Source organism: Hyla sarda, chromosome 9 (genome assembly GCF_029499605.1).
Source record: "Hyla sarda isolate aHylSar1 chromosome 9, aHylSar1.hap1, whole genome shotgun sequence".
Lineage (NCBI taxonomy): Eukaryota > Metazoa > Chordata > Amphibia > Anura > Hylidae > Hyla > Hyla sarda.
In genome coordinates this window covers 174,930,329-175,068,314 of record NC_079197.1, presented here as the reverse complement: position 1 = coordinate 175,068,314, position 137,986 = coordinate 174,930,329, and the positions used below count along the sequence as shown (strand labels likewise).

General features: G+C 46.5%; 3 protein-coding genes across 7 annotated transcripts; 1 reads left to right on the top strand and 2 right to left on the bottom strand.

The window, feature by feature from the left end:
• Positions 1 to 2: 2 nt before the first annotated feature.
• LOC130292029 (integral membrane protein 2A-like) lies at positions 3 to 7,882 on the top strand (the record flags this gene model as incomplete). The annotated part of the gene is given in 6 exon segments (XM_056541462.1): positions 3 to 44; positions 1,511 to 1,591; positions 1,594 to 1,695; positions 1,991 to 2,101; positions 2,184 to 2,334; positions 7,368 to 7,882. Coding segments are annotated over 6 exon segments (576 nt in total), but the record flags the coding sequence as incomplete, so codon positions are not given.
• A 14,113-nt stretch (positions 7,883 to 21,995) lies between these two features.
• GPR174 (G protein-coupled receptor 174) lies at positions 21,996 to 49,280 on the bottom strand. 5 transcript variants are annotated; one of them, XM_056539382.1, is made up of 3 exons: positions 41,499 to 41,523; positions 41,079 to 41,201; positions 21,996 to 23,367 (listed from the first exon to the last, which is right to left on the bottom strand). In XM_056539382.1, the coding sequence occupies exon 3, from the start codon at positions 23,096 to 23,098 to the stop codon at positions 22,100 to 22,102; it is 999 nt and encodes a 332-aa protein (XP_056395357.1). In that variant the 5' UTR covers positions 23,099 to 23,367; positions 41,079 to 41,201; positions 41,499 to 41,523; the 3' UTR covers positions 21,996 to 22,099. The 5 variants fall into 5 exon arrangements, with proteins under 5 accessions (XP_056395357.1, XP_056395358.1, XP_056395355.1 ...); XM_056539383.1 differs by lacking the exons at positions 41,079 to 41,201; positions 41,499 to 41,523 and adding an exon at positions 49,233 to 49,280; XM_056539380.1 differs by lacking the exons at positions 41,079 to 41,201; positions 41,499 to 41,523 and adding an exon at positions 44,980 to 45,088.
• A 1,621-nt stretch (positions 49,281 to 50,901) lies between these two features.
• ARHGAP35 (Rho GTPase activating protein 35) lies at positions 50,902 to 100,978 on the bottom strand. Its single transcript, XM_056539075.1, has 7 exons — positions 100,709 to 100,978; positions 87,538 to 91,418; positions 70,411 to 70,555; positions 67,685 to 67,762; positions 63,668 to 63,799; positions 55,450 to 55,555; positions 50,902 to 52,633 (listed from the first exon to the last, which is right to left on the bottom strand). Exons 2-7 carry the CDS (start codon positions 91,171 to 91,173, stop codon positions 52,324 to 52,326), a joined length of 4,407 nt encoding a protein of 1,468 aa, XP_056395050.1. The 5' UTR covers positions 91,174 to 91,418; positions 100,709 to 100,978; the 3' UTR covers positions 50,902 to 52,323.
• Positions 100,979 to 137,986: the final 37,008 nt, after the last annotated feature.

The window sequence follows — 137,986 nt, the reverse complement described above, 5'->3', positions numbered from 1 at the left end:
TCATCGTTGGCGGCGCCTGCATCTACAAGTTCTTCATGCCCCGGGTAAGATTAATGGTCCCTGCCGGCATCGGGGGTGGTCCGGTTAATGGTCCCTGCCAGTATCTTCGGGGGTGTCCGGTTAATGGTCCCTGACCGTATCATCGGGGGGTGGTCCGGTTAATGGTTCCCTGACGGTATCTTCGGGGGTGTGGTCCGGTTAATGGTCCCTGACGGCATCGGGGGTGGTCCGGTTAATGGTCCCTGACCGTATCTTCGGGGGTGGTCTGGTTAATGGTCCCTTACCGTATCTTCGGGGGTGGTCTGGTTAATGGTCCCTGACCGTATCTTCGGGGGTGGTCCGGTTAATGGTCCCTGACGGCATCGGGGGTGGTCCGGTTAATGGTCCCTGACCGTATCTTCGGGGGTGGTCTGGTTAATGGTCCCTTACCGTATCTTCGGGGGTGGTCTGGTTAATGGTCCCTGACCGTATCTTCGGGGGTGGTCCGGTTAATGGTCCCTGACCGTATCATCGGGGGTGGTCCGGTTAATGGTCCCTGACTGTATCATCGGGGGGTGGTCCGGTTAATGGTCCCTGCCCGTATCATCGGGGGTGGTCCGGGTCTTGTGGGGCCCTGCCGGTATCTTCGGGGGGGGGGTGGTCCGGTTAATGGTCCCTGCCGGTATCATCGCGGGGGGGGTGGTCCGGTTAATGGTCCCTGACGGTATCATCGGGAGTGGTCCGGTTAATGGTCCCCTGACCGTATCTTCGGGGGTGGTCCGGTTAATGGTCCCTGCCCGTATCATCGGGGGGTGGGTCCGGTTAATGGTCCCTGACCGTATCATCGGGGGGGGGGTGGTCCGGTTAATGGTCCCTGACGGTATCATCGGGAGTGGTCCGGTTAATGGTCCCTGACCGTATCTTCGGGGGTGGTCCGGTTAATGGTCCCTGCCCGTATCATCGGGGGGTGGTCCGGTTAATGGTCCCTGACCGTATCATCGGGGGGGTGGTCCGGTTAATGGTCCCTGACGGTATCTTCGGGGGTGGTCCGGTTAATGGTCCCTGACGGCATCGGGGGTGGTCCGGTTAATGGTCCCTGACCGTATCATCGGGGGTGGTCCGGTTAATGGTCCCCTGACCGTATCTTCGGGGGTGGTCCGGTTAATGGTCCCTGACGGCATCGTGGGGGTGGTCCGGTTAATGGTCCCTGACCCGTATCATCGGGGGTGGTCCGGTTAATGGTCCCTGACCGTATCATCGGGGGTGGTCCGGTTTAATGGTCCCTGACCGTATCATCGGGGGTGGTCTGGTTAATGGTCCCTGACGGTATCATCGGGGGTGGTCCGGTTAATGGTCCCTGACCGTATCTTCGGGGGTGGTCCGGTTAATGGTCCCTGACGGTATCATCGGGGTGGTCCGGTTAATGGTCCCTGACCGTATCTTCGGGGGTGGTCCGGTTAATGGTCCCTGCCCGTATCATCGGGGGTGGTCCGGTCTTGTGGGGCGTCTAATGGTGTTCCCCTCTTTCCAGCACAAGACTTTTGAGGGTCAGCTGTCCTACATCGATCACACAGACGTGGACGAGGAGCCGTATTACCTGCCGGTGTCAGAGGGAGGGCCGACATCCGCGAGGAGGACAACGTGGCCCTGATCAGTGTCCCTGTGCCCAGCTTCTCCGAGGGCGACTCTGCCGCCATTGTCCACGACTTTGACAGGGTAAGTCAGGATGTTGGGTGGGATTATATAAGGGTTAGGGCAGGTTTTGGGGTGATTTGTGGGGTGCAGTACCGATGTCTCCAGCAGGGGGCCTGTAGGCAGCATTTAGTGTCTCCCAATCAGGGTGCCCCCAGCTGTTGCAAAACTACAACTCCCAGCATGCCCAGACAGGCCGAAGGCTGTCCGGGCATGCTGGGAGTTGTAGTTTTGCAACAGCTGGAGGCACCCTGATTGGAGACACTGGGGTGTGTGGTGGTTGTAGTGCGGTCCTAACGTCTGCCCCTCCTCCGCTCAGCTCCTCACCGCTTACCTGGACCTGCAGCTGCAGAAATGTTACATCATCAACCTGAACACGTCCATCGTCCTGCCGCCCCGCAACCTGATGGACCTCTTCATGAAGCTGGCGGTGCGTACGGCGCCCCCCCTGTATTTATGGAATGTTTAACCCTTGGTAAGCCGCCCCCTGTAACCCTCTGCTTTCTCCTCAGACTGGATCCTACCTGCCGCAGACTTACCTGGTGCGCGAGGAGCTGGTGGTGACGGAGAGGATCGATGATGTGTCCGAGCTGGGGGTCTTCATCTACCAGCACTGCATGGGGCGGGAGACCTACAGACTGCAGAGGAGGGACCAGATCATAGGTGAGACCCCCGACACGTTCTATGGAGGGAGCCGTACTGAGAGCAAATGTACAGAATGTGCCAGAAAGAAACAAAGATGGGCAAATTCTAGGAAAAAAAAAAATTAGGAATTTCTCTCCCCCCCCCCCCCCCCCCCCCCTCCCTCCTCCTCCTCCTCCTCCTCCTCCTCCTCCTCCTCCTCCAAAATCAACTGCTGCCAGAAAGCCAAACAAATTTGTAAATTACTTCTATTAAAAAATCTTAATCCTTCCAGTACTTGCCCGGATCCGCCCGGCCGTTCTGCTGATCTTTGTTTTTCCCTATATGCTAATGAAGTGCTAACTGGCACAGGCGGGGTAACTGGCACTGACACCGCAGCACTGCCCAGCTCACCAATATTCCTCCCTCTCCCTCTTCTCCCCGCTCTGTAATGGAGGGAGGGGAGGAATATTGGTGAGCTGGGCGGCGCTGCGGTGATGATGTCAGTGCCAGTTACTCCGCCTGTGCCAGTTAGCACTTCATTAGCATTATAGGGGAAAACGAAGATATCAGCAGAACGGCCCGGGCGGATCCGGGCACAGTACGCAAACTGATCAGTGTCCCCCGCAAGTACTGCTGGTTAGGGTGGGGGGGAGCAAACACAGGTTTCCTTTTAACAGCTGCTGTATATCGTATATAAATGAGGGGGCGGGGCTATGATGTCACGAGCTCCCGGTGCTGGCTCCAGTGTTCGGAAACAGTTTGTTCCAAACACTGAGCAGCGGAATACCCCTTTAAAGTTATCCTCTTGTGACCCCCATAACTCCCTATTGACTGACACTGCTCATCTGGCTGCACCGTTTCTGGCTTTAAAAAAAAAAAAAAAATTATAATAAATAAAAAAAAAAAAACACATGCAGCAAGTTTTCAGTCTTGTAGTGTTTTTTTATTTTTATTTTTTTTTTTTGTACTTTAACTCCTTAACCCCTTAAGGACCCAGCCATTTTATACCTTAAGGACCGGAGCGTTTTTTGCAATTCTGACCACTGTCACTTTAAACATTAATAACTCTGGAATGCTTTTAGTTATCATTCTGATTCCGAGATTGTTTTTCGTGACATATTCTACTTTAACTTAGTGGTAACTTGCATCCTTTCTTGGTGAAAAATCCCAAAATTTGATGAAAAAAATGAAAATTTTGCATTTTTCTAACTTTGAAGCTCTCTGCTTGTAAGGAAAATGGATTATTTAAAATAATTTAATTTTTGGGTTCACATATACAATATGTCTACTTTATGTTTGCATCATAAAATTTATGAGTTTTTACTTTTGGAATACACCAGAGGGCTTCATAGTTCAGCAGCAATTTTGACATTTTTCACACAATTTCAAACTCACTATTTTTCAGGGACCAGTTCAGTTTTGAAGTGGATTTGAAGGGTCTTCATATTAGAAATACCCCATAAAAGACCCCATTATAAAAACTACACCCCCTAAAGTATTCAAAAAAAACATTCAGTAAGTGTATTAACCCTTTAGGTGTTTCACAGGAATAGTAGCAAAGTGAAGGAGAAAATTCAAAATCTTCATTTTTTACACTCGCATGTTCTTGTAGACCCAATTTTTGAATTTTTGCAAGGGATAAAAAAGGAGAAAATTTTTACTTGTATTTGTAGCACAATGTGTCTCGAGTAAGGACATACCTCATATGTCTATGTTAATTGTTCGGCGGGCGCAGTAGAGGGCTCAGAAGGGAAGGAGCGACAAATGGTTTTTGGGGGGCATGTCGCCTTTAGGAAGCCCCTATGGTGCCAGGACAGCAAAAAAAAACACATGGCATACCATTTTGGAAACTAGACCCCTCAGGGAACGTAACAAGGGGTAATGTGAACCTTAATACCCTACAGGTGATTCACGACTTTTGCATATGTAAAAAAAATATATATTTTTTTTACCTAAAATGCTTGGTTTTCCAAAAATTTTACATTTTTAAAAGGGTAATAGCAGAAAATACCCCCCAAAATTTGAAGCCCAATTTCTCCCGATTCAGAAAACACCTCGCATGGGGGTGAAAAGTGCTCTGCTGGCGCACTACAGGTCTCAGAAGAGAAGGAGTCACATTTGGCTTTTTGAAAGCGAATTTTGCTCTGGGGGCATGCCGCATTTAGGAAGCCCCTATGGTGCCAGGACAGCAAAAAAAAACACATGGCATACCATTTTGGAAACTAGATCCCTCGGGAACGTAACAAGGGGTAATTTGAACCTTAATACCCTACAGGTGTTTCACGACTTTTGCATATGTAAAAAAAAATATATTTTTTTTTACCTAAAATGCTTGTTTTCCCAAAAATGTTACATTTTTTAAAAGGGTAATAGCAGAAAATACCCCCCAAAATTTGAAGCCCAATTTCTCCCGAGTACGGCGATACCCCATATGTGGCCCCTAAACTGTTGCCTTGAAATACAACAGGGCTCCAAAGTGAGAGCGCCATGCGCATTTGAGGCCTAAATTAGGGACTTGCATAGGGGTGGACATAGGGGTATTCTACACCAGTGATTCCCAAACAGGGTGCCTCCAGCTGTTGTAAAACTCCCAGCATGCCTGGACAGTCAACGGCTATCTGGCAATACTGGGAGTAGTTGTTTTGCAACAGCTGGAGGCTCCGTTTTGGAAAACAGTGGCGTACCAGACGTTTTTCATTTTTATTGGGGAGGGGGGTTGTATAGGGGTATGTGTATATGTAGTGGTTTTTTAAATTTTATTTTGTGGTAGTGTAGTGTTTTTAGGGTACAGTCGCATGGGCGGGGGTTCACAGTAGTTTCTCGCTGGCAGTTTGAGCTACGGCAGAAAATTTGACGCAGGCTCAAACTTGCAGCCGGATACTTACTGTAATCCTCCGCCCATGTGAGTGTACCCTGTACATTCACATTGGGGGGGGGGGGGGACATCCAGCTGTTGCAAAACTACAACTCCCAGCATGTACGGTCTATCAGTGCATGCTGGGAGTTGTAGTTTTGCAACAGCTGGAGGCACACTGGTTGTGAAACACCGAGTTTGGTAACAAACTCAGTGTTTTGCAACCAGTGTGCATTCAGCTGTTGCAAAAGCTACAACCCCCAGCATGTACGGACAGCGGAAGGGCATGCTGGGTGTTGTAGTTATGCAACAGCTGGAGGCATACTACTTTGCTGGGGATGCTGGGGATTGTAGTTATGCAACAGCTGGAGACACACTGGTTTGCTACTTAACTCAGTGTGCCTTCAGCTGTTGCAAAACTACAACTCTCAGCAGTCACCGACAGCCAACGGGCATGCTGGGAGTTGTAGTTATGCAACCACCAGATGCACCACTACAACTCCCAGCATGCCCTTAAGCTGTTTGTGCAAGCTGGGAGTTGTAGTTACACAACAGCTGAAGGTACACTTTTCCATAGAAAGAATGTGCCTCCAGCTGTTGCAAAACTACAAGTCCCAGCATGCCCATAAGGGCATGCTGGGAGTTGTGGTGGTCTGCCTCCTGCTGTTGCATAACTACAGCTCCCAGCATGCCCTTTTTGCATGCTGGGAGCTGTTGCTAAGCAACAGCAGGAGGCTGTCACTCACCTCCAACGATCCAGCAGCACAGGTCAGTCCCTCGTCGTCTCCGCCGCTGCTCCTGGGGCCCCGATCCCAACAGGGGCACCGGGGATCGGGGTCCCCAGCACCCGGGGTGCACGTCCCGCACCCGCTCACGTCCTCCGGAAGAGGGGCGGAGTGGGTTGCGGGAGTGACACCCGCAGCAGGCGCCCTGATTGGTCGGCCGGTAATCCGGCCGACGAATCAGGGCGATCGTGAGGTGGCACCAGTGCCACCTCACCCCTGCTGGCTCTGGCTGTTCAGGGCCGTCTCTGACTGCCCCGATCAGCCAATAATTCCGGGTCACCGGGTCACTGGAGACCCGATTGACCCGGAATCCGCCGCAGATCGCTGGACTGAATTGTCCAGCGATCTGCGGCCATCGCCGACATGGGGGGTCATAATGACCCCCCTGGGCGATATGCCCCGATGCCTGCTGAACGATTTCAGCAGGCATCGGGCACCGGCTCCGCTCCAGATGGTTGCGGGGGGCCGGTAAAACACATGACGTTCTCATACGTCATGTGTCCTTAAGGACTCGGAAATGGAGACGTATGAGAACGTCATGTGTCCTTAAGGGGTTAAGGGCAATGGACGTATATTTACATCCACTGCCCACTCCTGTTGTATGAAGCACGCTCAGTATAGTTGAGCGCGCTTCATACCAGGTGGGTCCCAGTTGCTATCAGTAACCAGGACCCGCGGCTAATGCCAGACATCGCAGATGCGGCTGATGTTCGGTATTAACCCTTTAGACGCCACAAAAACTCATCCCGGCGAAATGGCAGCGTCCTGAACAGCCGAGAGGATGGCCGGAGGGCCCTTAACCTGCCTCCCTGCCATCCGATCGGTGCTCTGATGCTCCAGACAGCCATGGCAGGCCTATAACACTGATCAAGGCTATGGTATGGCATAGCATTGTTCAGTGTATGCAATCTAAGGATTGCATGTAATAGTCCTCTATGGAGACCTAAATAATGCGTATGTAATTGTCCAAACTATAATAATCCGCACAGTCAATGGCGTACACGTGGAGGGAAAAAATAAATAATAATATAAAAATAATAAAATTAAATAATAAAATTATTATTTAAAAATTATTTTTATTTAAAGTACAGAAGTGCATATTTTTGGTCCCTTTTGTATAATAAATAAAAAAAAACTATCAAAGTCCTATCAAAACACAAATTACAGACCACGGCACAAAAAAAGACCCTCCTACATCCCCATATAAAGGGGCGGAGTACCCCTTTAAGCCTCCAGCTGCCCGGGCATGCTGGGAGTTGTAGTTTTGCAACAGCTGGAGGCGCCTTGCTTAGGGAAATGCTGTTGTGGAATAAAGTTTTGCAAGTTTCCAATAGATTTTGTTCCCTTCATTTCTGTTTTTCACTACCTCTGCTTATTGTCAGTGAATGGACGCTCTGTCACCCAGTGCTAATAACTTCTTTATTTTATTTCAGGTTTCCAGAAGCGCTCGGCAGAGAACTGCATGCAGATCGTCCACTTTGAGAACACGTTTGTGATGATGACCCGGATCTGCCATGAGTGAGGCCTCGGGGGGGCGGTGAAGACGGCGACTTATGTATTTTTTTTTTTTTTTCCTTTTTCCGATTTTTAACCTGTGCAGTGATAATCAATCATTCTCCACTCGTGCTCCTGCTTTGTAGCTTCTGTACGGACTTTGACGTGACCCCCGCGCCTGGCGGGCGACGCCAAACCTCAGGAATTGACCTAGAATTAGTGGCCGTAACCTCACTGTCCTCACCCTGATGCCGGCGGCTCCGCGACAGAAGCTTTAACATCGTTCACTTTCCGATAGGACGAGTCGTCCCGGCGCATGTTCTCCCTGCGGCTACTGTGACTTCTGTATATTTGCTGCTTTCCTGACACTCGAGATTATTATTATAATTTTTTTTTTTCTTAGAATGGACTTTGTACTTCAAATGTCAAAAAAAAAAGCTCTCGCCCCCCCCCCTCCCCCCAAAAATATTTGAATCTTAATGTGGTGGAGTATATAGCGCCCCCTGCCAGCAGCGACCGCAGCGTTCACCTTCAGTATTGTGTGACGGTATTATATTAGGGTTGGGGAAGGTTTTTGCACTGGACCGGGAAGTTATTTGTGGGGTGCAGTACCAGTGTCTCCTGTAGGGGGCGTGTGGACAGCATTCAGTGTTTTCCAACCAGCGTGCCTCCAGCTGTTGCAAAACTACAACTCCCAGCATGCCCGGACAGCCTTCGGCTGTCCGGGCATGCTGGGAGTTGTAGTTTTGCAACAGCTGGAGGCACGCTGGTTGGAAAATGCTGCTTTCATTGGGGGCTCAGATATGAACGCCCTCTTTGCAGCATGTTCTACCGGCAATAATGTTATGGAGGAAATGCTATGTGCCAAATTCTTCCTGGTCTGATGTGGGGGAAGGGGTTCAGTAATCACCTGTGGTGTTATAATGTGACTGGGGGGCTCGTACCATATACACTCCTGCTTGCTTTTGCGTTTATGGTGTGGACGGGATTGAAGGGGTTAACGCTGTTCTGCTGCTGTTATATCAATGACCACCTTGAAATAAAAAAAAATTTCTCTACCCCCTGTATGTGTTTTATGTGACCTAAGTGACTTCACCCGTGTGTGTGATAGATATATATATATATATATATATATATTTTTTTTTTTTTTTTTTTTTTATTAATGTGGTCTGGTGCAGGCCTAAATTTTTTTATAATTAATATAAACATAGTTTTTTTTTTTTTTTTATAATTATACATTTATATTATATACATTTTTATAATTTTTTAATAAATGGGTGGACTCACTAATGTGAGATACTAGTTAATATATATATAATAATTATCTCACATTAGTGAGTCCACCCCTTATATTTATTTAAAAAAAAAAATAGAAAAAAATATATATACATTTATATTAGAATAAAAAATGTGTAGTTTTATTGTTTTTTATAATTATATGGGGTGGACTCACTAATGTGAGATACTAATTAAAATAAATAATTATTTTAATTAGTATCTCACATTAGTGAGTCCACCCCATATATTTATAATTAAAAAAACTATAAATAAAAAAATATTTATATGTACAATTATCTGTTTACAGAGTGTCTTAAAGGGGTATTCCAGGCAAATCTTTTTTTTTTTTTTTTTTTTTTTTTTTTTTAAATAGATATATGGATAGAATATATCTCTATCCTGGCTCCGGAAAGTTAAACAGATTTGTAAATGACTTCTATTAAAAAAAATCTTAATCCTTCCAATAGTTATTAGCTTCTGAAGTTTTCTGTCTAACTGCTCTCTGACTCACGTCCCGGGAGCGGTCCAGCTCCTATGGGGATATTCTCCCATCATGCACAGCTCCCGGGATGTGACATCATCATTGAGCAGTTAGACAGAAAACTTCAGAAGCTAATAACTATTGGAAGGATTAAGATTTTTTTAATAGAAGTAATTTACAAATCTGTTTAACTTTCCGGAGCCAGATGATATAATGCACACTCTGTAAACATAGAGATAATTGTACATGAAAATCCCAGTAGATCAGCAGATCTGTGCAATACTCAGACCAGTCGGTATGGCGCCAACAACCATAACACGTTCAGTTACTTTAAGGGGTGCTCCAGTAAAAAAAACATAAATCTTCATATCAACTGGCTCCAGAAAGTTAAAGATTTGTAAATTTACTTCTATTAAAAAAAAAAAACAAAAAAAAACTTAATCCTTCCAGTATTTATACGCTGCTGAAGTTGAGTTCTCTTGTCTGACCACACTGCTCTCTGCTGACACCTGTCTTTCTCAGGAACTGTCTAGAGTAGGAGCAAATCCTCATCACAAACCTCTCTTGCTCTGGACAGTTCCTGAGAGACAGAGGTGTTGGCAGAGAGCATTGTGGTCAGAAAGAAACTCAACTTCAGCAGCTGATAAGTACTGGAAGGATTAAGATTTTTTAATAGAAGTAATTTACAAATCTGTTTTAACTTTTATGGAGCCAGTTGATATGGAAGAAAAAAGTTTTTAACATTAAATCCCCATTCTGATGGTTTGCTTCAACTTCAGCCAGTTGTCTTGACCATGCTTAGATGCCTAAATGCATTGAGTTTCTGCCATGTGATTGGCTGATTAGCGATTTGTGTTAACTAGAAATTAAACAAGTGTAACTTATAAAGTGGCCAGTGTGTGTATATGTATATATGTATATATATATATATGTATATATATATATGTGTGTATATATATATATATATATATATATATCTATCTCTATATCCGTATTTATCGGGGTATACCATGCACCAGCCTATAACACGCACCCTCATTTTACCAAGGATATTTGGGTAAAAGTTTTTTACCCAAATATCCTTGGTAAAATGTGTGTGCGCGCGTATACCCCGATACACCCCCAGGAAAGGCAGCGGGAGAGAGGCAGTCACTGCCCGCTTCTCTCCCCCTGCCTGTCCTGGGATCTAGAGCCCTGCTGCCGACCCTTCTCTCCCGCTGGCTATCTGCGCAGCTGCCCGTTCTCTCCCCCCTGACTATCAGTGCCGGCTCCCCATTGCCGGCGCCTATAGCCAGGGGGAGAGAAGGGGCAGCGGCACCCATTGCCGACGACATTGCCCCCCCCCCCCCCCCCCGGCGTGCATCCAAGGCGTCGTTGCTATGCGCTGTGAGAAGCAATGACATCACTCGTCATTGCGCCGTGCAGTGCATAGCAACGATGCAGGGGACGCACACCGGAGGCCTGAAGCAGCGCGGACCCGACCCCGGCAACAGGTAATTATACAACCGGGGATGGGTAGCGCTGCCCCCTTCTCTCCCCCTGGCTGTTGGCGCCGCTTCTCTCCCCCTGGCTATAGGCGCTGGCAATGGGGCAGCGGCACCGATAGCCAGGGGGGGGAGAGAGCTGGCAGCAGCACCGATAGCCAATGGGAGAGAAGGGCCGGCAGCAGGGCTCTAGACCCCAGGACAGGCAGGGGGAGAGAAGCCGGCAGCGACGGCAGGTCTCTGCACCTGCAAAGCCGCTGCAGTTCATTGATTTAAAGCGCCCACTTTAAATCATTGAACTGCAGCGGCTTATCGGCGTATAACACGCAGATAGACTTTTATGCGTGTTATACACCGATAAATACGGTATGTGCCTGTGTATATTCACACAATACACTGCTCAAAAAAAATAAAGGGAACAATAACACATCCTAGATCTGAATGAATTCATCGTATGAAATCCTTTCGTCTTTACATAGTTGAATTCGCTGACAACAAAATCCCACAAAAATTATCAATGGAAATCAAATGTATGAACCCATGGAGGTCTGGATATGGAGTCACCCTCAAAATCACAGTGGGAAACCCCACTACAGGCTGATCCAACTTTATGTAATGTCCTTAATACAAGTCCCAATGAGGCTCAGTAGTGTGTGTGGCCTCCACGTGCCCGTATGACCTCCCTACAATGCCTGGGCATGCTCCTGATGAGGTGGAGAATGGTCAAGCACATGAAGGGCTGTGCGGCCCCCCAAAGAAATGCCCCCCCCCCCACCATTACTGACCCACCGCCAAACCGGTCATGCTGGAGGATGTTGCAGGCAGCAGAACGTTCTCTACGGCGTCTCCAGACTCTGTCACGTGCTCAGTGTGAACCTGCTTTCATCTGTGAAGAGCACAGGGCGCCAGTGGCCAATTTGCCAATCTTGGTGTTCTCTGACAAATGGCAAACATCCTGCACGGTGTTGGGCTGTAAGCACAACCCCCACCTGTGGACATCGGGCCCTCATAAAACCCTCATGGAGTCTGTTTCTAACCGTTTGAGTGGACACATGCACATTTGTGATCTGCTGGAGGTCATTTTGCAGGGCTCTGGCAGTGCTCCTCCTGCTCCTCCTTGCACAAAGGCGGAGGTTGCGGTCCTGCTGCTGGGTTGTTGCCCTCCTACAGCCTCCTCCACGTCTCCTGATGTACTGGCCTGTCTCCTGGTAGCGCCTCCATGCTCTGGACACTACGCTGACAGACACAGCAAACCTTCTTGTCACAGCTCGCATTGATGTGCCATCCTGGATGAGCTGCACTACCTGAGCCACTTGTGTGGGTTGTAGACTCCGTCTCATGCTACCACTAGAGTAAAAGCACCGCCAGCATTCAAAAGTGACCAAAACATCAGCCAGGAAACATAGGAACTGAGAAGTCGTCTGTGGGCCCCACCTGCAGAACCACTCCTTTATTGGGGGGTATCTTGCTAATTGCCTATAATTTCCACCTGTTGTCTGTTCCATGTGAAGTTGATTGTCAATCAGTGTTCTTCCTGAGTGGACAGTGGGATCTCACACAAGTGTCAGTGACTTGGAGTTATATACAGTAAATATATATTTCTGAAATTCTTGTGGTTATGCTCTTTACAGCCTCCAGGTGGCGTGGCCTTAGTCATACTGGTGGATCCCTTGTCTGGGATGGATGTTTGCATCTATTTACTGTGGCTGCAGTACACAGGGTTCACCAGCAGATGGTGTCACCTCCCTAGAAAAGTTCACTGTACGTGAGAGTGTTTCCCAACATGGGTGCCTCCAGCTGTGGCAAAACTACAACTCCCAGCATGCCCAGACAGCCGAAGGCTGTCTGGGCATGCTGGGAGTTGTAGTTTTGCCACAGCTGGAGGCACCCTGATATTACAACTTGGCTCCATCCACTTCATTTAAACTGAGCTACGATACCACACCCAACCTGAGAACAAGAGTGGCGCTGTTTATGGAAGAAAACAGCCATATTTACTAATCCTAGATAACCACTTTAATGTTCCCTCCCGACCTAAAGATTCTCACAGCTGAGGATTTGTTACAGTGTCTCAGCCAAAGGCTGTCCGGGCATGCTGGGAGTTGTAGTTTTAATGTTTTTTGATATTTGGTGACTCCAGGCCGGCGCAGGTCTTGTGAGCACTTACCGCATTTCTTCAGTTCGTGTTCTAAAACTAGAAAGGAAAGGAACTTACTGAAGGCGAAGATGACGATGAGTCACTGCTGGGCGCGCGAAACTAAGACAGAAGAATTCCTGCAGAGGAGGACGCGGCGTGGGGGAAAGTACCGCGCCATAGCTGACCGCAGGGGGAGGAGCTTACAGATCAGTATTACAGCACCCACCATACAGCCACAAACCTCTCCTGTCACTTTTCTCATTATTACATCATTTGTCACAAGATAATTCTATTAATATACCAGAAAATAACAGATTCAAACCACATATATGATGACATGTGATCACAGCCCCGCCCCCTGTATGACATCACTGATATAATATAATAGTGATATAATGACATGTGATCACAGCCCCGCCCCCTGTATGACATCACTGATATAATATAATAGTAATATAATGACATGTGATCACAGCCCCGCCCCCTGTATGACATCACTGATATAATATAATAGTAATATAATGATATGTGATCACAGCCCCGCCCCCTGTATGACATCACTGATATAATATAATAGTGATATAATGACATGTGATCACAGCCCCGCCCCCTGTATGACATCACTGATATAATATAATAGTAATATAATGACATGTGATAACAGCCCCGCCCCCTGTATGACATCACTGATATAATATAATAGTAATATAATGACATGTGATCACAGCCCTGCCCCCTGTATGACATCACTGATATAATATAATAGTAATATAAGGACAAGTGATCACAGCCCCGCCCCCTGTATGACATCACTGATATAATATAATAGTAATATAATGACATGTGATCACAGCCCCACCCCCTGTATGACATCACTGATATAATAGAATAGTAATATAATGACATGTGATCACAGCCCCGCCCCCTGTATGACATCACTGATATAATAGAATAGTAATATAATGACATGTGATCACAGCCCCGCCCCCTGTATGATGTCAGTATTCTGTATATTGCTGTCACTAGGGTCTCACATTCCATTATGTGTAAAATGTCCTACCAAGTCTGGATTCAATGGTATCAAAGAGCCAATCAGGAGGCAGGACGTGTATCATGTGATTGGCTGACAGGGCTCCTCCTGGGCGTCTCAGAGTAGAGTCCACATATGTGAAATATCTCATAGGAAGTTTTGGCTCCCTTTAGTTGTTTAGTTTCTCTTTTTGCTTTAGCACAGTGTTTCCCAAGCAGGGTGCCTCCAGCTGTTGCAAAACTACAACTCCCAGCATGCCCGGACAGCCAAAGACTGAGTGCAGGAAGTGGGGGCAGGACATACCTATGTGTAGGAGAGAGCATAGACTGTGTACCTGCTATCTATGACCCTGTCTGCCTCCTCTAGAGGGTCCACACTGTGTCTAAAAGGTAAAGTAAGGCTTTCCTCTTCTCTCTGACCACCCATAACGTTATGGGCAGCTGAACCTTGGGTAGCTTATCATCAGCAGCAATGGCTCACTGCTTAGACCAGGGCTGCCTTTGTTATGTAATGGCTTCCTTGCTGCAGTCTCTTCTCCCCCTCCCTTTAGCTTTTCACCATCACAAGCAGCAGAAGTTCTCCGCTTAGATCAAAGTAGCTTATATGATTTAACCCTTACCGTGCTGTGAGGCTGTTTTCCTTTCTGCCCCACCTTATATAGCCAAATGCATCAAAAACCCACAACCAACACATGCCATCTATAATAGTGTATTGTAAATCATCCCCCCCAGCACAGTGCAGACCCGCTCAGTCCATGGCACAGCGGAGAGGAGTAGGCAATGGTCCTATGATTAGCCAAAGATGTAAGGGAAAGGCAGTGCGGGTGTGAGCACTGCTGACCAGCTCTGGTCCAACACCCTGAAAAGTAGAGAATAATAAATATCTGGGCACCATGGAGGGAGTTCTTAGGGGCTCAAAACAGCAGTAAGAGCCACAAATCACATTGCCACCACTCTAAAGGGTTAATGTGATTCACATTTTTAAATTCTTCTAAAAGTACAAGTACATTACAGCACTTATTTCAAAATGAAAAATTTTCTTTCAGTTTCTTTAGAAACCGAGTATAACGGTGAGAAATGAGAAAACGTTACATAGAGACAAAGCCGCAGGAACCACATGAAAGACAAAGAGCAGAAAACTGCGAAGAAATGACTGCACCAGAGCGACAACCTACAGGTGCAGCGCGCAATACACATGCAGCATTACAGACGTCTGTACATACACTGCAGGATATAGGATCAACACCAGTCACATCCAGAGCTGCACTCACTATTCTGCTGGTGAGGTCACTGTGTATATACATTACTTATCCTGTACTGATCCTGAGTTATATCCTGTATTATACTCCAGAGCTGTACTCACTATTCTGCTGGTGAGATCACTGTGTACATACATTACATTACTTATCCTGTACTGATCCTGAGTTATATCCTGTATTATACTCCAGAGCTGTACTCACTATTCTGCTGGTGAGATCACTGTGTACATACATTACATTACTTATCCTGTACTGATCCTGAGTTATATCCTGTATTATACCCCAGAGCTGTACTCACTATTCTGCTGTTGAGGTCATTGTGTACATACATTACATTACTTATCCTGTACTGATCCTGAGTTATATCCTGTATTATACTCCAGAGCTGTACTCACTATTCTGCTGGTGAGGTCACTGTGTACATACATTACATTACTTATCCTGTACTGATCCTGAGTTATATCCTGTATTATACTCCAGAGCTGTACTCACTATTCTGCTGGTGAGGTCACTGTGTACATACATTACATTACTTATCCTGTACTGATCCTGAGTTATATCCTGTATTATACTCCAGAGCTGTACTCACTATTCTGCTGGTGAGGTCACTGTGTACATACATTACATTACTTATCCTGTACTGATCCTGAGTTATATCCTGTATTATACTCCAGAGCTGTACTCACTATTCTGCTGGTGAGGTCACTGTGTACATACATTACATTACTTATCCTGTATTATACTCCAGAGCTACACTCACTATTCTGCTGGTGAGGTCAATGTGTACATACATTACATTACTTATCCTGTACTGATCCTGAGTTATATCCTGTATTATACTCCAGAGCTGTACTCACTATTCTGCTGGTGGCGTCACTGTGTACATACATTACATTACTTATCCTGTACTGATCATAAGTTATATCCTGTATTATACTCCAGAGCTGCACTCACTATTCTGCTGGTGAGGTCACTGTGTACATACATTACATTACTTATCCTGTACTGATCATAAGTTATATCCTGTATTATACTCCCGAGCTGTACTCACTATTCTGCTGGTGAGGTCACTGTGTACATACATTACATTACTTATCCTGTACTGATCCTGAGTTATATCCTGTATTATACTCCAGAGCTACACTCACTATTCTGCTGGTGAGGTCAATGTGTACATACATTACATTACTTATCCTGTACTGATCATAAGTTATATCCTGTATTATACTCCCGAGCTGCACTCACTATTCTGCTGGTGAGGTCACTGTGCACATACATTACTTATCCTGTACTGATCATAAGTTATATCCTGTATTATACTCCAGAGCTGTACTCACTATTCTGCTGGTGAGGTCACTGTATACATGCATTACATTACTGATCCTGTACTGATCCTGAGTTATATCCTGTATTATACTCCAGAGCTGTACTCACTATTCTGCTGGTGAGGTCACTGTGTACATACATTACATTACTGATCCTGTACTGATCCTGAGTTATATCCTGTATTATACTCCAGAGCTGCGCTCACTATTCTGCTGGTGAGGTCACTGTATACATACATTACATTACTTATCCTGTACTGATCCTGAGTTATATCCTGTATTATACTCCAGAGCTGTACTCACTATTCTGCTGGTGAGGTCACTGTGTACATACATTACATTACTTATCCTGTACTGATCCTGAGTTATATCCTGTATTATACTGCAGAGCTGTACTCACTATTCTGCTGGTGAGGTCACTGTATACATACATTACATTACTTATCCTGTACTGATCCTGAGTTATATCCTGTATTATACTGCAGAGCTGCACTCACTATTCTGCTGGTGAAATTATAAGGATGTAATCCGTACAGAATGTAAATGTCCGGTTTATTTAAAAAATAGAAAAATAAATACAGAACCGACTTTCACCTCGGGAAAATACAAAATATGACTCCTTCACAGCGATGAAACAAGAACGAAGCGGCAACTCTACGTCCAGGGATGCATTATACGCCTCATGCAATACATCCCTCATACCTACCCCTTATACCCAGGTGACACTTCTGGACTTAGTATATATTCATTACCCCCATCGTTCTGCCATTTTCAGGTGTTGCGGTTGCAGGGGAGGGGGTATATCATCCAATCTCCCCCCACCCCCATACCACAGCGCTTCCTTCTATAAACCAAACACAAATATACCCTTCCATCTACCCAGGTCCTGGTTATTTCCAGGTCTATCTCTGGGAAAGCTGAGTAGATGCCTCGCACCTGTGGCATCCTGTAATGTATAGTCATAGAGGTATTCTGGTGGCTCCACGGGGGAGGAGCCATTCAAAGCAGGGGAGGAGCCATTCATAGTAACAAGCATCCTACAATGGGATCAGAGGTGTCACCTGCAATATTGTGATATCCTCACACAATGGCGGACCCCATCCATCACGGTACCTGGGCCCGCTCAGGGGATAGTTTTTGGCCCTGTCTTATAGTGAGATTCTCTCTGTCACCCATAGCAACCAATCACAGCTCAGCTCTCATTTTACCACATCAAAATGAAAAGTGAAAGCTGAGCTGTGACTGGTTGCTAGGGGCAACAAAGAGAATAGACAACAACAAAGTCAGCTTTGTGTCCATAAGCCAGTGTTTCCCAACCAGTGTGCCTCCAGCTGTTGCATAACTACAACTCCCAGCATGCCCGGACAGCCTTTGGCTGTCCGGGCATACTGGGAGTTGTAGTTATGCAACAGCTGGAGGCACACTGGTTGGGAAACACTGCCATAGGCTGAAAACGTATCCCGGCCAAGTCCTGCTCACAGCTGAAGGACACGTTACAATGTATCAGTGAAGGCTGGTGGTCCCTAACACCTTACTGCTTCCCGACTGTTGTAAAACCGCAACTTCCAGGGCAGGAGGGAGGTTTTTTTTCCGAAATCCCTACGCCAGCAACATTAACCCATTAAGGACGCAGCGATTACATTTTTTTTCCGTTTTCGCTTTTTACCTCTTTTAATAGCCATAAAGGCTTTTGATCCCTCCCCCCCCCACACACACACACCCATATGAGGCTTTTATTTTATTTTATTTTGCGCTACCAATTGTACTAGCATCTCTCATTTTCCCACATAATCTATTTTGAAACCCCCCCCAAAAAAAGTAAAATTTGAATTTGAGTTAAAAAAAAATGCAATTTTCAATTTCTGGGAGGTTTCGTTTCTATGCAGTACACTTAAAATTACACTATATTATCTTTATTGTGTACATCCATACGATTACGATATCCAATTATATAAGTTTTCTTTTATTTTACTACTTTTAAAAAATAATACATTTTGGTATGAAAAATTGTATGCTTAAAATTGTCCTCTTCTGACCTCCAAACTTTTATTTTTATATATATATATAGGGGGAAGTATGAGGGTAATTTTTTAGTTTTTATCAGTACCATGTTTGCTTTGCTGGGACTTTTTGATTGCTATTTTTTTTCCTGCTATACAAAGTGACCAAAAAACAGAAATTCTAGAATTATAAGTATTTTTTAATATTTACATCACTACCAATGTGTTTTTTTTTTTACATTATATTTTAATAGTTCAGACTTTTACCACATGTATTTAGGTTTACTTTTGTTTACATTATTTTATTAAAAAAAGAAAAAAAGAAAAAGAAAAAAGTAAAGGGGGGGGGGAGGATTCAAACTTATACATGGGATAAATGGTTAATTCACATTTGTTATTACTATTAGTATTATTATTATCATCATAATTTTTTTATTATTAATATTATTTTTTTAATCATTTTATTCACTATTTTTATTGGGAAACACTGCATTATATAGATAGCGTTGCAGTAGTAAGGTAGGGGAAAGAGAGAGAGAGGTACAAACCTCTGTGCGGTATTTGGCAAAAAATGCCTTAAAGGGGTACTCCGCCCCTAGACATCTTATCCCCTATGCAAACAATAGGGGATAAGATGTTTGATTCTGAGGGTCCCACTGCTGGGGACCCCAGCGATCTCTGCTGCGGCACCCCAGACATCCGGTGCATGGATCGAACTTAGCTCCGTGTCGGGCCGGATGACTGGCGATGGGGGCTGGAGGCTCCTGACATCACGTTCACATCCACTCGTGACGTCACAAGCATGCCCCCTCAATGCAAGTCTATGGGAGGGGGCATGACAGCCATCACGCCCCCTCCCATAGACTTGCATTGAGGGGGGGTGGCCATGACATCACGAGCAGGCGCGGCTGTGATGTCACGAGCCTCCAGCGCTGCATGTGACGCTCTAAACGAACGCCGGGTGTAGCACAGAGATCGCAGGAGTCCCCAGCAGCGGGACCCCAGTGATCAGACATCTTATCCGCTATGCTTTGGATAGGAGATAAGATGTCTAGGGGCGGAGTACCCCTTTAAATCCCTGAAAACTGATCGCTTTAACCCCTTAAGGACCAAGGACGTACCGGTACGCCCTTGGTCCTGCTCTTCCGATATAACGCGGGGTTACACAGTAACCCCGCGTCATATCATGGCGGGCCCAGCGTCATAGTGAAGCCGGGACCCGCCTCTAATAGCGCGCAGCGCCGATCGCGGCGCCGCGCGATATTAACCCTTTAGCCGCGCGCTCAAAGCTGAGCCGCGCGGCTAAAAGTGAAAGTGAAAGTTCCCGGCTAGCTCAGTCGGGCTGTTCGGGATAGCCGCGGCTAATCGCGGCATCCCGAACAGCTGACAGGACAGCGGGAGGGCCCCTTCCTGCCTCCTCGCTGTCCGATCGCCGAATGACTGCTCAGTGCCTGAGATCCAGGCATGAGCAGTCATGCGGCAGAATCGTTGATCACTGGTTTCTTATGAGAAACCAGTGATCAACATAGAAGATCAGTGTGTGCAGTGTTATAGGTCCCTATGGGATAACAATGATCAGTGTGTACAGTGTTATAGGTCCCTATGGGATAACAATGATCAGTGTGTGCAGTGTTATAGGTCCCTATGGGACCTATAACACTGCAAAAAAAAAGTGGAAAAAAAAAGTGAATAAAGATCATTTAACTCCTCCCCTATTAAAAGTTTGAATCACCCCCCTTTTCCAATAAAAAAAAAACACAGTGTAAATAAAAATAAAAATAAACATATGTGGTATCACCGCGTGCGGAAATGTCCGAATTATAAAAATTTATCATTAATTAAACCGCTCGGTCAATGGCGTGCGCGCAAAAAAATTCCAAAGTCCAAAATAGTGCATTTTTGGTCACTTTTTATATCATTTAAAAATGAATAAAAAGTGATCAATAAGTCCTATCAATGCAAAAATGGTACCGTTAAAAACTTCAGATCACGGCGCAAAAAATGAGCCCTCATACCGCCCCATACACGGAAAAATAAAAAAGTTATAGGGGTCAGAAGATGACAATTTTAAACGTATTAATTTTCCTGCATGTAGTTATGATTTTTTCCAGAAGTCCGACAAAATCAAACCTATATAAGTAGGGTATCATTTTAATCGTATGGACCTACAGAATACATATCAGGTGTCATTTTTACCGAAAAATGTACTACGTAGAAACGGAAGCCCCCAAAAGTTACAAAACAGCGTTTTTTTTTTCAATTTTGTCGCACAATGATTTTTTTTCCCGCTTCACCATAGATTTTTGGGCAAAATGACTGACGTCATTACAAAGTAGAATTGGTGGCGCAAAAAATAAGCCATCATATGGATTTTTAGGTGTAAATTTGAAAGAGTTATGATTTTTTAAAGGCAAGGAGCAAAAAACGAAAATGCAAAAACGGAAAAACCTCCGGTCCTTAAGGGGTTAATGCAGCTGCACCGATTAGGGCCAATCGGCAGCAAAGTAAATATCTCAGGGCATGTAAAAAAAAAATAATAAAAAAGAGGGCATGCCACCTGGTAGGGTTTCTGATCTGCTTTGCCGGTTTCAGTGGAAAATCTGTTGGGAAAAACCAAAACACCCAATAAAAGCAAAGCAAAAAAAAATAATAATAATATATTTTTTTTTTTTTAAATACCAAAAGTGCTGGCTTTCTGGTTTTACACTGATACATTGTAACATACCCTTAGCGGGGAACATTATTAGTTCGGAAGAGGTTTTCAGGCTCTGGGTGTAAATATGAATGTTCACATTCAGTGACAGCAAGCAAAGATCACGAAAACAGTAAATCGGAGCTCAAAGTCCTTACATGTGGTTGATACATGTTCCTGGAGTCGTAGGGGGAGATTTATCAAAGTGCAGTTGCCCATAACAACCAATCAGATCACTACTTTCATTTTTATCAAGGCCAATTAAAAACGAAAGAAGTGATCTGATTGGTTGCTATGGACAACTAAAAATGAAAGACAACTGATTGGTTGCTATGGACAACTAAAAATGAAAGTGAACTGATTGGTTGCTATGGACAACTAAAAATGAAAGTGATCTGATTGGTTGCTATGGACAACTAAAAATGAAAGTGCTTTGATTGGTTGCTATGGGCAACTGCACTGCTCTTCCTCTTCACAGATTTTGATCTCCCCCATAGTGTCCAGGCCGAGGTGGGGTTACGCTTTATTCCCTAATTTCGATCCTTTTTTGGTGCAGATCTGACAGTAACTTGAAATATTCCAATATTAACCCCTGATTCTCCATGAGTTCCTTTCCGCAGCAATAACTCCACTCAAAAAGCGTAAAACCTGAGTCACTGAAGATAATTGCTGGAGAATGATCTAGAACAGTGGTCTTCAACCTGCAGACCTCCAGATGCTGCAAAACTACAACTCCCAGCATGCCCGGACAGCCGTTGGCTGTCCGGGCATACTGGGAGTTGTAGTTTTGCAACATCTGGAGGTCCGCAGGTTGGAGACCACTGATGTAGAACATTGGCTGCAGATGGAGGCCGCACGCTGCCCTTGCGTCTGTCGGGTGTAGCGGCGGCCTCATGCTGATGTGTCCATAAAATAATATGTACAGGGTGGGACACATATCCTGGCGCCACTTCTGGCGACTTTGTACATCATGTGACCTTGCGATGTCAGCTTGACCTGCAGATGCTTTGATCCATAAAGTTTTTATTGTACAAAATCTGCAGCTCGGTGCCGTCCACCAAGTCCTGCCGGGACAGTCTCCTCTTGAACTCATCGGTGGTGAAGTAGTAGATGACGGGATCCAGGCAACAGTTCATACTGGCCAGGCACAGCGCGACAGGGTGCAGGGTGAGGATGGCCCTCCGCTGCGAGCACGAAGAGATCCTATTGGCCTTGGCCAGGAAATCTAACGGGAAGCTCAAGTGATACGGAGCAAAGCAGATAAGGAAGACGGCGGCGCAGGTCAGGATCATCTTCAGCGCCTTCTTCTTCTCCCCGAGGTCGTGAGAGGCGGCGTGCGGCTCCCGCAGCGAGGTCACCGTCCTCCAGGTGCAGAACAGCACAATGACCAGCGGACTGACAAAGCCGAAGAGCTCGGCCACCGTCACCGCCATGATGGAACCTGTGACGCCAATGTCCTTCAAGGGGAGATCCACAAAGCATATCCCATCGTTGCCGCTGTTGGTCCCGTTCTCCAGCCTTAGAAGAGGAAACGGGAGGCAGCCGACGCAGACCACAATCCAGACGGCCACGCTGACGTAGATGTCAAACATCCGCTTCCTGTCGGTGAACCTGAACGGGTAGATGAGGTACATAAAGCGGCGGACGCTGATGCAGACCAGGAAGAAGATGCTGGCGTACATGTTTACGTATTTCAGGTAGAAGCAGAACATACAGAGGAAGCGGCCGAACGGCCACGACTTGTGCAGGTAATAAAATATCCGCAGGGGCAGCGACAGCACCTGCAGCAAGTCTGCGATGGCGAGGTTAATCATGAAGATCACGGCGCGCTTGGTCTCTTTCATGTACACGTAGAACACCCACAGCGCCAGGACGTTCCCGATCAATCCCGGAATGAGGATGACGGCGTAGGTGGTGGCGTACAGGTAATCCAGGAAGCGCCCGTCCACTTCACAGCCGTCTGTAACATTGGAGTCATTCTGCATCTTCCCCTGCACCGGTGAGCAGGGGGTTAACTCCAGCTCATGGACCTCGGGGGCGTCTCAGCTGGAACTCTCCAATTCTCCAGTGTTCATGGTGGAGGATTTACGATGAGGGTCGCAGGTTCGCTACGTTCCAGCCACTTTGCGTCACCAATTCATAGCGTTTCCAGTTATGTGGGATCCGCCCTTGTGGCCATTTGTTTTTTTAGTTCCATTTATTGCCAGGTAAAAGCGCAATTTATAACCTTCTCATCGTGACTGCAAACATGGATCTGTAAAAGACAAAGAGACGTAGAGGTCAGTGAAGGTCGCAGCATCGGAGACAGGAATAATAACCGACAAAGGAATAAAATGCGACATTTATCACGAATACTGACAGCAGTGAACGCAGCCGAGATCATACACCAAACGCCCCAAAAAATGGGAAACACCCACGATATGTATCATAAAAGTGTTCTCCGATTTAAAGGGCCGGTTTTGCGGCAGATTTTCTGCAGCGGATTTTTCTAATGGTACAGGCTACATTCACACTACAGAATTTCCACTGGAAAAATTCTGGGCAGGCATTTTGTGCACAGCAGGCAGCAAAATCCCATTGAAGAAAATGGGGGGCTGCTGCACTGAATTTCTTCTTTCGTAAATTCTGTATTGTGCATTTATTGGGATTCTACTGCGCTGTGCACACGGCTGAATTTCCGTGCCAGATGTTTCTGATTTCCGTGTCCGCCGAAAAAACTGTTCATTCTTTTCGCGGACTCCGCACAGAATGCATAGCTGTCTATGAGACGGAGCATCCCCGTGCGGTCTTAGCGTTGGCATGTTATGTTAGATTTTCTGTGCGAAAATTCTGAAGTGTGAACATGGCCTAACTCCTAATCACTACAAAGAGAAGTTCTACAGCATTTTAAGGCCATTGTCCCATGACCGAAATCATCATATCGCCCCACTCTGCCGCGTCGCAGCATCATTTGTTTATAGCAGAAACCACAACACAGATGTGCAGAGTTTGTCAGAACTTCTGTGTCATTTCCTCATCATTTTTTAAGATCTCTTTGCGTTCTCTGTCAGTGAATGGAAACATTCTTGTTTATAACAAGAAGCTGGGAGCACATGGTACAGCTCAGGCGCAGTTCACACCTTATTTTTTTCATTCTCATTATACACGCTAGGACATAGGTGTCCAACTTGTGGACCTCAGTTTGTTGCAAAACTACAACTGTAGTTTTGCAACATGTGGAGGTCCACAGTTTGGAGACCACCATGACTTTTAGTGAGTGCATTGAGTAAACATCCACAGTGCAGAGAGAAAAAGTACATAAACTCTCTAATTCACCAATATAGACAAACACAAGGCATGGACATGTTCAAAAACCTGTGTAATTTATGTCAGAGTAATGTTAATATGTTACAGTAATATTTTGTTTTCTTCCTCACCACATTATCAGAGCTCATTTGTGCAGAATTGAAAGTATGTAAAGTTTCGGTTTCACACCCCTTTTTTTCCCATGTTGTGCGATTTTGGCCAATCTTTTCACCCATTTAAAATACCCCAAAATTAAGGTTTTGCAGTGCATATCACACATATTTGTCATGACCGACTGAGGGGAACAGGGAGAGTGAGCCCTAAGCTTTCCCTAACAACCACTCTCCCTGCCTACTTGCCCATCCGCCCTAAATGGTGGATCAACAACCACGGTGGCGGTCCCTACCTGAGCTAAAGTGCAATAATATACATAGTTGGTCAAAGGCGAGAAACATAACGGTAAAACTACCAACCAACCAGATATACCAGACAGAATATAAACTCACAAAGAGAACAGGATGCAGTGTACTAACAAACTGTTCAAAAACTGGAATCCAGATAAACGGCAAATATGAATAAATGCACAAGACTAGGCATGGTACGAGTATACAGCAGAAACCAGGAAACGCAGGGAATAAACAGAACAACTGAATGCTAAACACCAAACTGATCATGAACATAGAAGACTGTTCACACTGGGACACAGAACAGAAACAAACTGGACACCCCACTCCACAAAAGGAGTAGACAGCAATGAGTCGCAAACCCCCTTCAAAAAGTCTGACCTGGAGTAGAAAACTCCTGTAGGTGAGTAAATTTAAGAAGTCGCCGACAACACCCATCTCTCCTCCGCCACTCATCTACCCCCCCCCCCCCCCCCTGCCACTGGGGCAGGCTCCAAGAAATATGACACTACACTGTAATTTTATATTTCCCAGTCTGGGCTGTGATTGGCTGGTCGGTCTCGGCCAATCAAAGCTCAGGCCGGGAAATATGAAATTACAGTGTAGTTTCCTTTGTCTGGGGGTTGACATGAGCGGAGGGGGACATGACCGGAAGGGGGGAGGGAAAGAGATGAGGGGCCGGGGCAGCGGAGCCGGATGGCTCCCAGAAATACTAAAATACACTGTAATTTCATATTTCCCAGGCGGTGCCATGATTGGCCGACCAACTGGCCAATCACAGCACCGCCTGGGAAATATAAAATTACAGTGTAGTTTCGTATTCCTGGGAGACGGCCTGCTCCGCAACCTGGCCACCCGCCCACAACTACCACTGGCCCGCTAGCCATTGCGACTACAATTCCCTGCATGTCCTCACTGCTGGGAGTTGTAGTCTTGCAACAGTTAACAGGCGGCTTGGAGGTGCAGGCAGGTGGCCAGTGAGCAGATGGTTTATGGGCATTTTCCCTAATGGAGGGCACCATGAATGTACCAACCAATTGTGTTTTTTTCTTCTCATTTCAGATCCGTGTATGCAGAGGACTTCTTTGGAATCGGTGTACTACGTCGATGACCAGCATATTTTTTGTTTAAAATTTATAAAATGGTTAACGAGGGCTTGTGGGGGAGTGTTATTTATGCAAAATGTGTGTGGTTCCCTGTATTTTCATTCTCAGCACAATACCAACCAAGCAGCAACAGCCTGACGTTACCAGGGTAGGCGAGCACCATTGTTACTGGCCCTCCCCAGCCTAAATAATGCCAGCCTGTTACCGCCTAGGCCCAGGAGTGCCATTTTTGACGCTTCGGGCCTGTTGGTACCGGCTCTTCCCTGGACAACTGTGGCGGTGGGTACCGGGGTAGTAATTGGGGGTTAGCGCTAGCTGTTTTGGGGGCTAACGCTAAGCCCGGCTTAGTAATGGATCCGTCTATAAGACAACTTCCACTACTAAGCCTGTAAAGTAAATAAAAAAATTAAAAAAAACACATTTTTATTCCAAAAACACTCGCCCACAAGCCCTCGTTAACCATTTTATTGCTATAAAATTAAAAAAAATTAAAAACATGTGGTCATCGACGTAGTCTACCGACTCTGAAGAAGTCTTCTGCATACACAGATCTGAAATTATAAGAAAAAAAATTAGTTAGTACATTTATGGTGCCCTCCCTTAGGGAAAAGGCACATAAACCAGCGTTTCCAAACAGGGAGCCTCCAGCTGTTGATGAACTACAACCCCCATCATTGTATAAGTTGTAATTTAGCAACAGCTGGAGTCTCGCTGTTTCTAAACTACAATTCCCATGATGAAAAAATGAGGCCTCACACATCCCCGTATACAGAAAAAAAAAAGTTTGAGGGGTCAGAAGAGGACAATTTTAAATGTGTTAATTTTTATATAAATAGTTATATATATTTTTTTTTTTTTTTTTATTAAAACATAATCAAACCTATATAAGACCCCTTTCACACTGTCGCAAACGTCCGTCAGCCACTTTTTATTTTTTGTGCCTTAACATTTTTTTGACGGGGCACAATGGGAAACAATGGGCCAAACCAATGCCATTCACTATTAGGGGGTCTGTAGGGCGCCGTTGCATGATGTATTTTTCCTCCTGCTATTCTCCCTGGGTTCCCCCACGCATGAAACACTGCTGTGTCACAACGGCAGTGTGAAAGAAGCCTACGATTTATATAAGGTCAACTGTATGGACCTACTGAATACATAGAATGTGTCATTTTTACCGAAAAGTGCACTGGGTAGAGATGGCAGGTCCTAAAAGTCACAAAATGGCGCTTCCATTTTTGCCCCACAAATTTTTTTTTGTTTCGCCATAGATCTTGTGCTGAAATTATTGATGTCATAGAGTAAAGTTGGTGGTGCAAAAGACAAGGCTTTATATGTAAGGTGGAAAATTGAAAGCGTTAGGATTTTAAGAAGGTGAGGAGAAAAAAAAAAAAAGAAATTTCAAAAATAAAAAACCCTGTGTCCTAAAGGGGTTAAAAAAAAAAAAATTATATATATATATATCTATATCTCACACATGTTTTACAGAGGAGAGGAGGTGGGGTTACAAAGTGGTGTTCTGGAACTCGCTCACCAAAGCAACTATGATAAATGTCCCCGAATAACTCCAGATAGACTTCTAGCCAGCGGGCACCCATGTGATCAGGATACTGACCTAGAAGGAAACAAACACAGTGACCCCCCATCTCCCCCACCCCCCGACCTACCATGGCCCGCATCGCATAAACGGCTATCCGGGAGCGCAGACTACTTCAGCTGCCGCTGGATAGCCATGCAATGTGCCATGTGTGGTCCGGTGAGTGTTACTCACCTGTCCCCGACGTTCCGGACAGTCCTCTTCGGGCTCGGCTGCATGGTTTTCGCTCTCCTTTGTAGTCATCTTGTCGTCACGTCATCCAATAGGAGCGGTGTGCGCAGCGACGTGATGACGGCGATGGAAAGCGACAATCCAGGGCAGCGGTGACGGTCCGGAGCGGCGGGGACACGTGAGTATAACGGTCTATATTATTATTGCACGGATCCCTCAACATATGATGGATTCAAGTAACGATGGTTCATTTGGAACAAATTACCATCGTATGTTGAGGGATCACTGTATAATATGCAGAACACCAGACTGAGAACCAAACTCCAACAACATGGAGGAACCAGGATACCACAACCGGAATTATACAAACGAGACTCAAAGTGTGAACACAGACTAAGATACAAGGCTAAAGCGGAACGGACATACATAATGCTCAAAAGTGACAAATGTACCACAGACTAAAATCTATAATAAACAGGACTATAAACCATGGTAAAAACTCAGAAATATCACAATATAAATACAAGGTGCATGTTAAAACAGACACGGTCAGAATTTGCACAAATCACCAGCAACTAGAGTGCAGCAAGGCTAGGGTTTAAATAGCCACACCCGAGTAGCAATTGGTTCAGAGCATTAACTCTTCCAAGCCAGGGAAGAAATCACACAGAAACTGCTCAGACATAAAAACCAATGTCTGAACAGACCCCAAGACATAAAAACACAAAAACAAATAAACAGACATTATACTATTATTGAATTGTTCTCACACAGGTTCATAGTTCACACACGGCTCAAGGAGGTGATATTAGAAACAGTGAATTCACTCATATGACAGAAAGGCTTAAAAATGTATGCAAAACCAATTTTTAGCTGAAACCTATTAAGAAATCACAACCAGTGACCATCTACATCAGGGGTCTCAAACTCAATCTGGGGACCACTGGAGGTAGAGGCTGGGCCACATGCTCCCCTCACATATAATGCCCCCATCATGCGCAGGGCCGGACTGGCCTAGCGGGATACCAGGAATATTCCCAGTAGGCTGACCGCACAGTGGGCCGTCAGGAGTCGGTTTTCTGCACTACACCGACCCGTGTGCACACACAGTGGCTGCTCACTCACACAAGGTGTTGACACTAAGTCAGGACCTTGTGTGAAGCGGCCACAGAGAGGCGGAGCTATGAGCTGTAGGCTCCCGCCACTCACCCCAGTACCTGCGCATCCAGAGCGCAGTGATTCCCAATCGTGATCTATTTTTATTTTTTTTAATTTGCCTCCCCGGAGCCGCAGGGGGAGGGAAGTTTGTGTGCGCCGTAACAGGACCTGCGATGATGTCACCGTCGTGTGATCAGTCACATGGAGGAGTCGGAGTCACATGATCAGGGGCTGCTGTACTAGGCCTCAGCGTACCCCTACGTCCCCCAGCCTCCCTTAGCTTCCCCCTCCCCCCTGCGGCCCAGAGAGGGGAAGTATGGGGAAGCTGCGCCGGGCCGGTGTAGTGACCCATGCCCCAGCGTCCCCCTCCCTCCTGCGGCCCAGTGAGTTCCCTGCCAGAGAGGGGAAGTGTGCGGAAGCTGCGCCAGGCCGGCGCAGTGAATGATTGCCTTGCCGGTGCCCTGCCGGAGAGGGGAAGAAAAATGGTTGCTTAAGGTACTGTACCATATCCATCCCCCTCCCTCACCCATGTCCACCCCCCCCCCCCCCTCCCTCACCCATGTCCACCCCCCCCCCCTCCCTCACCCATGTCCACCCCCCCCCCCCTCCCTCACCCATGTCCATCCCCCCCCCCTCCCTCACCCATGTCCATCCTCCCCCCCTCCCTCACCCATGTCCATCCTCCCACCCCTCCCTCACCCATGTCCATCCCCCCCTCCCTCACCCATGTCCATCACCCCCCTCCCTCACCCATGTCCATCACCCCCCTCCCTCACCCATGTCCATCACCCCCCTCCCTCACCCATGTCCATCACCCCCCTCCCTCACCCATATCTATCCTCCTGTCATTCATGTCCACCTTGTCCACCCCCTGTCCATCCCTGTCGGGTGACAGGGATGGACAGGGGGTGGACAAGGTGGACATGAATGATGTTCACCCCCCCCAGTCTACCCCCTGTCACCCATGTCAACCCCCCTATTCACCCCTGTCCCCCCTCTTTCCCCTTGTTCACCCTTCTGTCATCCCTGTTTACCCCCATATCTCCCGTGTCCACCCTCCTGTCATCCATGTCCACCTTGGCCATCCCCCTGTCACCACTGTCCATCCCCCTGTCACCCATGTTCACCCCCCCTGTCCATCCCTCTGACCATCCCCCAGTCTACACCTGTCACCTATGTCCACCCCCCCCATTCACCCCTCTGTCACCCCAGTCCACCCTTCTTTGTCACCCTTGTCCACCCCTCTGTCATCCCTGTCCATCCTCGTGTCACCCATTTTCACCCCCCATTGTCCACCCCTCTGACCACATACTTGTCACCCATGTATACCCCTCTGTCCCTTTGTCACCCCTGTTACCACCTTGTCACTCCTGTCCACCCGTCACCCCCGACGCCCCCCTCTCACCCATGTACGGTCTTCTACGCCCCTCTGTCACCCATGTACACCCCTCTACACCCCTCTGTCACCCATGTACACTCCTCTATCACCCCTGTACACCCCTGTGTAACACGTTATCACCTTGTCACTCCTGTCCAACCGTCACCCATGTACACTGCTCTACACCCTCTGTCACCCATGTACACTCCTCTACACCCCTCTGTCACCCATGTACACTCCTCTACACCCCTCTGTCACCCATGTACACTGCTCTACACCCTCTGTCACCCATGTACACTCCTCTATACCCCTCTGTCACCCATGTACACTCCTCTATACCCCTCTGTCACCCATGTACACTCCTCTATACCCCTCTGTCACCCATGTACACCCCTCTGCCACCCATGTACACTCCTCTACACCCCTCTGTCACCCATGTACACTCTTCTATCACCCCTCTGTCACCCATGTACACCCCTCTACACCCCTCTGTCACCCATGTATACTCTTCTATCACCCCTGTCACCCATGTACACCCCTCTGCCACCCATGTACACTCCTGTGTAATCCGTTATCACCTTGTCACTCCTGTCCACCCGTCACCCCTGACGCCCCGTCACCCATGTACACTCCTCTATCACCCCTCTGCCACCCATGTACACCCCTGTGTAATCCGTTATCACCTTGTCACTCCTGTCCACCCGTCACCCCTGTCACCCATGTACACTCTTCTACACCCCTCTGCCACCCATGCACACTCCTCTACACCCCTCTGTCACCCATGTACACCCCTTTACACCCCTCTGCCACCCATGTAATCTCCTCTAAACCCTTCTGTCACCCATGTAAACTCCTCTACACCCCTCTGTCACCCATGTACACCCCTTTACACCCCTCTGTCACCCATGTACACCCTTTTACACCCCTCTGTCACCCATGTACACCCCTCTGTCACCCATGTACACTCCTCTACACCCCTCTGCCACCCATGTACACCCCTTTACACCCCTCTGCCACCCATGTAATCTCCTCTAAACCCCTCTGTCACCCATGTACACTCCTCTACACCCCTCTGTCACCCATGTACACTCCTCTACACCCCTCTGCCACCCATGTACACTCCTCTACACCCCTCTGTCACCCATGTACACTCCTCTACACCCCTCTGCCACCCATGTACACCCCTTTACACCTCTCTGTCACCCATGTAATCTCCTCTAAACCCCTCTGTCACCCATGTACACTCCTCTACACCCCTCTGTCACCGATGTACACCCCTTTATACCCCTCTGCCACCCATGTAATCTCCTCTAAACCCCTCTACCACTCTTCTACACCCCTCTGCCACCACTGTAAACCCCTCTATCACCCCCTACACCCCTCTGTCACTCCCATATACTCCTCTACACACCTGTCTCCCATGTACACCCCCTCTGTTACCCCTTTACACCTATACGCCCCTGTATTCCTCTTCACTTGTAAAATTCTGGTAAAGTGCAGATCCTAATAGATTTGTTTTGCAGGTTTAATGGTGAAGAGTTGTGGCTGGAAGAAATTATCAGGACGGTCCAGACCAGATGAACGACGCTGATCAGAGAAGATGTCACATGTGAGTTGCAGTATAAAGCAGCACTTTAAACTACATACCCACTGATAAATAGATATTGGAATTTGTGTGCATTGCTGCTTTTTTTTAAAATTATTATTATTTTTATTTTTTTTTGCTCGTCAACTTCGGTCAGGGTGCCCCGTGAAATTTTTTTTTCCCGGAGGGGTGCCCCGACCCGAAAAAGGTTGGGAAACACTGGTATACAGGATTTGGTCAGTAACAGTATGATGGTAATATAAATGGTGATAATATTCCTCCCTGTATACTGGTATTATTGGTAATATTTGTCAGTATACAGGATTTGGTCAGTAACAGTATGATGGTAATATGTATGGTGATAATATTTCTCCTTTTCATACTGGTATTATTGGTAATATTGGTCAGTATACAGGATTTGGTCAGTAACAGTATGATGGTACTATGTATGGTGATAATATTCCTCCTTTTATAGCGCCATTATTGGTAATATCAGTCTATGTATAGAGGATTTGGTCAGTTACAGTGTGATGGTAATATGTATGGTGATAATATTTCTCCTTTTCATACTGGTATTATTGGTAATATTGGTCAGTATACAGGATTTGGTCAGTAACCATATGATGGTACTATGTATGGTAATAATACTCCTCCTTTTATAGCGCCATTATTGGTAATATCAGTCTATGTATAGAGGATTTGGTCAGTTACAGTGTGATGGTAATATTTCCTTTCCTCCCATACTATTGTTACTTGGTAAATGTATGACTTATACAGACATATACAGTATTATAATGCATGGAAAACTGACACATATATAAATTGCTTCAGCATAGTGAAATACAGTAGCAATTTATTTCTTCGAAATATATATTGAGGAAATAAAAAAACATATATTAGTGTACTGTAAAGGGATAAATCTAGGCGTGGCTACCGATGGCTGACGCGATGCTGTGGGGCTGGTCTACAATTATTTCCAGGGCTGGTTTTCAACCCCATCATGTGCCCCTCGCATATAAAATGCCCCCATCATGCGCCCCTCGCATATATAATGCCCCCATCATGTGCTCCTCGCATATAATGCCCCCCATCATGCGCCCCTCGCATATATAATGCCCCCATCATGCGCCCCTCGCATATATAATGCCCCCATCATGCGCCCCTCACATATAATGCCCCCATCATGTGCTCCTCACATATAATGACCCCATCATGCGCTCCTCGCATATAATGCCCCCATCATGCTCCCCTCACATATAATGCCCCCATCATGTGCCCCTCACATATAATGCCCCCATCATGCGCCCCTCGCATATATAATGCCCCCATCATGCTCCCCTCACATATAATGCCCCCATCATGCGCCCCTCGCATATATAATGCCCCCATCATGCTCCCCTCACATATAATGCCCCCATCATGTGCCCCTCACATATAATGCCCCCATCATGCGCCCCTCGCATATAATGCCCCCATCATGCGCTCCTCACATATAATGCCCCCATCATGCGCCCCTCGCATATAATGCCCCCATCATGCGCCCCTCGCATGTAATGCCCCATCATGCGCCCCTCACATGTAATACCCCCATCATGCGCTCCTCACATATAATGCCCCCATCATGCGCCCCTCGCATATAATGCCCCCATCATGCGCCCCTCGCATGTAATGCCCCATCATGCGCCCCTCACATGTAATGCCCCCATCATGCGCCCCTCACATATAATGCCCCCATCATGCGCCCCTCACCTATAATACCCCCATCATGCGCCCCTCACCTATAATTCCCCCATCATGCGCCCCTCACATGTAATGCCCCCATCATGCGCCCCTCACATGTAATACCCCCATCATGCGCTCCTCACATGTAATGCCCCCATCATGCGCCCCCTCACATATAATACCCCCATCATGCGCCCCTCACATATAATGCCCCCATCATGCGCCCCTCACATGTAATGCCCCCATCATGCGCCCCTCACATGTAATACCCCCATCATGCGCCCCTCACATGTAATACCCCCATCATGCGCCCCTCACATATAATGCCCCCATCATGCGCCCTCACATATAATGCCCCCATCATGCGCTCCTCACATATAATGCCCCCATCATGCGCCCCTCACATATAATGCCCCCATCATGCGCCCCTCACATATAATGCCCCCATCATGCGCCCCTCACATATAATACCCCCATCATGCTCCCCTCACATATAATGTCCCCATCATGCTCCCCTCACATATAATGTCCCCATCATGCTCCCCTCACATATAATGCCCCCATCATGCCCCTCACATATAATGTCCTCATCATGCACCCCTCACATATAATGCCCCCATCATGCGCCCCTCACATATAATGTCCCCATCATGCGCCCCTCACATATAATGCCCCCTTCATGCGCCCCTCACATATAATGCCCCCATCATGCGCCCTCACATATAATGTCCCCATCATGCGCCCCTCACATATAATGTCCCCATCATGCGCCCCTCACATATAATGCCCCCATCATGCGCCCCTCACATATAATGCCCCCATCATGCTCCCCTCACATATAATGCCCCCATCATGTGCCCCTCACATATAATGCCCCCATCATGCGCCCCTCACATATAATGCCCCCATCATGCTCCCCTCACATATAATGCCCCCATCATGCCTCCTCACATATAATGCCCCATCATGCACCCTCACATATAATGCCTCCATCATGCGCCCCTCACATATAATGCCCCATCATGCGCCCCTCACATATAATGCCCCCATCATGCTCCCCTCACATATAATACCCCCATCATGCGCCCCTCACATATAATACCCCCATCATGCTCCCCTCACATATAATACCCCCATCATGCGCCCCTCACGTATAATGCCCCATCATGCACCCTCACATATAATGCCTCCATCATGCGCCCCTCACATATAATGCCCCATCATGCGCCCCTCACATATAATGCCCCCATCATGCGCCCCTCACATATAATACCCCCATCATGCGCCCCTCACATATAATACCCCCATCATGCTCCCCTCACATATAATACCCCCATCATGCGCCCCTCACATATAATGCCCCCATCATGCTCCCCTCACATATAATGCCCCATCATGCGCCCCTCACATATAATGCTTCCATCATGCGCCCCTCACATATAATGCCCCATCATGCGCCCCTCACATATAATGTCCCCATCATGCGCCCCTCACATATAATGCCCCATCATGCCCCCCTCACATATAATGCCCCATCATGCGCCCTCACATATAATGCCCCATCATGCGCCCCTCACATATAATGACCCCATCATGCGCCCCTCACATATAATGCCCCCATCATCCTCCCCTCACATATAATGCCCCCATCATCCTCCCCTCACATATAATGCCCCATCATGCGCCCCTCACATATAATGCCCCCATCATGCGCCCCTCACATATAATGCCCCATCATGCGCCCCTCACATATAATGACCCCATCATGCGCCCCTCACATATAATGCCCCCATCATGCGCCCCTCACATATAATGCCCCATCATGCGCCCCTCACATATAATGACCCCATCATGCGCCCCTCACATATAATGCCCCCATCATGCGCCCCTCACATATAATACCCCCATCATGCGCCCCTCACATATAATGCCCCCATCATGCGCCCCTCACATATAATGCCCCCATCATGCGCCCCTCACATATAATGCCCCCATCATGTGCCCCTCACATATAATGCCCCCATCATGCGCCCCTCACATATAATACCCCCATCATGCGCCCCTCACATATAATGCCCCCATCATGCGCCCCTCACATGTAATGCCCCCATCATGCGCCCCTCACATGTAATGCCCCCATCATGCGCCCCTCACATGTAATACCCCCATCATGCGCCCCTCACATATAATGCCCCCATCATGCGCCCCTCACATATAATGCCCCCATCATGCGCCCCTCACATGTAATGCCCCCATCATGCGCCCCTCACATGTAATACCCCCATCATGCGCCCCTCACATGTAATACCCCCATCATGCGCCCCTCACATGTAATGCCCCCATCATGCGCCCTCACATATAATGCCCCCATCATGCGCTCCTCACATATAATGCCCCCATCATGCGCCCCTCACATATAATGCCCCCATCATGCGCCCCTCACATATAATGCCCCCATCATGCGCCCCTCACATATAATACCCCCATCATGCTCCCCTCACATATAATGTCCCCATCATGCTCCCCTCACATATAATGTCCCCATCATGCTCCCCTCACATATAATGCCCCCATCATGCCCCCTCACATATAATGTCCTCATCATGCGCCCCTCACATATAATGCCCCCATCATGCACCCCTCACATATAATGCCCCCCATCATGCGCCCTCACATATAATGCCCCCATCATGCACCCCTCACATATAATGCCCCCCATCATGCGCCCCTCACATATAATGTCCCCATCATGCGCCCCTCACATATAATGCCCCCTTCATGCGCCCCTCACATATAATGCCCCCATCATGCGCCCTCACATATAATGTCCCCATCATGCGCCCCTCACATATAATGTCCCCATCATGCGCCCCTCACATATAATGCCCCCATCATGCGCCCCTCACATATAATACCCCCATCATGCTCCCCTCACATATAATGCCCCCATCATGTGCCCCTCACATATAATGCCCCCATCATGCTCCCCTCACATATAATGCCCCCATCATGCGCCCCTCACATATAATGCCCCCATCATGCGCCCCTCACATATAATGCCCCCATCATGCGCCCCTCACATATAATACCCCCATCATGCTCCCCTCACATATAATACCCCCATCATGCCCCCCTCACATATAATGCCCCCATCATGCACCCCTCACATATAATGCCCCCATCATGCCTCCTCACATATAATGCCCCATCATGCACCCTCACATATAATGCCTCCATCATGCGCCCCTCACATATAATGCCCCATCATGCGCCCCTCACATATAATGCCCCCATCATGCTCCCCTCACATATAATACCCCCATCATGCGCCCCTCACATATAATACCCCCATCATTCTCCCCTCACATATAATACCCCCATCATGCGCCCCTCACGTATAATGCCCCCATCATGCGCCCCTCACGTATAATGCCCCCATCATGCTCCCCTCACGTATAATGCCCCATCATGCGCCCCTCACATATAATGCCTCCATCATGCGCCCCTCACATATAATGCCCCATCATGCGCCCCTCACATATAATGTCCCCATCATGCGCCCCTCACATATAATGCCCCATCATGCCCCCCTCACATATAATGCCCCATCATGCGCCCTCACATATAATGCCCCATCATGCGCCCCTCACATATAATGACCCCATCATGCGCCCCTCACATATAATGCCCCCATCATCCTCCCCTCACATATAATGCCCCATCATGCGCCCCTCACATATAATGCCCCCATCATGCGCCCCTCACATATAATGCCCCATCATGCGCCCCTCACATATAATGCCCCCATCATGCGCCCCTCACATATAATGCCTCCATCATGCGCCCCTCACATATAATGCCCCCATCATGCGCCCCTCACATATAATACCCCCATCATGCGCCCCTCACATATAATGCCCCCATCATGCGCCCCTCACATATAATGCCCCCATCATGCGCCCCTCACATATAATGCCCCCATCATGTGCCCCTCACATATAATGCCCCCATCATGCGCCCCTCACATATAATACCCCCATCATGCGCCCCTCACATATAATGCCCCCATCATGCGCCCCTCACATATAATGCCCCATCATACGCCCCTCACATATAATACCCCCATCATGCTCCCCTCACATATAATGCCCCCATCATACGCCCCTCACATATAATGCCCCCATCATGCGCCCCTCACATATAATGCCCCATCATGCCCCCTCACATATAATGACCCCATCATGCGCCCCTCACATATAATGCCCCCATCATGCGCCCCCTGACATATAATGCCCCCATCATGCGCCCCCTGACATATAATGCCCCCATCATGCGCCCCTCACATATAATGCCCCCATCATGCGCCCCTCACATATAATGCCCCCATCATGGGCCCCTCACATATAATGCCCCCATCATGCGCCCCTCACATATAATGCCCCATCATGCCCCCTCACATATAATGCCCCCATCATGCGCCCCTCACATATAATGTCCCCATCATGCGCCCCTCACATATAATGCCCCCATCATGCGCCCCTCACATATAATGCCCCATCATGGGCCCCTCACATATAATGCCCCCATCATGCCCCCTCACATATAATGCCCCCATCATGCGCCCCCTGACATATAATGTCCCCATCATGCTCCCCTCACATATAATGCGCCATCATGTGCCCCTCACATATAATGCCCCCATCATGCGCCCCATACGTCCATGCGGCTCACACGCTGTGTACTCATGCTGTGTGAGGAAGGTCAGTGAATGGAGGCGCGGGAGCTTACAGCTTCTGCTCCACAATGCTAGAGTATACCCCCCCCGCTACACCACTGCGCAGCGGGCCGCAAAATTTCGTTCTGCGGGCCGCGAGTTTGATACCCCTGATCTACATTCAGTGCACCATCTACAACTATTGTATCATCTACTACGAGTGCACCATCTATACCAGTAAAAACATGCGCAATACCGCAAAGCAGCAAAGCCAAACATGTCGTCAGTACAAAGCCTGGATGGTACGTTTGGACCCCATTTAAAAATATATAAATATAGTCTGAAAATACTTATACGGGTATTTTGCAATGTCAAGTTTAAAATGCAATATATATAATAGAAATAATCAAAAGGAAAAAAAATCACAATTTCTAAAATTTTCTCACCATTACAAAGGCCAGGAATCCGACACACATGCACTTTTCCAAAACTGCAGTGAATCGCGCAAACTTTTGTTCTTTTTGGTGTAAACTCCTTTGAAATTTTGGCACGTAACACGGTTAAAAGTGGTGAGAAAAGTTTTTAATATGTCCCTCAGTGTAACTAAACATAACACACAAACGATTGTACTATTTTCAACTTAGTGAGTAAACATCCATAGTGCAGGGGGAAAAGGTAAGTAAACCCTTGGGAATTCCCTGAATCTCTAAATAAAATTTAAAATGTGGTCTGATTAAGTTTCTATATCAGTGTTTTCCACAGTGTGTCTCCAGCTGTTGCAAAACTACAACTCCCACCATGTCTTCAGCATGGTGGGAGTCGTAGTTTTGCAACAGCTGGAGGCATACTGTTTAGAAAACACTGTTCTCTATATTGGTGAATTAGAGAACAATACAACTAAACTAAAAACACATACGGGTTCATGAATTTTTATTAACCCCCTATAGGACCCGTGACGTAAATGCATGTTATGGTGCCCCAGGACTTAGCGCACCATGACATGCGTCATGAACTGTGTCACTTCATGAATGGCAGGTCCTGACATCATGCTGATCATTAGAGATGAGCGAACTTACAGTAAATTCGATTTGTCACGAACTTCTCGGCTCGGCAGTTGATGACTTATCCTGCATAAATGACTTCAGCTTTCAGGTGCTCCGGTGGGCTGGAAAAGGTGGATACAGCCCTAGGAAAGAGTCTCCTAGGACTGCATCCACCTTTTCCAGCCCACCGGAGCACCGGAAAGCTGAACTAATTTATGCAGGATAAGATATCAACTGCCGAGCCGACTATTAATGTTTGCTATTAATAGTCCCTTATAAAAGGAATTAAAAAATATAAAAGAAAAAAGAAAAAGATATTTATAAATAAATATATATATATATATATATATATATATATATATACACACACACACATTTTTTTGCTGTTTTTATTTAATACTTTTGAAGTCTTTATAAGGAACTACTAATAGCAATCTATATATATAGATATATATATATATATAGATAGATATATACACACACACATATATATAATAAAATTCAACTTATGAATATAATAAAAATAAATAAATAAAAATAGAACAACATATTTGGTATTGCCATGTGTGAAAATGTCCGAACTACTAAAATATATGATTTATTATCCCGCACGGCGAACAGCGTAAATGTAAAGAAAAAAAAATTCCAAAAATGCAGATTTTTGGTCAAATCATAAGTCAGAAAAATAATTATTAAAAGCAATTAAAAAGTCCCATCAAAAACAAAAATGGTAGAGATAAGAACAGATACGAAAAAATAAAAGTGTTATAGGGGTTAGAAGAGGACAATTTTTAGCATACTAATTTTGTAAAAAAAAATAATAATAATTGGCTGTTTTTCAAAACCGTACAATAATAGACAAGTGTGTAATCATGGGAACCATTTTAATTGAATGGACCCAGAGAATAAAAATAATGTGTCCTTTTTTAATGTCCAAAATGTGCATTGCAAAAAAAAAAACGAAATCCCCAAAAATTTCAATATTGCGTTTTTTTCTGAGGAAATTTTTTTTTGTTGCTTCCCCATATACTTTATAGTAAAATAAAATATGTCATTGCAAAGTACAATTGGTCCTGGAAAAAACAAGCCCTCCTATGGTTCTATGGGTGGAAAAATAAAAGAGTTATGGATTTTCAAATGTGAGGAGGAAAAAACGAAAAAAATGAAAACGGGAAGTGTGCTGAAAGGGTTAAGTACATTGTGTAAACATCCACAGTGCAGGAAGGTAAAAAAAAAAACAAAAAAAAAAAACTACGTGACTTCGCTAATGTTTAATAATAAAAGATTTTTCCATTACAAAAGATGGGATGTGAGGTCACAGAGGCTTTACCTATTATATAAACATCCACAGTGCAGGGAGAAAAAGTAAGTGATCCCTCTGTTAATGATGTCCACCAATACATAATAGGTAAAAGATTTTTCCATTACAAAGATGAGATGTGAGGTCACAGAGGCTTTACCTATTATATAAACATCCACAGTGCAGGGAGAAAAAGTAAGTGAACCTTGGGAATTTAGCGTAAACATCCACAGTGCAGGGGGAAAAAAAAGTGAAAAGTGTCAGATGCAATGCTGTGTATTAGGTCGGTTTCATACTCAAGCTTATTACATGTGCATTTTTCTATCTGTATTACGTTTAATGGCAAGTTTCCTGCCGCGAGTCTGGGCCGCGGCGGAAGTTCCGCCGCGGCCCAAACTCGCAGCGGGAAACTCGCCATTAAAATCTGCACTTTTAGAAATAGACACAGCCAGTGTAAATAGGGAACCACATGACATCTGACCCACACCGATACATTGCAACATACCCTCAGATACGAGGTTTTCCAATTTTGCCGGTAGAAAGGGTTAATCGGCGCCAGCGCTGACAGCTGGGCCCTGTCTCCTCTCCGGCCACAGGCAGCACTTCCTCTTCTACTTCTAAGCAATTTCTATATTTAAATTGAGGATTTAGGAAATTCTTAGATTTTTACGCACATGACGACTCCAATGGGGAATCCCAAACCGCCTCCCCTTCTATCGCCTTAAAGTGACCCCGCACATCTCACGGGTGCCCACAGAGGTGACGCACGTTACGCTCCGGTCCCTGCCGATGCCATCATCATCATCTTGTGGCTGCAGGTTATCTAACATCAAGAGGTCTGAAATCACTGCATTACAACAAAGTGCGCTGCCGGTCACATGACCGCTCCTTATCTTTATCTAATGTTATTTAACGAACTAGATACCTGCAGCGTAAAGCATGGCGGTGGGGAAAATAGCCATAGGGGGAGATTTATCAAAACCTGTCCAGAAGAAAAGTTGCCCAGTTGCCCATAGCAACCAATCAGATCGCTGCTTTCATTTTCCAGAGGCATTTTCAAAAGTGAAAGAAGCGATCTGATTGGTTGCTATGGGCAACTCGGCAACTTTTCCTCTGGACAGGTTTTGATAAATCTCCCCACGTTTTTGCAGTACAGTTCCCGTATACGTTTTCTATGTGAAAACCGTACGGAACCGTATTGTAAACCGTCTGCACTGACTCTCCATTGAAAACCGTACGCCAAAAGATACATCAGGTTGTGTCTGTTTTGCGTCCTGTACGGGTTTTGTCGTTTTTTTTCCCGTACCCAAAACTGTAGTCTACCACGGTTTTTGGTCCGGGTAAAAAACCGTATATGTATTTTTTTTTTTTTTTTTTTTTAACATGGGAGTCAATGGGAACCGTACAGAACTGTATGTGCGTACGGTTCTATTCGGCTTTCACCATTCGGTTTTTGACTTTGCACAGTTTCTTTTCTTGGAATTTCAATCAAACAAGTGAAACTTTATTCATAATGGAGTGAAAAGTTAAAAACTTATGTTTTTCTTTCTTAAAAAACAGATGCATCCGGACATCATTTTTTTTTTAAAACCGTATCTTGGGTTAAAATTTGTACACACGTTTTGATACAGTTTAGTCCGGTTTTGAGGAATCTGTTTTTCATCCAAAAACTGATGCGGGAACTGTATTGCAAAAACGTGGTGTGAATGCGCCCTAAAGCATGGCGGTGCAGAAAATAGCCTTGGGGGAGATTTATCAAAACCTGTGCAAAGGAAAAGATGCTGAGTTGCCCATAGCAACCAATCAGATCGCTGCTTTCATTTTTCAGAGGCCTTTACAATAATGAAAGAAGCGATCTGATTGGTTGCTATGGGCAACTCAGCAACTTTCCCCCCTGGACAAGTTTTGATAAATCTCCCCCATAGTGCCTTATGTATAAACAGATACCATTTCACCAGAGAAGAATGGTACCTGCAGTGTAAAGCATGGTGGTGGGGAAAATAGCCTTAGGGTGCGGATTACCTGCAGAATTTCCGCAGCGTTATTGCTGCTGAAAATCCGCAGCAGATAATCTGCTACCATTGAATTCAATGGGTCCGAAGGAAAATCTGCAAAACTGCCTTCATTGCAGATTTTCTGATGACCCATTCAAGTCGATGGTAGCAAAATCCGCTGTGGATTTTCCGCAGCAAATATGCTGCGGAAATTCCACAGGTAATCCGCCCGTGTGAATGTACCCTTATGTGTCCACAGGTGCCATTTCACCAGAGAAGGCTGATGCCTGCAGTATAAAGCATGGTGGCAGAGAAAATAGACTTACGTGTCTATTACCAGAGGAGGCTGATGCCTGCAGTGTAAAGCATGGAAGAGACATTGGGGCCACAGATGCCTCTTCACCAGAGCGGCCTAAGACCTGCAGCGTAAACCATGGGGGTGAAGAAAATAGCCTTATGTGCCCACAGATGCCATTTTACCATAGCAGCATAAAACCTGCAGTTTAAAGGGGTACTCCGGTGGAAAACTTTATTATTATTATTATTATTATTTTTTTAAATCAACTGGTGCCAGAAAGTTAAACAGATTTGTAAATCACTTCTATTAAAAATTCTTAATCCTTCCAGTACATATTAGCTGCTGAATACTACAGAGGAAATTATTTTCTTTTTGGAACACAGAGCTCTCTGCTGAATTCTAAGCACAGTGCTCTCTGCTTACATCTCAGTCCATTTTAGGAACCGTCTAGAGCAGCATATGTTTGCTATGGGGATTTTCTCCTACTCTGGACAGTTCCTAAAATGGACAGAGGTGTCAGCAGAGAGCACTGTGCTCATGATGTCAGCAGAGAGCTCTGTGTTCCAAAAAGAAAAGAATTTCCTCTGTATTATTCAGCAGCTAATAAGTACTGGAAGGATTAAGATTTTTTAATAGAAGTAATTTACAAATCTGTTTAACTTTCTGGCACCAGATGATTTAAAAAAAAAAAAAAAAATAAAGTTTTCCACCAGAGTACCCCTTTAAAGCATGGTAGTGGGGGAAAAAAAAGCCTTATGTGACCAAAGATCCAAAAGACATGAGGGCCACAGATGCCATTTTACCTGAGCCTGAAACCTGCAGTGTAAAGCATGATGGGGAAGGAATTAAAGGGGTATTCCAGGGAAAAACGTCATCTCTCTCTCTCTCTATATATATATCTATATCTCTCTCTATATACAATATCTATCTATCTATATATATATGTATATCAACTGGCTCCAGAAAGTTAAACAGATTTGTAAATTACTTCTAATAAAAAAATCTTAATCCTTCCAATAATTATCAGCTGCTGAAGTTGAGTTGTTGTTTTCTGTCTGGCAACTGTGCTCTCTGCTGACATCTCTGCTTGTCTCGGGAACTGCACAGAGTAGAAGAGGTTTGCTATGGGGATTTGCTTCTACTCTGGACAGTTCCGAGACAGGTGTCATCAGAGAGCACTTAGACAGAAAAGAACAACTCAACTTCAGCAGCTCATAAGTACTGAAAGGATTAAGATTTTTTTTTTTTTATAAGAGTAATTTACAAATCTGTTTAACTTTCTGAAGCCAGTTGATATATATATATATATATATATATAACATTTTTTTTTTCTGGATAACCCCTTTAAGAGTTATATGTCCACACAACCAGAAGAACCCACGGTAACCACAGACAGCACTTCAGTAGGAGAACCTGTTACCTGCAGTGTAAAGCACGGTGGTGGTGGAGGTGGTGGTGGAGGTCAGGGGCATGCTTTGCTGGATCTCAAATTCTGGTGTAACTTTTGAAGCTGAAATCTTCAACCTTCCCTAATGTATTCTTGTTAGCACAGCTAAGACTTCGTTACAATGTATCAGCGCATGTAAAAGCCAACACTGCTGAAATTGTCTGCTTGGATACATTGTAACAAACCTTCAGTTGTGAAAAAGCAATATTAGAAGAATGTGAGAATTTTTTTTCCTTCTACATCAGTGTTTCCCAACCAAGGGCGCCTCCAGCTGTTGCAAAACTACAACTCCCAGCATGCCCGGACAGCCTTCGGCTGTCCGGGCATGCTGGGAGTTGTAGTTTTGCAACAGCTGCAGGCGCCCTGGTTGGGAAACCTTGCACTAAATCGACACAATGTAACACTATTACTAGTACCGCCACCTTCTATAGGAGTGGCGGGTAAGGAGACGCCTGAGGCAAGGGAACTAGATGAATGGTGGTACCCAGGGGGCGCCACCATGACCCCGCCGGATTATAATACATAAAGAAATACATAACGCTCCATTAACCCTTCATATGGAAAAGCAGGATACAAGAAGCCCCCCCCCCCCCCCCATAGAAGGACCACATGGTCGCCGACTAAACAACCAGACCCCCCAATGGTCAGAATCAGAAGATGATCCTACATTGTATCGTCCAGGGATGCCGGGGTGGGGGGACATGGTCCCAGAGGGTCGGATGATGGGGAGATGTTCTGCGCTGTCAGCTCGGCAGGGTGAAGTGTGCGCTCTGCTGCGCTCCCACATCTGGACTTCCCCTCTTGTCAGTTTTGTTTCCACTACTTTACATGAAGTTCACCAGGGTGGGGGTGGGGAGAGGATGCTGTGCGGCCGGGAGGGGGAGGCAGCACCCTGACACCCGCCGAAATCCCCGCACTGCACCTGCTGCACACAGAGATTCACCCTACACATCAACTGCACTACTACAACTCCCAACAGTATTATAGTAGTTATATTCTTGTATATAGGAGCAGTATTATAGTAGTTATATTCTTGTATATAGGAGCAGTATTATAGTAGTTATATTCTTGTATATAGGAGCAGTATTATAGTAGTTATATTCTTGTATATAGGAGCAGTATTATAGTAGTTATATTCTTGTATATAGGGGCAGCATTATAGTAGTTATATTCTTGTATATAGTAGGTAGTATTATAGTAGTTATATTCTTGTATATAGGGTCAGTATTATAGTAGTTATATTCTTGTATATAGGAGGCAGTATTATAGTAGTTATATTCTTGTATATAGGAGCAGTATTATAGTAGTTATATTCTTGTATATAGGAGGCAGTATTATAGTAGTTATATTCTTGTATATAGGAGCAGTATTATAGTAGTTATATTCTTGTATATAGGAGCAGTATTATAGTAATTATATTCTTGTATATAGGGGCAGTATTATAGTAGTTATATTCTTGTATATAGGAGGCAGTATTATAGCAGTTATATTCTTGTATATAGGAGGCAGTATTATAGTAGTTATATTCTTGTATATAGGAGCAGTATTATAGTAGTTATATTCTTGTATATAGGGAACAGTATTATAGTAGTTATATTCTTATATATAGGAGCAGTATTATACTAGTTATATTCTTGTATATAGGAGCAGTATTATAACAGTTATATTCTTGTATATAGGAGCAGTATTATAGCAGTTATATTCTTGTATATAGGAGCAGTATTATACTAGTTATATTCTTGTATATAGGAGCAGTATTATAGCAGTTATATTCTTGTATATAGGAGCAGTATTATAGCAGTTATATTCTTGTATATAGGAGCAGTATTATAGCAGTCATATTCTTATATATAGGAGCAGTATTATACTAGTTATATTCTTGTATATAGGAGCAGTATTATAGCAGTTATATTCTTATATATAGGAGCAGTATTATACTAGTTATATTCTTGTATATAGGAGCAGTATTATAGCAGTTATATTCTTGTATATAGGAGCAGTATTATAGTAGTTATATTCTTGTATATAGGAGCAGTATTATAGTAGTTATATTCTTGTATATAGGAGCAGTATTATAGTAGTTATATCCTTGTATATAGGAGGAGTATTATAGTAGTTATATTCTTGTATATAGGATCAGTATTATAGTAGTTATATTCTTGTACATAGGAGCAGTATTATAGTAAAATTCTTGTATATAGGAGCAGTATTATAGTAGTTATATTCTTATATATAGGAGCAGTATTATAGTAGTTATATTCTTGTATATAGGAGCAGTATTATAGTAGTTATATTCTTGCATATAGGAGCAGTATTATAGTAGTTATATTCTTGCATATAGGAGCAGTATTATAGTAGTTATATTCTTGTATATAGGAGCAGTATTATAGTAGTTATATTCTTGTATATAGGAGCAGTGTTATAGTAGTTATATTCTTGTATATAGGAGCAGTATTATAGTAGTTATATTCTTGTATATAGGAGCAGTATTATAGTAGTTATATTCTTGTATATAGGAGCAGTATTATAGTAGTTATATTCTTGTATATAGGAGCAGTATTATAGTAGTTATATTCTTTTATATAGGAGCAGTATTATAGTAGTTATATTCTTGTATATAGGAGGCAGTATTATAGTAGTTATATTCTTGTATATAGAAGCAGTATTATAGTAGTTATATTCTTGTATATAGGAGCAGTATTATAGTAGTTATATTCTTGTATATAGGAGCAGTATTATAGTAGTTATATTCTTGTATATAGGAGCAGTGTTATAGTAGTTATATTCTTGTATATAGGAGGCAGTATTATAGTAGTTATATTCTTGTATATAGGAGCAGTATTATAGTAGTTATATTCTTGTATATAGGAGCAGTATTATAGTAGTTATATTCTTGTATATAGGAGCAGTATTATAGTAGTTATATTCTTGTATATAGGAGGCAGTATTATAGTAGTTATATTCTTGTATATAGGAGGCAGTATTATAGTAGTTATATTCTTGTATATAGGAGCAGTATTATAGTAGTTATATTCTTGTATATAGGAGCAGTATTATAGTAGTTATATTCTTGTATATAGGGGCAGTATTATAGTAGTTATATTCTTGTATATAGAAGCAGTATTATAGTAGTTATATTCTTGTATATAGGAGCAGTATTATAGTAGTTATATTCTTGTATATAGGAGCAGTATTATAGTAGTTATATTCTTGTATATAGAAGCAGTATTATAGTAGTTATATTCTTGTATATAGGAGGCAGTATTATAGTAGTTATATTCTTGTATATAGGAGGCAGTATTATAGTAGTTATATTCTTGTATATAGGAGGCAGTATTATAGTAGTTATATTCTTGTATATAGGAGGCAGTATTATAGTAGTTATATTCTTGTATATAGGCGGCAGTATTATAGTAGTTCTATTCTTGTATATAGGAGGCAGTATTATAGTAGTTATATTCTTGTATATAGGGACAGTATTATAGTAGTTATATTCTTGTATATAGGAACAGTATTATAGTAGATATATTCTTGTATATAGGAGCAGTATTATAGTAGTTATATTCTTGTATATAGGAGTAGTATTATAGTAGTTATATTCTTGTATATAGGAGCAGTATTATAGTAGTTATATTCTTGTATATAGGAGCAGTATTATAGTAGTTATATTCTTGTATATAGGAGCAGTATTATAGTAGTTTTATTCTTGTATATAGGAGCAGTATTATAGTAGTTTTATTCTTGTATATAGGAGCAGTATTATAGTAGTTATATTCTTGTATATAGGAGACAGTATTATAGTAGTTATATTCTTGTATATAGGAGGCAGCATTATAGTAGTTATATTCTTGTATATAGGAGCAGTATTATAGTAGTTATATTCTTGTATATAGGAGCAGTATTATAGTAGTTATATTCTTGTACATAGGAGCAGTATTATAGTAGTTATATTCTTGTATATAGGAGCAGTATTATAGTAGATATATTCTTGTATATAGGAGCAGTATTATAGTAGTTATATTCTTGTATATAGGAGCAGTATTATACTAGTTATATTCTTGTATATAGGAGCAGTATTATAGTAGTTATATTCTTGTATATAGGACCAGTATTATAGTAGTTATATTCTTGTATATAGGAGCAGTATTATAGTAGTTATATTCTTGTATATAGGAGCAGTATTATAGTAGTAATATTCTTGTATATAGGAGCAGTATTATAGTAGTTGTATTCTTGTATATAGGAGCAGTATTATAGTAGTTATATTCTTGTACATAGGAGCAGTATTATAGTAGTTATATTCTTGTATATAGGAGCAGTATTATAGTAGATATATTCTTGTATATAGGAGCAGTATTATAGTAGTTATATTCTTGTATATAGGAGCAGTATTATACTAGTTATATTCTTGTATATAGGAGCAGTATTATAGTAGTTATATTCTTGTATATAGGACCAGTATTATAGTAGTTATATTCTTGTATATAGGAGCAGTATTATAGTAGTTATATTCTTGTATATAGGAGCAGTGTTATAGTAGTTATATTCTTGTATATAGGAGCAGTATTATAGTAGTTATATTCTTGTATATAGGAGGCAGTATTATAGTAGTAATATTCTTGTATATAGGAGCAGTATTATAGTAGTTGTATTCTTGTATATAGGAGCAGTATTATAGTAGTTATATTCTTGTATATAGGAGCAGTATTATAGCAGTCATATTCTTATATATAGGAGCAGTATTATAGTAGTTGTATTCTTGTATATAGGAGCAGTATTATAGTAGTTATATTCTTGCACTAATCTTTATGTACATTTTTTACATAGTGACAAGTTTATAGTTGTTGTTCATAGGGGGCAGTAGTATTATTATAGAGTATTATAGCAGGTATATTCTTCATCTCTATATGATCTCCTCACCTTCCAGCAGCCTGTAACCTCACAGTTGTCGTCGTTCAGGGATCTCTTCTTATAAACCCAAGTAGTACAACATTATCATGACTCATGAGACGACAGGAAGCGTAGGGGGCAGCTGCAATTTCTCTCTCGCCTGTAGGGGGGGGGGGGGGAGACCAAGAAGTGAGCAGACTTGTGATTGGCTCAGAGTTGTGCACTGCATTATGGGATATGAGAGCAGCAAGAAACCATACAAACCTCTCTCTTTAGATTCCTCTTTGCGATCATTGGTAGTAAACATTCTTGCTTACATGCAGAGGCTGACAACCTGTTATGACTGCGCAGACAGCGGAGGGTTCGTTACACTGTGTCAGCATCTGTGTTGCACATATGGGGGTTATGCAACAGGGGTGTCAGATGACTGGTGTCTGTAGACTTTACAATACACAGGCTTAGAGGACTAAGCTAAATCATTGCCTAATGTGTTCAACACCTCGCCATGTAATATATCTGCTTGCAGTCAGTGAATGGTATAATTGTAACCATACAGAAACTACAAAAAAAATAAAAAGTCCCGATACAGGTGCACGGCTTGTTGATACATTGTAACAAGCCCTGAACCTATATCTTTGCTGCAATGTTTCCCAACCGGTGTACCTCCAGCTGTTGCAAAACTACAACTCCCAGCATGCCCAGACAGCTGTTGCAAAACTACAACTCCCAGCATGCCCGGACAGCTGTGGTAAAACTACAACTCCCAGCATGCCCGGACAGCTGCTGGAAAACTACAACTCCCAGCATGCCCGGACAGCCGAAGGCTGTCCGGGCATGCTGGGAGTTGTAGTTTTCCAGCAGCTGGTGGGAAAACACAAATGTAGAAAAAAAAATTCTCGCATACTTTATTTCTTTTCACAACTGAGAGTTTGGTACAATGTATCAAAGCAGTAATCATGCTCTTCTGAAGAAATGGCATCTGTGGACACTTAAAGGGGTACTCCACTGGAAAATATTTATATATATATATTTTTTTTTAATCAACTGGTGGCAGAAAGATTTGTAAATTAATTCAAAAAAAAAAAAAAAATCTTAATCCTTCCAGTACTTATCCAGCTGCTGTATGCTCCACAGGAAGTTCTTTTCTTTTTGAATTTCCTTTCTGTCTGACCACAGTGCTCTCTGCTGACACCTCTGTCCATTTTGGGAATTGTCCAGAGTAAGAGCAAATCCCCATAGCAAACCTCTCCTGCTCCGGACAGTTCCTGACATGGACAGAGGTGTCAGCAGAGAGCACTGTGGTCAGACTGGAAAGAACTTCACAACTTCCTGTGGAGCATACAGCAGCTGATAAGTACTGGAAGGGTTAAGATTTTTTTTAAATGGAAATTATTTACAAATCTGTTGAACTTTCTGTCATCAGAAATGTTTTCCAGTGGAGTGCCCCTTTAATGCTACTTTCTCCACCACCTTTCTTTACACTGCAGGTATCAGGCTCCTCTGATAAAATGTCATCTGTGACCCTCATGTCTTTTGGATCTTTGGTCCCGGGCATGCTGGGAGATGTAGTTTTGCAACAATGGCTGGAAAAACACTGCTCTGTTGCATTAGGTGCAGGACCCTGCTTGCTTCTCCATTGCAGGGAACCTCTACCTCAAATTGACCCCCCCCCCCAAAAACATATGAACAGGGAGAGCGCTGGGAGTTTATAACAAGATTTATTAGCTATAATACAAGTCACATTAAGGCCCTCAGTTTGTTCCAAATTACAATGAGCATATTCGCAGCAAATACATGATTCCGGGGGGAGGGGGGGGCGTCGGCGGACAGGTCACACTCTCATGCACGAAATGACCCGACCATCGGACAGCGACGAACAGAACAGGAAAGAGATGTGGGGGCCCCCAGTCGCGGCGAGGCCTCCCTGCACGAGATATGGACAAGCTTGAGGGATGCGGAGTTTCCTTTCACGTCCACACAGCGAGACCGTTTCCCCCACGGAGCACCCACGGCTCGGGGTCGGGTCACACTCACTGGGTGAGGGGGGGAGGAGTAAGGAAAGTCACATCGGGGTAAGTGGGGGGATTTAAGTTAGCAGGAGGAGGTCTATTATGAGTGGTCGCCGGTCATACGGGTATCGGTAGGTTGGGGGTCGGAGGGCGTATTAACACTTAAGGACAGTTAGTGTATTGACACAGAGGTAGTGAGGGCAGCGCTCATTGTGAAGTCAGTATTAGCGGGGGGCCAACCGTCTGTTACGGGGGTCAGTAGGACACGTCAGTTAAAATGGGGAAAGGGGGGGGGGGGGTTCGGTGCGATTTTACCCTTCACGGATCAACATAAAATAGTTAATCGACACTTGAGAATGAGCCGGGGAGGGGGCACCTCAGGAGATCGGTTACCAGAGACTCCGATCCCGAGGCGCCTCCAAGTAAAAAGACGAAGAAAATGAAAAGCCGGAGCAGCAGTGGTTAAACCGTCAGACACATGAACATGCGTGTGATCTCCGGCCACTGTCACACATGTGTTCTCCGTGTAGTCATGAACAAAGCATACAAAATCATGCAGCCCCCATTATAACCCTAATGTGCCGCATGTAAGTGCTAAGATATGTAGTGTGGGAGATCTGTGTCTGTTTTGGGGGTTAGTGTCCTAAAATTAGGGAGAGAGGGGGCAACTAATAACACAGAGGAACGCGGAGAGAGAGTCCCGGCCCGAGTCTCCACCCAAGCTCCACAATTCACAGTGTCGCTCCTCAATGCACTAAGTGCCGCTTCCTCCTGTGATGTGATCCAGACCGAGGGCGTAATCCACAGAACCAGGGTCCCTTCGTGATGTGGGGGGGTGCCGGGTCCCTCTTTGTCACAGAGTCTGTGTACCAGGTATCCACTCATGATCCTTGCACAGTGTACCAGGGATACCCCCGCTCCATAATGTACCACGATTACCCCCCTTGTCCTCTCCGCTGGAGGGTCCATCCCTGGCTCAGGCTCCCAGTCTCTTATATCTGTAGTGGTCCCATACATAAAGCCACCAGTCCTCCAGGAGAGGTCAGTGAGTGGCCGGGTAGTGGTGGACGTTGCCTCCAGAAGATACTCTAAGCTGTGGGGAAGGGAACGGGTCACAGGATGTTTGGATCTGAAGGTAGCAGGTTCAACGATGGGGACACAGGGGTTAACGGGGGAGACTGAGGAGGGGAAGGAGGATTTAGGGGAGGTGTGGAAGGGGAGCTCGGCGTGGGGAGGTCTACCGGATTGCGATGGTAAAAGAAGTAGGGACACTGATGAATGAAGAGCTCGATGATTGTCTGGTAGGTGCGAGTTGCCGTCAGAGCGTCCATAGTGGTAAAATCTGGGCGCATCAACGTCGGCCAGAAACAGATGGACAGGTTCTCGCTGGTCATAAGGTTACTTGAATGATGTTGGCTCACCCTGCGGAGGAGAAACCATCAGCATAAGCAGGCAAGGTGCTACAGAGGGCGCGCGGCCCAGACAGAGAAACACAAGGAGCGTGTGGCCCAGACAGAGACACACACAAGGAGCGTGCGACCCAGACAGAGACACACACAAGGAGCGCGACCCAGACAGACACACACAAGGAGCGCAAGGCCCAGACAGAGACACAAACACAAGGAGCGTGTGGCCCAGACAGAGACATAAACAAGGAGCGTGTGGCCCAGACAGAGACACAAACACAAGGAGCGTGTGGCCCAGACAGACACAAACAAGGAGCGTGTGGCCCAGACAGAGACACACACAAGGAGTGCGCGGCCCAGACAGAAACACACACAAGAAGCGTGCGGCCCAGACAGAGACACAAACACAAGGAGCGTGCGGCCCAGGCAGAGACACAAACAAGGAGCGCAACCCAGACAGACACACACACACAAGGTTTGCGACCCAGACAGAAACACACACAAGAAGCGTGCGACCCAGACAGAGACACAAGGAGTGCACGGCCCAGACAGAGACACACACAAGGAGCGCGACCCAGACAGAGACACAAGGAGTGCGCGGCCCAGACAGAGACACAAGGAGCATGTGGTCCAGACAGAAACACACACAAGAAGCGCGCGGCCCAGACAGACACACACACTGGTGGCCCAGACTGAGGCACAAACAAGGAGCGCGCGGCCCAGACAGAGAAACCCAAGGAGCGCGCGGCCCAGACAGAGAAACCCAAGGAGCGCGCGGCCCAGAGACAAACAGAAGGAGCGCGCGGCCCAGACAGAGACAAACAGAAGGAGTGCGCGGCCCAGACAGAGACACAAGGAGTGCGCGGCCCAGACAGAGACACAAGGAGTGCGCGGCCCAGACAGAGACACAAGGAGTGCGTGGTCCAGACAGAGACACACACAAGGAGCGCGACCCAGACAGAAACACACACAAGAAGCGTGCGACCCAGACAGAGACACAAGGAGTGCACGGCCCAGACAGAAACACACACAAGAAGCGTGCGACCCAGACAGAGACACAAGGAGTGCGCGGCCCAGACAGAGACACAAACAAGGAGCGCAACCCAGACAGACACACACACAAGGTTCGCGACCCAGACAGAAACACACACAAGAAGCGTGCGACCCAGACAGAGACACAAGGAGTGCGCGGCCCAGACAGAAACACACACAAGAAGCGTGCGACCCAGACAGAGACACAAGGAGTGCGCGGCCCAGACAGAGACACAAACAAGGAGCGCAACCCAGACAGACACACACACAAGGTTCGCGACCCAGACAGAAACACACACAAGAAGCGTGCGACCCAGACAGAGACACAAGGAGTGCACGGCCCAGACACAGACACACACAAGGAGCGCGACCCACACAGAGACAAAAACAAGGTTCGCGACCCAGACAGAAACACACACAAGAAGCGCGCGGCCCAGACAGAGACACAAGGAGCGCGCGGCCCAGACAGAGAAACCCAAGGAGCGTGCGGCCCAGAGACAAACAGAAGGAGCGCGCGGCCCAGACAGAGACAAACAGAAGGAGCGCACGGCCCAGACAGAGACAAACAGAAGGAGTGCGCGGCCCAGACAGAGACACAAGGAGTGCGCGGCCCAGACAGAGACACAAGGAGTGCGCGGCCCAGACAGAGACACAAGGAGTGCGCGGCCCAGACAGAGACACAAGGAGTGCGCGGCCCAGACAGAGACACAAGGAGTGCGCGGCCCAGACAGACACAGACAAGGAGCGTGTGGTCCAGACAGAGACACACACAAGGAGCGCGACCCAGACAGAAACACACACAAGAAGCGTGCGACCCAGACAGAGACACACACAAGGAGCGCGACCCAGACAGAAACACACACAAGAAGCGTGCGACCCAGACAGAGACACAAGGAGTGCACGGCCCAGACAGAAACACACACACAAGAAGCGTGCGACCCAGACAGAGACACAAGGAGTGCGCGGCCCAGACAGAGACACAAACAAGGAGCGCAACCCAGACAGAGACACACACAAGGAGCGCGACCCAGACAGAAACACACACAAGAAGCGTGCGACCCAGACAGAGACACACACAAGGAGCGCGACCCAGACAGAAACACACACAAGAAGCGTGCGACCCAGACAGAGACACAAGGAGTGCACGGCCCAGACAGAAACACACACAAGAAGCGTGCGACCCAGACAGAGACACAAGGAGTGCGCGGCCCAGACAGAGACACAAACAAGGAGCGCAACCCAGACAGACACACACACAAGGTTCGCGACCCAGACAGAAACACACACAAGAAGCGTGCGACCCAGACAGAGACACAAGGAGTGCGCGGCCCAGACAGACACACACACAAGGAGCGCACGGCCCAGACAGACACACACACAAGGAGCGCGCGGCCCAGACAGACACACACACTGGTGGCCCAGACTGAGGCACAAACAAGGAGCGCGCGGCCCAGACAGAGAAACCCAAGGAGCGCGCGGCCCAGACAGAGAAACCCAAGGAGCGCGCGGCCCAGACAGAGAAACCCAAGGAGCGCGCGGCCCAGACAGAGAAACCCAAGGAGCGCGCGGCCCAGACAGAGAAACCCAAGGAGCGCGCGGCCCAGACAGAGAAACCCAAGGAGCGCGCGGCCCAGACAGAGACAAACAGAAGGAGCGCACGGCCCAGACAGAGACAAACAGAAGGAGCGCGCGGCCCAGACAGAGACAAACAGAAGGAGCGCACGGCACAGACCGAGACAAACAGAAGGAGCGCACGGCTCAGACAGAGACACAGCATGCACAGACACACACAGCACTGACCTGTTCAGGTGAGAGATGACGTATTTTAAGATCTCGTGGTTTTCCTTGGGCAGCTTCTTTAAGAGTTCCTTCATTGCCTGAAGCTTCTGCTCTAGGTCATTGATTTCTACAAAAACCAAAATATAAGACGTGACCTGAGAGAAGATACTGGGGGACACATTCAATTCAAAAACTTTATATTTAAACAGCTTGGACATTTGCGCACGTGGTGATGCCACATATGTTTATTTTTATTTACAGTGGGATAGGGGGGTGGTTTCAATTTTTATTGGGGAGGGTTAATCATATTACATTTTTGAAAATGATTCTTTCATGGTTTTTTCTCCACACAGGGGAATATTACATTCAATCATTGGACATACCTGTATACTCAGAGCGCTGATCAGTGTTATCGGTGGTCCAAGTATACAGACTACCTGTATACTCAGAGCACTGATCAGTGTTATCGGTGGTCCAAGTATACAGACTACCTGTATACTCAGAGCGCTGATCAGTGTTATCGGTGGTCCAAGTATACAGACTACCTGTATACTCAGAGCGCTGATCAGTGTTATCGGTGGTCCAAGTATACAGACTACCTGTATACTCAGAGCGCTGATCAGTGTTATCGGTGGTCCAAGTATACAGACTACCTGTATACTCAGAGCGCTGATCAGTGTTATCGGTGGTCCAAGTATACAGACTACCTGTATACTCAGAGCACTGATCAGTGTTATCGGTGGTCCAAGTATACAGACTACCTGTATACTCAGAGCACTGATCAGTGTTATCGGTGGTCCAAGTATACAGACTACCTGTATACTCAGAGCGCTGATCAGTGTTATCGGTGGTCCAAGTATACAGACTACCTGTATACTCAGAGCGCTGATCAGACAGCATGGAGGAGGGTAAATGACCTTTGGCTGTAATCCAAGCTGATTGGGACCCTGCAATTTCCCCATGGTGGTCCAGATCAGCACCCTGGCTGCTTAAAGGGGTACTGCGGTGGAGAACTTTTATTTTTTATTTTATTTTTATTTTTTAAATCAACTGGTGCCAGAAAGTTAAACAGATTTGTAAATGACTTCTATTAACCCCTTAAGGACCAGGCCATTTTATACCTTAAGGACCGGAGCGTTTTTTGCAATTCTGACCACTGTCACTTTAAACATTAATAACTCTGGAATGCTTTTAGTTATCATTCTGATTCCGAGATTGTTTTTTCGTGACATATTCTACTTTAACTTAGTGGTAAAATTTTATGGTAACTTGCATCCTTTCTTGGTGAAAAATCCCAAAATTTGATGAAAAAAATGAAAATTTTGCATTTTTCTAACTTTGAAGCTCTCTGCTTGTAAGGAAAATGGATATTCAAAATATATTTTTTGGGGGTTCACATATACAATATGTCTACTTTATGTTTGCATCATAAAATTTATGAGTTTTTACTTTTGGAAGACACCATAGGGCTTCAAAGTTCAGTAGCAATTTGGAAATTTTTCACAAAATTTTCAAACTCACTATTTTTCAGGGACCAGTTCAGTTTTGAAGTGGATTTGAAGGGTCTTCATATTAGAAATACCCCATAAAAGACCCCATTATAAAAACTACACCCCCTAAAGTATTCAAAAAAACATTCAGTAAGTGTATTAACCCTTTAGGTGTTTCACAGGAATAGCAGCAAAGTGAAGGAGAAAATTCAAAATCTTCATTTTTTACACTCGCATGTTCTTGTAGACCCAATTTTTGAATTTTTGCAAGGGATAAAAAGGAAAAAATTTTTACTTATATTTGAAACCCAATTTCTCTCGAGTAAGCACATACCTCATATGTCTATGTTAATTGTTCGGCGGGCGCAGTAGAGGGCTCAGAAGGGAAGGAGCGACAAATGGTTTTTGGGGGGCATGCCGCATTTAGGAAGCCCCTTTGGTGCCAGGACAGCAAAAAAAAAACACATGGCATACCATTTTGGAAACTAGACCCCTCAGGGAACGTAACAAGGGGTAAAGTGAACCTTAATACCCTACAGGTGATTCACGACTTTTGCATATGTAAAAAAAATATATTTTTTTTTTACCTAAAATGCTTGGTTTCCCAAAAATTTTACATTTTTAAAAAGGGTAATAGCAGAAAATACCCCCCAAAATTTGAAGCCCAATTTCTCCCGATACAGAAAACACCTCGCATGGGGGTGAAAAGTGCTCTGCTGGTGCACTACAGGTCTCAGAAGAGAAGGAGTCACATTTGGCTTTTTGAAAGCAAATTTTGCTCTGGGGGCATGCCGCATTTAGGAAGCCCCTATGGTGCCAGAACAGCAAAAAAAAAAACACATGGCATACCATTTTGGAAACTAGACCCCTCGGGGAACGTAACAAGGGGTAATGTGAACCTTAATACCCTACAGGTGTTTCACGACTTTTGCATATGTAAAAAAATATATATATTTTTTTACCTAAAATGCTTGGTTTCCCAAAATTTTTACAATTTTAAAAAGGGTAATAGCAGAAAATACCCCCCAAAATTTGAAGCCCAATTTCTCCCGATTCAGAAAACACCCCATATGGGTGTGAAAAGTGCTCTGCTGGCGCACTACAGGTCTCAGAAGAGAAGGAGTCACATTTGGCTTTTTGAAAGTGAATTTTGCTCTGGGGGCATGCCGCATTTAGGAAGCCCCTATGGTGCCAGGACAGCAAAAAAAAAACACATGGCATACCATTTTGGAAACTAGACCCCTCGGGGAACGTAACAAGGGGTAATGTGAACCTTAATACCCTACAGGTGTTTCACGACTTTTGCATATGTAAAAAAATATATTTTTTTTTTACCTAAAATGCTTGGTTTCCCAAAATTTTTACAATTTTAAAAAGGGTAATAGCAGAAAATACCCCCCAAAATTTGAAGCCCAATTTCTCCCGATTCAGAAAACACCCCATATGGGTGTGAAAAGTGCTCTGCTGGCGCACTACAGGTCTCAGAAGAGAAGGAGTCACATTTGGCTTTTTGAAAGCGAATTTTGCTCTGGGGGCATGCCGCATTTAGGAAGCCCCTATGGTGCCAGGACAGCAAAAAAAAAAAACACATGGCATACCATTTTGGAAACTAGACCCCTCGGGGAACGTAACAAGGGGTAATTTGAACCTTAATACCCTACAGGTGTTTCACGACTTTTGCATATGTAAAAAAATATATATTTTTTTTACCTAAAATGCTTGTTTTCCCAAAAATTTTACATTTTTTAAAAAGGTAATAGCAGAAAATACCCCCCAAAATTTGAAGCCCAATTTCTCCCGAGTACGGCGATACCCCATATGTGGCCCTAAACTGTTGCCTTGAAATACGACAGGGCTCCAAAGTGAGAGCGCCATGCGCATTTGAGGCCTAAATTAGGGACTTGCATAGGGGTGGACATAGGGGTATTCTACGCCAGTGATTCCCAAACAGGGTGCCTCCAGCTGTTGTAAAACTCCCAGCATGCCTGGACAGTCAACGGCTATCTGGCAATACTGGGAGTAGTTGTTTTGCAACAGCTGGAGGCTCCGTTTTGGAAACAGTGGCGTACCAGACGTTTTTCATTTTTATTGGGGAGGGGGGTTGTATAGGGGTATGTGTATATGTAGTGTTTTTTACTTTTTATTTTATTTTGTGTTAGTGTAGTGTAGTGTTTTTAGGGTACAGTCGCACGGGCGGGGGGTTCACAGTAGTTTCTCGCTGGCAGTTTGAGCTACGGCAGAAAATTTGACGCAGCTCAAACTTGCAGCCGGATACTTACTGTAATCCTCCGCCCATGTGAGTGTACCCTGTACGTTCACATTGGGGGGGAACATCCAGCTGTTGCAAAACTACAACTCCCAGCATGTACGGTCTATCAGTGCATGCTGGGAGTTGTAGTTTTGCAACCGCTGGAGGCTCCGTTCTGGAAACAGTGGCGTACCAGACGTTTTTCATTTTTATTGGGGAGGGGAGGGGGGCTGTGTAGGGGTATGTGTATATGTAGTGTTTTTTACTTTTTATTTTATTGTGTGTTAGTGTAGTGTAGTGTTTTTAGGGTACAGTCGCACGGGCGGGGGGTTCACAGTAGTTTCTCGCTGGCAGTTTGAGCTGCGGCAGAAATTTTGCCGTACCTCAAACTTGCAGCCGGATACTAACTGTAATCCTCCGCCCGTGTGAGTGTACCCTGTACGTTCACATTGGGGGGGGGAACATCCAGCTGTTGCAAAACTACAACTCCCAGCATGTACGGTTTATCAGTGCATGCTGGGAGTTGTAGTTTTGCAACAGCTGGAGGCACACTGGTTGTGAAACACCGAGTTTGGTAACAAACTCAGTGTTTTGCAACCAGTGTGCCTTCAGCTGTTGCAAAAGCTACAACCCCCAGCATGTACGGACAGCGGAAGGGCATGCTGGGTGTTGTAGTTATGCAACAGATGGAGGCATACTACTTTGGCTGGGGATGCTGGGGATTGTAGTTATGCAACAGCTGGAGACACACTGGTTTACTACTTAACTCAGTGTGCCTTCAGCTGTTGCAAAACTACAACTCTCAGCAGTCACCGACAGCCAACGGGCATGCTGGGAGTTGTAGTTATGCAACCACCAGATGCACCACTACAACTCCCAGCATGCACTTTAGCTGATTGTGCAAGCTGGGAGTTGTAGTTACACAACAGCTGAAGGTACACTTTTCCATAGAAAGAATGTGCCTCCAGCTGTTGCAAAACTACAAGTCCCAGCATGCCCATAAGGGCATGCTGGGAGTTGTGGTGGTCTGCCTCCTGCTGTTGCATAACTACAGCTCCCAGCATGCCCTTTTTGCATGCTGGGAGCTGTTGCTAAGCAACAGCAGGAGGCTGTCACTCACCTCCAACGATCCAGCAGCACAGGTCAGTCCCTCGTCGTCTCCGCCGCCGCTCCTGGGGCCCCGATCCCAACAGGGACGCCGGGGATCGGGGTCCCCAGCACCAGGGGTCGTCTTCCCGCACCCGCTCACGTCCTCCGGAAGAGGGGCGGAGCGGGTTGCGGGAGTGACACCCGCAGCAGGCGCCCTGATTGGTCGGCCGGTAATCCGGCCGACGAATCAGGGCGATCGTGAGGTGGCACCAGTGCCACCTCACCCCTGCTGGCTCTGGCTGTTCGTGGCCGTCTCTGACGGCCCCGATCAGCCAATAATTCCGGGTCACCGGGTCACTGGAGACCCGATTGACCCGGAATCCGCCGCAGATCGCTGGACTGAATTGTCCAGCGATCTGCGGCCATCGCCGACATGGGGGGTCATAATGACCCCCCTGGGCGATATGCCCCGATGCCTGCTGAACGATTTCAGCAGGCATCGGGGACCGGCTCCGCTCCAGATGGTTGCGGGGGGCCGGTAAAACACATGACGTTCTCATACGTCATGTGTCCTTAAGGACTCGGAAATGGAGACGTATGAGAACGTCATGTGTCCTTAAGGGGTTAAAGGGGTTCTCCGGTGCTTACACATTTTCCCCTATCCAAAGGATAGGGGAGAAGATGCCTGATCATCACGCCCCCTCCCGTAGGCTTGCATTGAGGAGCGGAGGCGTGACGTCACCCGCCGCCGGCCCGGTGGTCGCCTGTAATCAGTCCCGGAGTGAACACGCTTCAGGGACTGATTACAAACGGGGTGCCGCGTGCATGATCCCGGGGGTCCCCAGCGGCGGGACTCCCGTGATCAGGCATCTTATCCCCTATCCTTTGGATAGGGGAAAAGATGTGTAAGCACCGGAGAACCCCTTTGAAGTACAGTCCAGTACTTATTAGCTGCTGAATACTACAGAGGAAATTATTTTCTTTTTGGAACACAGTGCTCTCTGCTGACATCTCTGTCCATTTTAGGAACTGTCCAGAGCAGCATATGTTTTCTATGGGGATTTTCTCCTACTCTGGACAGTTCTTAAAATGGACAGAGATGTCAGCAGAGAGCACTGTGATCGTGATGTCAGCAGAGAGCTCTGTGTTCCAAAAAGCAAAGAATTTCCTCTGTAGTATTCAACAGCTAATAAGTACTGGAAGGATTAAGATTTTTAATAGAAGTAATTTACAAATCTGTTTAACTTTCTGGCACCAGTTGATAAAAAAATAAAAAATAAAAAAAATAAACATTTAAAAAAAAAAAAGGATTTCCACCAGAGTACTCCTTTAAAGCAGCCATTTCACACAGTCTCTGAAGTGAGCGCTGCTTCTGCACTCAAAAGATTTCTAAGACGATGTTTAGCCGTAACGTATTTTTGCCTATGACATAACTATACATCACAGGGCAGGAATGGGTTAAATGACAGTAACCAGTCTATGCATAACCATACACCCAAACATGACACCAGAAATGGTTGATAACAATGGCTGATAAAGAGTTAACAGCAAATCGTCTTGCCTGTTCTCTCAGTGCAGGGCGCCAACTAGTGGCGAGACTGAGAACTACGCAACTACTACACTGCTGGAATAATGTGAGTACTTCACACGACTATATCAGACGACTGGAGGGGACTCGCCATGGAGACCCCGACCGATCAAAACTTTTGACATGTTTAAAGCTTAAATTAAATGAAAATAAAGCTTTAAGATAGATCTCCAGCGAAAATTAAAGGGGTACTCCTGTGGAAAACTTATTTTTAAATCAACTGGTGCAAGAAAGTGAAACAGATTTGTAAATGACTTCTATTAAAAAATCTTAATCCTTCCAGTACTTTTTATTGGCTGTATACTCTTCTGTCATGAGCACAGTGCTCTCTGCTGACCTCTGCTGTCCATTTTAGGAACTGTCCAGAGCAGGAGAAAATCCCCATAGCAAACATATGCTGCTCTGGACAGTTCCTAAAATGGACAGCAGAGGTCAGCAGAGAGCACTGTGCTCGTGACAGAAGAGAAATCCCAAAAAGAAAAGCATTTCCTCTGTAGTATACAGGCCCAAAAAATACAGGAAGGATTAAGATTATTTAATAGAATTTACCAGTTGATTAAAAAAAAAAAAAAAAAAAAAAAGTTTTCCATGGGACTACCCCTTTAAAGGGGTACTCCGGTGAAAACCTTTTTTCTTTTAAATCAACTGGTGGCAGAAAGTTAAACATATTTGTAAATTACTTCTATTAAAAAATCTTAATCCTTCCAGTACTTATTAGCTGCTGAATGCTACAGAGGAAATTCCTTTCCTTTTGGAACACTGATGATATCACGATCACAGAGCTCTCTGCTGACATCTCTGTCCATTTTAGCAACCGTGCATAGCAGATGTATGCTAAGGGCAGCATGGTGGCTCAGTGGTTAGCACTGCTGCCTTGCAGTGCTGGGGACTTGGGTTCAAATCCCACTAAGGACAACAATAAATAAAGCGTTATTATTATTATAATAACATCAACAGAGAGAACTGTGCTCGTGATGTCATCAGAGAGAATTCCAAAAAGAAAAGAATTTCCTCTGTAGTATTCAGCAGCTAATAAGTACAGGAAGGATTAAGATTTTTTTTAATAGAAGTAATTTACAAATATGTTTAACTTTCTGCCACCAGTTGATTTAAAAAAAAAAAAATTTTCACCGGAGTACCCCTTTAAATCCCCTAGTCTACTAGAAGACGACACACGCTCTTTACTGAGTACCGAGCCCGTCCTGGAGATCATGGGGGACCCCAGTGGTCGGACCTCCTGTGATCAGCTACTTATTCCCTATCCTGTGGATAGGGCAGTGTTTCCCAACCAGGGTACCTCCAGCTGTTGCAAAACTACAACTCCCAGCATGCCCGGACAGCCTTTGGCTGTCCGGGCATGCTGGGAGTTGTAGTTTTGAAACAGCTGGAGGCACCCTGGTTGGGAAACGCTGGCTTATACAGTACACTGCAATTTTATAGTAATGCAGTGAACTGTTAAATTGGCATTCTTCCGTTTACACAGCACAGTGTACCCCATGACTGCATTGCGTGGGTGACTATAACCCTGACGGGCAACTATCAGGCAACCATCTAAAATTTCACAGTCGCCAATGACTGCAGCATTTAAAGGGTTAAATGACCAGCAGAGTGATCATTGATGGTGGGTGTGGCTACTGGCACCCACTGTATATGAAGTGGATGTCGCTAAGGGGTTAAAAGACAAGACAGCAGATTCTGCAGTGACGGAGGGATCGTCCTCGTGCAGAATTTGCAGTCGTCACCAGTTTCACCAGGATGGAGTCTCCAATGCTTCACTACTAGAAGGAAAGATAAATCCACGAGTACGTGCGCACGGTCACTTACTGTAGGCGTCCACCAGCTCAGACTGTAAAGTATACGGCACCAAAGGGTCCGGCAGCTCCGCAAAGAAACTCTTCAAGGCTCCGGCCACCGTGTTTACTGTGAAATCCTTCTCTGCCAAGTCCAGGCTGTGATCTGTGAAGGGCACAAATGTCAAGAGAGGAGACCAGAGCAGCATCATTATATTATCACCATCATCATCATTATATCACTATTATCACCAACATCATCATTATATCACTATTATCACCAACATCATCATTATATTATCACTATTATCACCAACATCATCATTATATCACTATTATCACCAACATCATCATTATATCACTATTATCACCAACATCATCATTATATCACTATTATCACCAACATCATCATTATATCACTATCATCACCAACATCATCATTATATCACTATTATCACCAACATCATCATTATATCACTATTATCACCAACATCATCATCATTGTCACTATTATCACCAACATCATCATTATATCACTATTATCACCAACATCATCATTATATCACTATTATCACCAACATCATCATTATATCACTATCATCACCAACATCATCATTATATCACTATTATCACCAACATCATCATTATATCACTATTATCACCAACATCATCATCATTGTCACTATTATCACCAACATCATCATTATATCACTATTATCACCAACATCATCATTATATCACTATTATCACCAACATCATCATTATATCACTATTATCACCAACATCATCATCATTGTCACTATTATCACCAACATCATCATTATATCACTATTATCACCAACATCATCATTATATCACTATTATCACCAACATCATCATTATATCACTATTATCACCAACATCATCATTATATCACTATTATCACCAACATCATCATTATATCACTATTATCACCAACATCATCATTATATCACTATTATCACCAACATCATCATTATATCACTATTATCACCAACATCATCATTATATCACTATTATCACCATCATCATCATTATATCACTATTATCACCAACATCATCATTATATCATTATTATCACCGACATCATCATTATATCACTATTATCACCGACATCATCATTATATCACTATCATCACCAACATCATCATCATTGTCACTATTATCACCAACATCATCATTATATCACTATTATCACCAACATCATCATTATATCACTATTATCACCAACATCATCATTATTGTCACTATTATCACCAACATCATCATTATATCACTATTATCACCAACATCATCATTATATAACTATTATCACCAACATCATCATCATTGTCACTATTATCACCAACATCATCATTATATCACTATTATCACCATCATCATCATTATATCACTATTATCACCAACATCATCATTATATTATCACTATTATCACCATCATCATCATTATATTATCACTATTATCACCATCATCATCATTATATCACTATTATCACCAACATCATCATTATATCACTATTATCACCAACATCATCATTATATTATCACTATTATCACCAACATCATCATTATATCACTATTATCACCAACATCATCATTATATCACTATTATCACCAACATCATCATTATATCACTATTATCACCAACATCATCATTATATTATCACTATTATCACCAACATCATTATTATATCATTATTATCACCAATATCATCATTATATCACTATTATCACCAACATCATCATTATATCATTATTATCACCAATATCATCATTATATCACTATTATCACCATCATCATCATCATCATTATATCACTATTATCACCATCATCATCATCATTATATCACTATTATCACCAACATCATCATTATATCACTATTATCACCAACATCATTATTATATCACTATTATCACCAACATCATCATTATATCACTATTATCACCAACATCATCATTATTATCACCAATATCATCATTATATCACTATTATCACCAACATCATCATTATATCACTATTATCACCAACATCATCATTATTATCACCAATATCATCATTATATCACTATTATCACCAACATCATCATTATATCACTATTATCACCAACATCATCATTATATCACTATTATCACCAACATCATCATTATCATCACCAATATCATCATTATATCACTATTATCACCAACATCATCATTATATTATCACTATTATCACCAACATCATCATTATATCACTATTATCACCAATATCATCATTATATCATTATTATCACCGACATCATCATTATATCACTATTATCACCAACATCATCATTATATAACTATTATCACCAACATCATCATTATATCACTATTATCACCATCATCATCATCATCATCATTATATCACTATTATCACCAACATCATCATTATATCACTATTATCACCAACATCATCATTATATCACTATTATCACCAACATCATCATTATATCACTATTATCACCAACATCATCATTATATCACTATTATCACCAACATCATCATTATATCACTATTATCACCAACATCATCATCATTGTCACTATTATCACCAACATCATCATTATATTATCACTATTATCACCAACATCATCATTATATCACTATTATCACCAACATCATCATTATATCACTATTATCACCAACATCATCATTATATCATTATTATCACCGACATCATCATTATATTATCACTATTATCACCAACATCATCATTATATCACTATTATCACCAACATCATTATATCACTATTATCACCAACATCATCATCATTGTCACTATTATCACCAACATCATCATTATATCACTATTATCACCAACATCATCATTATATCATTATTATCACCGACATCATCATTATATCACTATCATCACCAACATCATCATTATATCACTATTATCACCAACATCATCATTATATCATTATTATCACCGACATCATCATTATATCACTATTATCACCGACATCATCATTATATCACTATCATCACCAACATCATCATTATATCACTATTATCACCAACATCATCATTATATCACTATTATCACCAACATCATCATTATATCATTATTATCACCGACATAATCATTATATCACTATCATCACCAACATCATCATTATATCACTATTATCACCAACATCATCATTATATCACTATTATCACCAACATCATCATTATATCACTATTATCACCAACATCATCATTATATTATCACTATTATCACCATCATCATCATTATATTATCACTATTATCACCATCATCATCATTATATCACTATTATCACCAACATCATCATTATATCACTATTATCACCATCATCATCATTATATCACTATTATCACCAACATCATCATTATATTATCACTATTATCACCAACATCATCATTATATTATCACTATTATCACCAACATCATCATTATATTATCACTATTATCACCAATATCATCATTATATCACTATTATCACCAACATCATCATTATATCACTATTATCACCAACATCATCATTATATCACTATTATCACCAACATCATCATTATATCACTATTATCACCAACATCATCATTATATCACTATTATCACCATCATCATCATTATATCACTATTACCACCGACAATATTAATATAACACCATAACATTATCATGATCCGCCTCTCCCATAGTGGTACATGGAGGGGGCACGTCAGCCGCGGCCCCGTACAGAAGATTACAGGGGGTCTCAGTGCTCAGACACTTATCCCCTTATCCTGCTGATAGGAAATAAGTGTCTACGGCTGCCGATCTCCTTTACAGTGCGTTCACACACTAGTACTAGCAGCGGGTTTCCCGCTGCGAGTTACGCAACCATTGATTTAAATGGGTCCACAGACAGTCCGCAATAGTGTCAGATTTGCGGACTGTCTGCAGACCCATTCAAATGAAGGAATAGCGCTGCTAGTAATAACGTGTGAACGCCCCCTTAAGGTCATTATCACCATCAGGATCATCACGATTACCACAATAATCACCTTGATCAAACTGTCTCTGCAGGGAATCCATCTCGGACTTGTTGCCACTGACTCGGTAGATGCCCTCAAGAGTCATCCCTGAAGAGATAAAGAAACATCACAATGAGGGCGGGGTAAATCCAAAAACAATCTGCACGTCACTAAGTGTTTGAGGTTTAAAGGGGTACCCCGCTGCTCAGCGTTTGGAACAAACTGTTCTGAACGCTGGAGCCCATGATGTCAACACACCTCCCGTACAGGAGATCCCAGGGGTCCCAGCGTTCAGACCCCCGCGATCAGACACTAACACTGCAGATCTCTTAAGTCGCTGTGTAGGAATGAAACTTTAAAAACCACCATCACTTCAACATTACAGAAAGTGAAAACCTCCCATAGGGTTGTATGAGGGTCACATGACAGGAAAGGGCCTACAACTAGGGATCGACCAATTATCGGTTTGGCTGATATTCACGGTTTTGGACGTTATCGGTATCGGCAATTACCTTGTGGATAATCCGATAATGCACCGCCCCCCGCACCACATCCCCCACCACCGCACCAGGCCACACCATCCTCCCACCCCCTCCCCCCCAACGCACCGCCCCAGCCAGAGACCACCGCCGCCGCTGCCCCATTGCATCCCTGGTTTTATAATTACCTGTTCCCGGGGCCCGGGCTACTTCTGGCTCCTGCGGTATCCTGTGTTACACTGTGCACTGCGCTGCGCAATGACGAGTGACATCCTCAAAGCAACGTCACCGTCAGTGCGCACAGTGACAGCACAGGAGGACGGCGCCGGAGCCAGAAGTAGCGCGACCCCGGGAACAGGTAATTATAAAACCAGGAATGGGGGAGGCAATGGGGAAGCGGCGGTGGTGGTGCGGTGGGTGGGTTGGGGGGGGGCGGTGGCGGTGATAGGACTCAGGACCCCAGGACAGGCGGGGAAGAGAAGCGGGAGGTGGCGGCGGAAGTCTCTGGCACCGCAAAAGCCGCTGCAGTTTATTGATTTATAGCGCCCGCTTTAAATCAATGATCTGCAACGGTGTCGCCGGGGGGGATAAATAGCCAATGACTGAATATCGGTATAAGGGTGAGTTCACTCGGCCGTTTGCCCCCGTTTTATTATCCCTGTTTCAGCTCCGTTTTTGCAGATTGTAAACGGATTAAAAACAGTTTAAAAAAAATGTATTCATGTCAATGGGATTTTTTTTACAATCCGTTTACACCCGTTTGCACTCATTTCCATTTTGTTCATGGAAGTATTTTTTCTTCCATGAAAAAAAGGGAATAAAACACGTTGGCACCCGGGTTTAAAATATCCGTAATTACATCTGAGCTCAATAGAGGTGACATCAGCAGATTCCTACAGTGATGTGGGACTACTACTACTCTCATCATGGAAGCAAGTCTGTTCCCCCTGCTGCGGGAGTCTGCCAGTGGCTGGGGGGACATTAGTGTTTGTACTACAACCCCCATCATGGATCAGACTCCGTTCCATGATGGGGGTAGTAGTACAGGGGCTGAGGGATTGATCGCACCGGGTCTCACTTCTGAGACCCGATCCGATCAGAAGTTATTAAGCAGGGGAGCGGGCGGCATGGTCCACCACCCTGCGATGTACACTATGTATTTTACTTTCATTTTTAAATTTCCCGCGGAGAGCTCTGAAAGGCCCGTACTGAGGAGCCAATCAGGGCTCCCTGCGGGATTTTTAAAATGGACAATGTATATTAAAAGCACTGTGGGGGGGGGGTCAAGATATATAGCGCCATATATCTAGCCACCCAGCGCATTTATAAAGATATAACCTCCACCAGCGCAAAAATATATACCCAGCAGTATAAATAAATATATATATATATATATATATATATATATATGTGTGTGACCCCCTGCCAGCGCATTTCTAATGTAACCCCCACCTGCGCCTTTATAATTATATACCCCCCCGCCAGCGCATTTATGTGATCCCCACTGGCACATATGTCATTAATGCAGCGCTATCTGTGAATAGTATTTTACTGGCAGAGCATCGCACCAGCCGCTGCCGGCGCAATGCTGCTGATACTATTCATACATCGCGCTGCAGGGGCATATTATCTAGAAGTGCTGTGGGGGCCAGATAATACTATATATCTGGCCCCCACAGCACTTCTAGATAATATGCCTCTGCAGCACGATGTAAGAATAGTATCAGCAGCATTGCGACGGCAGCGACTGGTGCGATGCTCTGCCAGTAAAATACTATTCACAGATAGCGCTGCATTTATTACATATGCACCAGCGGGGGGTTTCATAAATGCGCTGGCGGGGGTATATATTGATAATTGCGCAGGTGGGGGGGTATATAATTATAAAGGCGCAGACGGGGGTTACATTATAAATGCGCTGGCGGGGGGGAGGGGGGTGTCACACACACACATATACATAATACATATATATATACGTTTGATCAGCCGTTTCTATCCGTTTTTTTTTTCTTCCGTTTTTTTAAATGGAACGGGGGCAAACGGCCGTGTGAACGCATGCCAAGCTATCGGTCCTAACCTCCACAGAGTATCGGCCCTAAAAATCTATTTCGGTTGGTCCCTACCTGCAACTCTGCTGACCGGCGGTCAGTACTGTGAGTTGCGGTACCAGACACAGCCGAGGGGACAGGAGGGGGCGCTGTCAGACTGAAGTGACTGAAGATCAGAGTGTGAGCTCCGCGGAACACAACGACCTGTAAAATATATTCTCCACCTCACCTGTGGTTTCTATGTACTCCACGCACTTCTCGATGAACACCGGAATGGGTCTCTCAGCGGTCACTACGCTCACCAGCGGCATCCCGAAATAGCTGCTCTCCCACGTCTGCTTGGTCAATGAGGGACGGAGTTTAGGGGCTCGTTTCTGCAAGGAAAAGAATATAATGCAATATGAAGGAACTGCCGATACAGAAGAGCGACAATATTTAAAGGGGAACTTCGATGGAATACATTTTTTTAAATCAACTGGTGCCAGAAAGTTACAAAAGATTTGTAAATTACTTCTATTTAAAAATCTTAATCCTTCCAGTACTTATCAGCTGCTGTATGTTCCACAGGAATTTTTTTTTTTTTTAATGTATTTTCTGTCTGACCACAGTGCTCTCTGCTGACACCTCTGTCCATTTTAGGAACTGTCCAGAGCAGAAGCAAAACCTCATAGCAAACCTCTCCTGCTCTGGACCGTTCCTATCGAGTAGGTGAGGGAAATAAAAGCCCCGTGCATCAGGCGCTGTTCAGAGTTCCATTAGTTCAGTGGTCTTCAACCAGCGGACCTCCAGATGTTGCAAAACTACAACTCCCAGCATGCCCGGACAGCCAACGTTCAGACTTTTACGCACATGGCAATACCAAGTATGTGTATTATCATTTTACACTTTGTGGGGGGGTAAAATGGGAAAAACAGACGTTTTACCCTTTATTGGGGGAGGGGATTCCCCCCCCTTTTTTTATATTTTAATAATCATTTGATTGCTAATACTGTTCAGTGTTATGCATAGGGCATAGTACTGATCAGTGTTATCGGTGATGATCTGCTCTGGTTTGCACGAACTCAGACCAGAGCAGAAGACCCCGGGAGACTGCCGGAGCCAGGTGAGGGGACCTCCGGCCGCCATGCTGGATAATCGGCAGCGCTGCGGGCGATTCAATCATCTATTTAAAGTACCGCACTGCCGCCGTGATCTGTATTGACCATGGCATCTGAGGGGTTAATGCTGACATCCGCACAATCGCAGATATCTGCCATTACCGGCAGGTCCCTAGCTGCTGATTGCCAGGCCGAAGGAATGGAGCACCGATAACACTAATCAATGCTCTCCTATGGAGAAGCATTGATCAGTGTATGAAATCTAAATATTACATGTTATAGTTCCCTATGGGGACAAAAAAAAGTGTTAAAAAATAAAAGTAAATAAATATGCATTAACCCCTTCCCTAATAAAAGTTTAAATCACCCCCCCTTCCCATTTTTCAAATAAAAATTAAACCTTAACATATGTGGTATCGCCGCATGCGTAAATGTCCGAACTATTCAAATATCATGTTAATTAAACCCCACGTTCAAAGGTGCAAGCCTAAACAAATTCCAAAATCCAGAAATGCGTATAAAACGCATTGCGTAAAAAATGAATAAAACGCGATCTAAAAGGTGCCATCAAAACAAAAATGGTCCGGATAAAAACTACAGATCACTGTACAAAAAATGATATACATCCCTATATACAAATACAAAAGTTATAGGGGTCAGAAATGGACTATTTTAAACATACTAATTTTGGTGCATGTAGTTATAACTTTTTTCTAAGTAGTAGAATAAAATAAAACCTATATAAATTAGGTATCCTTGTAACCGTATGGACCAAAAGAATAAAGACAAGGAGTCACTTGCACTGAAAACTGCACTGCGTAGAATCGGAAGCCCCCAAAATTTACAAAATGGCGTAATTTTTTTTTCAATTTTGCCCCACAAATTTTTCTTTTTGGTTCCACCGTAGATTTTGTGGTGAAATGATTAGTGGTATTACAAAGTAAAAACAAGTCCTCATATGTCCTTCATTTTGTTTCTCTAGAGCCATTGAGAGGTGACCTGCTTGTTGCTCCGATCACTGTCCTGCTGTATACCCCGGCTGCGCTTTAGCTTGAGGTCACGTTCTGACGGGATATTTCTTCAATTCAGGATTTTCTGGTCCCATCATTGATGACAAGTCGTCCAGTTCCTGCCCCCGACCATTACATTTCCACTGCTAAGTCTATTGTATGTTCTTTTTGTGAATGCGGTGTTCGCTTTACACCGGATGTAATCGAACACGCACATTTTTCAAAAAAAAGTTCCACCTCTGACTCTTCCGTCCATGGCAAATTATCCAAAAAGTCCTTGGGATCATCCCAAATATTTTAAGGCAAATATGAGACAAGCCTTTGTGGTCCCTTTTGTATGTGAATTTTTTAAATTGAAGAATCGTGTACACAGCTCCTACCTGAGACGTGTGGAGCCATCAGAACCTTAGATGTTTTGTCTGGTTCTTCTGTGACCTCCAGGATTCGTTGATGGTCTTGGTGACATTCTAGTAGACCAGCCTCTCCTAAGAAGGTTAACCCCTTAAGGACTCAGGGTTTTTCAGTTTTTGCATTTTCGTTTTTTCCTCCTTACCTTTTAAAAATCCTAACCCTTTCAATTTTCCACCTAAAAATCCATATTATGGCTTATTTTTTGCGTCACCAATTCTACTTTGCAGTGACATTAGTCATTTTACCCAAAAATGCACGGCGAAAGGGGAAAAAAAAATCATTGTGCGACAAAATCGAAGAAAAAACGCCATTTTGTAACTTTTGGGGGCTTCCGTTTCTACGCAGTGCATATTTCGGTAAAAATGACACCTTCTCTTTATTCTGTAGGTCCATACGATTAAAATGATCCCCTACTTATATAGGTTTGATTTTGTCGTACTTCTGGAAAAAATCATAACTACATGCAGGAAAATGTATACGTTTAAAAATGTCATCTTCTGACCCCTATAACTTTTTTATTTTTTGCGTCGTGATCTGAAGTTTTTAGCGGTATGATTTTTGTTTTGATCAGACTTTTTGATCACTTTTTATTAATTTTTTTAATGGTATAAAAAGTGACCAAAATACGCTTTTTTGGACTTTGGAATTTTTTTGCGCGTACGCCATTAACCGTGCGGTTTAATTAATGATATATTTTTATAGTTCGGACATTTACGCACGCGGCGATACCACATGTTTATTATTTTTTTTTACACTTTTATTTTTTTTATGGGAAAAGGGGGGTGATTCAAACTTTTATTAGGGAAGGGGTTAAATGACCTTTATTAACACTTTTTTTAACTTTTTTTTTGCAGAGTTATAGGTCCCATAGGGACCTATAACACTGCACACACTGATCACTGTTATCCCATAGGGACCTATAACACTGCACACACTGATCTCCTATGCTGATCACTGGCGTGTATTAGTGTTATCGGCGCTTGACTGCTCCTGCCTGGATCTCAGGCACGGAGCAGTAATTCGCCGATCGGACACCGAGGAGGCAGGTAAGATCCCTCCCGGTGTCCTGCAAGCTGTTCGGGATGCCGCGATTTCACCGCGGCGGTCCCGAACAGCCCGACTGAGCAGCCGGGTCACTTTCACTTTCGCTTTAGAAGCAGCGGTCAGCTTTGACCGCCGCTTCTAAAGGGTTAATACCGCAGATCGCTGCGATCGGCAATGTGTGGTATTAGCCGCGGGTCTTGGCCGTTGATGAGCGCCGGGACCGACGCGATATGATGCGGGATCGCGGCGCGATCCCACTTCATATCGCGGGAGCTGGCGCAGGACGTAAATATACGTCCTGCATCGTTAAGGGGTTAAGGACGCAGCCCATTTTGGCCTTAAGGACGCAGAAAATTTTATTTTTAAGTTTTCATTTTTTCCTCCTCTCCTTCAAAAAATCATAACTCTTATATTTTCATCCACAGACTAGTATGAGGACTTGTTTTTTGTGCAACCAGTTGTCCGTTGTAATGACATCACTCACTTTACCATAAAATGTATGGCGCAACCCAAAAAATACTATTTGTGTGGGAAAATTAAAAAGAAAACCGCTATTTTGCTAATTTTGGATGGTTTCGTTTTCCCGCCGTACAAGTTACGGTAAAAGTGACATGTTCTTTATTCTTTGGGTCAATACGATTAAAATGATACCCATGAGAATACACTTTTCTATTACTGTTGTGCTTAAAAAAAAAAAATCACAAACTTTTTAACCAAATTAGTACGTTTAAGATCCCCCTATTTTGAAGACCTATAACTTTTTCATTTTTCCGTATAAGCGGCGGAATGAGGACTTTTTTTTGCGCCGTGATCTGTACTTTTTTTTATACCATATTTTCTTATATAAAACTTAATACATTTTTTATAAAAAAAATTTGGGAATAAAGTGTTATAAAAAAGCAGCTATTTTTGCCTTTTTTTTTTACGTTCACGCCGTTCACCGTACAGTATCATTAACATTTTATTTTAATAGTTCAGATATTTACGCACGCTGCGATACCAAATATGTATATAAAATATTTTTTTTAACACTTTTTGGGGGTGAAATAGGGAAAATGGGGCAATTTACGTTTTTATTGGGGGAGGGGGTTTTTCACTTTTTTTTACTTTATTTTTTTAAAACTTTTTTTACTTTTATTTTTACACTCTTATAGTCCCCATAGGGGACTATTTATAGCAATCATTCGATTGCTGATCCTGTTCAGCGTTATGTATAGGACACAGCACTGATCAGGGTTATCGGTCATCTTCTGCTCTGGTCTGCGGGAAGGCAGCGGAGGCAGGTGAGGGGACCTCCGTCTGCCGTGCTGGATGATCGGATCGCCGCGGCAGCGCTGTGGGCAATCCGATCATCCAATTTATTGACCGCGATGCTGCAGATGCCGTGATCGTTATTGATCATGGCGTCTGAGGGGTTAATGGCGGACATCCGCGGGATTGCGGATGTCCGCCATTACCGGTGGGTCCCTGGCTGCAATCAACAGCCGGGACCTGTCGCGCATGATCCGGGCATCGCTCCGATGCCCGCGGTTATGCTTAGGACGTAAATGTACGTCGTGGTGCGTTAAGTACCGCATCACCAGGACGTACATTTACGTCCTTTGTCGTTAAGGGGTTAAAGGGGTACTCCCATGGAATTTTTTTTTTTTTTTTAAATGAACTGGTGCCAGAAAGTTAAACAAATTTGTAAAATTACTTCTATTAAAAAATCTTAATCCTTCCAGTACTTATTAGGGGCTATATACTACAGAGGACATGCTTTACTTTTAGATTTCTCTGATATCATGACCACAGTGCTCTCTGCTGACCTCTGCTGTCTATTTTAGAAACTGTGCAGAGCAGCATATGTTTGCTATGGGGATTTTCTCCTGCTCTGGACAGTTCCTAAAATGGACAGCAGAGAGCACTGTGGCCATGACATCAGAGAAATCTAAAAAGAAAAGCATTTCCTCTGTAGTATATAGCCCCTAATAAGTACTGGAAGGATTAAGATTTTTAAACAGAAGTCATTTACAAATCTGTTTAACTTTCTGGCACCAGTTGATTTAAAAAAAAAAAAAAAAAAAGTTTTCCACGGGAGTACCCCTTTAATAATGACTGCGAGAAAGAAATGAGACTGCACTCACCATCCAACGCCGGTTTATTCGGTATTCTGTGAGTGTAGGCAGGTATGGCAGGGGCAGAACGGAACAGACCGTTTCACGCTGAGGTGCACTTCAAGCCTGTGTGCCTGCACACAGGCTTGAAGAAGCGCACCTCAGCGTGAAACAGTCTGTTCCCGTCTGCCCCTGCCTCCCCACCTGTCTACACTCACAGAATACCGAATAAACCGGCGTTGGATGGTGAGTGCAGTCTCATTTCTTTCTCGCAGTCATTACTGTTCTAGTTTTATTGTGGACGTTGCATCTCCGGGACCAACTATATCTCAGGATACCATAGTCTCCTTTGTACTGTACTCCGTATACCCTAGTTCTGGTAGTGCCGGGCCATCGGTTTCTTTATTACATTTCATAAGAAGGTTCATCATATGTTGGAGATCTTCAGACGTTAGTCTGGTTCTTCGGTGACCTCCAGGATTGGTTGATGATCTCGGTCGATGATTCCTGTGTGTATGTATAATGACTCTCCCTCTCCAGACCGGTAGATCTCAATAACATTGGCTGTATCTGAAGCTCTTTAGATATTATTGTGCTTTTTTTAATTTTTTTATTCTTTTTAGCTGCTTTACAATGGCACCCCCGAATAGAAAATGATGTATTTCTCACAGAAAAACGTGTTGTTCTGCTATACACATGTGTAGGGCTGCAGCTAACGTTTTTAATAATCAATTAGTTGATTATTTAATTGATTAAAACATCAAAATGCCAAAAATAGGGGTTCAGCTGATTCTACTTGAAAAATTACATACAATGGCAAAATGGCTATTATTAAAAGTTTCTAGCATGTGATGTGACCAAACAGCAGCAATTTTGGAGTTTTTTTTTACGTTTACGCCGGTTGCTGTACAGGAGCATTATTAGAGATGTCACGAATTGTTCGCCGGCGAACATATGTAAAGTTCGATCCGCTCCCTATACTTTAACATTGCGGTAAACTTTGAGTCAGCAGACACATTACAGCCAATCAGCAGCAGTCCCTCCCTTCCAGACCCTCCTACTTCCTGCGCGGACGCCATTTTACCCTCATTTGGCATGCTGCAGGCTTAGAAAGTGGAGGAACAGAGAAGCTGCTCCTGCTGTATAGGGAAAGCGATAGCTAGGTTGCTGCTAGGTGGTGTATTCAGGGTCCACTTTACTCCTAAAGAACTAGTCTAACATCTGCTTTAAGGACAGCACCCAAAAAAGCCCTTTTTAGGGCTCAAATATCAGTCCGTGAGTCTTGCAACAGCTGGAGGCACCGTGGTTGGGAGGGAACCACTGGTTAAAAGGGGTACTCCGGTGTAAAACTTAAGTCCCTTCAAGCAACTAACTACAGTATTAAAAGGGCTATAAGTTCAGTCCGTGTGTCTTGCAACTGCTGGAGGCACCCTGGTTGGGGACCTCTGCTTAAAAGGGGAACTCCGCTGGCAACCTTTTTTGCTCATTGTCACACTAGTGCAAATCACATTTGGTGTGACAGTTGTTCAAATAAAATAAAATACCGTATATACTCGAGTATAAGCCGAGTTTTTCAGCACGATTTTTCGTGCTGAAAACACCCCCCTCTGCTTATACTCGGGTGAACTCTCCACCCGCAGTGGTCTTCAACCTGCGGACCTCCAGAGGTGGGATGATGACAAGGGCATGATGAAGGGGGGGGGGGGGGGTGTGGGATGATAAGGGGATGATGATGATGAGGGTCTGGATGATGACAGGGGGGGATGATGTATTTCCCACCCTAGGCTTATACTCGAGTCAATAACTTTTCCTGGGATTTTGGGGTGAAATTAGGGGCCTCGGCTTATATTCGGGTCGTCTTATACTCGAGTATATACGGTACCTTTTTTTGGCTGTGAAAAAAACCCAGTGCTGCCTAAAGGGGGGCTCTAACTATGTGCTGCCTAACATGGGGGAATCTATGTGCTTCCTAAAGGGGGATCTAACTATGTGATGCCTAAAGGTGGGATCTAACTATGTGCTGCCTAAAGGGGGCCCTATGTGCTGCCTAAAGGGAGGCTCTACCTATGTGATGCCTAAAGGGGGGCTCTAACTATGTGCTGCCTAAAGGGGGATAAAGCACGTTATTCGAAAGAATTTAGGAATAATAGGTGATTTATGCCCTTTATGGATTAAAACCAGACTCTGCATCAACTATGTAATTTTCCATGGGAGTTTTGCCATGGATCCCCCTCCGGCCCCCCTACGCCACAGTCCAGGTATTAGTCCCCTTGAAACAACTTTTAAATCACTATTGAGGCCAGAAAGAGTCCCTGTGGGTTTTAAAATTCGCCTGCCCATTGAAGTCGATGGCGGTTCGCGAACATTTGTGGAAGTTCGCGTTCGCCAACCGGAAATTTTATGTTCGCGACATCACTAATCATCATTAATGATCCTGTACAGAAACCAGCGTAAATTTGATATTGCCGCATGGGTAACTATCTGAACTATTAAAATAAAATGTTAATGATTTACTAACATTTAATTTTAATTGTTCAGACAGTTAGCCATGCGGCTATATCAGATACGTAAAAATTGTATTTATTTCTTTTACTTTTTTTGTATAGCAATAGGAAAAGGGGGAACTAATTTTTATTGGTGGAGAACGAATCCAGTTATCGAATTTAATCGATTTTATCCATTAATCGTTGCAGCTCTACACATGTTTATTCCCTTTGTGTGCATTGGAACTAAACCAAAAAAGGATGGAAAAGAGCAAATTGGACATAATGGCCCTCATTTACTATTCTAAACCAGACTTGTTTTGTCGGGTTTTTTGGCGCATCTTTGTCTGCGACATGTCGCAGACATCGTGCGCCAGTCTGCGTCACGATGCAACATTTTTTCCCGACGGACCCGATGTGGATTCTCCCAAACTCGAAAAAGGGGCAAAACCCGACATTTCTGAGCTTTCCCACGTATTTATAAAGGTTTCCAACCAGAATTTGTTGAATTGTTGTGGATTTTTTCCCGACAACTCAGAGGAGTTGGAAACCAAAACCAACAAAACTTACGTGCGACAAAAAGGATGCGACATAATAATAAATACCAGGGGAAAAAAGAATCGGGTAAGAAAGCAACATAGACTTACAACCCGATTTTCTAAGTAAATGAGGGCCAATGTCACCAAACTCCAAAAATGGGCTGGACAAAATTATTGGCCCCTTAACTTAATATTTGGTTGCACACCCTTTGGAAACAATAACTTAAATCAGTGGCTTCCTATAACCATCAATAAGCTTCTTACACCTCTCAGCCGGAATGTTGGACCACTCTTCCTTTACAAACTGCTCCCGGTCTCTTATTGGAAGGCGCCTTTTCCCAACAGTAATTATAAGATCTCTCCACAGGTGATCAATGGGATTTACATCTGGACTCATTGCTGACACTTCAGAACTCTCCAGCGCTTTGTTGTCATCCATTTCTGGGGGCTTTTTGATGTATGTTTGGGGTCATTGTCCTGCTGGAAGACCCAAGATCTCGGATACAAACCCAGCTTTCTGACACTGGGCTGTACAGTGTGACCCAAAATCCATTGGTAATCCTCAGATTTCATGATTTCTTGTACACATTCAAGGCCCCCAGTGCCAGAGGCAGCAAAACAACCCAAAACATCACTGACCTCCACCATATGTCACTGTAGGTTCTGTGTTCTTTTCTTTGTAGGCCTCATTCCGTTTTCGGTAAACAGTAGAATGATGGGCTTTACCAAAAAGCTCTATCTTGTCTCATCTGTCCACAAGACGTTTTACCAGAAGGATTTTGGTTACTCAAGTTCATTTTGGCAAAATGTAGTCTTGCTTTATTATGTCTGTGTGAGCAGTGGGGTCCTCCTGGGTCTCCTCCATATTTAAATGTTGACGGATAGTTCGCGCTGACACTGATGCTCCCTGATCCTGGAGGACAGCTTGAATCTCTTTGGAACTTGTTTGGGGCTGCTTATCCACCATCCAGACTATCCTGCGTTGACACCTTTCATTATTTTTTCTCTTCCGCCCACGCCCAGGGAGATTAGCTACAGTGTCATGGGTTGTAAACTCCTTGATAATGTTGCGCACTGTGGACAAAGGCAAATCTAGATCTCTGGAGATAGACTTGTAACCTTGAGATTGTTGATATTTTTCCACAATTTTGCTTCTCAAGTCCTCAGACAGTTCTCTTCTCCTCTTTCTGTTGTCCATGCTTAGTGTGGCACACAGATACACAATGCAAAGACTAAGTGAACTTCTCTCCTTTTTATCTGCTTTCAGGTGTGATTTTTATATTGCCCACACCTGTTACTTGCCCCAGGTGAGTATAAAGGCACATCACATGCTTGAAATAATCTTATTTATATACAATTTTGAAAGGGTGCCAATAATTTTGTCCAGGCCATTTTTGGAGTTTGGTGACATTATGTCCAATTTGCTTTTATCCTCCTTTTTTGGTTTAGTTCCAATAGACACAAAGGGAATAAACATGTGTATAGCAAAACATGTGTTACTGCAATCCTTTTCTGTGAGAAATACAATTTCTTGAAAAATTTCAGGGGTGCCAACATTTACAGCCGTGACTGTGTGTGAAAGAAACAGACAAAACAGAGTCACAATGGGGGAAATTTATCAAAACCTGTGCAAAGGAAAAGTTGCCCAGTTGCCCATAGCAACCAATCAGATCGCTTCTTTCATTTTGCAGAGGCCTTGTTAAAAGTGATAAATTTTGTTTTGATAAATCTCCCCCAATATGATTACATTCTGCCCATTAAAGGGTACCTTTAATAAAAAAAAAATTTTTATATATATATATTATAGATTAATGTATGCAGAATAACCTTCCAATTGCATGTTATTAAAAAATATGCTTCTTTCTATAAAATTTTCCACTTTGAAAAAATTATCACTAGAGGTCTCCCTACCAGTCCTGTCCGCAAGCCCTTTTTCTAGATTTTAGACTCATGCTGGAGTCCTAAATCTCAGTCGGGACACAGACAAGCTCAGCTGGCAGCTCTGAATCTTCTCCTCTCTGTTTACAACTGCATGTGCAGAGAAAAGAAAGATCGGAGCTCAGATAGTAAAATGAATGAGGGCAGAGTCAGGAGTATGCCCTGCTGTGCTATGAGCTCAGAGCTGGCTCCTGCCTGTCTGATTGACAGGCAGGGAGCAGTGCTGAGCTTGTCTGTGTCTCAGCTGCAGTCTGAGATTTCGGACTCCAGCATGAGTCTGAAATCTATAAAAAGGGCTTACGGCCAGGACTGGTAGGGAGACCTCTAGTGGTCATTTTTTCAAAGTTAAAATTAAATAGAAAGCAGCATTTTATTTTATAACTTGCAATTAGAAAGTTGTTCTGCATACATTAACCTATAATATATCAAAAGTTTTTTTGATGAAAGGTACCATTTAAAGTCAAGGGCCTCATTGGCAACACGTTGGTATCCCTTCTTGAAAAACTGCCGATGTACAGAGCAGCATGGGGCAGAAGACAAGATGTCATCATAGCCTATGTATTATACTCCAGAGTACCCACTATTCTGCTGATGGGGTCACTGTGTACATACATTACATTACTTATCCTGTACTGATCCTGAGTTATATCCTGTATTATAACCCAGAGCTGTACTCACTATTCTGCTAGTGAGGTCACTGTGTATATACATTACTTATCCTGTACTGATCCTGAGTTATATCCTGTATTATACTCCAGAGCTGTACTCACTATTCTGCTGGTGAGGTCACTGTGTACATACATTACATTACTTATCCTGTACTGATCCTGAGTTATATTCTGTATTATACTCCAGAGCTGTACTCACTATTCTGCTGGTGAGGTCACTGTGTACATACATTACTTTACTTATCCTGTACTGATCCTGAGTTATATCTTGTATTATACTCCCGAGCTGTACTCACTATTCTGCTGGTGAGGTCACTGTGTACATACATTACATTACTTATCCTGTACTGATCCTGAGTTATATTCTGTATTATACTCCAGAGCTGTACTCACTATTCTGCTGGTGAGGTCACTGTGTACATACATTACATTACTTATCCTGTACTGATCCTGAGTTATATCCTGTATTATACTCCAGAGCTATACTCACTATTCTGCTGGTGAGGTCACTGTGTACATACATTACATTACTTATCCTGTACTGATCCTGAGTTATATCCTGTATTATACTCCAGAACTGTACTCACTATTCTGCTGGTGAGGTCACTGTGTACATACATTACATTACTTATCCTGTACTGATCCTGAGTTACATCCTGTATTATACTCCAGAGCTGTACTCACTATTCTGCTGGTGAGGTCACTGTGTATATACATTACATTACTTATCCTGTACTGATCCTGAGTTATATCCTGTATTATACTCCAGAGTGAATTCCTTTCTCGGTTCTTTGTTCACACCGGTCATATTACAGGGACAGACGTTTTCCAGAATATTCTCAGCTCTTGTGATAACAGACTGAGATCGTTCTATGTCTCAGATGAGGTAGGATGCGGTTCGGGCCATACAAAGCAGAAGGAGCTGAGCAGACCCACATATAGGGTAACTCATTAAAATATATTTTTGCTATTGCACTACTTATGGTAAATAAAAAATATTTCTAATATACTTTGTTTAAAAAATGAAGTTTTCTATGTTTTATTTGTGCTTAAAAAAGCTCAAGAGCACATTTTCCCCCATCTTATACACAGACTTAGTACCGAAGCCCAAACACAGGAAGTGCAGCCTGGAGTGCTGGGGGGGGGGGGGGGTGTCCAGCCTCATCCAATCATAGCTCCTCTCACACTTAAAGGGGTACTCCGCCCCTAGACATTTTATCCCCTATCCAAAGGATAGGGGAAAAGATGTCAGATCGCCGCGGTCCCGCTGCTGGGGACCCCGGGGATCACCGCTGCGGCACCCCGCTATCGCTGCACTTCCTGCGTTTGGGCTTTGGTACTAAGTCTGTGTATAAGATGGGGGAAAATGTGCTCTTGAGCTTTTTTAAGCACAAATATAACATAGAAAACTTCATTTTTTTTTTTTAAAGTATTAGGGATCGACCGATTATCGGTATGGCCGATATTATCGGCCGATAATCACGATTTTGGGCATTATCGGTATCGGCAATTACCTTACCGATAAGCCGATAATGCCCCGCACGCCGCCCCCCGACCCTGCGCACTGCACCCCCGACCCACCGCACCGCGTCGCACCCCCCACCGTGATGCTGGGCGGTATACCGGTATGGATTTTTGCCCATACCGCTATACCGGTCGGGCCCCTCCCCCACCCTCCGAGTCAATAAAAAAATTAAACTTACCCATAATGGGGGTGGTCCGGGCCATCCATCCTTCCTTCTTGTAGTGTCCGGGGGCGTTCCGGGTGGAGGTTGAACCGTTCCGGGCTGTCCTTCTCCGGCGGTCATCTTCTCCACTCCGGGCAGGCTCCGGCCTAGTACGCTGCATTGACGCCGCTACGCCATGACGTCAGGTGCGTCGCTGCGCACGGGCGTCACTGCGCAGCGGCGTCTATGCAGCGTACTAGGCCGGAGCCTGCCCGGAGTGGAGAAGATGACCCCCGGAGAAGAAGGACAGCCCGGACCGGTTCACTCTTCACTCGGAACGCCCCCGGACACTACAGGAAGGAAGGATGGATGGCCCGGACCACCCTGACAGGTAGGGGGAGAGAAGCGGGTGGTGACGGCGGCCTATGGCCCCGCAAAAGCTACTGCAGATCATTGATTTAAAGCGACCGCTTTAAATCAATGATCTGCAGTGGTGTCGCAGGGGGTTAAATAGCCGATAACTTATACCGGAATATCGGTATAAGTTATCGGCCCTAACCTACACCGATTATCGGTATCGGCCCTAAAAAAACGATATCGGTCGAACCCTACTAAGTATATTAGAAATATTTTTTATTTACCATAAGGAGGGCAATAGCAAAAATTTGTTTTAATGAGAGTTACCATTTAATTGAAAAAGATTCAATAGAATTAGAATTTTATTCATTTTCACCTATTCTCAGTCTGTGGTAGGAGTCCAGTGGGCGGTCCTACCAAGTGACTGATACCTGACTCAGGATATCTATAGACTGGAGCTCGTGGTGACAGGAACCTTAAAGGGGTACTCCCCTGGAAAAAAAAATGTTTTAAAACAACTGGTGCCAGAAAGTTAAAAAGATTTGTAAATTACTTCTATTTAAAAATTTTAATCTGTCCAGTACTTAGCTGCTGTATGATCCACAGGAAGTTCTTTTTCAATTTCCTTTATGTCTGACCACAGTGCTCTCTGCTGACACCTCTGTCCATGTCAGGAATTGTCCAGAGCTGGAGAGGTTTGCTAAGGAGATTTACTCCTAACTCTGGATAGTTAATGACATGGACAGAGGTGTCAGCAGAGAGCACTGTGGTCAGACAGAAAGGAATTTAAAAGGAGTAGTCCGGCGCGCACTTTTTTCATTTTATCCCGTCCGGGCTGCAAAATAAAAGAAAACACACTTTCTCTTACCTGCCAACCAGCCCCCGGAGCTCCGGTACAGGCGTTCGGTCCCTGGGCTGTATTCTTCTTACTTCCTGTTAGCCCGACGTCACACGGAGCTTCAGCCTATCACCAGCAGAGGCGGGACATCGCTGCGGCCGGTGATAGGTTGAAGCTCCGTGTGACGTGCCGGGCTAACAGGAAGTAAGAAGAATACAGCCCGGGGACCGAACACCTGTACCGGATTGTACCGGAGCACCGGGGGCTTGTTGGCAGGTAAGAGAAAGTGTGTTTTCTTTTATTTTGCAGCCTGGACGGGATAAAATGAAAAAAGTGCGCGCCGGACTACTCCTTTAAAAAAATAAAAGAACTTCCTCAGCAGCTGAGAAGTACTGGAAGGATTAACATTTTTAAATAGAAGTAATTTACAAATCTTTTTAACTTTCTGGCACCAGTTGATTTAAAAAAAACATCTCAAAGAGACATGTGAAAGGTTTAGGTTAGTGGGGGTGTAAACACAAGGACCCTGACCTATCTCCAGAACAAGGCTAGTCTCTCCTCATCTCGCTCATTGCTGACTCTATATTACAGTGTTTCCCAACCAGGACGCCTCCAGCTGTTGCAACACTACAACTCCCAGCATGTCCGGACAACCAAATCACTGCTATAGTAAGTATACAGATGCTGTCTTGTGCAGCAACAAGGGCTAAAAGTGAGAGAAGAGCTTAGCGGGTTCTTCTCCTTCCATGTTCTGTTGTTCATTGGGGTCTATACAGTCAAATTCGACCAATCAAAACATTTCAGATTTCTCTAGCACGTCAAATGTATTTATTTGAAGCACTACTCCAGTCCAGGGTGTTTTTTTTTTGCCCATATCATGCACACATTTCACCACTAGTCCTACAGCACCATCTGTTTTATTCCAGCACAGCTGCATGCATACAGTGACTTAATGTAACTGGGTCATGTGATCACTAGCCTGACCCACAGAAAATCGTTGTTTAATGTGGAAGTGGTTAGCCCTGGGTCAGCTGACTTTCTGTCAACAGGATAACCAGATCACTCCTGGTAGCTACCATACCCCTTCAAGCTCTATCTGTATACTGCTGCTTCTCTCTGTATGGGATCAGGATATATAGTAGTTATACCTCCCCTCCAGCTCTATCTGTATACTGCTGCTGGTATCTCTATGGGATCAGGACATATAGTAGTTATACACCTCTACTCCAGCTCTATCTGTATACTGCTGCTTCTCTCTCTATGGGATCAGGATATATAGTAGTTATACACCTCCCCTCTAGCTCTATCTGTATACTGCTGCTGCTGCTATTTCTATGAGATCAGGATATATAGTAGTTATACACTTCCCCCTCCAGCTTTATCTACATACTGCTGCTCCTATCTCTATGGGATCAGGATATACAGTAGTTATACACCTCCCCTCCAGCTCTATCTGTATACTGCTGCTATTTCTACGGGATCAGTATCTATAGTAGTTATATAGCTCCTTCTGAGACGGTTTTAACACATTACATTTTTTGCAGCATTTATTTATGTTTTTGCAGTGGTTTTCCCCAAAACAAAGCAAAACAAAAAGTGCTATTTTACCTAGAATTGCAGAAATGACAGTAAAAACCTGTTATTTTTACAGCAATTTTGGAAAATCTAATTTTGGCAAAAATGCAGTTGTGATTTTAGGACAAATCGCTTTCTCCTCATGGTAATATTTCTCTGAAAAATGCACTTAGAAAACTGCACATAGTGTGAACTGACCCCCATCCCACTTATGAGTCTAATCCAGCCTCCAACACCAGCAGCCTAATTAGATCACCAGGTGCAGTGATCAGACTCCACCCCCTCTCTGCAATGCCATAGGATTCATGGGATATGTAGGCAGCATTAGGAAATCATTTTAGTGATGGAATTAATAAATCAGTATGGCTGAAAACCCCCATGCCTGCCACATCAGCTAAAACTGGTTAAGCACAAAGCATACACAGCAACCTATATTATATTCTCTAATAGCAGCTTGTGCTACACTATATAAGCACAAAAAATTACAGACAAAATCCTGGAGTACTACTTCTTCAATAAACAGCTGGAAACCTATCGGAACCGGCCACCATTATTGTTTAATAACTACCCAGCAGTGGAAGGTGCAGCAGTCAGTATATATAGTATATACACCACGCTCCTATGTAGCTGGCGACCATCCTGTGAAGGAGGACTCTCCATGGTAAACCTGGTTGGAGACAGTGTCTGGTGTAGGAGTGCCATCTAAAACACCCCCCACATGTAGAACATGAAGCGTTCCTAAAGGGGGCACCTAACAGACTTTGAATTTTGGATGACCAATTTCAACATCTCTGCTTGCTGTCAATGAATGGAAATGTAGTTTACATTTTGACCTGATCACAGCAAAAGTGCACCTCCCACATAAAAATTAAACATAATAATAATTAATAAAAAATGAATATATAAAATATATATATAATGGGGCAGAACACGTGATGGAAGAGGTCATAGGTGATAGAACTCTGAGGAAGGTTCTGTCCGAGTGCTGAGTTTTTCTACCTAGTATTGATGGCTTGGGAACCTACTTGTGCACCGATAAATTAGGAGAGTGCCATATTTCTCATTATTTAAAATATTTATAAAAAATATATATCAAATAAAATAAAAAATATATATAAGAAGAAAAAAAAAATAACTGCACCAACTTTCTTGTATTATTCTACATTGTTGATCCAGAAGAAGTACAAACCCCAATTCTTTACGTCTATATAAATCTGGTCTCGTCTCCCGTATTAGGAACTTGGGGTCTTTGACATGACGTGTTCAACAGTACGAAAACACATAAGGTCTATCAGATCAGTGGTCTCCAAACCGTGGACTGCCAGTGGTTGCAGAACTACAACTCCCAGCATGCCCGGACAGCCAATGGCTGTCCGGGCATGCTGGGAGTTGTAGTTTTGCAACAGTTGGAGGGCCATAGTTTCCAGACCATTGCTTTAGTATCACATCTAGTCCATAGTCCAGTCACACCCCAGTCAAATGACTTCATACCCATACAGTACACTACTCCATCTCCTGCAAGATAGATTACAAGAGATCTCCATATTGGCGACTGCAGCTTTGGCTGTGACTGGAGTATCAGACATGAGGTTTAACTAAGGATTTTAACGGTTATTTCAACCCCCTTATATACCTTAGTGGTTCTCCTCAGGCTGCGCAGAATGTTCCTCTTGCGTGGGTCCTCCCCATCTGCCTCGTAAGAGTTTGTAGTGTTGTCTTTCGGCCCCTGCGTTCCGATGTCTTCATTTTTTATTCTCATAGGGCCCAGCTCGTCGTCGCTGCCCACGCTGAAGCTGCTCCGATAACTAGAGAACTTTCCGAGCTTGGCACACTTGGTCCGGTACAGGACAGGTTTGGTCACGATTGACGCCTTCCGTGTCCGCTCCAGAGAATTAGTGTCCATGTCACTGTCCGAGCCGTTCCCGCTGCCGTTAGACTGCGGCTTGATGGCGTTACGGATGGTGATTATTTTTCCTTGGGTGCTGTCGTGAGGCACAGAGTAAATGTTCTCTTCCTGGTTCCTTGGCTTCACGACAGAGTCTATCGGCTCGGCATAGTCTGAAGGGTCAAAGGCATCAGAAGATGGCCAAGTGATGGAGGTTAAGGACCGTCTGTGTCCGTCTCGGGACCCAGGGTCTAGGTAGGAAAGGTCAGGCTTTGGTTTGAGGGGAGGAGGTACCTTGTTGTTCAGTTTGCTCTCTAAGGTGCTCATGACAGAGATGAAAGGAAGACTATCACTGTCCTCCAACTTAGAATGGTCTCTAGAAGGTGCAGACAAACTCATGTCATCCCGAGACAAGATGTGCTGCGGAGACGGGTCTAGATCTTCCTCGGAGTCAGGCAAGTGGGAATTGCAGAGAGGAGACCCCGCACGGGGGGAGCTGAAAACCTCCTCTGTAGTGCTACATGCTTCTGCTGTGTTGTCATACATATGTGAGGCTTCAATGATAACCTTCTTCTCAACGACATCCTTGAAGAAAGAGTAGAACATGTCCAGCTTGGGCTGAGCCTGTCCGCACTGTAAGTTCAGGAATTTGCCTTCGATATCCTGAGCGATCTCCTCCCCTTCAGTCAACTGATCTCTGGTCAGGTTATCCAAGAGATTTACAGGACCCTCGGTCAAGGCAACAAGTTGAACAGGGACAATATCTTGTACTTCACAGAGGAAGGCCCGTAGCATGGCCAGGGAGGCACGACGCTTTGCTGCGTAGAAAACCATGTACCCATGTACAAGTTTTGTCTTCCGAATGTTGAAGGAGGCATGATAGGACAAGATGAGCAGCTCCAGACGACGCTTCTGACTACCTAACTGTAAATCAAGCAGCACCGAGCCACCGACTCCAAACTGTGACGGACGATAGGTATGAGGCTTCAGAATGTTCAGCACCTCCCCCACAGTAAAGGGGTCTCCGCACATCAAGCACATCACAATGCGCAGGTCACAGTCAAGCAGATCCTTGATACTTGGCGAGGAGCTGACGAGGTTCAGGTTCCTTTTGGACTCTAGAAGAAACCGCAGGATCTGGCTAATTTGCTTCTCATTTATGTTGCGGCCGTAGCCCAGCCCTGTGGAGGCAGCATCTAGGAAGAAGCACTGAAGCTTGCTGGCTATCTGCTGACCCTGCAGAATGAGGCTGTGAGCAGTCTCCCCGCCTGTGTCCCCTCTACGGTTCACAAGAATTAAGGTGAGGGGTAAGTTGAGCAGGTGGTTGTCCTTCCTTCCCAGACTGGACTCCCGATTTTTCTCAATACTCTCTACGACGTAGGACAAAGACTCTTTGGAGTTGTAAAGGCAGAGGCATCCGTGAGGCATAAAGGTGGAGGTTTGAAATGAGTTGACAGGCAGCCGCACATTGCCCTCGATAGGACGCAGAGACAATTCATACATCTTCCCATCGATCACATACTTATCATCATTGGTGCACAGGGCACGGATCTCATTGGCAAGTTCTCGTGCCAAACCGTCCTTGCCGAGGATCACCAGGTTGATTCTGTCTACATTTGGGTCTTTATAGAGGCGGTCGTAAGGGTAAGGGCACCGAGAGCTGATCAGTTGCTCAATTTTGGTGTCTACACATAGAGGGTTACTTGGGCAAGTGTCTTTAGTGGGATGGTAGACAAAGTGAATGTGTTTGAGGATTTGGGCATCTCGCTCGGCCTGCAGCTTCTGAAGAGCTTTAAATCGTTGTTCTTCCCCCAGAACCTCCTGGATGACCCCCATCTTCTCTTTGCTGGGCTTGGCATCTAGTTCTAGCTCATAGAACAGCTCTGAATACTCCAGCAATAACTCTTGGAACTCCTCCTTGGCTTTGTCAATGATCTCCTTCTGGTGCCTACTATATATTTCCATATAGACCGGCTCTTCCAACCACTGATAAAATTCCTCACTCATAATAAAACTACGAGCTTCCTCCCAGGGCTTTCCGGGAGTGATAAATGGAGATGCAACTAGGTTTTCTTTGAAGGCTTTCTTCATCTCTGCTTTCTTTCTTGCATTTCTTAGTTTTTCAAGGTGACTGCAATAGACTTCTGCGGCCGCCATGGTTTCCATGATATCATATGGTATTCGGTTATCATCCATGTTATCTATGTGGTTGGTTAGATCCCATGGGGGGTCCTCAAGAACCACAAACAAATGGGAGAAGTCAGGCTTTGACTCTAAGAGTTTGGCTGCTTTGGAGCAGCTCAGATGGTCTATTTCATCAAGGTCAGGCACAAGGACATCTAAAGCACGGGGGAGATCTGACAAGTAAACTTTGCGACGGCGCTCAATGTGTTCCTGTCTAAGTCGATGGATGTGCTGCAGAAAGAGCTTCTTGGCTTTATCGGTACCTTCCAAGTACACGTAATCCTGATATTCACTGCAGGCCTGCATGCGCCGGCTCGCATTAAGCCAAATCTCGTTGTGCGACTTGACTAACCGTCCCACCAGCCACTCATACTTGTCTTTTGCAGCTGCACTCTGCTGGCTCTGCTGTTTCAATGCTTCAAAGTAAGGAATGATCTTGGACTTGCCACGACTTTTGTCTATCAGCTGTATGAGGGCAGTAAAGGCCAAGTCCACGTTGACATTAGACCTTGCTGATGTCTCCACCACCTGCAAATTCTTTTTGTTGAGTGCAAACCCGTGGGCGTCCCGGATGTATCGTTCCACTCCTTCATCACACTTGGTCAGGACCAACACAATCGGCTTCTTAGTCTTGGCTAGTTGGGTGTACAGGTTGGACACAAACTTCAGTTGGTCATCAAAGTTCCTATTCATGCCTCGACTCACATCCACACACAGCAGAAAACCATCTACCAGCAGTTTGCCCTCAGGCATTTGCTTCTGCTCAAAGTCCTGCTCCAGGCCCAACTGATCTGTGCAAAAATACATGAGTTTCTCGGCAGAGGCAAGCTTACTGGATGCAGCACGCTTGATGTATGGCTGCAGCGCGGTGCTGCGATGAGGCTGGAATGTCTGGTCATCTATGAACTCTGTCTGTTCCACTACATGCACTTTGCATTCCACACAATCTTCAAGTGTACGGGTGATCTCCCCCCAGTATAGAAAGTGGTCATTGTTCACGACACGGCCCCCAAAGTCACTAGTGCTAAGGACGGATGTGTGGTCCAAGTGGAAGTCATCTGCGCTGGGTCGTGCAAATCTGTTGCACAGACACGACTTTCCAATGCCACACTGGCCTTTTTCCTTTTCAGTGCCAGACAGGCCCACCACACTGATGCTGTAAGTGGGCACCCGCACATCTTGTTTCCGTGCCATCATCATGGCGCAGCACTCATCCTGCCCACATTAATGTCTGCCGGGGTGATGCTTGGTAATGGCACTCCATGCACAGACTTCTTAAACACGACAGGACACGCCAGGATGCTGTGATCAGGAGCCTGGTCTTCACACGCAGTGGTCCCTCTTTAGTTGGGCCAAAAAGGCTCCTAGGGGGAGGAGCCTCTCCTTGTGTCACCACCGTACCAGCCATACATGGCGCTCATAGTCAGGGCTTCTTCTGGGGCAGTCTGCAAAACAAAAAACATATTCAGCGTCACTAGAGATTATAGACTACTTCAAAAAGTGAGATACCACGCAATGATTAGGTTGACTGCCCCACCACCGACTCACACTAGAGAACCATGTCCCATCAACAAGCTTTATATATAACATCACAGACGTCACATGTCATGGAGGAGCCAGGGGAATGTTGGTCATCACCTCCAGTCACTATAGCTTAGTCTGTCTGTGAATCTAGCATTAAAGATAACATCAAGACGACATTACGAAAGCTGAAGGTTGGGGGGTGACCGCAAACACCAAAAGGAGGTGTACTAAGCCAGAGGAAAAATTGGGGTGTCAAATCATTTGGCAGACATAACATCCCCTGAGGGGTGGTCACACAGCTTTCTCAGAATTCCAAATGATGGGATAAGAGCAGAGACTGTAATATAACTAGGCACATGAGGATGACTTTAAGGGTGATATTTACTAGGTGAAAAGGGAAAACCATAGTCTCCATTTTTCTTTGGTTTTCACCGATGAACCCAAGGGGAGGAGGTCACAATAAATACCACTGCTCTACTCAATTACCCACAATGCACTGGCATACAAGGCCATCATGGAAGTACAAGGCCAAAGGTTGATCAGCCCTGCCATAAAGTGTTGCATGTGTCTTCTCTGCCTTACATGAGGTCTACATTTACAGGCACAAAAAAAAAAAAAAAAAAAAATCAATAAACATCCGAGAGAAAGCGCAAAAGATCAGAACACGACCCCATGAGAAAGAACAGGGGCGGAGGTCACATCACACCGGCCTCATCCAGACACACAGCCCCCAAGGGGCAGAGTCCTGGACTTGTCCGGCCATGTCAGACCCTCCAGCCGCAGCCTGCACTGAACTCTTTGTACTACGCATATGACATGTACTGTAGTATGTATCCCATTTAAGCGTCCTGCCCTACTCGTGCGACGTGCCCGCTCTGGGTACTACACGCATGACGTGCCCGCTCTGGGTACTACACGCATGACGTGCCCGCTCTGGGTACTACACGCATGACGTGCCCGCTCTGGGTACTACACGCATGACGTGCCCGCTCTGGGTACTACACGCATGACGTGCCCGCTCTGGGTACTACACGCATGACGTGCCCGCTCTGGGTACTACACGCATGACGTGCCCGCTCTGGGTACTACACGCATGACGTGCCCGCTCTGGGTACTACACGCATGACGTGCCCGCTCTGGGTACTACACGCATGACGTGCCCGCTCTGGGTACTACACGCATGACGTGCCCGCTCTGGGTACTACACGCATGACGTGCCCGCTCTGGGTACTACACGCATGACGTGCCCGCTCTGGGTACTACACGCATGACGTGCCCGCTCTGGGTACTACACGCATGACGTGCCCGCTCTGGGTACTACACGCATGACGTGCCCGCTCTGGGTACTACACGCATGACGTGCCCGCTCTGGGTACTACACGCATGACGTGCCCGCTCTGGGTACTACACGCATGACGTGCCCGCTCTGGGTACTACACGCATGACGTGCCCGCTCTGGGTACTACACGCATGACGTGCCCGCTCTGGGTACTACACGCATGACGTGCCCGCTCTGGGTACTACACGCATGACGTGCCCGCTCTGGGTACTACACGCATGACGTGCCCGCTCTGGGTACTACACGCATGACGTGCCCGCTCTGGGTACTACACGCATGACGTGCGCGCTCTGGGTACTACACGCATGACGTGCCCGCTCTGGGTACTACACGCATGACGTGCGCGCTCTGGGTACTACACGCATGACGTGCCCGCTCTGGGTACTACACGCATGACGTGCGCGCTCTGGGTACTACACGCATGACGTGCGCGCTCTGGGTACTACACGCATGACGTGCCCGCTCTGGGTACTACACGCATGACGTGCCCGCTCTGGGTACTACACGCATGACGTGCCCGCTCTGGGTACTACACGCATGACGTGCGCGCTCTGGGTACTACACGCATGACGTGCGCGCTCTGGGTACTACACGCATGACGTGCGCGCTCTGGGTACTACACGCATGACGTGCGCGCTCTGGGTACTACACGCATGACGTGCGCGCTCTGGGTACTACACGCATGACGTGCGCGCTCTGGGTACTACACGTATCACATGTGCAGAAACGGCAAGGACTAACATGGAAACTCCCAGATACACATCATAAAGAGAACAGAGAGAAGATGATGTCAATGCTACAACAGAACAGAAACTGGATGATGTCACAGCTACAACCCTGCACCACCAGTATCATGACAGAGAATAGCGTCAAGATGATGTCACAACTACAAGTCTGCACCATCTATGTCATCACAGAGAATAGGAAGGAGATGATGTCACAGCTATAGATCTGATCCACCCATTTCAATACAGAGAATAGTCACGAGATGATGTCACAACTGGTATCATCATAAAGAACTGTGAGCAGCTAATGCTACAATTCTGCACTGATATCATCACACAGGGAACAGAGCAGATTATGTGACCACCACGATGTCACGGCTACAACTCTGCACCGCCACGATGTCTGTCTAGGCTACAACTCTGCACCGCCACGATGTGACTGCTACAACTCTGCACCGCCACGATGTGACTGCTACAACTCTGCACCGCCACGATGTGACTGCTACAACTCTGCACCGCCACGATGTCTGTCTAGGCTACAACTCTGCACCGCCACCATGTCTGTCTAGGCTACAACTCTGCACCGCCACGATGTCTGTCTAGGCTACAACTCTGCACCGCCACGATGTCTGTCTAGGCTACAACTCTGCACCGCCACGATGTCTGTCTAGGCTACAACTCTGCACCGCCACGATGTGACTGCTACAACTCTGCACCGCCACGATGTGACTGCTACAACTCTGCACCGCCACGATGTGACTGCTACAACTCTGCACCGCCACAATGTGACTGCTACAACTCTGCACCGCCACAATGTGACTGCTACAACTCTGCACCGCCACAATGTGACTGCTACAACTCTGCACCGCCACAATGTGACTGCTACAACTCTGCACCGCCACAATGTGACTGCTACAACTCTGCACCGCCACAATGTGACTGCTACAACTCTGCACCGCCACAATGTGACTGCTACAACTCTGCACCGCCACAATGTGACTGCTACAACTCTGCACCGCCACAATGTGACTGCTACAACTCTGCACCGCCACGATGTGACTGCTACAACTCTGCACCGCCACGATGTGACTGCTACAACTCTGCACCGCCACGATGTGACTGCTACAACTCTGCACCGCCACGATGTAACTGCTACAACTCTGCACCGCCACCATGTCTGTCTAGGCTACAACTCTGCACCGCCACGATGTCTGTCTCGGCTACAACTCTGCACCGCCACCATGTCTGTCTCGGCTACAACTCTGCACCGCCACGATGTCTGTCTAGGCTACAACTCTGCACCGCCACCATGTCTGTCTAGGCTACAACTCTGCACCGCCACCATGTCTGTCTAGGCTACAACTCTGCACCGCCACCATGTCTGTCTAGGCTACAACTCTGCACCGCCACCATGTCTGTCTAGGCTACAACTCTGCACCGCCACCATGTCTGTCTAGGCTACAACTCTGCACCGCCACCATGTCTGTCTAGGCTACAACTCTGCACCGCCACCATGTCTGTCTAGGCTACAACTCTGCACCGCCACCATGTCTGTCTAGGCTACAACTCTGCACCGCCACCATGTCTGTCTAGGCTACAACTCTGCACCGCCACCATGTCTGTCTAGGCTACAACTCTGCACCGCCACCATGTCTGTCTAGGCTGCAATTCTGCACCGCCACGATGTCTGTCTAGGCTACAACTCTGCACCGCCACGATGTCTGTCTAGGCTACAACTCTGCACCGCCACGATGTCTGTCTCGGCTACAACTCTGCACCGCCACGATGTCTGTCTAGGCTACAACTCTGCACCGCCACGATGTCTGTCTAGGCTACAACTCTGCACCGCCACGATGTCTGTCTCGGCTACAACTCTGCACCGCCACGATGTCTGTCTCGGCTACAACTCTGCACCGCCACCATGTCTGTCTAGGCTACAACTCTGCACCACCATGATGTCACGGCTACAACTTTGCAATGATATCATCAGACACAAGTGAAGAAATGATGTCACAGCTATAGCTATGCACTAATGATGTAATCACAAGGGGCAGCTAGCAGATGATGTCACAGCCACAATTTTGCACCACCACAATCACTACCATCATACATGGGGCAAGTAAAGAGATGAACAACACAGGCAAGAAAAAACAAGTGTCACCGTATACTGACAATCACCAGTCCGCCCCACAACGCACCAAACAGAATCTTTCAATCCACACCAGGCTGTTCATTAACCAGCGCCTATCCATTACCACAAGGTTGTTTATCACATGGTTTACACTAGGCCACCAAACTTGTCAGCACTCAATCACTATGAGGCTGCCCATCATCCATCCCCATGAGGCTGCCCACCATCCATCCCCATGAGGCTGCCCACCATCCATCCCCATGAGGCTGCCCATCATCCATCCCCATGAGGCTGCCCACCATGCATCCCCATGAGGCTGCCCACCATGCATCCCCATGAGGCTGCCCACCATGCATCCCCATGAGGCTGCCCACCATGCATCCCCATGAGGCTGCCCACCATGCATCCCCATGAGGCTGCCCACCATCCATCCCCATGAGGCTGCCCACCATCCATCCCAATGAGGCTGCCCACCATCCATCCCCATGAGGCTGCCCACCATCCATCCCCATGAGGCTGCCCACCATCCATCCCCATGAGGCTGCCCACCATCCATCCCCATGAGGCTGCCCACCATCCATCCCCATGAGGCTGCCCACCATCCATCCCCATGAGGCTGCCCACCATCCATCCCCATGAGGCTGCCCACCATCCATCCCCATGAGGCTGCCCACCATCCATCCCCATGAGGCTGCCCATCATCCATCCCCATGAGGCTGCCCATCATCCATCCCCATGAGGCTGCCCATCATCCATCCCCATGAGGCTGCCCATCATCCATCCCCATGAGGCTGCCCATCATCCATCCCCATGAGGCTGCCCATCATCCATCCCCATGAGGCTGCCCATCATCCATCCCCATGAGGCTGCCCATCAACCATCCCCATGAGGCTGCCCATCAACCATCCCCATGAGGCTGCCCATCATCCATCCCCATGAGGCTGCCCATCATCCATCCCTATGAGGCTGCCCATCATCCATCCCTATGAGGCTGCCCATCATCCATCCCTATGAGGCTGCCCATCATCCATCCCTATGAGGCTGCCCATCATCCATCCCTATGAGGCTGCCCATCATCCATCCCTATGAGGCTGCCCATCATCCATCCCTATGAGGCTGCCCATCATCCATCCCTATGAGGCTGCCCATCATCCATCCCTATGAGGCTGCCCATCATCCATCACTCAACAATCACTATGAGGCTGGCCAAGGGTGTTGTGTGGGATGTGCGGTGTGTGCGCAGTGTATCGTGACTTAAGGTGTGTGTGGTGCATGACATTTGTGGTGTAGACAACATGTGCCATAAACGTACAGTATGCATGCAGTGCATGAGACAAGTGTGTACAGTATGTGCAGTGTATGTGCAGTGTGACGTGTATTGTAGACAGTACATGTCATGTTTTTTGTATGTGATATGGCAGGTGTGGAATGTATATACCGTACGGGGCGCCGGGTGAAACTGTATGGGGCAGGTGTGGAATGTATATGCTGTGTTGTGTGACGTGTACTGCCCATGTTGCGTCGTGTGACATGTGTACTGTAATGTATGACATGTGTACTGTAATGTATGACATGTGTACTGTACATGTTGGGTATTATGACATGTGTATAGTATATGTTGTGTAGTATGACATGTGAACTGTATATGTTGTGTAGTGTGCCATGTGTACTGTACATGGTGTGTAGTGACATGTATATTGTATATGTTGTGTAGTATGACATGTGAACTGTATATGTTGTGTAGTGTGACATGTATACTGTACATGGTGTGTAGTGACATGTATATTGTATATGTTGTGTAGTGTGACGTGTACTGTAATGTGTGACATGTGTACTGTACATGTTGTGTAGTGTGACATGTGTACTGTACATGTTGTGTAGTGTGACGTGTATAGAAAATGTTGTGTAGTGTGACATGTGTATTATGACATGTGTATAGTACATGTTGTGTAGTATGACGTGTATAGTACATGTTGTGTAGTATGACATGTGTATAGTACATGTTGTGTAGTATGACATGTGTATAGTATATGTTGTGTATTATGACATGTGTATAGTACATGTTGTGTAGTATGACATGTGTATAGTATATGACATGTGTATAGTACATGTGTAGTGTGACATGTGTACTGTAATGTACGACATGTGTATAGTACATGTTGTGTAGTGTGACATGTGTAGAGTACATGTTGTGTAGTGTGACATGTGTACTGTAATGTATGGCATGTGTATAGTACATGTTGTGTAGTGTGACATGTGTATAGTACATGTTGTGTATGACGACATGTGTATAGTACATGTTGTGTATGACGACATGTGTATAGTACATGTTGTGTAGTGTGACATGTGTATAGTACATGTTGTGTAGTGTGACATGTGTATAGTACATGTTGTGTATGATGACATGTGTATAGTACATGTTGTGTATGATGACATGAGTATAGTACATGTTGTGTATTGTGACATGTGTATATTACATGTTGTGTATGATGACATGTGTATAGTACATGTTGTGTATGATGACATGTGTATAGTACATGTTGTGTAGTGCGACATGTGTATAGTACATGTTGTGTAGTGCGACATGTGTATAGTACATGTTGTGTAGTGCGACATGTGTATAGTACATGTTGTGTAGTGCGACATGTGTATAGTACATGTTGTGTAGTGTGACATGTGTATAGTACATGTTGTAGTGTGACATGTGTATAGTACATGTGTAGTGTGACATGTGTACTGTAATGTATGACGTGTATAGTACATGTTGTGTATGATGACATGTGTATAGTACATGTTGTGTATGATGACATGTGTATAGTACATGTTGTGTATGATGACATGTGTATAGTACATGTTGTGTATGATGACATGTGTATAGTACATGTTGTGTATGATGACATGTGTATAGTACATGTTGTGTATGATGACATGTGTATAGTACATGTTGTGTATGATGACATGTGTATAGTACATGTTGTGTATGATGACATGTGTATAGTACATGTTGTGTATGATGACATGTGTATAGTACATGTTGTGTATGATGACATGTGTATAGTACATGTTGTGTATGATGACATGTGTATAGTACATGTTGTGTATGATGACATGTGTATAGTACATGTTGTGTATGATGACATGTGTATAGTACATGTTGTGTATGATGACATGTGTATAGTACATGTTGTGTATGATGACATGTGTATAGTACATGTTGTGTATGATGACATGTGTATAGTACATGTTGTGTATGATGACATGTGTATAGTACATGTTGTGTATGATGACATGAGTATAGTACATGTTGTGTATGATGACATGAGTATAGTACATGTTGTGTATGATGACATGAGTATAGTACATGTTGTGTAGTGTGACATGTGTATAGTACATGTTGTATAGTGTGACATGTGTATAGTACATGTGTAGTGTGACATGTGTACTGTAATGTATGAGATGTGTATAGTACATGTTGTGTATGATGACATGTGTATAGTACATGTTGTGTAGTGTGACATGTGTACTGTAATGTATGAGATGTGTATAGTACATGTTGTGTAGTGTGACATGTGTACTGTAATGTATGAGATGTGTATAGTACATGTTGTGTAGTGTGACATGTGTATAGTACATGTTGTGTAGTGTGACATGAGTATAGTACATGTTGTGTAGTGTGACATGAGTATAGTACATGTTGTGTAGTGTGACATGTGTATAGTACATGTTGTGTAGTGTGACATGTGTATAGTACATGTTGTGTAGTGTGACATGTGTATAGTACATGTTGTGTATGATGACATGTGTATAGTACATGTTGTGTATGATGACATGTGTATAGTACATGTTGTGTAGTGTGACATGTGTATAGTACATGTTGTGTATGATGACATGTGTATAGTACATGTTGTGTAGTGTGACATGTGTATAGTACATGTTGTGTATGATGACATGTGTATAGTACATGTTGTGTAGTGTGACATGTGTATAGTACATGTTGTGTAGTGTGACATGTGTATAGTACATGTTGTGTAGTGTGACATGTGTATAGTACATGTTGTGTAGTGTGACATGTGTACTGTAATGTATGACATGTGTATAGTACATGTTGTGTATGATGACATGTGTATAGTACATGTTGTGTATGATGACATGTGTATAGTACATGTTGTGTATGATGACATGTGTATAGTACATGTTGTGTATGATGACATGTGTATAGTACATGTTGTGTATGATGACATGTGTATAGTACATGTTGTGTATGATGACATGTGTATAGTACATGTTGTGTAGTGTGACATGTGTACTGTAATGTATGAGATGTGTATAGTACATGTTGTGTATGATGACATGTGTATAGTACATATTGTGTAGTGTGACATGTGTATAGTACATGTTGTGTATGATGACATGTGTATAGTACATGTTGTGTAGTGTGACGTGTATAGTACATGTTGTGTAGTGTGACATGTGTATAGTACATGTTGTGTATGATGACATGTGTATAGTACATGTTGTGTAGTGTGACATGTGTATAGTACATGTTGTGTAGTGTGACATGTGTATAGTACATGTTGTGTATGATGACATGTGTATAGTACATGTTGTGTAGTGTGACATGTGTATAGTACATGTTGTGTAGTGTGACATGTGTATAGTACATGTTGTGTAGTGTGACATGAGTATAGTACATGTTGTGTATGATGACATGTGTATAGTACATGTTGTGTATGATGACATGTGTATAGTACATGTTGTGTAGTGTGACATGTGTACTGTAATGTATGAGATGTGTATAGTACATGTTGTGTAGTGTGACATGAGTCTAGTACATGTTGTGTAGTGTGACATGTGTACTGTAATGTATGACATGTGTATTGTATCTGTATTGTAAGACATGAGGTGACACAATAGGGCGTCCCCCTGGTGTCGGGTGTGTCGGGCTCAGCCCCCGGGTGTGTGCAGGCCGGTGTGGTGTCGGTTCCGGCTCGGTTCGGGTCAGCTGTCAGGTCTCACCCGTCTGTCTCTCGGGCGTGGATCAGGCCGCGATTTCCGGGAATCTCCAGGTGACCGGGGGGAGTGCGGCCTACATGCGGCTTTCCGGAGTCTGCGCCCAGCCCATCCCTGGCGGAGGCCGCGGCCGCTTCGTATATCCGGTGAGTCGGGTGACTGCGGGTCCCCGGCCGCGGTTTCCGGGTGTATCCGGGTGACTCGGGAGTCTCCTCCTGTAATGGCGGCTCCTTCCTTCCGGCGGGTGCGCGGGCGCGGGCACGACCAAAGGAGAAAGGGCGTCGTGGGCGCGCAGGGAGCTCCTCCGGAAGTCGGCCATGTTCCTGCTCTCAGCTCCATTCCCTGCAACGACTGTGAAGTCACCGGAAGTGCCAAGACGCCATATTGGGACTCAAGACCTCTTGTTTTTTTATTTTAATATAACTTTATTAATACCTGGATACTACTGACACTGCAGTATTCTGTGCACAAAATATCGCGACTGTCATCCAGGATCCCGATAATAGACGCGACAATCCCGTACAGGCCCAACCCTCAGTAATCAGCCCCATCTAATAATCTACGCCCTAAATAATCTACAGACATGTAGTGATAAACAATGGGCTCCAATATACTCTCAATTATATTGAAACAATGGTCTCTCAATTATACTGATATGCTCTGAAATTTACCCCCTCCTCTAGTGATCTGCCCCTGGAATTTACCCCCTCCTCTAATTATCTGCCCCTGGAATTTACCCCCTCCTCTAGTGATCTGCCCTGGAATTTACCCTCTCCTCTAGAGATCTGCCCCTGGAATGTACCCTCTCCTCTAGTGATCTGCCCCTGGAATTTACCCCCTCCTCTAATGATCTGCCCCTGGAATTTACCCCTCCGCTAATGATCTGCCCCTGGAATGTACCCTCTCCTCTAGTGATCTGCCCCTGGAATTTACCCCCTCCTCTAATGATCTGCCACTGGAATTTACCCCCTCCTCTAGTGATCTGCCCCTGGAATTTACCCCTCCGCTAATGATCTGACCCTGGAATTTACCCCCTCCTCTAATGATCTGCCCCTGGAATTTACCCCCTCCTCTAGTGGTCTGCCCCTGGAATGTACCCCCTCCTCTAGTGATCTGCCCCTGGAATCTACCCCCTCCTCTAATGATCTGCACCTGGAATTGACCCCCTCCTCTAGTGATCTGCCCCTGGAATTTACCCCATCCTCTAATGAACTGCCCCTGGAATTTACCCCCTACTCTAATGATCTACCCCTGGAATTTACCCCTCCGCTAATGATCTGCCCCTGGAATTTACCCCTCCGCTAATGATCTGCCCTTGGAATTTACCCCTCAGTGTACAGAGACCTGCTTCTCCTCAGGGTACAGATTCCTGTTTGTCCTCAGTGTACAGAGCCCTGCATGTCCTCAGTGTACAGAGCCCCGCATGTCCTCAGTGTACAGAGCCCGCCTGTCCTCAGTGTACAGAGCCCTGCTTGTCCTCAGTGTACAGAGCCCCGCATGTCCTCAGTGTACAGAGCCCGCCTGTCCTCAGTGTACAGAGCCCTGCTTGTCCTCAGTGCACAGAGCCCTGCCTGTCCTCAGTGTACAGAGCCCCGCTTGTCCTCAGTGTACAGAGCCTTGCTTGTCCTCAGTGTACAGAGCCTTGCTTGTCCACAGTGCACAGAGCCCTGCTTGTCCACAGTGTACAGAGCCCCGCTTGTCCTCAGTGTACAGAGACCTGCTTCTCCTCAGGGTACAGATTCCTGCTTGTCCTCAGTGTACAGAGCCCCGCATGTCCTCAGTGTACAGAGCCCCGCATGTCCTCAGTGTACAGAGCCCGCCTGTCCTCAGTGTACCCAGCCCTGCTTGTCCTCAGTGTACAGAGCCCTGCATGTCCTCAGTGTACAGAGCCCTGCTTGTCCTCAGTGTACAGAGCCCTGCATGTCCTCAGTGTACAGAGCCCTGCTTGTCCACAGTGTACAGAGCCCCGCTTGTCCTCAGTGTACAGAGCCCTGCATATCCTCAGTGTACAGAGCCCTGCATATCCTCAGTGTACAGAGCCCTGCTTGTCCTCAGTGTACAGAGCCCTGCATGTCCTCAGTGTACAGAGCCCTGCTTGTCCTCAGTGTACAGAGCCCTGCTTGTCCTCAGTGTACAGAGCCCTGCATGTCCTCAGTGTACAGAGCCCTGCTTGTCCTCAGTGTACAGAGCCCTGCTTGTCCTCAGTGCACAGAGCCCTGCCTGTCCTCAGTGCACAGAGCCCCGCTTGTCCTCAGTGCACAGAGCCCTGCATGTCCTCAGTGTACAGAGCCCTGCATATCCTCAGTGTACAGAGCCCTGCATATCCTCAGTGTACAGAGCCCTGCTTGTCCTCAGTGTACAGAGCCCTGCTTGTCCTCAGTGTACCGGGCCCTGCTTGTCCACAGTGTACAGAGCCCTGCTTGTCCTCAATGTTCAGAGCCCTGCTTGTCTTCAGTGCTCAGAGCCATGCTTGTCCTCAGTGTACAGAGCCCTGCTTGTCCACAGTGTACAGAGCCCTGCTTGTCCTCAGTGTACAGAGTCCTGCTTGTGCTCAGTGTACAGAGCCTCGATTGTCCTCAGTGTACAGAGCCCTGCTTGTCCTCAGTGTACAGATTACTGCTTGTTCTCAGTGCACAGATTACTGCTTGTCCTCAGTGTACAGAGCCCTGCTTGTCCTCAGTGTACAGAGCCCTGCATGTCCTCAGTGATCAGAGCCCTGCTTGTCCTCAGTGTACAGAGCCCTGCTTGTCCTCAGTGTACAGAGCCCTGCTTGTCCTCAGTGCTCAGAGCCCTACTTGTCCTCCGTGTACAGAGCCCTGCTTGTCCTCAGTGTACAGATTACTGCTTGTCCTCAGTGTACAGAGCCCTGCTTGTCCTCAGTGTACAGATTACTGCTTGTCTTCATTGTACAGAGCCCTGCTAAGAATGCCAGACGTGGTGCTCTATTTAAATCCATTGTATGGTCTAGTGTGTGGAGGATACACCAGTCCATATAACAACGATATTTGTAGAAAGTAGAAAAAGGCACTCACCATCAAATGCAGGTAAAATCTTCATCTTTATTTAATCATTTAAAATATGATATAGAGTGCCGGCAGACTGGCTGGGAGAGAGGAGGACGAGGAGACAGTGTACACATCCCTGCTTGTCCTCAGTGCACAGAGCCCTGCTTGTCCTCAGTGTACAGAGCCCCTTTTGTCCTCAGTGTACAGAGCCCCACTTTTCCTCAGTGTACAGAGTCCCGCTTGTCCTCAGTGTACAGACCCCGCTTGTCCTCAGTGTACAGAGCCCCACTTGTGCTCAGTGTACAGAGCCCTGCTTTTCCTCAGTGCTCAGAGCCCTGCTTGTCCTCAGTGTACAGAGCCCTGATTGTCCTCTGTGTACAGAGCCCTGCTTGTGCTCAGTGTGCAGAGCCCCGTTTGTCCTCAGTGTACAGAGCCCTGCTTGTCCTCAGTGTACAGAGCCCCACTTGTCCTCAGTGTACAGAGTCCTGCTTGTCCTCAGTGTACAGAGCCCCTTTTGTCCTCAGTGCACAGAGCCCGTAGTATAGTAGAGGGGGAACTGGCTACTACCAAGAACCTTAATTGCTGGAGGTGTGAGTGCGGAGCTGCTAAGAATGCCAGACGTGGTGCTCTATTTAAATCCATTGTATGGTCTAGTGTGTGGAGGATACACCAGTCCATATAACAATATTTGTAGAAAGTAGAAAAAGGCACTCACCATCAAACGCAGGTAAAATCTTCATCTTTATTTAATCATTTAAAATATGATATAGCGTGCCGGCAGACTGGCTGGGAGAGAGGAGGACGAGGAGACAGTGTACACATCCCTGCTTGTCCTTAGTGCACAGAGCCCTGCTTGTCCTCAGTGTACAGAGCCCCTTTTGTCCTCAGTGTACAGAGCCCCACTTTTTCTCAGTGTACAGAGTCCCGCTTGTCCTCAGTGTACAGACCCCGCTTGTCCTCAGTGTACAGAGCCCCACTTGTGCTCAGTGTACAGAGCCCTGCTTTTCCTCAGTGCTCAGAGTCCTGCTTGTCCTCAGTGTACAGAGCCCTGCTTGTCCTCTGTGTACAGAGCCCTGCTTGTGCTCAGTGTACAGAGCCCCGTTTGTCCTCAGTGTAAAGAGCCCTGCTTGTCCTCAGTGTACAGAGCCCCACTTGTCCTCAGTGTACAGAGCCCCGCTTGTCCTCAGTGTATAGAGACCCGCTTGTCCTCAGTGTACAGAGTCCTGCTGGTCCTCAGTGTATAGAGCCCTGCTTGTCCTCAGTGTACAGAGCCCCGTTTGTCCTCAGTGTACAAAGCCCTGCTTGTCCTCAGTGTACAGAGCCAATTTTGTCCTCAGTGTACAGAGCCCCACTTGTCCTCAGTGTACAGAGCCCTGCTTGTCCTCAGTATACAGAGCCCCTCTTGTCCTCAGTGTACAGAGCCCTGCTTGTCCTCAGTGTACAGATCCCTGCTTGTCCTCAGTGTACAGAGCCCTGCTTGTCCTCAGTGCACAGAGCCCTGCTTGTCCTCAGTGTACAGAGCCCTGCTTGTCCTCAGTGTACAGAGCCCTGCTTGTCCTCAGTGTACAGAGCACTGCTTGTCCTCAGTGTTCAGAGCCCTGCCCTGCTTGTCCTCAGTGTACAGATCCCCTTTTGTCCTCAGTGTACAGAGCCCCACTTTTCCTCAGTGTAGAGTCCCACTTGTCCTCAGTGTACAGAGTCCCGCTTGTCCTCAGTGTACAGAGCCCCGCTTGTCCTCAGTGTACAGAGCCCCACTTGTCCTCAGTGTACAGAGCCCCGCTTGTCCTCAGTGTACAGAGCCCTGCTTGTCCTCAGTGTACAGAGTCCTGCTTGTCCTCAGTGTATAGAGCCCTGCTTGATCTCAGTGTACAGAGCCCCACTTGTCCTCAGTGTACAAAGCCCTGCTTGTCCTCAGTGTACAGAGCCAATTTTTCCTCAGTGTACAGAGCCCCACTTGTCCTCAATGTACAGAGCCCCTTTTGTCCTCAGTGTACAGAGCCCCGCTTGTCCTCAGTGTACAGGTCCCCGCTTGTCCTCAGTGTACAGAGCCCCACTTGTCCTCAGTGTACATAGCCCTGCTTTTCCTCAGTGTACAGATCCCTGCTTGTCCTCAGTGTACAGAGCCCTGTTTGTCCTCAGTGCACAGAGCCCTGCTTGTCCTCAGTGTATAGAGCCCTGCTTGTCCTCAGTGTACAGAGCCCTGCTTGTCCTCAGTGTATAGAGCCCTGCTTGTCCTCAGTGTACAGAGCCCTGCTTGTCCTCAGTGTACAGAGCCCTGCTTGTCTTCAGTGCACAGAGCCCGTAGTATAGTAGAGGGGGAACCGGCTACTACTAAGAACCTTAATTGATGGAGGTGTGAGTGTGGAGCTGCTAAGAATGCCAGACGTGGTGCTCTATTTAAATCCAGTGTATGGTCTAGTGTGTGGAGGATACACCCGTCCATATAACATTGATATTTGTAGAAAGTAGAAAACGGCACTCACCATCAAATGCAGGTAAAATCTTCAGCTTTATTTAATCATTTAAAATATGATATAGCGTGCCGGCAGACTGGCTGGGAGAGAGGAGGACGAGGAGACAGATCCCTGCTTGTCCTCAGTGCACAGAGCCCGGCTTGTCCTCAGTGTTCAGAGCCCTGCTTGTCCTCAGTGTTCAGAGCCCCGCTTGTCCTCAGTGTACAGAGCCCTGCTTGTCCTCAGTGTACAGAGTCCTGCTTGTCCTCAGTGTATAGAGCCCTGCTTGATCTCAGTGTACAGAGCCCCGCTTGTCCTCAGTGTACAAAGCCCTGCTTGTCCTCCGTGTACAGAGCCAATTTTTCCTCAGTCTACAGAGCCCCACTTGTCCTCAATGTACAGAGCCCCTTTTGTCCTCAGTGTACAGAGCCCCGCTTGTCCTCAGTGTACAGGGCCCCGCTTGTCCTCGGTGTACAGAGCCCCACTTGTCCTCAGTGTACATAGCCCTGCTTGTCCTCAGTGTACAGATCCCTGCTTGTCCTCAGTGTACAGAGCCCTGTTTGTCCTCAGTGCACAGAGCCCTGCTTGTCCTCAGTGTATAGAGCCCTGCTTGTCCTCAGTGTACAGAGCCCTGCTTGTCCTCAGTGTACAGAGCCCTGCTTGTCTTCAGTGCACAGAGCCCGTAGTATAGTAGAGGGGGAACCGGCTACTACTAAGAACCTTAATTGCTGGAGGTGTGAGTGTGGAGCTGCTAAGAATGCCAGACGTGGTGCTCTATTTAAATCCAGTGTATGGTCTAGTGTGTGGAGGATACACCCGTCCATATAACATTGATATTTGTAGAAAGTAGAAAACGGCACTCACCATCAAATGCAGGTAAAATCTTCATCTTTATTTAATCATTTAAAATATGATATAGCGTGCCGGCAGACTGGCTGGGAGAGAGGAGGACGAGGAGACAGATCCCTGCTTGTCCTCAGTGCACAGAGCCCTGCTTGTCCTCAGTCTTCAGAGCCCTGCTTGTCCTCAGTGTTCAGAGCCCGGCTTGTCCTCACTGTACAGAGCCCTGCTCTTCCTCAGTGTACAGAGCCCTGTTTGTCCTTTGTGCACGGAGCCATGCTTGTCCTCAGTGTACAGAGCCCTGCTTGTCTTCAGTTTACAGAGCCCTGCTTGTCCTCAGTGTACAGAGCCCTGCTTGTCTTCAGTGTACAGAGCCCTGCTTGTCCTCATTGTACAGAGCCCTGCTTGTCCTCAGTGTACAGAGCCCTGCTTGTCCTCAGTGTACAGAGTCCTGCTTGTCCTCAGTGTACAGATTCCTGCTTGTCCACAGTATACAGAGTCCTGCTTGTGCTCAGTGTACAGAGCCCTGCTTGTCCACTCACAGTTGTCACGATTCGGCTGGCTGGAGGTGGATCCTCTGTGCCAGAGAGGGATTGGCGTGGACCGTGTCGGTGGACCGGTTCTAAGTTGCTACTGGTATTCACCAGAGCCCGCCGCAAAGCGGGATGGTCTTGCAGCGGCGGTAGCAACCAGGTCGTATCCACCGGCAACGGCTCAACCTCTCTGACTGCTGAGATAAGCGCGGTACAAGGGAGTAGACAAGAGCAAGGTCGGACGTAGCAGAAGGTCAGGGCAGGCAGCAAGGATCGTAGTCAGGGGCAACGGCAGGAGGTCTGGAACACAGGCTAGGAACACACAAGGAAACGCTTTCACTGGCACAATGGCAACAAGATCCGGCGAGAGAGTGCAGGGGAAGTGAGGTATAAGTAGGGAAGTGCACAGGTGAAAGTACTGATTAAAACCTCATGCACCAATCAGTGGCGCACCGGCCCTTTAAATCGCAAGGACCCGGCGCGCGCGCCCTAAGGAGCGGGGCCGCGCGCGCCGGGACAGCACAGACGGGGAACGGGTCTGGTAAGCGAGTCGGGATGCGCATCGCGAGCGGGCGCGTCCCGCATCGCGAATCGCATCCCGGCTGGGAGCATTATCGCAGCGCACCCGGTCGGCAGGTCTGACCGGGGCGCTGCGAATAAGAGAACGCTGTGAGCGCTCCGGGGAGGGGCAGGGACCCGGAGCGCTCAGCGTAACAGTACCCCCCCCCCTTGGGTCTCCCCCTCTTTTTGGAACCTGAGAATTTGAGGATCAGATTTTTGTCCAGGATGTTGTCCTCAGGTTCCCATGATCTCTCCTCTGGGCCGCAATTCTCCCAATCCACCCAAAATTTTTTTTTACCTCTGACCATCTTGGATGCCAGGATTTCTTTCACCGAAAAAACGTCAGAGGACCCAGAAACTGGAGTGGGAGAAACAACTTTGGGAGAGAAGCGGTTAAGGATGAGTGGTTTAAGGAGAGAGACATGGAAAGCATTGGAAATACGGAGAGAAGGAGGAAGGAGGAGTTTGTAAGAGACAGGGTTGATCTGGCACTTGATTTTGAAAGGACCAAGATAACGTGGTCCCAGTTTATAACTGGGGACACGAAAGCGGACATACTTGGCGGAGAGCCATACTTTGTCTCCGGGAGAAAAAATGGGGGGAATTCTTCTTTTCCTATCGGCATGTTTTTTTCATCCGGGATGAAGCCTATAAGAGAGAATTTTGAGTCTCTTTCCATATGGTGGAGAGGTCCCGAGTCACCTCATCAACAGCGGGCAGACCAGAGGGCATGGGAGTGGGAAGGGGGGGAAGAGGGTGACGGCCGTACACCACGAAGAATGGGGATTTAGCAGAAGATTCGGAGACTCTGAAATTGTACGAGAATTCGGCCCATGGTAGAAGATCTGCCCAGTCATCCTGGCGGGAGGAAATAAAATGTCGCAAATAATCACCCAGAACCTGATTAATTCTTTCTTCTTGCCCATTGGATTGGGGATGATAAGAAGATGAGAAGTTTAATTTGATTTTGAGCTGATTACAGAGGGCCCTCCAGAATTTAGACACAAATTGAACGCCTCTATCCGAGACGATATGCCCGTGAAGGCGAAAAATGTGTATAAAAAATTGTTTCGCCATCTGAGGCGCAGAAGGAAGACCTGGAAGAGGGATAAAATGTGCCATCTTGGAGAATCGATCAACGACCACCCAAATAACTGTGTTGCCATGGGATAAAGGTAAGTCAGTAATAAAGTCCATACCAATCTGAGACCATGGTCGTTCAGGAACAGGCAGAGGATGGAGGAGACCAGCAGGTTTCTGGCGAGGGGTCTTGTCCCGGGCACAGACTGTACAAGCCTGCACGAAATCAACAACATCAGCTTCCAGGGTAGGCCACCAATAAAATCGAGAGATGAGCTGGATGGATTTTTTGATGCCAGCACGGCCTGCGAGGTGTGAGGAGTGTCCCCACTTGAGAATCCTGAGGCGCTGGCGTGGAGAGACGAAGGTCTTCCCTGGAGGAGTTTGTCTGATGGAAGCTGGAGAAGCGGAGATCAGACAGTCCGGAGGAATAATGTGTTGCGGGGAAGCTTCCACTTCAGAGGCATCCGATGAACGAGAGAGGGCATCAGCCCTAATCTTCTTGTCAGCAGGGCGAAAATGAATTTCAAAGTTAAAACGGGCAAAGAACAATGACCACCTAGCCTGGCGAGGGTTCAGCCGTTGGGCAGACTGAAGATAAGAGAGATTCTTGTGATCAGTGTATATAATAACTGGATATTTGGATCCCACCAGCAGGTGCCTCAATTCCTCAAGCGACAATTTTATGGCCAGTAGTTCTCGATCACCAATGGAGTAGTTTTTCTCCACCGGAGAGAAGGTCCTAGAAAAGAAACCACAAGTAACAGCATGCCCGGAATAATTTTTTTGTAGGAGTACTGCTCCAGCTCCCACCGAGGAGGCGTCTACCTCCAGCGAGAAGGGCTTAGATGGATCAGGTCTGGAGAGTACGGGAGCAGAAGAAAAGGCAGTCTTGAGATGATTGAATGTGTCTTCCGCTTGAGGAGGCCAGGACTTAGGGTTGGTGTTTTTCTTGGTTAGGGCCACGATAGGAGCCACAATAGTGGAAAAGTGCGGAATAAATTGTCTGTAATAATTGGCAAACCCCACAAAACGTTGGATAGCACGGAGTCCGGAGGGGCGTGGCCAATCCAATACGGCTGATAGTTTTTCTGGGTCCATTTGTAGTCCCTGGCCAGAGACTAAGTATCCTAGGAAGGGAAGAGATTGACATTCAAAGAGACATTTTTCCATTTTGGCATATAATTGATTGTCCCGAAGTCTCTGAAGAACCATGCGGACATGCTGGCGGTGTTCCTCTAGGTTAGCAGAAAAAATCAGAATATCGTCTAGGTAAACCACAACACAGGTATATAGAAGATCACAAAAAATTTCATTACAAAGTCTTGGAAGACGGCAGGGGCGTTGCAAATCCCAAAGGGCATAACCAGATATTCAAAGTGTCCATCTCTGGTGTTAAATGCGGTCTTCCACTCGTCCCCCTCCCTGATGCGGATGAGATTATATGCACCTCTTAAGTCCAGCTTGGTAAAGATGTGGGCGCCTCGTAGGCGGTCAAAGAGTTCCGAGATAAGAGGTAGGGGATAGCGTTTTTTTACAGTGATTTTATTAAGTCCGCGGTAATCAATGCAAGGGCGTAGGGAGCCGTCTTTTTTGGAAACGAAAAAAAATCCAGCTCCGGCAGGGGAGGAAGACTTGCGGATAAACCCCTTTTTTAAATTCTCTTGGATGTACTCTGACATGGCTTGTGTTTCCGGAGCAGACAGAGGATAGATTCTGCCCAGGGGTGGAGTAGTACCAGGGAGGAGGTCAATAGGACAGTCATAAGGCCTGTGAGGAGGCAAAGTCTCTGCTTGTTTTTTGCAAAAAACATCAGCATAATCCAGATAGGCCTTGGGGAGACCAGATAACGGAGGAACCACAGGGTCTTGACTGACAGTACAGGGAGCAGGCTTAAGACAGTCCTTGTGGCAAGAAGTACCCCAGTTCTTGATTTCCCCGGTGGTCCAATCGAGGGTTGGGGAATGGTGTTGAAGCCACGGTAATCCAAGAAGAATTTCCGAAGTGCAGTTAGAGAGGACCAGAAATTCAATTTTTTCGTGATGGGGTCCGGTGCACATTAAGAGGGGTTCCGTGCAGTAATGCACAGTACAGTCCAATCTTTCATTATTAACAGAGGCGATGTAGAGGGGGCTGGCGAAACTGGTCACCGGGATGTTGAACCTGTTGATGAAAGAGGCCAAAATAAAATTTCCTGCAGATCCGGAATCCAAGAAGGCCATAGCTGAGAAGGAGAAGGTAGAAGAAGAAATCTGCACAGGCACAGTAAGACGTGGAGAAGCAGAGTTCACATCAAGAGCTGTCTCACCTTTGTGCGGAGTCAGTGTGCGTCTTTCCTGACGTGGAGGTCTGATAGGACAATCCTTTAAGAAATGTTCGGTACTGGCACAGTACAGGCAAAGGTTCTCCATGCGGCATCGTGTCCTCTCTTGAGATGTCAAGCGAGACCGGTCAACTTGCATAGCCTCCACGGCGGAAGGCACAGGAACGGATTGCAGTGGACCAGAGGAGAGAGGAGCCGGGGAGAGAAACCGCCTCGTGCGAACAACGTCCATATCCTGGCGGAGCTCCTGACGCCTTTCGGAAAAACGCATGTCAATGCGGGTGGCAAGATGAATAAGTTCATGCAGGTTAGCAGGGATTTCTCGTGCGGCCAGCACATCTTTGATGTTACTGGATAGGCCTTTTTTAAAGGTAGCGCAGAGGGCCTCGTTATTCCAGGACAATTCGAAGGCGAGAGTACGGAATTGGATGGCGTACTCGCCAACAGAAGAATTACCCTGGACCAGGTTCAGCAGGGCAGTCTCGGCAGAAGAGGCTCGGGCAGGTTCCTCGAAGACACTTCGAATCTCCGTGAAGAAAGAGTGTACAGAGGCAGTGACAGGATCATTGCGGTCCCAGAGCGGTGTGGCCCATGACAGGGCTTTCCCAGACAGAAGGCTGACTACGAAAGCCACCTTTGACCTTTCAGATGGAAACTGGTCCGACATCATCTCCAAATGCAGGGAACATTGTGAAAGAAAACCACGGCAAAATTTAGAGTCCCCATCAAATTTGTCCGGCAAAGACAATCGGAGGCTGGATGCGGCCACTCGCTGCGGAGGAGGTGCAGGAGCTGGCGGAGGAGATGATTGTTGAAGCTGTGGTAGTAGCTGCTGTAGCATCACGGTCAGTTGAGACAGCTGGTGGCCTTGTTGCGCTATCTGTTGCGACTGCTGGGTGACCACCGTGGTGAGGTCTGCAACAACTGGCAGCGGGACCTCAGCGGGATCCATGGCCGGATCTACTGTCACGATTTGGCTGGCTGGAAGTGGATCCTCTGTGCCAGAGAGGGATTGGCGTGGACCGTGTCGGTGGACCGGTTCTAAGTTGCTACTGGTATTCACCAGAGCCCGCCGCAAAGCGGGATGGTCTTGCAACGGCGGTAGCAACCAGGTCGTATCCACCGGCAACGGCTCTACCTCTATGACTGCTGAGATAAGCACGGTACAAGGGAGTAGACAAGAGCAAGGTCGGACGTAGCAGAAGGTCAGGGCAGGCAGCAAGGATCGTAGTCAGGGGCAACGGCAGGAGGTCTGGAACACAGGCTAGGAACACACAAGGAAACGCTTTCACTGGCACAATGGCAACAAGATCCGGCGAGGGAGTGCAGGGGAAGTGAGGTATAAGTAGGGAAGTGCACAGGTGAAAGTACTGATTAAAACCTCATGCGCCAATCAGTGGCGCATCGGCCCTTTAAATTGCAAGGACCCGGCGCGCGCGCGCCCTAAGGAGCGGGGCCGCGCGCGCCGGGACAGCACAGACGGGGAACGGGTCTGGTAAGCGAGTCGGGATGCGCATCGCGAGCGGGCGCGTCCCGCATCGCGAATCGCATCCCGGCTGGGAGCATTATCGCAGCGCACCCGGTCGGCAGGTCTGACCGGGGCGCTGCGAATAAGAGAACGCTGTGAGCGCTCCGGGGAGGAGCAGGGACCCGGAGCGCTCAGCGTAACAACAGTTCCTGTACTCAACACAGATACGCGCATGCAATAGCTGTAGTGACAAAATATACTCATTTTTAACCACTTTATATTACAAATATACATATAATGGTATTATCTACATTATATAAAATGTTTTTGTTAACGACAGGTACACTATAAATTAAAAAAGAGAGAAGAAAAATAATCTTCCTTTAACATAATCTACTATCTCCTCTAGTGATTTTCCTCCGTTGTATTAATTAACTCTTTTCCCCCACTAATCTGTTACATTTGACATGTAATCTGACCCTTCTTATAATCTACTGTTTGCTCTAGTGATCTGTCCGCTCTGATAATATGTCCTCTTCTCTAGTGATCTGCCCTCTCTGATAATCTGTCCTCTCCTCTAGTGATCTGCCCTCTCTGATAATCTGTCCTCTCCTCTAGTGATCTGCCCTCTCTGATAATCTGTCCTCTCCTCTAGTGATCTGCCCTCTCTGATAATCTGTCCTCTTCTCTATTGATCTGCCCTCTCTGATAATCTGTCCTCTCCTCTAGTGATCTGCCCTCTCTGATAATCTGTCCTCACCTCTAGTGATCTGCCCTCTCTGATAATCTGTCCTGTCCTCTAGTGATCTGCCCTCTCGGATAATCTGTCCTCTCCTCTAGTGATCTGCCCTCTCTGATAATCTGTCCTCTCCTCTAGTGATCTGTCCTCTCTGATAATCTGTCCTCTCCTCTAGTGATCTGCCCTCTCACATAATCTCCTCTCTCCTCTAGTGAACTGCCCTCTCATATAATCTACTCTCTCCTCTAGTGATCTGCCCACTCCTCTAGTGAACTGCTCTCTCCCCTAGTGATCTGCCCTCTCCTCTAGTGATCTGCCCTGTCATAGAATCTACTCTCCCCTCTAGTGATCTGCCCTCACCTCTAGTGATCTGCCCTCACCTCTTTTCCCCACTAACCTGTTACATTTGACATGTAATCTGACCCTTCTTATAATCTACTGTTTGCTCTAGTGATCTGTCCGCTCTGATAATATGTCCTCTTCTCTAGTGATCTGCCCTCTCTGATAATCTGTCCTCTCCTCTAGTGATCTGCCCTCTCTGATAATCTGTCCTCTCCTCTAGTGATCTGCCCTCTCTGATAATCTGTCCTCTTCTCTATTGATCTGCCCTCTCTGATAATCTGTCCTCTCCTCTAGTGATCTGCCCTCTCTGATAATCTGTCCTCACCTCTAGTGATCTGCCCTCTCTGATAATCTGTCCTGTCCTCTAGTGATCTGCCCTCTCGGATAATCTGCCCTCTCCTCTAGTGATCTGCCCTCTCTGATAATCTGTCCTCTCCTCTAGTGATCTGTCCTCTCTGATAATCTGTCCTCTCCTCTAGTGATCTGCCCTCTCACATAATCTCCTCTCTCCTCTAGTGAACTGCCCTCTCATATAATCTACTCTCTCCTCTAGTGATCTGCCCACTCCTCTAGTGAACTGCTCTCTCCCCTAGTGATCTGCCCTCTCCTCTAGTGATCTGCCCTGTCATAGAATCTACTCTCCCCTCTAGTGATCTGCCCTCACCTCTAGTGATCTGCCCTCACCTCTAGTGATCTGCCCTCTCATATAATCTACTCTCTCACGTGATCTGCCCTCTTATATAATCTACTCTGTCCTCTCATGATCTGCCCTCTCCTCTAGTGATCTGCCCTCTTATATAATCTACTCTGTCCTCTAGTGATCTGCCCACTCCTCTAGTGAACTGCCCTCTCCCCTAGTGATCTGCCCTCACCTCTAGTGATCTGCCCTCTCATATCATCTACTCTCTCCTCAATTGATCTGCCCTCTCATATAATCTACTCTCCCCTCTAGTGATCTGCCCTCCCCTCTAGTGATCTGCCCTCTCATATAATATACTCTCTCCTCAAGTGATCTGCCCTCTTATATAATCTACTCTGTCCTCTAGTGATCTGCCCCCCCCCAGTGTTCTGCCCTCTCATATAATCTACTCTCCCCTCTAGTGATCTGCCCTCACCTCTAGTGATCCACCCTCTCATATAATCTGTCCTCTCCTATAATAATCAGCCCTTTCTGATAATCTGTCCTCTCTAGTCATCTGCCCTCTCTGATAATCTGTCCTCACCTCTAGTGATCTGCCCTCTCTGATAATCTGTCCTCTCCTATAGTGATCTGCCCTCTCTGATAATCTGTTCTCTCCTCTAGTGATCTGCCCTCTCTCATAATCTGTCCTCTCCTCTAGTGATCTGTCCTCTCTGATAATCTGTCCTCTCCTCTAGTGATCTGCCCTCTCACATAATCTACTCTCTCCTCTAGTGATCTGCCCTTTCATATAATCTACTCTCTCCTCTAGTGAACTGCCCTCTCATATAATCTACTCTCTCCTCTAGTGATCTGCCCACTCCTCTAGTGAACTGCCCTCTCCCCTAGTGATCTGCCCTCTCCTCTAGTGATCTGCCCTGTCATAGAATCTACTCTCCCCTTTAGTGATCTGCCCTCACCTCTAGTGATCTGCCCTCACCTCTAGTGATCTGCCCTCTCATATAATCTACTCTCTCAAGGGATCTGCCCTCTTATATAATCTACCCTGTCCTCTCATGATCTGCCCTTTCCTCTAGTGATCTGCCCTCTTATATAATCTACTCTGTCCTCTAGTGATCTTCCCACTCCTCTAGTGAACTGCCCTCTCCCCTAGTGATCTGCCCTCACCTCTAGTGATCTGCCCTCTCATATAATCTACTCTATCCTCAATTGATCTGCCCTCTTATATAATCTACTCTGTCCTCTAGTGATCTGCCCTCCCCTCTACTGTTCTGCCCTCTCATATAATCTACTCTCCCCTCTAGTGATCTGCCCTCCCCTCTAGTGATCTGCCCTCCCCTCTAGTGATCTGCCCTCTCATATAATCTATGTCAGGGTCCGGACTAGCGGCTGGTGAAGACACTGGCGGTGGATCATCTGTACCAGAGAGGCGATGACGCGGGCCGTACTGGGGAATCGGTTCTAAGCAGTTACTGGTGTTCACCAGAGCCCGCCGCAAAGCAGGATGGACTTGCTGCAGCAGTAACTACCAGGTCGTGTTCCCCAGTAGCGACTCGACCTCTCTGGCAGCTGAGACTGGCGCGGTACACAAGGACTAGACAGAGGCGAGGTCAGACGTAGCAGAAGGTCAGGGCAGGCAGCGAGGTTCGTAGTCAGGGGCAACAGCAGAAGGCCAAGGTACACAGGCTTGGGACACACTATAACGCTTTCTCAGGGCACAAGGCAACAAGATCCGGCAAGGAGAGGAAGGGGAAGTGGGTTTTTATAGGTTAGGGAGTGATAGGAAGTGATTGGGCCAGGCACCAATTAGTGGTGCACTGGCCCTTTAAATTTAAGCAAGTCGGCGCGCGCGCGCCCTAGGGAGAGGGGCCGCGCACGCCGGGAGGAAGCAGACGGGGGCGAGAGGTGAGTGAGATGGGCCGCGATCCGAGGGCGGACATGAGCCGTGCCTCGGATCGCGTCCCCTCCGGGGACCAGAGAGCAGCGCTCGTGGTCAGCAATGCCGACCGGAGCGCTGCAGACAGAGGCACGCCGTGAGCGCTCCGGGGAGGCAGCGGGACCCGGAGCGCTCGGCGTGACAATCTACTCTCTCCTCAAGTGATCTGCCCTCTTATATAATCTACTCTGTCCTCTAGTGATCTGCCCCCCCTCTAGTGTTCTGCCCTCTCATATAATCTACTCTCCCCTCTAGTGATCTGCCCTCTCCTCTAGTGATCTGCCCTCACCTCTAGTGATCTGCCCTCTCATATAATCTGTCCTCTCCTATAGTGATCAGCCCTTTCTGATAATCTGTCCTCTCCTCTAGTGATCTGCCCTCTCTGATAATCTGTCCTCTCCTCTAGTGATCTGCCCTCTCTGATAATCTGTCCTCTCCTCTATTGATCTGTCCTCTCTGATAATCTGTCCTCTCCTCTAGTGATCTGCCCTCTCACATAATCTCCTCTCTACTCTAGTGATCTTCCCACTCCTCTAGTGAACTGCCCTCTCCCCTAGTGATCTGCCCTCACCTCTAGTGATCTGCCCTCTCATATAATCTACTCTATCCTCAATTGATCTGCCCTCTTATATAATCTACTCTGTCCTCTAGTGATCTGCCCTCCCCTCTACTGTTCTGCCCTCTCATATAATCTACTCTCCCCTCTAGTGATCTGCCCTCCCCTCTAGTGATCTGCCCTCCCCTCTAGTGATCTGCCCTCTCATATAATCTATGTCAGGGTCCGGACTAGCGGCTGGTGAAGACACTGGCGGTGGATCATCTGTACCAGAGAGGCGATGACGCGGGCCGTACTGGGGAATCGGTTCTAAGCAGTTACTGGTGTTCACCAGAGCCTGCCGCAAAGCAGGATGGACTTGCTGCAGCAGTAACTACCAGGTCGTGTTCCCCAGTAGCGACTCGACCTCTCTGGCAGCTGAGACTGGCGCGGTACACAAGGACTAGACAGAGGCGAGGTCAGACGTAGCAGAAGGTCAGGGCAGGCAGCGAGGTTCGTAGTCAGGGGCAACAGCAGAAGGCCAAGGTACACAGGCTTGGGACACACTATAACGCTTTCTCAGGGCACAAGGCAACAAGATCCGGCAAGGAGAGGAAGGGGAAGTGGGTTTTTATAGGTTAGGGAGTGATAGGAAGTGATTGGGCCAGGCACCAATTAGTGGTGCACTGGCCCTTTAAATTTAAGCAAGTCGGCGCGTGCGCGCCCTAGGGAGAGGGGCCGCGCGCCGGGAGGAAGCAGACGGGGGCGAGAGGTGAGTGAGATGGGGCGCGATCCGAGGGCGGACACGAGCCGTGCCTCGGATCGCGTCCCCTCCGGGGACCAGAGAGCAGCGCTCGTGGTCAGCAATGCCGACCGGAGCGCTGCAGACAGAGGCACGCCGTGAGCGCTCCGGGGAGGCAGCGGGACCCGGAGCGCTCGGCGTGACAATCTACTCTCTCCTCAAGTGATCTGCCCTCTTATATAATCTACTCTGTCCTCTAGTGATCTGCCCCCCCCTCTAGTGTTCTGCCCTCTCATATAATCTACTCTCCCCTCTAGTGATCTGCCCTCTCCTCTAGTGATCTGCCCTCACCTCTAGTGATCTGCCCTCTCATATAATCTGTCCTCTCCTATAGTGATCAGCCCTTTCTGATAATCTGTCCTCTCCTCTAGTGATCTGCCCTCTCTGATAATCTGTCCTCTCCTCTAGTGATCTGCCCTCTCTGATAATCTGTCCTCTCCTCTAGTGATCTGCCCTCTCATATAATCTACTCCCTCCTCTAGTGATCTGCCCTCTCCTCTAGTGATCTGCCCTCTCATATAATCTACTCTCTCCTCTAGTGATCTGCCCACTCCTCTAGTGAACTGCCCTCTCCCCTAGTGATCTGCCCTCTAATAGAATCTACTCTCCCATCTAGTGATCTGCCCTCACCTCTAGTGATCTGCCCTCACCTCTAGTGATCTTCCCTCTCATATAATCTACTCTCTCCTCAAGTGATCTGCCCTCTTATATAATCTACTCTGTCCTCTAGTGATCTGCCCACTCCTCCAGTGTACTGCCCTCTCCCCTAGTGATCTTCCCTCACCTCTAGTGATCTGCCCTCTCATATAATCTACTCTCTCCTTAAGTGATCTGCCCTCTTATATAATCTACTCTGTCCTCTAGTGATCTGCCCTCCCCTCTAGTGTTCTGCCCTCTCATATAATCTACTCTCCCCTCTAGTGATCTGCCCTCACCTCTTGTGATCTGCCCTCTCATATAATTCACTCTCTCCTCAAGTGATCTGCCCTCTCATAGAATCTACTCTCCCCTCTAGTGATCTGCCCTCACCTCTAGTGATCTGCCCTCTCATATAATCTACTCTCTCCTCAAGGGATCTGCCCTCTTACATAATCTACTCTGTCCTCTAGTGATTTTTTTTTCTTTTAATTTCAGAGGCGCTGCGACGGACCCGACATGTTTAGATACACCTATTTCTTTATATCTGTTGGTTTACAACACCGAGGATTGGCCGGAATCTTATTAGGATCATATTCCTTTTATGTACATATAGTAACATGATTGAGTGGGCATGCTATGACGGCAGATAAATTTCAGCTTTTTTGCTGTTTACTTTGCAGGTGATCACCACTAGCAATGGGTCGGTGTGAATGGACTCCATGAATGTGACACTTCTGGTTCAGGCTGAAGTTACCACCCCCAATTATGGATTCAATTGCATGCCCAACTGTCTCGCCCGTTGGATATTTCAGTTGGGCTGCTAACTGACTGCCACTGGCAACTACAGTGCCAGTCATATTATCCTAGGGGGTTCCAGATTGCGGTGTCTTAGAGTATGTGTGCATTGAGCATCTGAGACCCACCTTGGTTATTTTTGATGCCTTTATATGTTGCCGTTGTTTACCATATCTTTGCATGCATGCCCACTTATTTGACTATGGTTCTTTGCCCAATAAAATCTTTTACATACTTATTCTCGTAGGCATGCCTACATTCTTGCCCTTAATCCATGCCCACACTTGGGTTTCTCATTCATTCTTCTACGCCTGCGCACACGCCCCTGGAGGTGTGTGTTGCAATGTATCACAATCACGCCGCGTACCCGGACTCTCTGCGCACGCGCCGACATCTAGCATGTCCGTGCGGCGCTCTGGTCCTGTATGCGCATGCGTTGATTGGCACTTCCGGCTGCTTCCTCGTGTGTTCTGTTTACTTCCGCACACGCTATTGTTTTGGCACTTGTATATTATCTTGATTATGTGATTTTTGTATATATTTTGTTTGTTATGACACCGATGCAAATTAATGATGTAAGCAGTGATGTCACTGCATCCACCATATTTATACCCCATGTATTGCACTTTGTAAACTGCTTGAAAAAGGCTGCATGCCAGCAGCCGAAACGTTGCTCTGTGCACCTTGATGGAATAAACTACCTTCACAGTTTTTTCACCTATACCCTGGAGTGCTGCAGTATTCTTTGTGTTTCTACTCTGTCCTCTAGTGATCTGCCCTCCCCTCTAGTGTTCTGCCCTCTCATATAATCTACTCTCCCCTCTAGTGAACTGCCCTCTCCTCTAGTGATCTGCCCTCTCATAGAATCTACTCTCCCCTCTAGTGATCTGCCCTCACCTCTAGTGAACTGCCCTCTCCTCTAGTGATCTGCCCTCTCATAGAATCTACTCTCCCCTCTAGTGATCTGCCCTCTCATATAATCTACTCTCTCCTCAAGGGATCTGCCCTCTTACATAATCTACTCTGTCCTCTAGTGATCTGCCCACTCCTCTAGTGAACTGCCCTCTAATATAATCCACTCTCTCCTCAAGTGATCTGCCCTTTTATATAATCTACTCTGTCCTCTAGTGATCTGCCCTCCCCTCTAGTGTTCCACCCTCTCATTTAATCTACTCTCCCCTCTAGTGATCTGCCCTCCCCTCTAGTGTTCTGCCCTCTCATATAATCTACTCTCCCCTCCAGTGATCTGCCCTCTCGTCTAGTGATCTGCCCTCTCATATGATCTGCCCTCTCCTCTAGTGATCTTCCCTCTCCTCTAGTGTTCTGCCTTCTGTGATAATCTACCCTCTTCTTCCCTAATTTGAACCCTCTGATATATCTATATTCTCCCGATGTGATTCCTTTCATAATCTACAGTCTTCTCCACTAATCTACCCCGTTTGGCATTTTGTCTCTCCTCAAGCGATCTGCTTCTGGGATCATTTACATTCTCCTCTAGGGATCTGTCAGTTATGGTAATAGAGAAAAGATGTTGGGGCCCCTACACACTACACCTCCAGGAGACTTTAGGATGCACCATTCTAAATGTATAGGCATTTATGTGGAGTTGCCCTATTTGTATGTATAGCAGCTTCTTTCCTTTTGAGAAGACTTTGAGATTGGGGAGGTGCCTGTGGGAATGTTCACCATTCATCCAGGTTTGTGAGGTCAGACACTGATGTTGAAATGGAAATCTGGTTTTATAATCTCTGTTCTGGTTCATCCCAAAGGTGTTGGATGGGATAGGTCAGGGTTTTGTCAGTCAATTCTTCAACACCAAACTCGCCCAACTATGTCTTTGTGGACCTCGCTGTGTTTACTGGGGTACAGCCATGGGGAACACAAAGGGACCAAACAAATCTGATTCCACAAAGTTTGAAGTGACACTTGTCCAATATCTCATGTTCTGCTAAAGTATTAAGATTTTCTTTTCTTTTTACTGGACCTATAATGCTCAAACCAACCCCTGAGGAGCCCCCATAACATTATCCTTCCTCCACCAAACCTTACAGCTGGCACAATGCAGTCAGGCAGGTAACGTTCTCCTGTCATTCACCAAACCCAGACTGAACCCTCAGATGCCAGATAGGGAAGTGTGATCCGTCACTGCACAGAGCACGTCTCCTCTGCTACAGAGTCCAGTGGTAGTGGCTTTACACCCCTCCATCTGACACCCATCAGTCTGATGTCTTATACCACTCCGTTTGATGCCTTACACCCCTCCGTCTTCCACTATACACCCATCCATCTGATGCCTTACACCCCTCCGTCTTCATCTTCCACTTTACACCCCTCCATCTGATGCCTTACACCCACTCTGTCTTCCACATTACACCCCTCCATCTGACGCCTTACACTCCTCCGTCTTCCACTTTACACCCATCCATCTGATGCCTTACATCCATTCTGTCTTCCACATTACACCCCTCCATCTAATGCCTTACACTCCTCCGTCTTCCACTTTACACCCATCCATCTGATGCCTTACACCCCTCCATCTTCATCTTCCACTTTACACCCCTCCATCTGATGCCTTACACCCATTCTGTCTTCCACATTACACCCCTTCATCTGACGCCTTACACTCCTCCGTCTTCCACTTTACACCCATCCATCTGATGCCTTACACCCCTCCGTCTTCCACTTTATACCCCTTCATCTGACGCCTTACACCCCTCCGTCTTCCACTTTACACCCCTCCATCTGACGCCTTACACCCCTCCGTCTTCCACTTTACACCCCTCCATCTGACGCCTTACACCCCTGCGTCTTCCACTTTACACCCATCCATCTGATGCTTTACACTCCTCCGTCTTTGTCTTCCACTTTACACCCCTCCGTCTTCGTCTTCCACTTTACACCCCTCCGTCTGAGGCCTTACACCCCTCCGTCTTACACCTTCTACCTCTCCATCTGATGCCTTACACCCCTCTGATACTTGGCATTGTGCTTGGTGATGTAAGGCTGGCATACAGCTGCTTAGCCATGCAGCTTTTAAAGGCAGATGCGGATTAATCTTTGCCGTTATGGAGTCAGCAGAGTGTTGGTGACTTTCATGCACTATGCACCTCAGTACTTAGTGGCCACGCTCTGTAATTCAATGTGGTCTCCACTTCATGGCTGAGTTGCTGTAGATGTTTGGCGCTTCCACTTCTTTATAATATGACTCACAGCTGATGGAGAAATATCTAGGAGGGGAGATATTTCAAAATGTGACTTGCAGCCGTGGCTCCTATTACACTACAACGAGGTGAGCTCTATAGGAAGACCTTTTATATCCCAAATGTCTGTAAAGGCAACTGCATTGGTCAGAGCTGGATACTACAGTGACCCCCCGTCCTACGATGACCCCGACATACTATCATTCCAATATATGATGGCCTCTCAAAGGCCATCGCATGTTGAAGGCAGCATCAACATACAATGCTTTTGTATGTCGGGGCCATCGACTGCTTCAGCTGCCACCGGATAGCCATTTACGGTGCCCCGTGTGGTCCGCTGACGATCACTTACCTGTCCTCGGGGCTCCGGCGCGTCCTCTTCGGGATCCCCTACATGGTCGGCGCTCTCCATCGTCGTCATCACGTCGCTGCGCACGCCGTCCCGTCATCCAATAGGAGCAGCATGCATAGCGACGTGATGGCGGTGACGGAGAGCGAGGATGCCGGGGAAGCAGAGGCCTTGCCGGAGCGTCGGGGATACCCCGGGGACGCGGCGACAGCGATGGAAGGTGACATCCAGGGCAGCGGTGACGAGCGGTGACGGTTCGGAGCGGCGGGGATACGTGAGTATAACCTCCAATTCAAGTGGTCTTCAACCTGCGGACCAGATGTTGCAAAACTACAACTCCCAGTATGCCCGGAAAGCCAACGGCTGGGTGCTGGGTGTTGTAGTTTTGCAACATCTGGAGGTCCGCTGGTTGTAAACCACTGTCCTATACTTTACATTGCACGGATCCCTCAACATACGATGGTTTCAACAAACGATGGATCATTTGGAACGGATTACCATCGTATGTTGAGGGACTACTGTATAAACCTGTGTCAATGGGACTAAATAAAACACATTCAATGATTAAAAGGCGAGTCTCATAACTTTTGTCCATCTCGTGTAGATATGTTAGTGCCTCATTCTGTGTTCACTGAGACATGATGGACAGCTGACAGCACGGGGGTCAGTGACCACACTGGTCAAAGTGTACCTGCTTGTTACTCAATGACAAAGGTGCAGCAGGTGCAACGTTACATTCCCAACAAGCAAGGACACAAGAGCAGGAAAATCCAGAAATAATGACCAGAAAACAGAAGGTAAAGAGTCCCAGGCTCCAGTGTCCATGTTCTGACTGAGTGACACCTGCACAGGAATCTCCCCCGCAATGTCATCAGAAGGTGCAAGGCCTTTCAAGAAACTAAGATTACAAATGGAGCAACCCCAGATGATCATTATATTCATAGAGAGATATCGCCACATGCAGCTTAGTGGTTATAGCCGGAAACATCATCTTATCACCTGCCCCACTGACAATAAAAGGGGAATCAAAGGGAACCCCAAAACGTGTCTGTCACTCAAAAAATAAATAAATAAATAAAAAAAATATATAAAAAAATTATATATATATATATATATATTTATATACTTATTTTATCATTATTTATTTATTTTAAATACATTATGTCTTGTACTGATCCTGAGTTGCATCCTGTGAGCTAATATCACTATTCTGCTGGTGAGATCACTGTGTACATACATTACATTACTTATCCTGTACTGATCCTGAGTTATATCCTGTATTATACTCCAGAGCTGTACTCACTATTCTGCTGGTGAGATCACTGTGTACATACATTACATTACTTATCCTGTACTGATCCTGAGTTATATCCTGTATTATACTCCAGAGCTGTACTCACTATTCTGCTGGTGAGGTCACTGTGTACATACATTACATTACTTATCCTGTACTGATCCTGAGTTATATCCTGTAAATCTTTTTATTATAAAAATCTAAAACATAACAGACATAATCAATAATACATAACATAAACTCAGCTTACATGCGCCATAAATATGAAACAAAATAAGACAAATTGTCATTATAACAAAAACTAAACTTTTACCAGCCAGTCCAGTTTCAACTAAAACTAATTACGTACACGTATATATAAACTAATGAAATAATATGTGTACCCCAACACCATACATCACACCAAACTCACACCAAATACACAAACAAAAACTCTGCCATGCCCGGCAATAGGAAATAAAAGCCGTCCAAACCTGGACATAATGAAAATATTGACTAACAGGCAGCAGATACATTACAGACAAAACATACATTACAGACAAAACATACATATAAACATACATATAAACATAAACATACATATAAACATACATACACTTTTTTTCCTTTTTTTTTCTTTTCCCCTTTTCTCTCTCTCTCTCTCTCTCTCTCTCTCTCTCTCTCTCACCCACCAGCCGATTCCACACTCACTCACACCCATCCTCACCACCATCATTAGCGGATATCACACTCATACCCATCCTCTCCTAATATACATATATATATATATATATACATATATATATATATATATATATATATATATATATATATATATAAAAAAACTCTAAACAAATAGATCCGGCTGCCTTAACTAAAACGAAAGGTAACTAAGCATTAGTTAGCATAAATATACGGAAATACAGAAATACAGGTAAATGAATAACAATAACAACTCTTTCACTATCTAATCCCAAAGCCCCTCCAGCCCCTCTGGCCATGAGATGGTATAAATGTCCAGTCCAGTCCATAATCCACACCAGGAGCCAGGCATCATGGAGTCCAATATTGTTCATCAATGGCTCCACCCAGCTCACCTCTTACCCCCCATTCCCCCACCCAACCTATTCTATAGCCCCCTATATACATATATACAAGAAAGTAAAAGCAAGGCCTATTCAGCCATGCCACCAAAAGGTTTGCCACACAACATAATTACTTAAACACATACTATACACTTATTAACATAAACATAACTATATACATAACATAACTATACATATAACTACATTACTATATACATAACATAACAATTGTAAGGCCCAAGTTCAGTTACCTGCAAGCCCTTCATACACTCATTTCTCTAAAACAAAACAAAAAGCTAAAGGTGACATGCGCCAGCCCTCCACCGGGATCAGAGTATGGCAGACCAGATACCAAATAATTTTTAAACCTATCCCTCACCTACTTTCCCTAGACTCACACTATCGCTGCCCCTAAAGTTTAAGCTGTCCCTACACACTGACCCTACACTGACCCTACCACTCTATCCCTAACCAGAATTAAGGTGCCTCCCCCAAAGGGTTCAGCATCTAGGGCACATCAAATGAAAACCCTCTCCATAGGAGAGAAGCCCTACTTGTACCTGTCACGATGCCGGCTGGCGGGTAGTGGATCCTCTGTGCCAGAGAGGGATTGGCGTGGACCGTGCTAGTGGATCGGTTCTAAGTCACTACTGGTTTTCACCAGAGCCCGCCGCAAAGCGGGATGGTCTTGCTGCGGCGGTAGTGACCAGGTCGTATCCACTAGCAACGGCTCAACCTCTCTGGCTGCTGAAGATAGGCGCGGTACAAGGGAGTAGACAGAAGCAAGGTCGGACGTAGCAGAAGGTCGGGGCAGGCAGCAAGGATCGTAGTCAGGGGCAACGGCAGGAGGTCTGGAACACAGGCTAGGAACATACAAGGAACGCTTTCACTGGCACAATGGCAACAAGATCCGGCAGGGAAGTGCAGGGGAAGTGAGGTGATATAGGGAAGTGCACAGGTGAAGACACTAATTGGAATCACTGCGCCAATCAGCGGCGCAGTGGCCCTTTAAATCGCAAAGACCCGGCGCGCGCGCGCCCTAGGGAGCGGGGCCGCGCGCGCCGGGACAGGACCGAGGGAGAGCGAGTCAGGTACGGGAGCCGGGGTGCGCATCGCGAGCGGGCGCTACCCGCATCGCGAATCGCATCCCGGCTGGAAGCAGAATCGCAGCGCCCCGGGTCAGTGGATCTGACCGGAGCGCTGCAGCGGAGAGAGTGTAGCGAGCGCTCCGGGGAGGAGCGGGGACCTGGAGCGCTCGGCGTAACAGTACCCCCCCCCTTGGGTCTCCCCCTCTTTTTAGGGCCTGAGAACCTGAGGAGCAGACTTTTATCTAGGATGTTGTCCTCAGGTTCCCAGGATCTCTCTTCAGGACCACAACCCTCCCAGTCCACTAGAAAAAAAGTTTTCCCTCTGACCTTTTTAGAGGCTAAGATCTCTTTGACAGAGAAGATGTCCGAGGAGCCGGAAACAGGAGTGGGAGGAACAGATTTGGGAGAAAAACGATTGAGGATGAGTGGTTTAAGAAGAGAGACGTGAAAGGCATTAGGGATACGAAGAGAAGGAGGAAGAAGAAGTTTGTAAGAGACAGGATTAATTTGACACAAAATTTTGAAAGGACCAAGATAGCGTGGTCCCAACTTGTAGCTAGGGACACGGAAGCGGACATATTTAGCGGAGAGCCATACCTTGTCTCCAGGGGAAAAAACGGGAGGAGCTCTTCTTTTCTTATCCGCGAACCTCTTCATGCATGATGAAGCCTGTAGGAGAGAATTTTGGGTCTCTCTCCATATAATGGAAAGGTCACGAGAAATTTCATCCACAGCGGGCAGACCAGAGGGCAAGGGGGTAGGGAGGGGGGGAAGAGGGTGACGGCCGTACACCACGAAAAATGGGGATTTGGAGGAAGATTCAGAGACTCTGAAGTTATACGAGAATTCGGCCCATGGAAGGAGATCTGCCCAGTCATCCTGGCGGGAGGAAACAAAATGTCGCAAATAATCACCCAAGACTTGGTTAATTCTTTCTACTTGTCCATTGGACTGGGGATGATATGCAGAAGAAAAATTTAATTTAATCTTGAGTTGTTTACAGAGAGCCCTCCAGAATTTAGACACGAATTGGACGCCTCTATCCGAAACGATCTGCGTAGGCAATCCGTGAAGACGAAAAATGTGTACAAAAAATTGTTTAGCCAACTGAGGCGCTGAAGGAAGACCAGGAAGAGGGATGAAATGTGCCATTTTGGAGAATCGATCAACGACCACCCAAATAACAGTGTTGCCACGGGAAGGGGGTAAATCAGTAATAAAATCCATACCAATCAGAGACCAAGGCTGTTCGGGGACAGGCAGGGGATGAAGAAAACCAGCGGGCTTCTGGCGAGGAGTCTTATCCCGGGCACAGATAGTGCAGGCTCGCACAAAGTCCACAACATCCGTCTCCAGAGTCGGCCACCAATAGAAGCGGGAGATGAGTTGCACAGATTTCTTGATGCCCACATGACCAGCGAGATGGGAGGAGTGACCCCATTTGAGGATTCCGAGGCGTTGGCGTGGAGAAACAAAGGTCTTTCCTGGAGGAGTTTGCCTGATGGAGGCTGGAGAAGTGGAGATCAGGCAGTCAGGTGGAATGATGTGTTGCGGAGAGAGTTCAACTTCTGAGGCATCCGAGGAACGAGAGAGAGCATCGGCCCTAATGTTCTTATCGGCAGGACGAAAGTGAATCTCAAAATTAAATCGGGCAAAGAACAGAGACCACCGGGCCTGGCGAGGATTCAGCCGTTGGGCAGACTGGAGGTAGGAGAGGTTCTTGTGGTCGGTGTAAATAATAACTGGAAATCTTGATCCCTCCAGCAGATGCCTCCATTCCTCAAGTGCTAATTTAATGGCTAGAAGCTCTCGATCCCCGATGGAGTAGTTCCTCTCCGCCGGAGAGAAGGTCCTAGAAAAAAAACCACAAGTGACAGCATGCCCGGAAGAATTTTTTTGTAAAAGAACAGCTCCAGCTCCCACTGAGGAGGCATCAACCTCCAATAGGAAGGGTTTGGAAGGGTCAGGTCTGGAGAGCACGGGAGCCGAAGAAAAGGCAGACTTGAGTCGTTTAAAGGCGTCTTCCGCTTGAGGAGGCCACGACTTGGGATCGGCATTTTTTTTGGTTAAAGCCACGATAGGAGCCACAACGGTAGAAAAATGTGGAATAAATTGCCTGTAATAATTGGCGAACCCCAAAAAGCGTTGGATAGCACGGAGTCCGGAGGGGCGTGGCCAATCTAAGACGGCAGAGAGTTTGTCTGGATCCATTTGTAGTCCCTGGCCAGAGACCAAATATCCTAGAAAAGGAAGAGATTGGCATTCAAACAGACATTTCTCAATTTTGGCATAGAGTTGATTGTCACGAAGTCTCTGAAGAACCATACGGACATGCTGGCGGTGTTCTTCTAGATTGGCAGAGAAAATTAGGATATCGTCCAGATATACAACAACACAGGAGTATAGCAGATCACGAAAAATTTCATTGACAAAGTCTTGGAAGACAGCAGGGGCGTTGCACAGGCCAAAGGGCATGACCAGATACTCAAAGTGTCCATCTCTGGTGTTAAACGCCGTTTTCCACTCATCCCCCTCTCTGATGCGGATGAGGTTATAGGCGCCTCTTAAGTCCAATTTAGTAAAGATGTGGGCACCTTGGAGGCGATCAAAGAGTTCAGAGATGAGGGGTAGGGGGTAGCGGTTCTTAACCGTGATTTTATTAAGACCGCGATAGTCAATGCAAGGACGTAGGGAGCCATCTTTTTTGGACACAAAGAAAAATCCAGCTCCGGCAGGAGAGGAGGATTTACGGATAAAGCCCTTTTTTAAATTTTCCTGGACATACTCAGACATGGCAAGAGTCTCTGGGGCAGAGAGAGGATAAATTCTGCCCCGGGGTGGAGTAGTACCCGGGAGGAGGTCGATAGGGCAATCATAAGGCCTGTGAGGAGGTAGAGTCTCAGCTTGTTTTTTGCAGAAAACATACGCGAAGTCCATATAGGCCTTAGGGAGACCGGTTACTGAGGGAACCACAGAGTCACGGCAAGGGTTACTGGGAACCGGTCTTAGACAGTCCTTGGAACAAGAGGGCCCCCAACTCTTGATCTCCCCAGTGGACCAATCCAGGGTTGGGGAATGGAGTTGAAGCCAGGGAAGTCCAAGGAGAATTTCCGAGGTGCAATTGGGGAGGACCAAAAGTTCAATCCTCTCGTGATGAGATCCGATGCTCATTAGAAGGGGCTCCGTGCGGAAGCGTATGGTACAGTCCAATCTTTCATTGTTTACACAATTGATGTAAAGGGGTCTGGCGAGACTGGTCACTGGGATGTTGAACCTGTTGACGAGAGAGGCCAAAATAAAATTTCCTGCAGATCCAGAGTCCAAGAAGGCCACGGTAGAGAAGGAGAAGGCAGAGGCAGACATCCGCACAGGCACAGTAAGACGTGGAGAAGCAGAGTAGACATCAAGGACTGTCTCACCTTTGTGCGGAGTCAGCGTACGTCTTTCCAGGCGGGGAGGACGGATAGGACAATCCCTCAGGAAGTGTTCGGTACTAGCACAGTACAGGCAGAGGTTCTCCATGCGGCGTCGTGTCCTCTCTTGAGGTGTCAGGCGAGACCGGTCGACCTGCATAGCCTCCACGGCGGGAGGCACAGGAACAGATTGCAGGGGACCAGAGGAGAGAGGAGCCGAGGAGAAGAAACGCCTCGTGCGAACAGAGTCCATATCTTGGCGGAGCTCCTGACGCCTTTCGGAAAAACGCATGTCAATGCGAGTGGCTAGGTGAATAAGTTCATGTAGATTAGCAGGAATTTCTCGTGCGGCCAGAACATCTTTAATGTTGCTGGATAGGCCTTTTTTAAAGGTCGCGCAGAGGGCCTCATTATTCCAGGACAATTCTGAAGCAAGAGTACGGAATTGTACGGCATACTCGCCAACGGAAGAATTACCCTGGACCAGGTTCAACAGGGCAGTCTCAGCAGAAGAGGCTCGGGAAGGTTCCTCAAAGACACTTCGGATTTCCGAGAAGAAGGAGTGTACAGAGGCAGTGACGGGGTCATTGCGGTCCCAGAGCGGTGTGGCCCATGACAGGGCTTTTCCGGACAGAAGGCTGACTACGAAAGCCACCTTAGACCTTTCAGTGGGAAACAGGTCCGACATCATCTCCAGATGCAGGGAACATTGGGAAAGAAAGCCACGGCAAAACTTAGAGTCCCCATCAAATTTATCCGGCAAGGATAGGCGTAGCCCAGGAGCGGCCACTCGCTGCGGAGGAGGTGCAGGAGCTGGCGGAGGAGATGACTGCTGAAGCTGTGGTAGTAACTGTTGTAGCATAACGGTCAGTTGAGACAGCTGTTGGCCTTGTTGCGCTATCTGTTGTGACTGCTGGGCGACCACCGTGGTGAGGTCAGCGACAACTGGCAGAGGAACTTCAGCGGGATCCATGGCCGGATCTACTGTCACGATGCCGGCTGGCGGGTAGTGGATCCTCTGTGCCAGAGAGGGATTGGCGTGGACCGTGCTAGTGGATCGGTTCTAAGTCACTACTGGTTTTCACCAGAGCCCGCCGCAAAGCGGGATGGTCTTGCTGCGGCGGTAGTGACCAGGTCGTATCCACTAGCAACGGCTCAACCTCTCTGGCTGCTGAAGATAGGCGCGGTACAAGGGAGTAGACAGAAGCAAGGTCGGACGTAGCAGAAGGTCGGGGCAGGCAGCAAGGATCGTAGTCAGGGGCAACGGCAGGAGGTCTGGAACACAGGCTAGGAACATACAAGGAACGCTTTCACTGGCACAATGGCAACAAGATCCGGCAGGGAAGTGCAGGGGAAGTGAGGTGATATAGGGAAGTGCACAGGTGAAGACACTAATTGGAATCACTGCGCCAATCAGCGGCGCAGTGGCCCTTTAAATCGCAAAGACCCGGCGCGCGCGCGCCCTAGGGAGCGGGGCCGCGCGCGCCGGGACAGGACCGAGGGAGAGCGAGTCAGGTACGGGAGCCGGGGTGCGCATCGCGAGCGGGCGCTACCCGCATCGCGAATCGCATCCCGGCTGGAAGCAGAATCGCAGCGCCCCGGGTCAGTGGATCTGACCGGAGCGCTGCAGCGGAGAGAGTGTAGCGAGCGCTCCGGGGAGGAGCGGGGACCCGGAGCGCTCGGCGTAACAGTACCCAATCTGCCATACTCTAAAGACCTGATCTTCCCGAGGTCACCAGTGATATTCCTACAGACCTCCACCTCGGAGAGGACTTTTCGCTGTGTAGATACTAAACACCGTGCATTCCACGTGTGATACCTAACCACTAAGCTAACTAAAAATAATGTGCACCGATCTCGGCCACCCAGGATCTTGAATGCTCCATAAGCCCACTCCGGATAGGCAAGGCCGGCAAGTTGACTCCAGCCGATGGAAGCGCCCACCCGGTTGTAGACCCCTATATTAAAGGGACAATGAAGCAGGAAGTGGTCCATGCTTTCCAGCGTGTTCCCGCACTCTTCTCGGGGACAGTCCCGGTCATCAGAGCTCCTACACTTCAGGTTGTCCCTTACACATAGCTTCCCCTGAAAGCAGCGCCAGGCCAAGTCCCAAAACTTCTGGGGGATCCGTTTCGAGTTCAAAAGGCTTAAACCAACCCTCAGATCCCGACCTGGGCAGTCCCTGAGCGCCAGAGGCTTCTGGAAGTGGGTCAACAGAACCCGTTTGTCAAGGGAACGCCTTGACTGGGTCCTGATCTCCCACACTCCCAGACCCCACCGACGTATCGCCTTCAGAGTCGGGGTAGCGTAAGCCGGAAGATATCCATGTGGTGTACGGAGGTCCTTCACTTGCCCTCCTGTCTCCCATTCCTGGAAGAAAGGCCGAAACCACTCCCTGCAGGAGAGTACCCACGGAGGAGCCCTCTCTTTCCAGAGGTTTGCGATGTTGGCTTTCAAGAAGGTGTTCGTTAAGAACACCACAGGGTTTACCATAGATAAACCCCCTAGTCTCCTCGTGCGGTACGTAACCTCCCTCTTGACTAGGTTCATCCTGTTGCCCCATAACAGTTGGAAAAACAGGCTGTAGACCCTAGTGTAGTAAGCCTCTGGCAAGATACATACGCTGCCCAGATAGATAAACAAGGGGAGCAGGTACGATTTGATCAGGTGTACCCTTTCCCTGAGGGTCATAGACCAACCCTTCCACTGGTCCACCTTCTGAGTGGCATCCTGGAGCTTACCATCCCAGTTTTTGGTGGGATAATCATGTGATGCCCAAAACTTTTGCTGACTCTTGGAGCCCTAGAAGGGTGTCCGGGAGATCAAACATGGGATCCCCCCCTCCCAGCCAGAGACTTTCACACTTATCCCGATTGATCTTGGACCCGGATGCCTCCGAGTAACGATTCACCTCCGACATCACCACCTCGACCTCCACCCTCGAGGAGACGAAAATGGTGACATCATCAGCGTACGCCACCACTCTCTGGGCGACATCCAGCTCCGCCAGACTCATCCCGACTCCCGCTAACGGCCCACAATCTACCCTCCGGACGAAGGGATCGATTGCGAACACGTATAACAGCGGGCTCAAAGGACAACCCTGACGGACTCCGGACCCCACCTCAAAAGAGCGGCCAGACCAACCGTTCACCAGTGGGAAACTCTCTGCCCCTGCATATATGGTGACAAGCCAATTCACAAAAGTACTCGGTAAGCCATATCTCAGGAGGACGGACCAGAGGTACTCGTGGTTCACCCGATCAAATGCTTTGGCCTGATCCAGGGACAACAAGTACCCCTTCCAGAGACCCGCACTACTCCGCTCCACTGCCTCCCTGACACTGAGGACAGCACTTAAGGTGCTTCGGCCCGGAACAGAGCAGTGCTGGGCCCCCGAAAGGAGCCGGGGTGCAAACTTCACCAACCGATTAAACAGTATCTTGGCCAGAAGCTTCCTGTCCATATTGAGAAGAGCTATGGGTCTCCAATTCTCAATCCGGCTAGGATCTTTACCCTTTGAGAGAAGAATCAGGGCCGACCTCCTCATTGACTTTGGCAGAGTGCCCGAGGAGAGACACTCATTAAATACCTCAGTCAAGAGGGGAGCTAAAGACTCCTTAAAGGTCCTGTACCACTCGGATGTTAAGCCATCCGGACCTGGAGACTTCTTAGGGGCAAGCCCCTCGATCGCCAGTCTCACTTCCTCTTCCCTGATTTCTTCTGCCAAAACATCAAGAGAGGGGTCTACCCCTGGCTCAGGAATGGTTTCAGCCAGGAAAGCCGACATCTTGTCCCGATCTAGATCCTTCCTCCCCAAGAGGTGTGAGTAGAAGGATCTGACAACCTACAGGATCCCTGATCTGGACCGATTCAGAGATCCCGTACTATCGATCAGTCCTGAAATGACTTTACTACTCACTGACATCTTACAGTTTCTGTAAGGGTCGGGCGAGCGGTACTTCCCGAAATCCCTCTCAAAAACCAAAGATGCGTGCCTATCGTACTGACACCTCATCAGCAAGGATTTCACTCTGGAGATATCCTCTCGGCTACCTCCAGTCGAGACGAGAAGCTCGAGTTTCCTCCTCAGACCCTGATACAGGCGATACCTGTTCAGGGACCTGAGGCTCGAGAGCTGGCGGAAGAACCCCGCAACCCGCTTCTTGAATATCTCCCACCACTCTGACTTACTACTACAAAGGCCCAGTAAAGGTACCTGACTCTGAAGAAAATCCTCAAAGGACTGTCTTATCTCCGCTTCCTCCAGGAGGGACGCATTCAGCTTCCAATAACCTTTACCCATCCGGGGGGTCTCTGAAACATTCAAGGAAAACAAAATCATACAGTGATCGGAGAATTCCACCTCAATCACGGACACTGCGGAAGAGACGGCTTCCTCCTTTAAATAAAACCTGTCTATCCTAGACCTGCAGCTACCTCGATGATAGGTGAAACCCGCGTGGCCTGAGGGGCTCCGGATGTGGGCGTCCTCTAGGCGAGCTTCCCTAACTATGCTATTGAGGGCTGTACTATCATAAGCCAGCGGACCATTGGAGCCTCTCCTATCTTGGGACCTCGTGACAGTATTGAAGTCCCCTCCAAAGATCACTTGCCGACTTGTAAAAAGGAAGGGCTTGATCCTCATAAAGAGGCTTTTACGGTCCCACTTTGTTTGTGGGGCGTAGATGTTAATGAGCCGGAGCTCTTGCCCCTTCATGAGGACATCTAAGATCAGGCACCTCCCCATTTCCAACTCGATAACCCGTCTGCATTCAACAGGAGCGGTAAAAAGGACCGCCACCCCACTATATGGCTCAGCCGCAAGAGACCAGTGGGAGGGGCCGCGCCACCACTCTCTCCTGGCTTTTACCAGGGAGGCTAGATCTGACAACCTGGTCTCTTGCAGATACAAAATGTCGGCTTCAACTCGGCCGAGAACATCAAAGGCTGCAAATCTAGCCATATCAGACTTAATGCTGGCACAGTTAATGGATGCCAGCGTCAATGGGGTAAGTGCCGCCATCCTGAGTGATCGAGTTGGATGGCCTATCCCCTTTACCTCTTACCCTTCTTCTTCCCCCCTTCCCCATCAGAAGAAGACCCCCTTTCCTTCTTTTTAGACCTCTTTAGGGATGCTGACATATCCATCCCACGATCCTCATCTCCTGACCCAGGGGCCACCTGCCCTCCCAAGGAAGTTACCTCAGAAGGAACAGGCTCAGCACCTCCCGGAGGTTCCTCCGCCTCTGAACAAAGACTCTCAGCCTCCCCCTCCAAAGAAAGGGAAGAGTCCTTGCCAAGGGCCCGATACCTATTGGATAGAACAATCAGAGGGGGGTTGGTCAGGCTTTTCCCAGGCACTTGGCCTGCAACACCGGAGGAGGAAGATGATGCCCTGAGTACCCTCTGGCCCTGCCTCCTTCTGCCGCACTTTTGTTTTTCCTTTTGCCCTTTCCCATCTTCCTCATCCAAACTTTCATATTGAGAGGAACTTGAGGAAATGGCCCTATTTGCCTCCTCTTTACGAAGTTTCCTTATCTCTTCACCTAACTCGGCGTCCCCAAGAGCCTCAGCTGTCTTCTCTGAGCCAGCGTCGGGAGCAGGATCCCGGACTACACCTTCTACCAGGGAACTTTCAAGATCCCTGCTCCTTCTGCGCTTCTCCTCCCTCCTAAGCTTAGAGGGGCTCTTGTTCTTAACTTTCTTCATTGGCTCTAGTGCCCCTTCTCCTCTGCTGGTCCCCACCCCAGATGAGGCAACCTCACTGCTCTCCCCATCCCGGGTGGTCACAGCATTGGAGAATGAGCGGGGACACCGGCTAAATGGGTGACCAAGGTCACCACACAGGTTACAGCGAATCCGGCCACAGGTGGCAGCCAGATGACCCTCCGCACCGCACAATGCGCACATCTGCTTAGTGCAGTTTGCGCTAAAGTGTGTGGAATCACCACACTTGTGGCACAGCTTCGGCTGTCCCTGGTAAAAGACTTGGATCCTATCGCGGCCGAGAAAGGCGGCTGATGGAATGTGTGCGACAGTGTTACCTGAACGGCGGAGGCGGACGGAAAACGTCCAGGCTCCAGACCAAATGCCATGTTCATCCAGATTTTTCTTGGGGACGTCCGTCACCTCCCCATACCTGCTCAGCCAGGTCATTATGTCATAGCAAGAAAGAGACTCGTTACGTGTCAGAACGGTCACTTTCTTGACAAAACTCTGGCGGGATACCGCCTTCACAGCGAAATCCTGCCAGACAGGCTCGTCCTTCACCAGTGCGTGATTAGACCAAAAGAGCTCAAGCCCTTCTGGCTTCACAAAACTGATGTCGAACTCAGAGGTACCGAAGGGGTGGATCAGAGCAAAGATGTCATTAGCCCTGAATCCCATCTGGAAAAGAAGCTCCACAACTTTTGCCCTAGAAGGGCATGCATCACCGCCTCTCCATACCAGACGGGCCACATTCCTCCGGCCACGCTCCTGCCCGCTTGTTGGAAGGGACCAGACCACCTCCCCATTATGCTCTCGGAATGCCCCAAGTCCATGTCTTTCTATCCAAAAAGACAAGTCGACCTCCCGGTCCTCTACCTGGAGCGTTCTATCCCCTCTCCTTAAAGCCTCCAGGAGGCGCTGTTGCAAGTTACCTTCCCCTGGATTAAGAGATGAGGATCCCCTGGGACCCCCAGCAGCGACATTAGCATAACTCCTTATTGGAGCAGTCGCTACCGGGGGGGCAGCCGGACCGACACCACTCCCCCCAGAAACAACAGTAGAGGCAGTAACATTATACATAACACTTGTGCCTGTCTCCTCCTGCCTAGCTGTACTGGACTGGCCGGGATATAATCTTGCTGGCTTTATGATGCCGGGCTTTACACTTGCATCATTGGCTTCATTGGGCACACTCAACCTTGCAGCAGTCTTCCCTTTAGAAATATCGGAAGAAGCTGCTTTGTCGCATACTTTGCCCTCGGCCTCCGCCAATACCTCGGCTTCAATTTCTTTAACTGCTACTAACATTGCATGGGTTGTATCATGTCCATGTTCCTGTGGTACCAGTCCTCCACCGCCAGCTCCACCCACAGCAGCCCCACCACAGCGCCACAACTCAAAAGAGCCAGACACCGCTGACTGGGCCGCCGAGAATGGCGCTCCGGTTCCAGACACATGGACACTCCCCCCTTTGCCTGCAGAGGAGTGCCCTGCAGTGCCAGACCTGTTCTGGGAGCTGCCCTCTCCCTTGTCTTTATAATTGCCCGGCCGCCCGAGCTCCATACCAACCTCTGCCACCTGGACACTCCCCCCCTCACCTGCAGAGGAGTGCCCCGCAACGCCAATATCCCCTAACTGGGGACATGCTACCTTGTCCGCAACACTGTCCGGCCCCTTGGCCGTATCTTTGCAGGTGCTGGCCCCGCTATTATGACAAGCGAGGTCAGCGCTTTCCCCCATCTTTACTGTATTATCCCCGGTGTTCTGGCCCCGCTCCACATTTGCAGAAGGGGGGACAGGCAGATTACCAGGGTCTGCACCCTGAACTGACTTTGCAGCCGGCCCAGGGTGCACAAAAGGAACATAAATCAGGCTTACTTGCTCAGATGTTTTTTTCTGTCTTTTCTTCTTCTTTTTTATTATTTGTTCCTCTCCAAGGTCGTCGCCAAAACTAAAATTATCCAAATGCATGGGGGACTCCATCTTTACAATTTGTGCCAGCAGGGCGCCACCACAACCTTCCTCCTCCTCGCCAGCACTCTCGCACGATGAAGGTGGTAATGCCACTTGTCCTGCAGGTAGACTTGCTTGGGACATGTTCACACCCTGCATTGGCTGCGGCTTGGCTTCCACAGCTACCCCACTTGCCAGCACCTTAGCCTCTTCAGCCTCCATTTCTTGGACCTCATCCTCACTACTGCTCTCATCTGCTGAACAATCACCCCCAATCTCCTCTTCTTTTACTGGGGATTTCATCCTGGAGGAGCGATCCTCATTAAGAAGTTTCTCCCTAAATAAATCGCTCCCCTCCAGGACAGCCATTCTCCTCAGCTCAGTCTCCTCCAGCTCCAGCCTCAAGGACTTAACCCTTGCAGAGTACTCTGGTTTCCTGCGCTTGGTAGTTGTGCTCACCTGATACTTTGCAAACTTTAGCTCCTCTCTCAGCTCCCTCAGCTTCTTCCCAAGGAGTTCG

Bases quoted from the DNA above. Each gene is read 5' to 3' on its own strand.
- ARHGAP35 (XM_056539075.1), bottom strand. From the start codon at position 91,173: ATGATGATGGCACGGAAACAAGATGTGCGGGTGCCCACTTACAGCATC. The intron at 70,556-87,537 runs GTATATAAGGGG...TTTTCCTTGCAG, and splicing joins GCCTGAGGAGAACCACTAAG to AAACGAGCCCCTAAACTCCG. The intron at 55,556-63,667 runs GTAAGTGACCGT...TGGTTTTTGTAG, and splicing joins TGAGCTGGTGGACGCCTACA to AAATCAATGACCTAGAGCAG.
- GPR174 (XM_056539383.1), bottom strand. From the start codon at position 23,098: ATGCAGAATGACTCCAATGTTACAGACGGCTGTGAAGTGGACGGGCGC.